Below are 121,968 nucleotides of genomic sequence, written 5' to 3' on the forward strand. Positions count from 1 at the left end.
CCACCCAGTTCGAGCTTCCCTGCCACTTTGTTTACACTGTGAGCATAGAACCACCTACTCAAGCCTCAGTAATGACAGACGCCCTTTCCCCTCCAAGCTCCAGCATCCCAGGTTGATCTCAGAGTGCTGCACTAGTAGCAAATGAGGTTCCATGGGCATGGGACCCATTGAGCCAGGCACAGGAGGGAATCTCCTGGTCTGCCAGTTGTGAAGACTGTGGGAAAAGCACAATATTTTGGCAACAGTGTCCCGTTCCTCCAGGTACAGTCACAGCTTCTCTTGGCTAGGAAAGGGAAATCCCCCGACCCCTTGCACTTCCTGGGTGAGGTGATGCCCTGCCCTGCTTTGGCTGCACGCACTATCCAACGAGTCCCAATGAGATGAACCAGGTACCTCAGTTGGAAATGCAGAAATCACCTGTCTTCTGTGTCAATCTTGCTTGGAGCTATAGACCAGAGTTGTTCCTATTTGGCCATCTTGGAAGCAACTCCCCCATCAAAACAATTTCTTATTCAACATAGTAGCAGAGCCAGGATTGCAAATGGGTAGTGTGACTCCTGGCCTATACTCTTAACCACCATGCAAATGATAACTGTGTAAATGCATTTAATGTTTACCTAGAAATTCCGTTTATTTTTAAAGTACCTAAACAGGGAGAGGGCTCATATAATCAGGATTTTTCCCCTGCCCTATTATACAATGAAAGTGATAATCACAATAATCACTTAGGAATCAGAAATAATCTTATGTGCTCACTGAGTGAGAAAACAAACACTTGTTGTATTATCATTGTAAATTTTTGCAGTGGAGAGCTAGTATATATCATAAAGTGGAAGCATATGTAAGTTGAGAACACATTTCAAAAATTACCATTGCTTCTACAAGAAAAGCTACAAAACATTGCTGAAAGACATCGTAGACAACATAAACAAATGGAAACACATTCCATGCTCATAGATTGGAATAATCAATATTGTGAAAAGTACCATACTGCCTAAAGCAATCTACAGATTCAGTGCATCAAACTACCAACATCATTTTTCACAGAAGTAGAATAAACAATCATAAAATTCATGTGGAACCAAAAAGAGCCTGAACAGCCAAAGCAATCCTAAGCAAAAGAACAAATCTGGAGACATCCTGTCACTGGTCTTCAAAGTATGCTACAAGGCTATGGATACCAAAACAACATGGTACTGGGGGGAAAAAAGTAGATGCATAGACCAGTGAAACAGAATACAGAATTCAGAAATAAAGCCAAATACATACAGCCAACTTATCTACAACAAAGCATACAAAAACATAAATTGGGGAATGGACACCCTATTTAATAAATGATCTTGAGAAACTGGAAAGCCACATGTAGAAGAATGAAACTGGATCCCCATCTCTCACCTTATCCAAAAATCAAGTCGAGATGGACCAAGGACTAAAATATAAGACCTGAAACTAAAAGTTCTAGAAGACAACATTGGAAAAACTCTTCTAGACATTGGCCTAGGCAAATAATTCATGACTAAGACCCCAAAAGCAAATGCAACAAAAATGAAAATAAGTAAATGGAACCTAATTTAAAAGTTTCTGCACAGCAAAAGAAATAATCAGCAAAGTAAACTGACAACTTCACAGAAGGGGAGAAAATATTTGCAAGATGCATCCAACAGAAGACTAGTTTCCAGAATCTACAAGGAACTCAAACAGATCAGCAAGAAAAAGAAAACAAATAATCCCATTAAAAAGTGGGCAAAGACCAGGACTGGTGACTCACATCTGTAATCGCAGCACTTTGGGAGGCCAAAGTGGGTGAATTGCTTGAGCTCAGGAGTTCGAGACCAGCCTGGACAACGTAGTGAGACCCCCATCTCCACTAAAAATACAAAAATTAGGCAGGCATGGTGGTGCACACCTGTAGTCTCAGCTACAACTGAGAGACTGAGGCTTAAGCATCACTTGAAACCTGGAGGCAGAGGTTGCAGTGAGCTGAGATTGCACCACTACACTGCAGCCTCAGCAACAAAGCAAGACTCCCTCCGGGGAAAAAAAAAAAAAAAAAGTGGGCAAAATGGGCAAAGGACATGAATAGACATTTCTCAAAAGATGATCTACAATGGGCAAGAAACATGAAAAAAATGCTCAACATCACTCATCATGGAAAAGCAAATTAAAACCACAATGAGATATCACCTTACTCCTGCAAGAATGGCCATTATTAAAACATCAAAAAGAAAATAGATGTTTACACGGATGTGGGGAAAGGGAATGCTTACACACTAATGGTGGGAATTTAAATTAGTACAACCTTTGTGGGAAACAGTAGGGAGATTCCTTAAAGAGCTAAAAATAGATCTACCATTTGATCCAGCAATCCCACTACTAGATATCTACCCAAAGGAAAAGAAGTCATCATATGAAAAAGACACTTGTGCATGTATGTTTACAGCAGCACAATATACAATTGCAAAGATGTGGAACCAACGTAAGTGCCCATCAACTAACGAGTGGACAAAGAAAATGTGGTTTATATACACCATGGAATACTACTCAGCCATTAAAGCAATGAAATAATACCTTTTGCAGAAACTTGGATGGAGATAGAAGCCATTATTCTAAGTAACTCAGGATCGGAAAACCAAAAACCGTATGTTCACACTTATAAGTGGAAGCTAAGTTAGTTACGAGTAGGCAAAAACATACAGAGTGATACAATGGACTTGAGAGAATCAGATGGGGGAGGATAGGGGCTGAGGATAAAAAAAAAAAAAACTATACATTAGATAACAGTGTACACTACTCTGGCCATGGGTGGGCTAAAGTCTCAGAATTCACCACTATATAATTCATCCATGTAACAAAAAACCACTTGTACCCCAAAAGCTTTGGAAATAAAAAAATTTTTAATACCATTGCTGTTATTTTTACTTTGAAATTTCAGATAGCATTTGAGAGAAACAGGTTTTTGTGTTTATTAAAACGGACATTAGGTTAAATATTGAGAACTACAATTGTACATTTATATTTAATTTAATTTTTTAAAAAAGTATCCACAAGAATAGCTAAAACAAAAAGCCTGACAATACCAACTGTTTGCAAGAATGTAGAGAAACTAGAACTCCCGTACTTTCTGGTAGGAACGGAAATTGGTTCAAACACTCAAAAAAAGTTTAGCAGCATCTACTAAAGATAAACATGGCCCACTACTAAAGCACTATGACCGAGCAATTCTACTTCTTTTTATGCACACACACGAAATGAGTGCATAGCTTCACAGAAACTCATGTTTATAGCAGGTATATTCAAGATAGCCAAAACCCAGGAACATCTGTAATGTCATCAACAGGAGAATAGAAAAGTAAATTGAGATGTATTAATAAAATATTACGCAAAAAGATGCGAGTTCCACAGGGCCAACTGGAGGAGTTAGGTGTGCTTGGATTTGGGTATACATGGGCATCCTGGAACCATTCCCCATACCAAGGGACGACTATCATTGTATTTATTTGTTCATTACTGACATGTTGTCTTGATATGGATTGTTTTTGCCAGAGTATTCATATGCAACTTCTCAAATACACTTATACTTGATAAGTACATCTATACTTAGGTAAACAATGTGCCAGTTACCAATGTATTGCCTCTCTGCTCCAATTCATATTTACATATACACTCTGTGACAATTGACAGACTCCTTTAAGCATCTCCACAGAGCAAATGTTCTGTTTTTGCAGTAGAGGGCGCCGAAGAGGCACCGTGAGCAGGACCGTGGTCTCCCAGTGTTTCTGGCTGCTGCGCGGAGTATCTGTGATCTTGCAGCCTCGGTCTGGACTGGCGATAACATTCCTGAGCAGCTTTTGCACGAGGAAACGGACACCAAAGGCCTGTGGCTCACCCCAGGTGCCCTAAACCACCACTCACTTTGCTACTGACGTTTCCTCCCGCAGGTCCCAGCACCTGCCTCCATTCCCACCCATTGCAGATTCAGGCACACCTCACCTGTATCCCAACCCCTAATCTCTCTATGCAAGCGCACCCTGATCATTGATTACTGTGTTCTACATGCATTCTAGAGAGTTACTTCCTACTTGCCCAGGACTGCAGACCAGCTCTGACTAGAACAGACCAGCAAGCTTCTTTGCTCTCCAGTGTGCTGAACTACACCTTCTCTAATAAGATCTGAACTCTTATTGTCCTTCCTTGTGTACCTGCCCCCTGGCCCCAGGTCTAGAATACCACAGTTTTCCTTGTAGTTGTTCTTTTATCGAAGTTTAATAAATCTTTGTATTAAATTTAACCCAATGTGTGCTTTTAATTGTTATTTGGACCCTGACTGACACAGGCACTGTATACATTTTATATCAATTTTACTTGAAATACTAATAAGACCCAACCAAACTTCAGGAATGAAAAGAAAAAGGAAAAAGAAAAAATATCGCGAAGTGCAAATTTACCAGGCAAAATAAGAAAGCTGTTCTGCCATGGGTAGGGCAGAGGAGAATTAGAAAAATTAAATTATCACATTGACTTTCCTAGCCAGCCCTAACTTTAGGGGACTGAATCCTTTTTTACACTACTTAGTAGTATTCAAATTTAATGATTAAAAAAGTATTGTATAATATGAACTTCATTAAAATAAAGTAATTTGAACAAAATGGGACTATCATTTTACTTTTCTAGAATAACGTTTATAACAGAGAGAAAATAAACTAAGTACTCATTCATATTTAATATACATTTTTTCAAATACTCAGCTAAATAATTTGTCAATCAGTAAGTAATGGAGTCTAACAGATACTCAGTATTGTCAGGCACTGGACAGACATACTCAGAGATGGGAAGGGTTCACTGTATGTAAAGTACAAGGGTAAGGATAAAGAGGTCATGAAGTTGCTGAGAACTGAGAAAATGATTAAGGGAAAGGTGAGATTTGAATGGAAGGAGGCATTCTGAGTGGTAGGGATGTCATGAGTCAAGGTTTAGATACGAAAATAAGCATAGCCTGTGCTTGGGATGGGAACAGATAAAATTCTGTTGAATACACAGCCAAGGTGATAAAAAGGGTTAGCAAAGACCTTTAAAACAGAAGTAGAAAAGTTTGGTCTCAATGTTGACAATAGGTAACCACTATGAGGTTTAAGAGAAGGGAGGTAACATCGTAAAAGCAATATTTTTCAGGAAAACTAATATAGAGATAGGATGCTTTAAGATGGGGAGGGCCTTGTAGTAGAATGGCCAACTAGAATTAAAATTGTAAGTAAGTCTGACCCCTGGTTTAAAAACTTAGATGTGCAAATAATAATCACATTTCAGTAATTCTAATCTTTCAATCAACTTAATTTGAGCTCTTGAGTTTTATCTTTCCAGGATTGGTTGGAAAATTTACCTGTTTATTAATCACATGAGGAAACATTTATTGATCCCCTATTATATCCCAGGCACTTTCCAGGCACTGGAAATGAGCAATACATGAAATAAAGGATCTGCACTCATGGAATATTCATTTTAGTAGAGAAGACAGATAATAAAAATATAATGTCAAATTATGATCTGTGCAGGCGGATAAGGGGAAGACAGTTTGAATTTAAATCAGGTAGTTCCAGAAACCACTGTAATAGGGTAAAATTTGAACAGAGACCTGAATAAAGGGACAGCATAAGCCACTGGACACTGGGGGAAGAATTTCCCCAGAGGAGGAAATGGAAACTCTAAGAACCAAGAAAAAGTAATATATTTGGTGTATTTCAGGAACAGCAGGCAGGCTCATCTGATTAAAAGAGAATGAACAGGCAGAAGAGTTGTAGGCAATTAAATTGCAGAGGTAATCAAAAGTCATTTAATAGGCAGGACTATGGTGGGAATTTTTTATTTAATTTTAAGCAAGTTGAGGCAAGGGAGTGACATGATCTAATAATGTTTTTAAATGATCACAGTGGTTACTACAGGGAAATGGACCATTGCTGGAAGGGAAGCAAGAGTGAGATTAAAGAGACCTGTTAAGAGGCTACTGTACTTGTTTAGGTGAAAGGTGGCGGTTTGGACTAGGAGTAGAAAAGGTGAGTTATGGTCAGATTCAGGTTATATTTTGAAGATTGAGTTGACAACATTTACTGACAGTTTAGATATTTATTAGGTATGAGACTAAGAGGCAAAGAAAAGATGACCCAAAGTTTTTCACCTGAAGGAGTGGTAGGTGCCATTTACTAAGATAGAGAATATTAGGGAAGGAATGGATTGGAGGACAATATCATGAGTTCTGTTTAGGGTACATCAAGTTCTCACCAAAGGATATATCAAGTATGTAGTTGAATATGCAAGTCTGGAGTTCAGAAGAGAGAGTGGAGATACAAATTTGGCAGTCTTCAACACGTAGACATTATAAAGTGTCATAAGATATATGAGCTCACTTAGGGAGTGAATATGATGACTACACAATACTTTGATATTTAAAGACCTGACGATTAGGAGAAAGCAAGGGAGATGGACGTTCAGGCAGAGAACTGACCAAAAGCCAGGTGAAGAAAGTGTTTCAAGAAAGAGGGAGTGATCATTTCTGTCAAGTGTTACCAAGTGGTCTAGTAAGTCTTGGACTGAGAACTGACCATTAGATTTAGCCATATAGGGGTCATTGGTGACCTTGACGAGAGGTTTCCGTAGAGTGGTAGTAGCAAGTCTTAATTCTATCAGATTCGAGAAAGAACAATAAGAAAAAAATTCTACAAGAATGAATGCTATGAAAGAGTTTTACGAGAAAGGAGAACAAAGCGGTGTTAACAGGAAACAGAAATGCGGTCAAGTATCAGGTATTAATATTTGAGGCATTGTACACTACTGGGACTATTCCACAGAGAAGGAAAAAATGATAACACATGGGAGGTGGAGTGGAAGAGAGTAGAAAAGAAGATCTAGGAACTTTTGCACCAGTGAAAGTTGTAAACTTTCTATAGGAACTTGTAGTATTTGTCCATCTTGATATACTTATCTCAGACATTCTTCAGCCTGGCCCCCATCCTGGATACTGCAGTGGAAAGTCACTAAGATTTAATGTGATCTCCACTGCACTGGAGAATGCTTCTAGTTATTGTCATCAGAGTGCAGAGCCCACATTTCCATTTGGTATGGTTCCTTCAGGTGCAGTGGCTCTTTGTTCAGGGCTGTGTTTTGAGCATGAGACTCTTTTGGAAATTGGAAACTTCAGGTCTGGGGTCCATATTTCTCTTAGCCTTTTATGTTTCTGGACTAGAGTCCCGTGTCCCCTCCCCATGACTATTTATTCACATATGGCAAATATCAGCCTTTTAGTTATTCTCTAAACCTTCTGATAAAATATATTCAGAGTTCATGAAGCAGAAGTGCATACAACTATCTACGTTCAGATGCCCGGTGATTTTCTACAAATGCAAGAAAATATTTCTTAAAAGTTCTTTCTAATGAAACCAAACCTCTTTGGCATATTTTTGCTATTCCTTACTGGCTACAAAACTCCTTATGTAGGTCTCAATTGCATTTGATTTCTTAGAGCCAACCATTTTTAAAGTATAATTTGAATTATTCTACCCTAAGTGTACTCCAGTGGAATTTATTCACACTGAATTTATCCAATGGAGTTTATCCATACTAAGTAAAGCCCATCCACTGGTATTTGTCCTCTTTAGGCATTGTGAAATTACATGTGAATGGAACAATGGAAATACTGGTAATGTAGATCAATTAATTATCAGGGTTTTTTTTTTTTTCAAAGTGAGGAGCTGGAAGTGATTTATTAAATTTTAAAATGAGGGGGGAAAATTATATTCCTATCCTAGAGACCCCCTGATAACAGTGGGCAAATGTTCATCCCTTGAGTGCAACTGGGTGGCTCATCTATCGTTCTTCCTGTGGAGAGTAAGCAATGATACCACTGGGGGAGATCATGGAACACCATGGATTTTGGTGCCACCAAAGTACCTGCACTCCTTGGCATCATGAATCTTTGTGACAAATCCAGGAAACAGGCTCCCTGCTCTCTGAAGAAATAACTTAAGTAGCTCTTTGGACCAAGTCCAAGGCTGCCTGAAGCTCAGCCCAGATAAAACAAAAATGAACCTGAGTGGAAAGAGGAGAAGTTGGAATCTTTGTGAGAAACCCAGGAAACAGGCCCCCTGCTCTCTGAAGAAATAACTCAAGTAACTCATTGAACCAAGTCCAAGACTGGCTAAAGCTCAGCCCAGATAAAACAAAAATGAACCTAATTGGAAAGGGGAGAAATTGGCAATCTGACAAGAAATCCAATATCAACTCTTTTAAGAACCAACATTGTCAGGCTCATGAGTAATTTTGTGGTAAATTGCTATTTTCAGAATCCCAAAGGGATACATTGATGAAAAATGCATTCTTTCATCTCTAACCAGTCAGGAAATCAAGAGCCAGACATGAAATGTAATTCTATAAAGCATTGTCCCAAATTTACTCAACATGCACTCTGGCCAGCTTAAAGTAGAAACATATGGATAACAGGCATGTTATCGCCAAGTAGAACCCCATAAAGCATTCAACTTGGTCTGTGTAGAAAGCAATCAAGCCCAATGTGATAGTGAAGTAAGCACTGAACCCAGGGTCAAAAGTCCAGGCTTTGCCACTGAACTAGCTGTGTGAATTTATACTAAACTCTTCTCCTCTTTCTATTTTATTTGAAATAGTTCAAATATACCAAAAATTATAGAGAGTAATATACAGACATCTGTAGATAGCTTTATCGAATCTTAACATTTGGATCCATTTGCTTCACATTGTTTTAAAAGACATGAAACAGCACAGACAGCTGAAGTGCTAGGTATTTCTCACCCTCCCTCCCATCTCATTGTCCTTCACCCCCACAGAAGTAAGCACTGCTCCGATTTCTGGCCTCTACCATTCTCCTGGCTGACATTAAACTTCTACATCATATGTACAGATCCATAAACACGATTTAATGCTGTGGTTTTTTTTTGTAAATTTTGTATAGGTGATATTGTGTGTACATATAAAAGTCAGCACTGACCAGGTGCGGTGGCTGATGCCTGTAATCCCAGCACTTTGGAAGGTCGAGGCTGGCAGATCGCTTGAGCTTAGGAGTTAAGACCAGTCTGGGCAACATGGTGAAACCCCAACTCTACAAAAATTCAAAAATTAGCCGGGCGTGGTGGCGGGTGCCTGTAGTCCCAGCTACTTGGGAGGCTGAGGCAGGAGAATTGCTTGAACCCAGGAGGCAGAGATTGCAGTGAGCTGAGATCACGCGACTGCACTCCAGCCTGGGTGACAGAGCAAGACTCCATCTCAAAAAAAAAACAAAAAACAAAAAAAAAAAAAAAAAAAAAACCTCAGCACAACTGAAAGTGTCAAGAGCAGAGAAGAGACATTGATGTCTAGGTTCCAATAGCAGCAGTGCCACTTTATTTCTGCAGCTCTCATGCAAATTACTTAACTTGCTTGTACCTGTGTTTCCTTATCTGTTAAACAAGTAACATAATGGAACCTATGTTATAAGTTGTTTTGAGGATCAAATGCATTAACATCTCTATAAGGTATTTGAGACAGTCCCTGGTACAAACCAAGCACTACCTGAGTATTATCTGTTACTATTCAAATGTTGTATAGTATTCCATTGTATAAACACATTCCAACTTATTTATCTAGTCTCCTTTTGATAGATAGGTTTTGTCCAATTTTTACTGTTATATATGCTCTTGAGAACATGTCTCCTTGTGCATATCTGGCAGATTTTTCTCTAGTGACTACACATAAGAATGAAATTATGGGTTTGGGTTATTCCCAACTTTGACTCTACAAGATATTAACATATTACTCTGAAAAGTATGGTAAAAATTCCCACTCTTGGCTGGGTGTGGTGGCTCATGCCTGTAATCCCAGCACTTTGGGAGGCCAAGACGGGCAGATTGTTTGAGCTGAGGAGTTCAAGATCAGCCTGGGCAACATGGTGAAACCCCCTCTCTACTAAAAATACAAAAATTAGCCAGGCATGGTGGCCTGCACCTGTAATCCCAGCTACTCTGGTGGCTGACAAAGGAGAATCACTTGAACCTGGGAAGTTGAGGCTGCAGTGAGCCGAGATCACACCTCTGCACTCCAGCCTGGATGACAAAGTGATGTTGTGGTCTTTCTGCTTCTTAGCTCAGGTATATCCAAGTTCTTGTCTCATGACCAGGAAGAATTTGGCACATGGACACTGGAGAGTGAGTGGAGTAGAATTTATTAAGCAAAAGGAAAGCTCTCAGCAAAGAGGGGATGTGGGGTTTTGGGGGTGTTTCCCCTACCCAAAGGTGGGAAGGCCCCCAGCATGGCTGAGCTTGGGGCCTTTTACTGGCTCAGAATAGGGAGTGCATGCTGATTGGTTTGTGAGTATGCAAAAAAGATTAAAGGGAAGACACCACTCAAAGGTGGGCACAATAGTATAGAAAACCAATAGAAAAGGGTAGGTATATGCAAAGTAGGTGAAGGGTGGGGATCAATCAGAGGAAAGCATGCCAAACGGAAAGACAAGTTCTCAATCCGGTCTGAGGATTCAACTTGCAGCTTGGCTTTCAGGCTTTAAACTGTCTTCAGCTTGGAGGTAGTGTTTCACTGGGGACCTGCCCCTATCTGCCTAGGCATGTGGCTGCCTCCTGCTGCCCTCAGTGAGACTCTGTTTAAAAAAAAAAAAAAAAAAAAACACAACTTCAACAACTTCCCGCTCTCACTCAGTTTCTAATACTCGACATTCTCAACAATCTTGCTGTTGCCTGGTCATCATTTTTGTATTTGTAAAATGAGGAGGGGTGGACTAGATGATCTCTGAGGCCTTTCTACATTCTCCATTCCCTTTCCTTGAATTCTCCACTTTCTTTCTTCTTCACCTAAACTAGTTCAGGGAATATCAAACTATTTCTTTTGAGTCTACACACTTGTTGATTCATATTTTATATTCTGAACTGTCTATAAACCTGGGCATCCAATAACACAGTTTCAGTTAACACAGGAAGAACATTACCTAAATTTACAGTGTCCTAAGTAGACTTATTTCCAATACTGTTAAATCAGTAGTTTTAAGACTTTTTAAAGCAATGGACTTTTTAAAAATAAAAATGTAAACTTAATTTTAATATAAATGCCATTCGCTCCTTTTTGTCCCCTTTTTTTGTTTATCTATAGTACATGTCTTAAACATCAGTAAGCTTTTTGTGTGAAATTATTATTATTCCCTTGGTGAACTTCCTGAAATTAAGAAATATTCAAATGCTTCAATGTGTCTTATTACTTTACCCATTAAATTTAAATTTTAAATTTTATTTGATCATGTTTTCAGTTCAAACTAGTACATATTTTGCTATACTAAAATATTCTGGAAATACTTGTGTCAGAGAAATATTACTCTTTATTGCCAAAGAGCACTGAGTATACCATTTGTAATCTCTAAACAGCGTCGGGCTTTCAAGGTTATAATTGTAGACCTACATTGCCACCTAATGGTAGGAAGCTTAATCACATCATATTTTAAGTTGGAAACGGTTTTTTTAAAAAAATGTATACCAAATGTTAAAGCAGTCTCTTCCTATGAGAACTCTATATTATAATAGAGTTGGCAGAAGAACAGGGTAAACACTCACCAGACACACTGACAAGACTAGGGATTGAATTTCTATTCCCTCACTGATCTACCATCTCTGAGTCCCAGCTCCTCTCAGATACAACTATTAGGGATCTTCAGATTTTATCCTACCCACCTCCCCCTCCTCACTCCTGCCCTTATGCCAGAACTGTTCTAGTCCTCATATGTTAAGATGCTAGTTCTGGACTACCAATTGGAGTCTAGAATCAACTTGGAATATGACTGGTGTCTGGGTTGCTAAAAGGTGAGTTCCTGCTTTGGCATCCACGGTATCCAAGTCAACACTCTTATCATGAATTTCCCTAAAGCTACATGTTTCCTCTCTAAAAAAAAAAAAAAAAAAAAAAAATCCCTGATGAAGCTGGAATCCAATTATGAACCTCTGCATTGCACCCCAGGTGTCTGTAAACTAAAGCCCACAGTGCAGGTTAAGCACATCAGATTCCTCTCTACATGGAGGAGTCATAAAAAAAAGAATAGTTGGCTAAATTCTCCTTACCCCAAGACTTTGAGCCAAGAATCAGCCACCTGTACATTGTAAGCATCAGCAAGACTATGGAGCTTGGGTCAGGGGTCACCAAATCAGAATCCTTGGCTGTATCTCTAGCCCAGATGAGACTCAAAGTATTCACCCTAGTCCTGGACGCTGTAATTAGGGATGCTTCTTCTTGGGAGCCAGCTCTGAGCCAGGTATGTAACTCTTATTCTCCCGATATTACCATATCTGCCTGGTACGAGTAGCCAGCAAGCCTCTTATACTGTCTTAGAGGTTTTTATAACAGGCAAGACATGGCACAAAGAAAAATAACAAAATGCAGATGCAGGAGAAGTAATAACAAGAACAAGAAGAAAAAGAGAGGAAAAGGAGAACTTGTGTCAGGCAGAAATACATTATGGTATTATATACAACGCACCCACTCCAGTGGGGTCGTGGGGGTGGTTCCCCTACCCAAAGGCAGGAAAAAGTCCCTCAGCATGGCTGAGTTTGGGGCCTTTTATGGGCTCAGAATAGGGAGTGCATGCTGATTGGTTTGTGAGTACACAAAAAAGATTAAAGTGAAGACACCACTCAAAGGTGGGCACAACAGTGTAGAAAACCAATAGAAAAGGGTAGGTATATGTAAAGTAAGCAAAGGGTGGGAACGTGAACCTGGAAGGCCAAGCTTGCAGTGGAGAAATACTTGCCAACTGATATTGAAGGAACAGCCAAGATGAATGGAAACACAGGACTTCAAAGACATAATGTATAGTTCAGTGGATATTCTACTGGTATAACAGAATAAAATATTCCATCTGGTGGGACGCTTCCAAGATAGCTGAATAGGAACAGCTCCAGTCTATAGCTCCCAGCCAGAGCAATGCAGAAGACGGGTGATTTCTGCATTTCCAACTTATGTATCGGGTTCATCTCACTGGGGTGTGTTGGACAGTGGGTGCAGCCCACCGAGTGAGAGCCGAAGCAGGGTGAGGCATTGCCTCACCCAGGAAGCGAAAGGAGTCAGGGAATTATTCCCTTTTCTAACCAAGGGAAACCGTGACACACGGCACATGGAAAATTGGGTCACTCCCACCCAAATACTATGCTTTTCAAAGGGTATTAGCAAATGGCACACCAAGAGATTATATCCCGCGCCTGGCTCAGGGGGTCCCACTCCCACGAAGCCTCACTCATTGCTAGCACAGCAGTCTGAGATCAAACTGCAAGGCAGCTGCAAGGCTGGGGGAGGGGTGCCCGCCATTGCTGAGGCTTGAGTAAGTAAACAAAGCGGCCTGGAAGCTCAACTGGGTGGAGCCCACCACAGCTCAGAGAGGCCTGCCTGCCTGTGTAGCCTCCACTTCTGCGGACAGGGCATACCCAAACAAAAGGCAGCAGAAACCTCTGCAGATTTAAATGTCCCTGTCTGACAGCTTTGAAGAGAGTAGTGGTTCTCCCAGCATGGAGTTTGAGATCTGAGAATGGACAGACTGCCTCCTCAAGTGGGTCCCTGACCCCCGAGTAGCCTAACCAGGAGGCACCCCCCCAGTAGGGGCAGACTGACACCTCACACGGCCGGGTACCCCTCTGAGACGAAGCTTCCAGAGAAGTGATCAGGCAGCAACATTTGCTGTTCAGGAATATTCGCTGTTCTGCAGCCTCCCCTGCTGATACCCAGGCAAACAGGGTCTGGAGTGAACCTCCAGCAAACTCCAACAGACCTGCAGCTGAGGGTCCTGATTGTTAGAAGGAAAACTAACAAACAGAAAGGACATCCACCCCAAAACCCCATCTGTACCATCATCAAAGACCAAAGGTAGATAAAACCACAAAGATGGGGAAAAAACAGAGCAGAGAAGCTGAAAATTCTAAAAACCAGAGCGCCTCTCCCCCTCCAAAGGAACGCAGCTCCTCGCCAGCAATGGAACAAAGCTGGATGGAGAATGACTTTGACTAGTTGAGAGAAGAAGGCTTCAGATGATCAAACTTCTCTGAGCTAAAGGAGGAATTTCAAACCCATCGCAAAGTGCTAAAAACCTTGAAAAAAGATTAGATGAATGGCTAACTAGAATAACCAGTGTAGAGAAGTCCTTAAATGACCTGATGGAGCTGAAAACCATGATACAAGAACTACGTGACGAATGCACAAGCTTCAGTAACAAATTCGATCAACTGGAAGAAAGGGTATCAGTGATTGAAGAACACATGAATGAAATAAAGCGAGAAGACAAGATTAGAGAAAAAAGAGTAAAAAGAAACAAACAAAGCCTTCAAGAAATATGGGACTATGTGAAAAGACCAAATCTACATCTGATTGGTGTACCTGAAAGTGACGGGGAGAATGGAACCAAGTTGGAAATTACTCTGCAGGATATTATCCAGGAGAACTTCCCCAACCTAGTAAGGCAGGCCAACATTCAAATTCAGGAAATACAGAGAACGCCACAAAGAAACTGCTCGAGAAGAGCAACTCCAAGACACATAATTGTCAGATTCACCAAAGTTGAAATGAAGGAAAAATGTTAAGGACAGCCAGAGAGAAAGATCGGGTTACCCACAAAGGGAAGCCCATCAGACTAACAGTGTATATCTTGGCAGAAACTCTACAAGCCAGAAGAGAGTGGGGGCCAATATTCAACATTCTTAAAGAAAAGAATTTTCAACCCAGAATTTCATATCCAGCCAAACTAAACTTCATAAGTGAAGGAGAAATAAAATCCTTTACAGACAAGCAAATGCTGAGAGATTTTGTCACTACCAGGCCTGCCCTACAAGAGATCCTGAAGGAAGCACTAAACATGGAAAGGAACAACCAGACCAGCCACTGCAAAAACACCAAAATGTAAAGACCAGAGATGCTAGGAAGAAACTGCATCAACTAATGAGCAAAATAACCAGCTAACATCATAATGACGCCATCAAATTCACACATAACAATATTAACCTTAAATGTAAATGGGCTAAATGCCCCAATTGAAAGACACATACTGGCAAATTGGATAAAGAATCAAGACCCATCAGTATGCTGTATTCAGGAGACCCATCTCACATGCAGAGACACACATAGGCTCAAAATAAAGAGATGGAGGAAGATCTCCCAAGCAAATGTAAAACAAAAAAAAGCAGGGGTTGCAATCCTAGTCTCTGATAAAACACACTTGAAACCATCAAAGATCAAAAGAGACAAAGAAGGCCATTCCATAACAGTAAAGGGATCAGTTCAACAAGAAGAGCTAACTATTGTAAATATATAAGCACCCAATACAGGAGCACCCAGATTCATAAAGCAAGTCCTTAGAGATTTACAAAGACACTTAGACTCCTACACAATAATAATGGGAGAGTTTAACACCCCACTGTCAACATTAGATCAATGAGACAGAAAGTTAACAAGGATATCCAGGAATTGAACTAAACTCTGGACCAAGTGCACCTAATAGACATCTACAGAACTCTCCACCCCAAATCAACAGAATATACATTCTTCTCAGCACCACATCGCACTTATTCCAAAATTGACCACATAGTTGGAAGTAAAACACTCCTCAGCAAATGTAAAACAACAGAAATTATAACAAACTGTTGATCAGACCACAGTGCAATCGAACTAGAACTCAGGATTAAGAAACTCACTCAAAACCACTGAACTACATGGAAACTGAACAACCTGCTCCTGAATGAATACTGGTTACAAAACGAAATGAAGGCAGAAATAAAGATGTTCCTCGAAACCAATGAGAACAAAGACACAACGTACCAGAATCTCTGGGACACATTTAAAGCAGTGTGTAGAGGGAAATTTATAGCACTAAATGCCCACAAGAGAAAGCAGGAAAGATCTAAAATCAACACCCTAACATAACAATTAAAAGAACTAGAGAAGCAAGAGCAAGCACATTCAAAAGCTAGCAGAAGGCAAGAAATAACTAAGATGAGAGCAGAACTGAAGGAGATAGAGACACAAAAAAACCTTCAAAAAATCAATGAATCCAGGAGCTGGTTTTTTGAAAAGATCAACAAAATATATAGACTGCTAGCAAGACTAATAAAGAAGAAAAAGAGAAGAATCAGTAGACGCAATAAAAAAAATGATAAAGGGGATATCACCATGAATCCCACAGAAATACAAACTACCATCAGAGAACACTATAAACACCTCTACCCAAATAAACTAGAAAATCTGGAAGAAATGGACAAATTTCTGGACACATACACCCTCCCAAGACTAAACCAGGAAGAAGCTGAATCCCTGTATAGACCAATAACAGGCTCTGAAATTGAGGCAATAATTAATAGCCTACCAACCAAAAAAAGTCCAGGACCAGACGGATTCACAGCCAAATTCTACCAGAGTTACAGGGAGGAGCTGGTACCATTCCTTCTGAAACTATTCCAATCAATAGAAAAAGAGGGAATCCTCCCTAACTTATTTTATCAGGCCAGCATCATCCTGAAACCAAAGCCTGGCAGAGACACTACAAAAAAAGAGAATTTTAGACCAATATCCCTGATGAACATCCATGTGAAAATCCTCAATAAAATACTGGCAAACCGAATCCAGCAGCACATCAAAAAGCTAATCCACCATGACTAAGTGGGCTTCATCCCTGGGATGCAAGGCTGGTTCAACATACACAAATCAATAAACATAATCCAGCATATAAACTGAACCAAAGACAAAAACCACATGATTATCTCAATAGATGCAGAAAAGGCCTTTGACAAAATTCAACAACGCTTCATGCTAAAAACTCTCAATAAATTCGGTGTTGATGGGACATATCTCAAAATAATAAGAGCTATTTATAACAAACCCACAGCCAATATCATACTGAATGGGCAAAAACTGCAAGCATTCCCTTTGAAAACTGGCACAAGCCAGGGATGCCCTCTCTCACCACTCCTATTCAACATAGTGTTGGAAGTTCTGGCCGGGGCAATCAGGCAGGGGAAAGAAATAAAGGGTATTCAATTAGGAAAGGAGGAAGTCAAATTGTCTCTGTTTGCAGATGACATGATTGCATATTTAGAAAACCACATCGTCTCAGCCCATAATCTCCTTAAGCTGATAAGCAACTTCAGCAAAGTCTCAGGATACAAAATCAAGGTGCAAAAATCACAAGCATTCTTATACATGCATAAAAGACAAACAGAGAGCCAAATCATGACTCCCATTCACAATTGCTTCAAAGAGAATGAAATACCTAGGAATTCAACTTACAAGGGATGTGAAGGACCTCTTCAAGGAGAACTGCAAACCACTGCTCAACGAAATACAAGAGAACACAAACAAATGGAAGAACATTCCATGCTCACAGACAGGAAGAATCAATATTGTGAAAATGGCCTTACTGCCCAAGGTAATTTATAGATTCAATGCCACCCCCATCAAGCTACCAATGACTTTCTTCACAGAATTGGAAAAAACTACTTTAAAGTTCGTATGGAACCAAAAAAGAGCCCGCATCTCCAAGACAATCCTAAGTCAAAAGAACAAAGCTGGAGGCATCATGCTACCTGACTTCAAACTATACTACAAGGCTACAGTAACCAGAACAGCATGGTACTGGTACCAAAACAGAGATATAGACCAATGGAACAGAACAGAGCCCTCAGAAATAATACCACACATCTACAACCATCTTTGACAAACCTGACAACAACAAGAAATGGGGAAAGGATTCCCTATTTAATAAATGGTGCTGGGAAAATTGGCTAGCCATATGTAGAAGGCTGAAACTGGATCCCTGCCTTATACTTTATACAAAAATTAATTCAAGATGGATTAAAGACTTAAATGTTAGACCTAAAACCATAAAAACCCTAGAAGAGAACCTAGGCAGTACTATTCATGACATAGGCATGGGCAAGGACTTCATGTCTAAAACACCAAAAGTAATGGCAACAAAAGCCAAAATTGACAAATGGGATCTCATTAAACTAAAGAGTTTCTGCACAGCAAAATAAACTACCATCAGGTTGAACAAGCAACCTACAGAATGGGAGAAAATTTTTGCAATCTACTCATCTGACAAAGGGCTAATATCCAGAATACACAAAGAACTTAAACAAATTTACAAGAAAAAAACAAACAACCCCATCAAAAAGTGGGCGAAGGATATGATCAGACACTTCTCAAAAGAAGACATTTATGCAGCCAACAGACACATGAAAAATTGCTCATCATCACTGCCCATCAGAGAAATGCAAATCAAAACTACAATGAGATACCGTCTCACACCAGTTATAATGGTGATCATTAAAAAGTCAGGAAACAACAGGTGCTAGAGAGGATGTGGAGAAATAGAAACACTTCTACACTGTTGGTGGGATTGTAAACTAGTTCAACCATTGTGGAAGACAGTGTGGTGATTCCTCAAGGATCTAGAATTAGAAATATCATTTGACCCAGCCATCCCATTACTGGGTATATACCCAAAGGATTATAAATTATGCTGCTATAAAGACACATGCACACATATGTTTCTTGTAGCACTATTCACAATAGCAAAGACTTTGAACCAACCCAAATGTCCATCAATGATAGACTGGATTAAGAAAATGTGGCACATATATACCATGGAATACTATGCAGCCATAAAAAAGGATGAGTTCATGTCCTTTGTAGGGACATGGATGAAGCTGGAAACCATCATTCTCAGCAAACTATCGCAAGGACAGAAAACCAAAGACTGCATGCTCTCACTCATAGATGGGAATTGAACAATGAGAACACCTGGACACAGGAAGGGGAACATGACACACCGGGGCCTGTTGTGGGGTGGGGGGAGGGGGGAGGGAGGGATAGCATTAGGAGATATACCTAATGTAAATGACGAGTTAGTGGGTGAAGCACACCAACATGGCACATGTATACATATGTAACAAACCTGCATGTTGTGCACATGTACCCTAGAACTTAAAGTATAAAATAATAATAATAATAATAAATATATACCATCGGCATACCCTGATCAAGGTCTGTTTAAGTATCTGAAATGTCAAATTATCAAGAAGCTGTTTTTAGTCATGTCATTATAGATAGGGATAGAAATCTTCTAGTGATCTGTGTTAAGAAAGATTTTTTGAGCCACATCCGGGTTCAGCAGAAGCTGGCTGATCGATTAGCAATGTTTTCCACATCCACACGCTTGCCGGATAGTTTCCTTTTCTTTTCTAGAACATCCTCTCATTAACTCCTTCCTGGTTCTCTACATGCATGCTTCTCAAGCTTTAACATGGATATGAAACACTTGCTAAGATGCAGATTCTGATGCAGTAGGTAGGGGTAGAGCCCATGATTCTGCATTTCTGAGAAGCTCCCAGGTGATGCTCATGCTGGTCCCCAGAACTTTCAAGTCGCCTTTTTTAACATTATGACAATTTCCCTTGTTAATTACCCAGAAATATTATTACTTTATCCTTTTTTCTTACTGCTGGCCAGGCAGAGAAGTAAGAAAATAGCCACTGCTCTCAGGTCTTAATAATCAGAAAAAAATTAAAATTTAATATAAAAGATTCCTAAAACATTCTATGATCTTCAGTGTGATATATCTCTATATTTATATGTGTGTGTATACATATATATATTCATAAAGTCTGATTTATCATGCTTTTATTGGTAAAAAGTTTCTCTCAACCACTCTTTCTCAGTCCTAGACTACAAAAATGATTGATTTTTCCTTAAAATGACCCTGAAGTTCTGCAAGATCCTAAACTCCCTGCTAAATTATCAAATAACTCATTTTCACTACAGTTGCATAATTAATTTTACTTTATTGCAGTCTAATTTTTTAAAATGTTATCCCAAACATGATGTACATGGTAATTCTCAGTTACTTCAAATACACTTCACTCAACAATGGAAATGGCATGAAAGTGAGGGATACTTATTCATTTTTATGAAGATTATTACATAAAACGAGCATATGTGAAAAAAATCAGAAGATACAGCCATTGACAAGTTAATCAGTTTATATCTTTGCACATTATCAGTTGTGAAAAATCCCAAGATATAAAGCTTTTTTAATCATAGTATCTCTCAGAGAGGGTGTGGGCCTTGTACCTTGCATCAAAGCACATTTTCCTCATGGAAAAATTTCCGAACTGAGTCTTCCTCTTCTTTAAAGTTTTATTTGATGTCAGTCACAAGATCAGAAGGATCATGAGGCGTGTCCCTGTCAATGACCAGCTTTTCAGTTCTATGTAGAGTCAATGGGCCCACTTTCTACTCCAGGTCCCTCAATACTTGAAAATTCTGTGTCAATAAGCGGTTTCAGAAATTTCTCAACCTTGGTTAATCTTTGTTTCAGTTTCTGCTGCATGGACTCATACTCAGCCAAGATTCGGGCAAACCTTGTTTGCAGGAGGTCTACTGACCCCTCCATTCGAGTAACTTTCTCTTCAAGATCTTTAGGATCACTGCCAGCATTTGCAATGTTTAGATCCAGTAGACCATCTTTCATTAAAATCTGCTTCCCTTTCTCTTCCAGCATAGTTTTGGCATCTGGATACTCAGTTAGAGCTTCCATGAGGTCATCTTTTGAGAGACAGAACAGGTCTGAGTAGCCAATACTTTTAATATTGGCAGTTCGTCGATTGCCGGCTTTGCTCCCTTTAATATTAAGAATGCTGATCTCACCAAAGTAGCTGCCGTCGCTCAATACCACAAACTGAGTGACTCCATCATCTGCCACCACAGCGAGTTTGCCTTCCTTGATAATGTACATCTCTCGTCCAATATCCCCTTTCTTGCAAATATAATCTCCAGGACTGTAGACTTGGGGTTGCAATTTCAAGACCAACTCCACCAACAGACCAGCTTCACAATCAGCAAAAATGCGTACCTTTTTTAATGTGTCTAAGTGAACATTGATGGCAATTTCTGCTCTTAGTTTATCAGGTAGATACTTTAAGACTTCTTTCTCATCAACTGTTTTTTTGTTGGTCCACAGGTAGTCAAACCATTTAATAACCCTCTTTTCCATATCTTTGCTTACATTTCGAAAATGCATATATTGCTTGATAGCATCAATTCTTGCTTGAAATTCTGCTCTGGCCGCATTCATGTTGGAAATCATAGAACCTATGTTACCAACGATGGTAGCAAAAATTAGCACTCCAATTAGGAAATCAACCACCACAAAGACATACTCAGAATCCCTCACAGGAGGGGGTGTTTCACCAATGGTAGTCAAAGTCAGTGTAGACCAGTAAAGGCTGTATACGTATTTTCTAGCCAAACGGCCAAATTCAGGATCATTAGTATCAGGGTAGACCCATGTATCATTTCCAAATCCAATAGCTTTAGAAATAGAGTAGTACACACATGCATTCCAGTGGATAATGATGACGATGTACATAACAAGGTTGGAAATCCTGAAGATGTTTGGATAGTTTGTCCTTGTTTCTGTTCTCTGGAAGAACTCAAACATACGAGAGATTCGTAATAACCTGTTTAATCTAATTTCTGGATAGTTCCACCCTAACTTAAAATACAGCAAATCAGTTGGTATCAGTGACAGAACATCAAGTTTAAATTGTAAGTTGGATTTATATTTATTTATGAGTTTAAGTTCTTCCTTTACCAGCAGTCCTTGTTCTAGGTAACCTAAAATAAAAAATAAAATAAATTCAGTGTTTCTCCTTTTTATGTAATTGTGAATTTTTGTGAAGTAACTGTCAATTAACTTTGTTGAGGTCAAAAGAAAAATTCATTTTCAATAAATATGACTTTAACAATGTAATAAAATACAAATATCAATCAACCTATGGCTGTAGAAAATATTCTGCTGCAGAAATAAAAGGTAAAATTTTGGCCAGACAGCTCACATCTGTAATCCCAGTACTTTAGGAGGCTGAGACTCAATATCACTTGAGCCTGGGAGTTCGAGGCTGCAGTGACCCATGATAACACTACTGCATTCCAGCCTGGGCAACAGTGAGACCCTGTCTCACAAAAAAAAAAAAAAAAAAAAAAAAAAAAGTAAAATTTTGTAAGTGCAAAAGTGAAAGTGTACGAATCTCTCAAGGTCTATCATCTCCATCCAGGTAAAGCCATTCCTTTCATGAGTAGTGTTCTTGTGATATTGTGAGATAAATACATATATATATATATATATATATATATATATATATGGTCCCTGGCACAGGACTCTTAAAACTCTTGTAATTTCCTAAGCAATATGGTTACTAAGTGATTTTTTTTTTTTAGTCAGAGTCACCCAGGCTGGAGTGCAGTGGTGCAATCTCGTCTTGCTGCAACCTCTGCCTCCCGGGTTCAAGCAATTCTTCTGCCTCAGCCTCCTGAGTAGCTAGGACTACAGGCACGTGCCACCACACCCAGCTAATTTTTGTACTTTAGTAGAGACAGGGTTTCACCATATTGGCCAGGCTGGTCTCGATCTCCTGACCTCATGATCCACCGGCCTTGGACTCCCAAAGTGCTGGGATTACAGGCGTGAGCCACTGAGCCCGGCCCTAAGTCCATCTTTTGTTATGGTATTTGGTTCTTGACCCCAGTTCCTGAAACAGAGTTATTTGTCCCTTGATGTTTCCTGGGTGATAGAAATGTCTTTTGTTCTGGCCAGGTGCAGTGGCTCACACCTATAATCCCAGTGCTTTGGAAGGCTGAGGCAGGAGGATCCCTTGAGTACAGGAGTTCGAGACCAGCCTAAGTCTCTATGATATTATAAGAAAGAAAGAGAGAGAGAGAGAAAGAGAGAGAAAGAAAGAAAGAAAGAAAGAAAGAAAGAAAGAAAGAAAGAAAGAAAGAAAGAAAGAAAGAAAGAAAGAAAGAAAGAAAGAAAGGAGAAAAGAGGGGAGAGGGGAGGGGAGGAAGGAAGGAAGGAAAGGAAGGAAGGAAGGAAAGGAAAGGAAGGAAGGAAGGAAGGAAGGAAGGAAGGAAGGAAGGAAGGAAGGAAGGAAGGAAGGAAGAAAGAAAGAAAGAAAGAAAGAAAGAAAGAAAGAAAGAAAGAAAGAAAGAAAGAAAGAGAGAAAGAAAGAAAGAAAGAGAGAAAGAGAGAGAAAGAAAGAAAGGAGGAAGGAGGGAAGGAAGGAAAAGGTGAGGTCCAAGATGGGGCTGGTCACCAGAAAGACTAAGTTATGTTTAGAAGCTTGGAACTTTTACCCCAACCTCCTTCATCCAGGAAAGGGAGAAGCACTGGAGACTGAGTTAATAGTCCATCATGCCTCCATGGTGAAGCCTCTATAAAAATCCCTGAACTATGGGGTTTGGAGCATTATCAGGTTGGTGAACACATCTACGAACTAGGAGGGTGCCACACCCCAGTTCCATGGGGACAAAAGCCCCTGTTCTCATGACTCTTCCCAACTTTGCCCTATGTATCTCTTCATCTGGCTCTTCCTCGGTATCCAGTATCATATCCTTTATTAATAAAATAAAGCAGTAAACGTAAGTGTTTTCCTAAGGTCTGTAAGTTGTGCTAGCAAATTACTGGACCCACGAGGGAGCTATGGGAACCGCAATATATAGTTGGTCAGTCAGAAGCACAAGCCACAACCTGAGACTTACGATTGGCATCTGAAGCAGGGGATCATCTTGGGAGACTGAGCCCTTAACGTGTGAGGCCTGTTCTAACTCCCGTGAGTGTGCGAATTCAGTTAAATTTTAACCCAGCTGGTGTTACAGAATTGCTTGGTGTGTAGAGGAAACATCACATACATATTGGAGACCAGAATTGTATTGTATTGAGAGTGTAGTAATATACAATGCGTTGTTGTTTTTTTCCCCACCATACACAGTTCGTGGAAGGTTTCCTGAACACGCTAGTGATGTACCTAATAGCCCATGCCACTGCCTTGTCAGAATCCCAGCTCTACCCTGGATGCTTGGGTACTTGCCCTGTGCTGTCTATTTTGCATATTCTTGCCTTACCCCTTCAATGTGAAGCATAAGTGTCCCTTGAGGCTGCATTTTCATCTGTCATTCTTGCTCCCTTAGACACTTGGGATCTTCCCTCCTATGCTGTTACCATGGGGCTTGTGTGTTTTAAACCCAGCATTTCAGCCATCTGATACATTACACTAGGAAAGGGATTTGCTCCTTCTCCTAAACTGACTACCAAAGTTACAAATATGACAGAGCGAGTGGAGCATTGTTCCAGGTTACTAGTATTTAGAGAATGTTCTATTTTACATAATGATTCTTTAAAGGTTATAGTCTGTGTATACTGGTTACATTTGCGAGTGAAGAGTGGTGTAGAAACAATCAGCTTCTACCTACTTAACAGAAATACTTCCGAAGCTATCCCCTCCGGTCAATAATATCTCATCATAAACCACAAAGCTGAGCTAAATGCATTTTTTCCTCCTTCTTATAAAATTTTGAATATGGCTCTGCTGAGGACAACGACATTTTTCCCCATGACTCTTCAAATTATCTCCCTGTTAGGTAGCAATTACTCTTCCCCCTGTAACTGGCAGAATATTTCTGCTCTCTCTATTCCTCTCGCCTGGCACAAAACCAATGAACAAGATAATGGAGGAAAGCCGCATCTACTTGTCAAAAGGTTGCCTGGTAACTTCCTCTGAATCAGCTGGAGTCATCTAAGCCTGTGAGTTTATACATCGTGACTCTTGCTTTCACCTGTGCCTTTTTCTCTAGAACAGATTTTTGTGGGTTTACTTTGAAGAATACTTGGATTAGGAAATGTCAAATTACAATGCTAGAGATAAAAGCATAAAATTTTAAAATATTCAAAACTGAACATATTTACCTGTCCTTGTTCGTACAAACATATCAATTAAATAGACTATGTCTGATACGTAATCTAAAATGAGCCAATATTCTAGGTAATCAGATTGAAGTTCATCAAAACATGCTCTGTAAAAAAAGAAACACCTGTATAAATAAAAAAGAAATGTGGGCCAATTTAAGTAAAAGTTCTCTTTGTATATTTTCTTTATCATGGTGAGAAGCACAGCACACTCAGGCTAGGAGAGGTCCTTAGAGTCCTTTAATCAACCATGGCTTTCCCGAAACTCTCCCTGAGTGGTTGGATTTTGATCCTCACACTTCTGAATTCTAACATCCTTTCCATGATGCTAGTCAGCTTTGTAAAATCATCCAATAAGAATAAGTGGATTGAAGGTTACAAGTATACAGCAAGACAGAAGGAATAAATTCAATGTTTGATTAACAGACTGTACTTAACAAAAACGTATTGAACTTGGGTGATGGACACCCTAAATACCCTTTGTTATATACAAGTAACAAAATTTCACACATACCCCAAAAATTTGTACAAAAAAATCTTTAAATAAATTTAAAAAATAAATGGCCTAAAACTAAAATCAAAATATGTTGGGTGAAACACATTGATCACCTGGTTCATATTGACTATCTGTACCCAAAATGCTTTAGGAAATTGTGCTTGGCCTTGGATGAGGGAGATGTTTACCATGTAAAAGACACTAAATCCTTGACCTTTATCCACTATTGGCAACATTTTTTTCTCATAGGCCAAAGAAAATAGTTTCTCCCAATGTTCTAATTAAGTTATCATACAACCAAAAGTTTACAAGTCTTCCCCTCCAACAACAGACACTGGGGTCTATTTGAGAGTGACAGGTGGGAGAAGGGAGAGAAGCAGAAAAAATAACTATTTGGTACTAGGCTTAATACCTGGGTGAGAAAATAATCTGTGCACCAAACCCCTGTGACATGAGTTTACCTATATAACAAGCCTGCACATATACCCCCGAACCTAAAATGAAAGGTAAAAAAATTAAAAAAGAAAAGTCTTCCCCTGACCCCTCCATGCATCCCAGTACTGGAGACCCAGTTATACTGAGAACTGAAGCACCTCCTCCTGATTCCAGGAAAACACACTGAGTATAATCTAGCCTCTCTTTACCACCTGCAGTAGAGAAAGGGGGTGTGTCCTAAAAGGCTCTAAGTCAAATTGTTTAGTCAGTGAACTTGGAAATTAGAAATGGGGTGAGATCCACAAAAACAAACAAAAAAAAATTATAGACACCTGGCAATAACCATTGTCCAGTTGTACATAACAGGTAAGGTGATGCAAAACAGCCAGTTGTAATACGTGTTTCCCGAAGGATCAATAACCACAACTTCTTTCTTCTCCCTAGCAGCAATTAGAAATAAAGGGGATAGTTACCAAGATACAAGAACATTTTTTATTTACCATATTAAACATCATTATGCCCATCAACCACAATTAATGAAATGGAAGTAAGCTGGAGAAGCTCACTCTGCAGTGGGAAGATTAGCATGGAATAAGAGCATTAGTCATAAGAAAGTGGTTAGTGAGGGGTGGATAAATAACGAAATGACCAGTCTTATATTAAAGCATACATTAGGTTTTTACTAAAGCCCTGGTTTCACTGAGATACTGCAGTCAGTTGTATACTTCAGCCACTGAGAGGGAATAGATCCGAGGCCCCCAACACCCAGGCTGTGGGCCAGTACTGGTCTGTGGTCTGTTAGGAAGCCGGTGGGCCACACAGCAGGAGGTGAGCTGCGGGGCAAGGGAGCATTACCGCCTGAGCTCCGTCTCCTGTCAGATCAGCAGCGGCATTAGGTTCTCATAGGAGCACAAACCTTATTGTGATCTGCGCGTGCAAGGAATCTAGGTTGCACACTCCTTATAAGAATGTAATCAAAATAAAAATTAAATTTTTATTTCAGCTTTTAAAATGATGGTAGGATCCTAGAAACCTAATCCTCCTTGGAACCTAAATATTTCTCAGCGATAAGTTATCTTCACTAATGCTTAGGGAAGCGAATTAACCATAGAGAATTAAGAATAATGCTACCGTTGCGAATTTGAGGGAAATTAGAAAAAGTTTTAATTCACTTCCGATAATTTATGTTAAATGTTTATTTTTCAATATTTAAAGACATTTAGTCTTTACACAGGGCTCTTTACTGTAAAGTTTCTTTCTACTTTGCATTATGGAAAACCGTCCCTGCATCTAAAACCCATCACAATTTCATTCTATTTCAATGCCAGTAAAAGTGCTTACTCTTCTTTCTTATCTTTGCTTTTCTCCTCTTTTTTTTTCTTCTCTTTGTCCTTTTTCTTCTTTTTCTTCTCTAGGTCCTTTTTATTTTCGTTTTTATCATCTGACTTGCTGAAAAAGTTAAGCAAGTAGTATTAAAATACAGAAATGTTATGGGCAGAAAAATGTGGGGTAATTCTTGCCAAAGTCTTACCTCTTCTTTGCTTTTTTCTTTTTCTTTTTTTCTTCTGGTTCTCTAAAGAGAAAAATAATATATCTGTCACATAATCACAGTCTTCCACTCTGATTTACTTTCTTTTTCATCAAGCAAATATCTCAGCCTTGCATTCAAAGACCTGCTTCCGTGCTCAAAACCCATCTGGTCTCTTGCTGGAGATTTCTACCAAAAAAAGGGGAGGGATAATTATCCAGATAATAAACAAAAACTTCTAAGCTAATAGATGTGGGAAGTAGAAACGAATGGAGATGAATAAAGGCATAAAACCAAGAAGAAAAATTTAAGAAACAACAGCCCCCCAAGAGTGTTCTTCCAAAGTGTTAATGTATTAAAAATAATTTTTAAAATTTAAGCTTCTTGACATCATTTATATTTATCCTTGAATAAAATCATTGAGAATTTTAAGAAAATGTCATCAATTTTCTTTAGAGGGAATAACTCTGACTGAAGTCATTTTTCATGAGTAATCAACAAGCTGTCTGGTAATATGGTGGAATCTCAATTATTAGAATAATTTATCAGATTTAAGGCCACCTTTTTCTACATACAATTTCTTCTTGAGTGGAGATTGTGTAACTAGTGCCTCTTTCTATAATTAACTTTCTCTATCAGCAGGGGAATAGATTCTGAAGTCAGACAGACCTAGGGTTATAGCAGGCTGCCGTTGTCAGCTCAGATGTCTTAGGAAATTTCATTATCCAGACATGAATGAAAAGGCATCTCATTACCACTAGGATAGTCAGAGAAGGCTTTTAAAAGGAGGTAGGTCTAAAGCTAGGCCTCAAAGTATGACTAAGAGTTGGAGAAGTTGAGAAGAGAGAGGATATCAGAGCAGAAAAATTTCTAAGTGCAATGGACTTAATCTGGGTAAGAATGACCCAGCAGAAGTGGAAAGCCTCTGTTGAGAAGAAATGGAAGATAAGATTGACAAGTGAGGTGAGGTTTAACATCCAAGATGGTCACGTACAAACAGGGACAGAACCATAAAGTTGGATAAGGAAGAATTTACTGCTATGGGAGTACACTTCTATGAGTCAAGATTTGACAGCCTACCATGGATCCTGAAGGATGATGTCGACACACTACTCAAACGGCTCTTGGAAACCTGGAAAAGGTAATGGCCTATACAAAATGAAATAAACATTAACACCATGGCAGATGGTGGAGGAAGGTATCAAAAGACTCAGAAAAGTGGCATCTTGAAGTGGATACACTGTTTGGAAGATAACCTACCAGCTAATTATGTTCCCAAAGAGAGCTCGAAGGATGCAAAAGTGATGTGGAATAGGCTGGTGAGAGGGGCATTAGTAGCTTTGAGAAGTTCAGTGGTGCTATCCTCTGTAGGCCAGGGCTGATGACGGGAAATGCCGTTACAGAACTGGGTTCTCTGAGAGCAACAGGGTTAATAAGATCCAGAAATAACTGAGACTAATGGCAGTGCTTACCCATCAGAAGTAAGGTTTCTTCAGTAACTATAATGAGCATTAAGGTGGGTATGGTAACAAAGGGGCTTAACCTATAGACAGCTATGGAGGAGGTTAATAGAACACAGTATTCCTAGACAGATGGGAAGACTATTAGCTAGTTAGGGTATTATTTAATATATACAACCAAAACAAATCAGGAATGAATAATTAGGAGGTTGAGGTCAACTCATTCCATCAAAAAAATCAGAATCCTTGTAAGGGCACGGTGGCCCATGGCTATAATCCCAGCACTCTGGGAGGTCGAAGTGGGAGGATCACTCAAGCCCAGGAGTTCAAGACCAGCCTGGGCAACATAGCGAGACCCTATCTCAAAAAATGAATTGATTCATTACAATTTAAATTTTAAAAAAAATCAGAATCCTTAGAAAAGTTCCAGATCTAAGCCAATACTTAGACCTAAAACCACTGACTAGAGGAGATGCCATGACCCATGAAGAAAAACTCTGCAACACTATGACAAATATATTCCAGTAATGATTTCCTCAGTCTTTGTCCTAAAGAACCTATGGCCATTACTTAGATCACTGTACTCTGGGGGAAGAAAAAGAATTCCTAGATACATCGAAGACTGGCACAGGATCCAAGTTGATGTTGACACCTAGGGATTGAAGCATCATTGTGGCCCCCTGTTAAACTTGAAGAGCATATGATGGACTGGTAATAATAGATTTCTGGATGAGATATGACTTATAGTGTTTCCACTGAGTCCACAGACCCACTACTATGTGATCATTTCTCCAGTTCCTAAATGTAAAAGTGAAATGTATGTAATTCTTGAATATAAAAGTAGAATGTATACAAGTTCCTGAATATAAAAGAGAAATGTATATAATTGTATAAAATCACGCATGGAGGAGTGGTGGTCTCTCTTAATTTCCCCATGTAATTTATCATCTGACTCCCATAAAAACTAAATAGATCCTAGTGGATGGCAGATAGACTATTGCAAAATCAACCAAGTAGTAGCCCCAATTGCAGCTGCCGTGTCCTATGTGGAAAATAACAGAAACCCACTCTGTGATCATTTCTCCAGTTCCTAAATGTAAAGTGAAATTTACATAATTCCTGAATACAAAAGCGAAATGTAGATTAATGGTCATTGGCAGAACTCCCACCCTTACCCCACTAGTTCCTTGGCTTGTGAGGAAAGAAGGGTAAGATCAAGGAGAAGCCCTTAAGCTGCTTCCCACCTTCTGGCCAAAAGCAACATTGTATCCTGGGGAGAAAAAGAAATTCCATCCTTAAAGACCCAAAGGATGCAGGGGAAGTGATCCCTCTTCATTTCCCCACATAATTCATCATCTGACCACTGCAAAAACCAAATGGATCCTAATGGACAGCAGTAGATGACTGCAAAATCAACCAAGTGGTAGCCCCAATTGCAGCTGCTGTGTCATATGTGGAAAACCATGCATTCACTTGATATACACTGCATACCTAAGGTTCTAGGTCAGTCATGTGAATGTCATTTTTCACTACTATCAGGAAAGACGATCAGACATAGTTCCTACTCACATGGGATGACAAACTGTACACATCTACACTCTTCCAAGGCTATATTAACTCTCTTTCCTACTGTCATGACAGTCTTGAGGGACCTGGATCATGTGGACATTTCTCAAAGCACCACATTAGTCCGCTATGTCTGTATCAATGGCATTCTGTTAATCAGACCCTGAAATAGGATTACCTTCCCAAAGTGCTGGGATTACAGGTCTGAGCCACCATGCCTGGCCTTCAGTACCTTTCTTTATGTCATTTTCCATGGCTGGAAATTTCCATTCCTTTTCCACTATGTCATTTTCCACTCAGCACCTATTTATCAGCCCCCACCTGTGGCCATATGTGGGGTTCTTTAGAAGGAGCTGATACAGCGTGTTGCATAGATGGGTCAGTTTAGAATGTGGATGCAAGCCAAAATGGGCTGTGTCTGCACCACAGCCTCACTTAGAGACGGTCTTGAAAGACAGTGTGAGGTTAATTTCCCCAGTGGCACAGCTTCAAGCAGTATACAGTCATCTAGTTTGTATGGAAAAAGAAATAGTCCAAGCTGGGTGTGGTGGCTCATGCCTGTAATCCCAGCTCTTTAGGATGCTGAGGTGGGAGGATCACTTGAGGCCAACGAGTTGGAGACCAGCCTGGCCAACATGGCAAAACCCCACTAAAAATACAAAAATTAGCCAGGCGGGGTGGCGCACACCTATAATCCCAGCTATCGGGAGGCTGAGGCAGGAGGATCACTTAACTCCAGGAGATGGAGGTTGCAGTGAGTCGAGATTGCACCACTGCACTCCAGCATGGGGAACTGAGTGAGATCTTGTCTCAAAAAAATAAATAAATAAAGGAAAAAGAAATAGCCCAAATTAAGAATATACAAGTACAAAAGAACTCATGGGCAGTCACAAATGCCTTGACTGGTTGGTCAGGGACCTGGATGGAAAGATCAGGGAAAATATTTCGGGAGAAGAGGCAGACTGAATGGACATATTATGAGTGTGAGCACAAAGTTTGAAAAATCTTCGTTTTTGTTTGTTTGTTTGTTTTTTGCTCTTAGTGAACCTATCTGTTACAGAGACCAATGCTATGACTCCAAAACAGTGCTTTCTCTTGAGGAAAGTAATCAGTCACTTGATGGCAAGTTAACTAAATTGGACTCCTGACACCATGGAAGGGGCATCAAATATATTGATAAGAACTGACATATATTGTGGCTATTCATTTGCTTTTTTGCCACAGGGCTTTGACCAGTGCCATTACTTAGGGGCATATGAAGCATGATTACTAATATGAAATATTGCTTAACATCACTTTGGACCAAGGACTCACTTTAAGGCAAAAAAAAAAAAAAATGTGGCATTGGACCCTGAGTATGAGATCCCATGGTCCTATCATATGCTGCACACCTTTTGTCAGCTACTGACAGGATAGTTAAGGAGTGACCTTTTGAAACCACAGCTGAGGTGTTATCATAGAGTTTATACTCTAGGAAGATAAGGTGCCATCCTCTAGGATACTGTATATATGCTAAAACAATGATCATTGTATGGTTCCTGTATAGAATGAATTGGTCTGGGAACTAAGGGGTCTAAGTAGGGGTGACAAATGTAGGAAAGGTGTGTTTCCCATTCTTGCATCTTAAGGATCTGTGGGTCTAGAGGCCCTGGCTTCCAGAGGGGTGATGCATCTGCCAGGGAATGCCAGAGCTCCATTAAACATTAAGCTATGGCTACTCCCCAGCCACTTTGGGCCCCTCATGCCAAGAAACCAACAGGCAAGGAAGAGAGTCACCACACTGGCAAAAGTTATTGACCTTGATCATCAGAAGTAGGCAGTGCTGCTGTTATACAATGCAGGGAGGGGAGATGTATTTGCACCTAGGTGGTCTTTTGTTATTTTCCAGCCCAGTTTTGGTGGTAAATGGGCAAGTACTGTAGCCATGACTCAAGAAGGGCATGGTGACCCAGGGCTCAAGTCCTTCAGGGATGAGTGTCTATATTGTTCACACCAGCTAAGTCATCTAGACCAGCAGACCCTAGAATGAGTAGAAGCGGAGAGGGTGAAGAATTTCATTTGAGGCCTCAAAACCACCTGCAGCTGCCAGAGGCCTTAGTTTAATCCCATTAACTTTCCTCTTACAAGCTTTCTCAAGAAAAAAGAATAACCAGGATTCTGGAGTAGGTATTCCCACATGGGGTGAATTTTCTATATAAACAAAATAGATCTGAGCAGCACACAGGTGGGCTTTACAGTGGTTATGCAGGTGGTGCACAAAATTCAGGCACTCATTCTCCACTTGCCAAGAGTGTTGGTTGCTGTCAGCTCAGTCTTTCCTCTCACTTGGTTGGCCTCGGCTGAAGGAAACCACCATGTTCAAGGTTATGCTCCATCTTCTAGGGCCAACCTTTTTCCAGTAACTGTTCATGGGTACAAAGGCCCAAGTCTATTACCTAAATAGGGACAACTCTAAAAGGTCATCCCTGCTCCAGGGATCCCCATTGAATCACATTGTACATCAACTCTATTCTCTGAAGTTCAACTTCTCCCTCTCCCCAATACTGACCCCCAACTCCCTTCCAGATATTGTTCCCAAGACCATTCCCAACAAACCTCTGCATACAAGCCTCCATCTCAGAAACTGTTTCCTGAGGAACGTCACCTAAGACACATTGGCTCAAACTGGAAAGTTTCCAGGAGTAATGTGTTTCACTTATTTTTCTCAGTCACTCTATTCACAAAGAAAGTCAACTGCATGAACACTATAGACATGATTTTTTCTACATGTATTCAAATAAATGAATGAATAAATACTACTTTTCAACAAAATGGTAGACTATCATTGCCATTGTATTAGATCATTTGCTTAATAAATATTTCCTCTATAACAGATTCAGATATATTCCTATCTTTTTTACTGGTTTTCTTTAAAACCATAGCTTTGGTTTTCTATTGTAAATATACTTACTGGTCCTTATTGCTGCTGTTGTTCACATTAAAAAGTGCAATGGCACCAGGCAGGTACTGCTCTCTGGGAAATGAAAAACATGTAGTGAAATCACAATAGTCACCATCTGTATAATGTCCATGGTAAGCAAATGGTCAGAAAAAACAAATTCTTTCTTGTTTCTACTCATTACTAAAGATGGTCTAGATGATATTTCAAAAACATATTATGAAGCATAAGGCATAAAAGTGTATCCTGAGCCTCCATAAAGCATGACTTGCCAAATGCCAGTGTCTTGAACAAACATGGTGATATGGTTTGCCTGTGTCCCCACCCAAATCTCATCTTGAATTATAGTTCCCATAATCCCCACATGCCATGAAAGGGACCCGGTGGGAAATAATTCAATCATAGGAGTGGGTGTTGCCTATGACATTCTCATGCTAGTAAGTAAGTCTCACAAGATCTGATGGTTTTATAAAGGGCAGTCCCCCTATACATGCTCTCTTGCCTGCCACCGTGTAAGACATGACTTTGCTCCTCCTTTACCTTATGCCATGATTGTGAGGCCTCCCCAGCCATGTGAAACTGTGAGTCCATTAAGCCTCTTTTTCTTTATAAATTACCCAGTCTCAGGTATTTCTTCATAACAGTATGAAAATGGACTATAATACACATGGTTAGTAAATGCATATCGGTCAAAGTTCATACCAAGAATTAGCTTAAGTGAACCAACCTCAATGCCAGTAACTCCCAACAAGAGACCTAAGATGGTCAGGGAAAATAAGATGAGGAGAAAAGATAAATAAAAACAATGGGAAGGCTGGAGGTAGTCAGTGGGAAGAAAAATAGGAAAGAGGAGAAAACAGGGGAGGAAAAAAGCAAAGAAAAACTAATTATGTAAAACAGGTGGAAACCCCAGCTCCACACCAACACCACACCACACCCCTTCTGCAATCTCAATTCCGGTATCTGAAGTTTTCACAACTTCTTTATTTCCTACTAAGGATTTTTTGCTTTTCTCTTCTAGCACCTCTCTCCAGTGCTCTATTTTCTAAAAGTAGGACCAAATGGGATGGAGCATTTTAGAAAATAACAGCTAACCCTCTCACATGTACTTGCTTCGGGACCCTGAAAGAAGGATCAGAGAGAAACAAGAAATCAGAGGGGACTGGGTTTCTTAAGGGACAGACCCCAATGGGTCTCAGGGAAAATGAAGCAAGAGTGTTTACAACTTGGAACCCCATGGCAATAAATAATCACTGGGCAGTGGCAGTATTTCCCAAGAGATGGCATGGGTAGGAACAAAAATAACTCCTCCTGAGATCCCACATCTTGTCTAGATAGCAGAGGCATTTGACAAGCTTGCTCCTAAGAAGTAAAAGACCTTTTATCTAAACAACAGTTTACAAACCCATTTATGTCTAGTGTTTGATTATTGGAATGCTAAGCATGTGGGAGTTATTTCTATTCTACTGCTCAAGGTCATCGCCATGGTCTGATTGCAAAAATTCAAAACACTGCAACCTTAGGCATAAATGGTTAAAAACAGGCACCAAGGATGGATCATACTGCTCACCTCTGTGATGGTCCTCCCTTTCTGTGTGACTTATAACTAAAGGAACCCCTTGCATGATGGTTTTCATTCTCTGATTCTTCAGATACAGAGGCACTGTCATCATCCTCAGAAAAGGAGCTACAGTCCAATAGGAGGCAGAGAGAGATGTGTTAATGTTTTCAACCACTGCGGAGGAACAACATTCCTCACTAGGGGGACAATTGCCTCACCTCTTTTCCTTCTCTCCTAAACTAACACACATAACAATTTTTAGTGAGCATGAAGTTAGAACTATACAGAATACATAGAATTATATAAAATGTATGCATAATTCAGTAAAATGCATTTAACTAAGGAATTACTTTCTAGGTTTTCCACATTTCTATTGTTTGATGCATTGATTGATGTTAATATTTATCAAATAGCAAGTGTGATATCCGGGACTTAGATCATATTAAAAATTTGAGTGAACTAGTTTTCTAACTAATGTTTCTTCCCACTAAAAGTAAATTCAACCACATTCATATATATTATATTCATTTATAGGGTAAGCACTTTAAATTATACTTTTAAATCACATTGCTAGCATTTCATACTCTGAGTACCTTTCACATATATTTATGGCAATGTCATCTCTTTAGATTCAAAATGTCCCATGAGGAAAAGCCCTGCCAGTGACTAAAGAAATGTTTGGCATAGGTGCTTAATAGGTGCTTCCAAAAAAGTGACCACAATAATATCTATGTTCAGGCTGGGCATGGTGGTTCACGCCTGTAATCCCAGCACTTTGGGAGGCTGAGGCAGGTGGATCACTTGAGGTCAGGAGTTCGAGACCAGCCTGACCAATATGGCAAAACCCTGTCTCTACTAAAAATACAAAAAAAAATTAGCCGGGCATGGTGGTGCGCACCTGTAGTCCCAGCTACCCAGGAGGCTGAGGCAGGAGAATCGCTTGAAACCAGAAGGCAGAGGTTGCAGTGAGCTGAGATTGTGCCACCGCACTCCAGCCTGGGAAACAGAGTGAGACTCCGTCTCAAAATAAATAATAAATAAATAAATAAATAAGTAAGTCTGTGTTATTTGTTAGACAAGTTATGCTGTTCCAAAGTATGAATAAATTTGCTAAATTAAATACATTACAAAGTTCAAGGTTACAAATTATAAAGCTAAATTGAAATTAAACCTAGTTAAATTAAAGAACCGTGGCTAATATTAAAAATGCATGGGAAAATGTTTGGATTTACCTGCATGCTCCATTTTCCATCTTTCTTATTTCCTTTTCAATATCTGGTACAATCACATTGGGCATGTTTACAAAGGACTGTTGTGTATTGACAATATTTTTCTTCATGGTTAGTTTCATATCTGAGGAGAAAGAAGTCTTATTAGTGGGAAGGATATTTTTATATATTTACATATATAATCAAAAGTTTCACCCTATGTATTAGTCTGTTCTCATGCTGCTAATAAAGATGTACCTGAGACTGGGTAATTTATAAAGGAAAGAGGTTTAATGGACTCTTCCATGTGGCTGGGGAGGCCTCACAATCATGGCAGAAGGCAAAGGAGAAGCAAAGGCACATCTTACATGGCAGCAGGGAAGAGGACGTGTGCAGGGGAACTCCCCATTACAAAACCATCAGATCTCATGAGACTTATTCACTATCATGAGACTAGCATGGGAAAAATCCACTCCCATGATTCAACCACCTCCCACTGAGTTCCTCCCATGACACAGGGATTATGGGAGCCGCAGTTCAAGATGAAGTTTGGGTGTCCCAAACCGTATCAACCCTACCATTTTTCTAAGACTATAATACTGTCTATTTGCAGTTTTACATAGGAATTATTCTTTAATAGAATGCAGGCATGGCTTATTCCCCTAATTTCCATTGACTAGTTTTTTGTAAAATTTTTTAAATTTAAGAATGTACTAGAGGTATAAAACATTTACAAATTTGGATTTATCCCAGTTTTGAAATACTCAAGCAATATAATGTAGAACAAAACCATAGGGACCTCACATACCCATCAAGCAATTAAATAACAGTAAAAAGCAGTAGATGTAATGGAGGTAATCAGCTGTGAATTTCTATAGGCATTTAGACAAAAAGAGTCCTAAGTGGTGTTCAAACTTTAGAGGAAATAAAAATAAAATTGATCACATTTTTAGCAAGTCCCCTAAATTATTCAGATGCATATATACCCGAGCAGCATATTTTGAAAACACTGGCCTAAACTCTAGTCAGGGCATATAATTTCCTCAGCGCAGGTAGAGGAGGCAGGGTGGAATCTCAATTCACTTTCCAGCCGCTCTCAGCACAGGCCATGCCCCTTTGGCTGCTGTCTGAGACATTGCCTTCTTCACTGGCTTCAGCTTCCATCCGCCTATGATTTCTGTTCATGGTCCTCAGGAAGGATCCTCTCTCTAGTTTGAGGGTACTCACCTTGAGAATGTCGGTAACTGATGCGGGGAAGGGGACAGAGAAGTGCTGGGTAGAGAAGGCCGGGGTCCCTGGCGAGAGCTCCACAGTCGGGCCTATGCCCTCGGACCTAAGTGAAAACAGGCACTCCTGTTTTTGCCCCAACGATGCATTTTCCGGGACCACTCTGGCTGCCACGTCCCCCGCATCCTGTGCCCATATACACCTGAAACCTCAGCGGGCACACACACAAGCGGCTGAATGTCGAGAGGAGCAGAGGAACAGAATGGCAGAGAATGGCAGAGAGCGACGGAGAGTGGTGCAGAGCAGCAGGGCGGCACGGCGGAGAAGAAGGGAAGACGAGTCTGAACATCAAGAGGAGTTGTGTCCAGAACGGCAGAACTCCAGTGGTAGATTATCCCCACACCCCTCCACCTTCCCGGAACTCCAACTCCCCATCCCTCTGAAAGTCACCTCTACTGTTCAACAAAGTCTCTGCATTCATCACCTTTCAAACAGTTCATATGACCTGATTTGTCCGGGACTCCGGAAAAGAATGGAGGTGGGGAGGTTAACACTCAGCTGTCCCCGGACAGCAAGGCTAAAGGGGCTCATTATAACACATGCCCACTTGGACTCTGGGACCTGTCAGTCTGCGTGCTCCCCCTTCCCTCAGGGGTTTGAGCAGCAGCGAGGGAGGAGACTAAACAGATGAGCCACACCCCTGCAGCACGTCCCGCAAGGGGAATCAGGAAACCTTCCCGTTTTATGACCACATGAAAGATGACATCGCCTGCTTCTTCCATGGCTTCCAATACTCGGTGCCAGAATGGCTCTGACTGCAGAGTGGAGAATGTTCCTCCCCTTAATTCCTTACTGGCCTTGATCACCTAGGCTTTGAGTTTGATACTTGCCCTTAAAAGAGTCAACCACTTAAAGAACATAGTTCTGTTCAAAACGAGCACATGTGAGGCACCCCTTCAGGGATTCCCTGGAAAACCTTGCCAGCCTTTTTGAGAGGGATAAGCCTGAAGGCCCTCTGGGTGTAGGTAGAGCTGAAATTCTGTGCCATTGATGACTATGTAAGTTTGTTTGGATCCAAAGACTCCATGGGCCCAGAGACCTTTAAACTATATTTAAACAGGGCTGCTGTGTAAAGGTACCCAGAGCTACAGCTAGACCAGTTGCTTATAACCATGCTTTATAACTATCCTTTTCTGATAGGTAAGTGCTCAATGACTATAATAGATGTTAAATAGTTTAGTATCACTTTTTCCTAGTTTTATTACTTAACAGTTTTGTGTACATGCCTCAGTGACTCGATTAGGAAAAGAATTCTTGGAATCCAATAAAAATTTTTTTCTTTTCTTTTTTTTTTTTTTTTTTTTTTGAGACACAGTCTCACTCTATCACCTAGGCTCACTCAGCTCACTGCAACCTCTGCCTCCTGGGTTTAAGCTATTCTCCTGTCTCAGCCTCCCAAGTAGCTGGGATTACAGGTGCCCACCACCACGCCTGCTAATTTTTGTATTTTTACTAGAGATAGGGCTTCGCCATGTTGGTCAGGCTGGTCTTGAACTCCTGACCTCAGGTGATCCTCCCCCGTCAGCCTCTCAAAGTGCTGGGATTACAGGCGTGAGCCACCGCACCTGGCCCATATAACAATTTTTTTAATGCTTGGGCTATGCTATGAAAACAGATTATTACTAAGGTAGAAAGTGGTGTTCTGGCTGCAGTACCCTGCGTGAGCCATGCTGTTTCACACCTCTGTGCCTTTGCATGTGCTCTCCTTGGACTTCAAAAGTTCACTTCTCTTGAGTCCAAATAGGTGTTATCCATTGCTCAAGTCCAAGCCACTGACTCCTCGCCCTTGATCTAGATGATTACTTCCTTCTCTTCTCTGCCACTGCATTTTGTACATATTTCAATTATTTTCTACTTGCTAAATTGTTACACACACTGTCTTCACAAGGCTACAACCTCCTCTAGGAGGGAGACTTTTGAAACCCCAGCAGAGTGCTTGCGCATAATAGGTACTCAAGAAATGCTCACGGCATGAACAAATCCTGTTTTGTGTTTTAAAAACTATACTCACGAGACATTTCATTAGCAGTTATGAAAACTCACTGAATTTACAATGACTTTGAAATGGTTCCTAGGGTGACAGATATGGTGAATTGGCCCACATCATCCATTCTTCTCTCCTTCTAGTGTTCTTTCATGATCTGCAAAAACTGGAAGAGCTAAAAATCTGTATTACTCAGTCTGCTTTGCAGCTCAGATTCTGGACAGAACTTATGGCATTTAGGTTTAGTCAACTAAATGTATTTGTATGAAATTTGGAAGGTAGAAGTGAGGTGAAGACAATGGATCTTCCATTTCTGCTATGGCTGCCAGCAAGAATGGGCAGGGACACATTGTGTATTCTGAGGCAGCTATCCCCGTCTGGTTACTAGCTTTCCTGGTGCCAAAGAAAGGGCATCCAGGTGATGCCGGAATGCACCTAGCAGGAGTAGGGCGACTGTTGTGCCAGGTTGCAGTGGAAGTGGCTCATAGAAATTCTGGGATGCTGTTCTGGGGTCATGCCTATGGTTCAGCCTAGAGCTCCAGCCCTTCTAATGACTGTTAGCATCTATTTCCAAGAATTAAAGCTCTTTCTATTGAAAAAGACCAGTGTACAATTTGGTTTCTGCAAATGAACAAATTACTTTCCTGATTTTCGATACATGAAGTGTTGTAGAACATTGGAAAAGGTTGTCAAAATGAGGGAAAGGAAGGGGGAGGAAAAGACAGAACGGGAAATGTGAAAGAAGAGAAAGGAAAAGGGAAGAAGGGAATGTGGGAGAGGTGGTAGAGAAGAGAAAAGCAGAGCACATTCCTAGACTTTTTGTTACTATTGTTGTTTGAAGAAATTTTAGGAGAAACATTAATGGTCAAACTGCCTTTTCTGCTGGCATTTAAATATCTACATTATGAGAAATTCCAGAATTTACTGCAAATTTTAATTTTTTAAATTTTTTTATTTATTTTAAGACAGAGTCTCGCTCTGTCACCCATGCTGGAGTGCAGTAGCACAATCTTGGCTCACTGCAACCTCTGCCTCCCGGCTTCAAGTGATTCTCCTGCCTTGGCCTCCCAAGTAGCTGGGATTACAGGTGCGTGCCACCATGCCTGGCTAATTTTTTTGTATTTTTAGTAGAGACAGGGTTTCACCATGTTGGCCAGGCTGGTCTCAAACTCCTGACCTCAGGTGATCCACCCACCTTGGCCTCTCAAAGTGCTAGGATTACAGGCATGAGCCACCACCACCAGCCTGCAAATTTTTACACAAGTCTAACCTTTCGAGACAATGAGAATGTTGTCTTCTTAAATATATTCATGGATCTTTTATTGAAGTGAGCCAAAATCACAGGCTGGGCATGATGGCTCACACCTGTAATCCAAGCACTTTGGGAGACTGAGGTGGGAGGATTGCTTAAGGCCAGGAGTTCAAGACTGGGCAACATAGCAAGATCTCCATTTCTACAAAATAAAAATAAGAATAAAATATTAGCCCAGAGTGGTGATGTGCACTGCACCCATAGTCCCAGCTACTTGGCAGGCTGAGGCAGGTGGATCACTTGAGCCTTGGAGGTCGAGGCTTTAGTGAGCTGTGATTGTGCCACTGCACTCTAGCCTGGGTGACAGAGAGTGACCTTATCTCTAAAAATAAAATTAAAATTAAAAATGGAAATAAGAAAATCACTGATATTTGTGCCTGTAGTTCACAAACACTAGCGGCAATTTGAAGAAAGGTGAGTTTAGCAATAATGAGAAACATATTTATGCTGTTTAAAAGATCTCCCACCAGACATAGAACTGAACCGATCAAACAGTATTAAGGTTTCAAAAATTCAGAAATCTTGATCAGCTTTGGCCATTCTCCTATGTTGTAAGCATTTGATAATGTATCAGATAGATGTGTTTATAATTTTGTTTTTTTCAGACGGAATCTCACTCTGTTGCCCAGGCTGGAGTACAGTGGCGGGATCTCAGCTCACTGCAACCTCCACCTCCCAAGTTCAAGTGATTCTCCTGCCTCAGCCTCCCAAGTAGCTGGGACTACAGGCATGTACCACCATGCCCGGCTAATTTTTTGTATTTTTAGTAGAGACGAGATTTCACCATGTTAGCCAGAAGAGTCTAGATCTCCTGACCTCGTGATCTGCCCACCTCAGCCTCCCAAAGTGTAGGGATGTGAGCCACTGCACCTAGCCATGTTTGTAATTTTTATATACACCTCTATTTAACAATAACTTTGCTCATGCTGTTCATTTTGCATGGAATTCTTGACCCCTTTTGTTCTCCCAGGAAAAATCCTATTTGCCCTTCAAAAATCAGTTCATATATGCCCTGTGAAAAGACATCAATGAGGCCAGGCACGGTGGCTCATGCCGACAATCCCAGCACTTTGGGAGGCTGAGGCAGCCTGATCACCTGAGGTCAAGAGTTCAAGAGCAGCCTGGCCAACGTGGTGAAATTCCATCTCTACAAAAATACAAAAATTAGCAGGGCATGATGGCAGGTGCTTGTAATCCCAACTACTTGGGAGACTGAGGCAGGAGAATAGTTTGAACCCAGAAGGTGGAGGTTGCAGTGAGCTGAGATTGTACCATTGCACACCATCCTGGACAACGGAGCAAGAATCCATCTCAAAAAAAAAAAAAAAAAAAAAAAAAACCGTAGATGATTACTTGGGCACAGAATCCAGCACACTCTCCTTTTTGTTCCCATAGTTCTGTGCATCTTCTTCTATACACGCTGGCTACTACATGGGTACTGATACGTCCTCCTCCCCTGATAGATTGTGAGCTCTTCGGAAAAGTTCATGCAGGAGCTCTTGAACATAATACCTGACATTTACTAAAGCTTTTTAGCCTTAAAGTGGAATCAATTCTGCACCAAGTTTTTTTTTTTTTTTTTTTTTTTTTTGAGACAGAGTCTCGCTCTGTCGCCCAGGCTGGAGTGCAGTGGCCGGATCTCAGCTCACTGCAAGCTCCACCTCCTGGGTTTACGCCATTCTCCTGCCTCAGCCTCCCGAGTAGCTGGGACTACAGGCGCTCGCCATCTCGCCCGGCTAGTTTTTTGTATTTTTTAGTAGAGACGGGGTTTCACCGTGTTAGCCAGGATGGTCTCGATCTCCTGACTTCGTGATCCACCCGTCTCGGCCTCCCAAAGTGCTGGGATTACAGGCTTGAGCCACCGCGCCCGGCCTTGCACCAAGTTTTAATTGAGTACCTTAAACATAATTCATTATAATTATTTCATTTTTCATTTAAGTAATACAGAAACATAAGAAATAAAGTTAAAGCTACAAATAAATGTATTTTTATTACAAAAATAAAATCACTTGCCATAACAGAATTACTTTGTTTATAGAGAAATTAACAACATAAAGAAGAAAATGCTTGTGAAGAAGATTTTATATGATCAATCAACAAAGACATGAAGCATGAAGATTTTGAGAAAGGTTAGGAAACCATAGAGAAAGACAGGTACAAGTCACCAGGGAGAGAGTTGATGGCAAATGTGAGTGCTGGTGCCCGACAGCTTCACAAAAACTACAGTGCTTAATCAGAGGCAAAGGGAATAAAATAGAAACTCAAAAGAAATGAGAAATCAATAGCAACAACCAATGGTACACATTCATCTAAGAGCCTTTGGACAATCAAAAATAAGTCAGATTTAATTAGTTCCACTAATCCATGTTCACTTTGGAAACTTGAAAACCTTGTGGCCTGAGTGTGCAAATAAAGTAAATTATCATTTTAAAAGTACATGAAGAAAAAAAGAAAACTCATCCCTACCTCGCACCACCACAAAAATTAATTCAATATGGATCACAGACCGAAACATAAAAGCTAAAATTACAAAGCTTCTAGAAGAAAACATAGGAAAATATTCTTATAACTTTGGGGTAGGCAAGATTTCTTAGAAAGGGCACAAAAAAGATACTCAATCTAAAAGGAAAAAAATCTTTTGAGACAATCTCACTGTGTCACTCAGGCTGGAGTGCAGTGGCGCCATCTTGGCTAACTGCAACCTCCACTTCCTTGGTTCAAGCAATACTCCTGCCTCAGCCACATGAGTAGCTGGGATTACAGGCACCTGTCGCCACACCTGGCTAATTTTTTTGTATTTTTAGTAGAGTCGGGGTTGCACTACGTTGGCCAGGTTGGTCTCAAACTCCTGACCTCAAGTGATCTGCCCTCCTTGGCCTCCCAAAGTGCTGGGATTACAGGTGTGAGCCACCGTGCCCGGCCCTAAAATAAATTTTTAATGCATTGGATAGCATCAAAATTATAAACTTTTGCTTATCAAAAGACATATAAGAAGATGTAAAGGCAAGCCACAGATAATCATATTCATAGTACATTTATCTGACAAGACTTACATACATAATATTTATGAAATTTTATGCAAATCAACAATAAAAACAACCCAATAAAAATATAAACAAAAATCTTCAACAAATTCTTCGCAAAAGAAGATATAAAAATATTAGTCTATAAATAAATACAAATTAAAACCACAACAAGATACGTATTCACACCTAGTACAATGGCTAAAATTTAAAAGACCAAGACCCCAAATGTCACGCACATCACTGGTGGGACGAAGGATGGTACAACCTCTTTGGCAAACTGTTTGGCAGTTACCTACAAACACACAACTACTCTGTTTCTCAGTAATTCCACTATATGTATTTATTCAATTTAAGATGGATCACTGACCTAAACATAGAAGCTACAATTATAAAGCTTCTAGATGAAAACATAGGAAAATATCCTCATGACTTGGGATAGGCAAGACTTCTTAGAGAGTGCACAAAAAAGACACTAAATCTAAAAGACATTTTTGATGCATTGGATATCATTAGAATTCCAAACTTTTGCTTATCAAAACACATATAATGAAATGAAATCATATGTATATAAAAACACTTGTACAAGAATGTTTTCATCAGCTATATTTATAGAAGTCCCAAACTGGAAGCAACCCATATTTTCATCAAGAGGAATGGATAAACAATCTGGTTTAAAAGAACAATGAAATACTTTTCAGCAATAAGTAGAAATGAACTCTTGATACTTGCAACAACGTGGATGAAGCTCAAAAACATGAAAGAAGCCAGATATAAGAGTATATGCTGCACGATTACATTTATATAAAATTCAAGGACAGGCAAAACATTGGTGATAGAAATAAAAATAGTAGTTGTCTAAGGGGGGTGAAATTTACTGAAAAGGGCACCAGGGAACTTTCTGGAATGAAAATTGGGGAAGGTGGTTATATGAGTGTATACAATGATCAAAAGTCATCAAATTGTACCCTTAATATATGTGCATTTTACTCACAGTATGCAAATTTTACCTCAATTCTTAAATACAAAAATATTTGCATCAAAAATATTAAGAAGAAGGGCCTTGATCTTGGACTTCTCAGACTCCAGAATAGCAAAAAAAACCAAAAAACAAAAACAAAAAAAACACCTTTTCTTTGTAAATTGTCCAGTTTCAGATATTTCTTTTCTTTTTTTTTTTTTAATACTTCAAGTTCTAGGGCACATGTGCACAACGTGCAGGTTTGTTACATATGCATACATGTGCCATGTTGGTGTGCTGCACCCAGTAACTCGTCATTTACATTAGGTATATCTCCTAATGCTATCCCTCCTCCCTCCCCCCACCCCATGACAGGCCCTGGTGTATGATGTTCCCCACCCTGTGTCCAAGTGTTCTCATTATTCAATTCTCACCTATGAGTGAGAACATGCAGTGTTTGATTTTCTGTCCTTGCAACAGTTTGCTCAGAATGATGCAAAGGACATGTTCTCATCTGTTTTTATGGCTGCATAGTATTCCATGGTGTATATGTGCCACATTTTCTTAATCCAGTCTATCATTGATGGACATTTGGGTTGGTTCCAAGTCTTTGCTATTGTAAATAGTGCCACAGTGAACATATGTGTGCATATTTCTTTATAGCAGCATGATTTATAATCCTTTCAGTATACACCCAGTAATGGGATGACTGGGTCAAATGGTATTTGTAGTTCTAGATCCTTGAGGAATTGCCACACTGTCTTCCACAATGGTTGAACTAGTTTACAGTCCCACCAACAGGGTAAAAGTGTTCCTATTTCTCCATATTCTCTCCAGCCCCTGTTGTTTCCTGACTTTTTAATGATCGCCATTCTAACTGGTGTGAGATGGTATCTCACTGTGGTTTTGATTTGCATTTCAGATATTTCTTATAAGCAACAGAAAATGGACTAAGACATATCTAGTTACCTCCTCCTTGAAGCTGTCTCCAACGTTCAAGGTGAAACATTAAAGATACAGCCCTGTCACATCCTTCCATCAGGAAACACAGGCTGCCTCTTGGAACCAGAGTCCTTCCCAGCCTCCCATTGAGTAAGGTTGGGGATGGGGGCTGTGGAACTGTGCTCTTAAAAGCCTTTTCTATGGATTCTGGATTCTGCCGAGTAGCCAGAGCTGAGAACCAATTATAAATAAGCTGCCCAGGCCGAGTGCTGTGGTTCATGCCTATAATCTCAGCACTTTGGGAGGCCAAGGAAGGCAGATCACTTGAGGTCAGGAGTTCCAGATCAGCCTGGGCAACATGGTGAGACCCCCATCTCTACTAAAAATACAGAAATTAGTCAGGCGTGGTAGTGCATGCCTGTGGTCCAAGCTATTCAGAAGGCTGAGGTGAGAGGATCACTTGAGACGGGGGGCAGGGGGGCGTGAAGCTTGCAGTGCACTCCAATCTGGGTGACAGAGCAAGATTCTGTTTCCAAAAAAAAAAGTGCTGTCCAATGTGGTGGGCACCAGCTCTTGTGGCTACTGAGCGCTGGAAATGTGGCTAGTGAGACTGAGGACTGGATTTAAACTTTATTTAATTTTAACTATTTGAAGTGATAATAAAGTTATTAGGAGACTTTTAAGTGTGTTTGGAAAAACCTGATATGTGAACCTTCAATTTCAATTGTGAATTTTATAAATCTAAATATAGATCGAGCATTTACTTGGAAATTTAACATGTGAATTGATATGTGCTGGAAGCGTCTGCATAAAAAAAGAATGCAAGATATCTCATTACCGATTTTTAAAATATTGATTACGGCCGGGCATGGTGGCTTACGCCTGTAATCCCAGCACTTTGGGAGGCCGAGGTGGGTGGATCATGAGGTCAGGAGATTGAGACCATCCTGGCTAACATGGTGAAACCCCATCTCTACTAAAAATACAAAAATTAGCTGGGTGTGGTGGCGTGTGTCTGTAATCCCAGTTACTCGGGAGGCTGAGGCAGGAGAATCGCTTGAACCAGGGAATCAGAGATTGCAGTGAGCTGAGATCGTGCCACTTGCACTCCAGCCTGGTGACAGGGTGAGACTCCATCTCAAAACAAACAACAAAAAAAAATTGATTACATGTTGGAATAATATTTTGGATGTGCCAGGTTGAATAAATACATTGTTGAAAATGAAAAAAAAGTATATGTTTTTACTGATGCCATTCTTTAATGTAATAATTTACTTGACAATTTACTGGGTTCTTACTCTATGCCAGACACAAAGCACTCTATTCAGGTAATTCTCACTACAAACTATGAAGTAAGTATTTCCTCAGGTTCTTACAGATAAGGAATCTGGAACTCAGCAAAGATACTTAATTTGCCAAAAACATATAGCCAGAATATATACTCAATATAGTAGCTATATGAACCAAAGCACATATGATGCCAAAAATTTATGCTTTCAACTTCTCGTTACACTGATTCCTAATTTCCCCCAAATTTTTGGCACTACAGATGAGAAATCAAAAACATACTTAAATTTTAATATTAAAGTCATCATAATTCTAGTATACCATTTCAATAATCCACTTTTAAACTTGAGGGCCACTGAACCTCAACAGGAAAAAATAAACCAAAAACTACATGTATTACAAGTTTAAGCAAACAACACTAGTGTCTCAACTGACAGAAAGAACTGATATGTTTAAAACATAATAACTGAATTTTTTTTGACACAGGGTCTTACCCTGCCATCCAGGCTGGAATGCGGTGGTGTGATCATGGCTCACTACAGCCTCAAACTCCTGGGCTCAAGCAGTCCTCCTGCCTCAGCTTTCTGTGTGGCTGGGAATACAGGCACATGCCACCACATTTGACTAATTTTTTGAAGAAATGGGATCTCACTATATTGCTCAGGCGGGTCTTGAACTCCAGACGTCAAATGATCCTCCCACCTCAGCCTCCCAAAGTGCTGGGATTACAGGGGTGGGCCACCACACCAAGCCAATAACTGGATTTTAAATTGAGTGATTTTGCTGGTGTTATTTGGTTTATATTACAAGGTGTGATGGCATTTGCAAAGTAGAATCATAGAAACCTAGAAGTAGTTATAATTTCAAGGGTCACTTGAGTCAACCTTCTACTCAAACAGGAATGCCACTATCATATTCCCGATAAATGATCACCTGGTCTCTTTTGGAACACTTCTGGTTGTGGGAACTTCCTGCCTTGTGAGTAACCCGATCCATTATTGGACAACTTTGTTCTTTAGAAAATTCATCTTGGTTTCCTGAATAACATTTGCTTCACAAACTGTGGTGAGGATTAAATGAGTTAAGTGCTTAGCATTATGCCTGGCACATAGTACGAGCCCAGTAAATGACAATTTCTACTATCAGTTTAATAAACATAATCCTCATGGTAGCATATACTTTTGAGTTACAATGAACTGTCAATCATGTCCACCCATTTATACTATGCCCTGAGAGAGTCCAAGGCAGGACTGTCCCCATCTGTTCTCAGAACTTTTCTTACCAATTCATAGGACTCTTAAGTAAATTAAAATGAAAGAAAAATCATTTGATATAGAAAAATGTATAAAACATATCTCATTATTGAAAGTAAAATCAATAATGACTTAAATTTTACAAAATGTTAAATATTCAAGTGAAGACAATAATAAATAATGCTTTCTATCTCCCTCCAGTATCCAAACAACTAATGAAAATAACTAGCAGGCAGTAGTCAATAAATAGGAAATAAAGAATTTTTGTTATGTTTGTTAATGAACATGTATATATATTTTAAAATATAATTAAAGTAATTTTTACTGAGAAACAACTGCTTTCTAAGAAGAGAAATGCTTCACTGACTCCTTTTCAGCATCAGAATGAAGACATGACTATTCTGGTATATTTCCCCCCATGCCAACTCCCTATTGTCATCAATAAACACTCTCTTTAGAGATCTCAAACCTTATGACTAGGGAAGGGAGAATATGTAACTATTTCATTCATCATAATATACAGAAAAAAATATATGAGTAAAAGATTAAATGAGAACAGAAAATATAATTCCTATTGTCAGAACAAACCAAGCCTGGCCTTTGCTTAACTCTAAAGAAAAATGAGTCACTTCTCTTGCCCTGTAATTTCCTGTTGGCCTAAGTATTCTACTTGGAAATTTTTTTATCAATCACTTTAAAAAATACATAACCTCTCTAAAAAATAGAAATTATAAACAGAAAAATAGAGACATTTATAATTTATAATTATTAATAGATATTTTTCCCACTGGTTTTATGGTTTCCTTTTTAATCTACCTCAAATTAATTTTGGTGTAAGGTATGCAGCAGAGATTTAGCTTTATATTTTCTAAATGGATAGTTGATATTCTAATTAGCATTTAATCAGTAATCAATAGACCATCTTTTCCCTACTGATCTGAAATGTTATTTTAAAACTGCCTTTCCAACTATAGAGATTTTGATGGAAGTTGCATTAAAATCATAGAATAAATTAAGAAATTATTTTCCTTTACACTTTCAAAAAAGTTTCAATATATAGATTCTACATTTTTATTAATTCCTACATGTTTTATATTTGTTTTTCTTTTGTCATTAACTTGTTTTTCCCTTGATGTATACTAACTCTTTGCTTTTGCTATGTCAGGAAATTATTTATTCTTTTTTATTTTGAAACTGACCACCTTATTGGCCTTTACAAAATTTTTTTCTAATAGGTTTTGTATTAATTAATTTCTGTCTTTGCAATACAAAGTTATATTACTTACACAAAATTATTTCATTTCCTCTTTTTAAGAAGCATTTAGTTTTAATGTCTAATTGCCTTGACAAAAACTTCCAGAAAATAATATATAATAGTGTTTATATTCTAACTATCTTAACAGATATCCAGTATGGTCCTTGGCTTTATGAAAATGCCTCTTGATTTTCATTCTCAAGCATGGTGTTGTCCATTAGTTTGAGGTAGATGTTTTACTCATGTTAGGAAGTTTCCTATTTTTAAAATATTAGATATGGGAATTAATGTTGGGTTCTTATTAGAATCTCCTTTGCTCTCATAGAAATAATCATATTTTCCTGTCAATATTAATATGGTGAACTATGTTAAAACTTTTAACAGTTCTACAATAAACATTTCTTGGTTATGATAAGTCATTCTTTGTTTGTTTGTTTGTTTTGAGACAGAGTCTCGCTCTGTCACCCAGACTGGAGCACAGTGGTATGATCTGAGCTCACTGCAACCTCCGCCTCCTTGGTTCAAGGGATTCTCCTGCCTCAGCCTCCCGCGTAGCTGGGATTACAGGTGTGAGCCACTGTGCCCAGCCCTGGTAAGTTATTCTTTTTATATACTACTGGGTCCCAGCTGCTAATATTTTATTTTGAATTTTTCCATCTGTTTTTAAAGGTAAAATTACTCTGTAGTTTGAGAAAAAATATTAATAGTAATTGTTTATTATTTTCATATACTTTCAACTCTTCTGGTATCATAGGATCATAGGCAAAACATCTGAAAAGAACAGAAAAATATATTCTTTTAGGGACTTTGTTGCTTTGCTGATTTTCCTATGCATGAGTCTTTGAATTGAAATTTGTGAATCGAAGAGAAACAATTGCTTTGGAAAGCAAGATTCAGCTTTCATATTTAGCTGAATCACAAAAATTCCTTACCTAAGTGAGGATATAACAAACTACACAAAAATATACCAAAGCAATGGTTTAGAAAATCTTACGGGTAATTCGGGCAAAACAAATATGGAACATGAACCATGAATACATGGAAGCAGTATATTCTACTGATTGAAATCATGCTCTAGCTTGGGTTCAAAACCTGGCTTTGTCACTTATTAGCTGAATGAACTCAAGTGAGATTTTTTAACCTCATGAAACCTCAGTTTACACATTTGTAAACAGAATAATAATGCCTTCTTTATATAAAAGGGCAGAGAAGATACTCTGTGTACCCACATACACACACAAACCCACACATAATTAACTATGTATTAGTGGTTCTTTTAATTTAGCATGAATATACTTGTGAAGCTTGTTTAAAATGCATATTTCAGGGCCCTATTTGCAGAGTCTGAGTAAGGTATGGGTAGGGCACACAAATCTACAGCTTTATCAGGCACTGTAAGTAATTCTGTTGCAAAGGATTCCTGAATCACACCTTGTGAAACATTACTCTGTGTTATTTGCCTTTAGTGCCTTTGGCCTTTTCTGAATGCCATAAGTGGGAGAGAGAAAATAATGGTTAGGTAAGGCTTCAAGGTTGCTGTTAACTGTTTGATATTTCAGATCTACAAATCTGAAACCTGAGGATCAGTTCTTGCAAACAAAACTTACAAACAACTATTATAATTTATAAGTATTTTTGTAACTTAAAATGAGAAATGTAGATATAAATTTGAAAAGTAATCAATAAGATTCACAATAATAATGACAAAAGGTAAGGAGAAAAACCAAATGTTGATTTCAACAAATGTAGAAAATGCGTTTTTCCAAAATTCAACACCCATTTATAACTAGAACTCTTAGCAAACCAGAAATAGAAGGGAACTTCCTCAACCCAATAAACAGCATGTATCAAAAAATCTACGGTTAACATTGGCCAGGTGCAGTGGCTCACACCTGTAATCCCAGCACTTTGGGAGGCCAAGGTGGGTGGATCACTTGAGGTCAGGAGTTGGAGACCAGCCTGGCCAACATGGTGAAACCCTGTCTCTACTAAAAATACAAAAATTAACCAGGCATAGTGGCAAGCACCTGTAATCCCAGCTACTCGGAAGGCTGAGGCAGGAGAATCGCTTGAACCTAGGAAGCAGAATTTGCAGTGAGCCAAGATCTTGCCACTGCACTCCTGCCTGGGCGACAGAACCAGACTCTGTCTCAAAAACCAAAAAACAAAACAAAACAAAACAACAGAAAAAAGAAACTACAGTTAACATTATACTTAATGATGAAAGGCTGAACATTTTCTTCCTAAGGTCAAGAATAAGACAAGGATATTCTAGAAGTAGTCAACATTGCACTGGAGGTTCTAACACTTGCAATAAGGCAAGAAAAAGAATACAAAGCATCTGAATTGGAAAAGAAGTAAAACTAGTTACTTGCAGATGACATAATAGTGTATGTAGTCAACCATAAAATAAATTCTTTGGCATCTAGAAAAAATGATTAGAACAAATAAGTGAATTTAGCAAGGTTTCGAGACTGTAAAGTCAATGTAAAAATGAATTTTACTTCTATATAATAGCAAAGAACAACTGGAATATAAAATGAAAATTAAGAATATGGCTGGGCATGGTGGCTCACACCTGTAATCCCAGCACTTTGGGAGGTCGAGGCAGGCAGATCACAAGGTCAGGAGATTGAGACCATCCTGGCTAACACAGTGAAACCCCGTCTCTACTAAAAATACAAAAAATTAGCTGGGTGTGGTGGTGGGTGCCTGTGGTCTCAGCTACTTGGGATGCTGAGGCAGGAAAATCACTCGAACCTAGGAGGCAGAGGTTGCAGTGAGCCGAGATGACACCGCTGCACTCCAGCCTGGGTGACGGAGCGAGACTCTGTCTCGAAAAAAGAAAAAATACACATGCCAAGCAACGAGTCTGTACCCAACTCAATAAATAGCACACATGTACAATGCACAGAGTTCTCTGCCAGTTGGATAATGAACAAATCCAAAGATGAGTATGCCCCCAAAAGAGTTTACAACTAGTAGTGTAGCAGAGGACTACAGGGGAACAAGCCAGGAGTACTAAAATGAACAAGTATTTGGCATCTACAAGGGAAACTTAGATAATTATTTGTAATTGTCAATCATCCTTTCCCCAATTTCTGAGATACTTTGTTTAGAAATTAGTATATATTTTTACAATGTCATAAGAAAAATATGATTGTTGAAATAACAGATTTTTTAATATTCTAGGGGAGTTTTTTTAAATCTTTTTCAGCCACATAATGAAAAAAGGTCCACGAAGAAGATGGAGTTAGATCTTGAAGCACAGTCTTTCAATCAGGTGTGCTAACACAGTGAATCTAACACAGTGAATCAGAAATCAGCCAATCAGAAAAACGGCTAACATCAGGTTCAATAGAAGGAATTTAATACAGAGCATTAGTTACAAAAGTGTTAGTAACGTTAAACAGAGGACAGTGAGGAAACAGTGAGATTAACAATAATAGGATACTCCTACTACCCCAAGAGCAGGAGGCATAAATGCAAGAGGCTGCTTAAAGTCAGGAATGGCCAACACGATCTGGGATTAGAAAGGGAGATACTCTCTGTTGGAAGATGAAATCACCATGGGAGACACCTCCTGAAACAATAAATTCAAGAGCAAACAGAAAATAAGGGGCCTGGGTAAGTAGGATTTATCAGGTGGAAATGGGGCAGGAGAAAGGCTTCCTATTCCAGGCAAATGGGAATTCATGCATAAAGATATATATTGGGGGAAACCCCACCCCTGATATTTAACATGGGTTCTTTTCTATTTCCCTAAGTGTCTTGGCTGGTCTGAGAAATAAAGGGAAAGAGTACAAAAGAGAGAAATTTTAAAGCTGGGGGAGACATCACATGTCAGCAGGTTCCGTGATGCTCTCTGAGCCATAAAACCAGCAAGTTTTCATTGGCAATCTTCAAAAGGGGAGGGAGTGTACCAATAGGGTGTGGGTCACAGAGATCACATGCTTCTCAAGGTAATAAAATATCACAAAGCAAATGGAGGCAGGGCGAGATCACAGGACCACAGGATGGGGCAAAATTAAAATTGCTAATGAAGTTTCGGGCTTGCACTGTCATTGATAACATCTTATCAGGAGACAGGGTTTGAGAGCAGACAAGCTGTCTGACCAAAATTTATTAGGTGAGAATTTCCTCGTCCTACTAAGCCTTGGAGCGCTACAGGAGACCAGGGCTTATTTCATCCCTTTGACTTTGACCGTAAAAGGCGGCGGCCCCCTGGGGGCCATTTATAGGCCTACCCTCAGGGCACATTCTCTTTCTCTGGGATGTTCCTCACTGAGAAAAAGAATTCAGCGATAGTTCTCCTACTTGCCTTTGAAACAAGAGAAATATGGCTCTATTCCGTCTGGTTCACCAGCAGTCAGACTCCAAAGTCTTATCTCTCTTGTTCCCTGAACATTGTTGTTATCCTGTTGTTTTTTCAAGGTGCCAGATTTCATCTTGCTCAAACACACATGCTCTACAAACAATTTGTGCAGTTAACGCAATCATCACAGGGTCCTGACACAACATACATCCTCCTCAGCTTATGAAGATGACAGGATTAAGAGATTAAAGTAAAGACAGGCATAGGAAATCACAAGGGTATTGACTGGGGAAGTGATAAGTGTCCATGAAATCTTCACAATTTATGTTCAGAGACTGCAGTAAAGACAGACATAAGAAATTATAAAAGTATTAATTTGGGGAACTAATAAATGTCCATGAAATCTTCACAATTTATGTTCTTCTGCTGCAACTTCAGCCCATCCCTCTGTTTGGGGTCCCTGATTTCCCACAACAGACATAGAGGCAGGAGATATTCCTATGGAATTCCCGTGGAAGCCCATCTGGAGAATAGAAATTAAACTAGTTTAATTTCTACACAGAGAAAAAGTAAGAAACAGGTCTGTGAAAGTAAGAGCACTGCATCAAAATAGGGGCTCATTCTTCTTTCTACATGAAATGAAGAGTCATTGAAGATTTTAAGGCAAGAGCATGACATCACCCCAGATTTACTTTAGGAAGGCTAATATAGTAGTTTTGTGTAAGGTAAAGTGGATTAGATGCACTATAAGTTCCTGCTATGGAGTCTCAACTTGGCTCTTAATACTGCTCATTAATCCTCTTTCTATAGCCACAGAAGCTTTTCCACACCTCCTCCATTAGTGTCAGATCCCACTTCCATCTTCCACCCCCAAGAGACATCTCCTGCTTTAAGAAACTTTAGCCACGCTGGTCCATTCACTGAGACAAATTTCTGGAAGCATGAGCCATGCCCGAATCACTAGCCAGAACCCCACTCCTAGTGAAGTGATTTCCATAGAGCAGAAACACAGAGAAAATGGTTACTGAACTGATTTGGAGACTGGGAGAAATGAGAAAATTTTAGGAAACCAAACTAAGTTGTTTTTTTTTTTTTTTAGATGGAGTCTTGCTCTGTTGCCCAGGCTGGAGTGCAGTGGCACAATCTCAGCTCGCTGCAACCTCCACCTCGTGGGTTCAAGCAATTCTCCTGACTCAGCCTCCCTAGTAGCTGGGATTACAGGTGTGCACCACCAGACTCAGCTAAGTTTTGTATTTTAGTAGGGACGGGGTTTCACCTTGTTGGCCAGGCTGGTCTTGAACTCCTGACCTCAGGTGATCCACCTGCCTCGGCCTCCCAAAGTGCTGAGATTACAGGCGTAAGCCACCACGCCCTGCCCAAACTAAGATTTTAAAAAACCTGCTTGGTGACTATAATCCTACCATCTTCCATCATTCCTTCCATTCTTGCTTCTCAAGACAAAAATATGTATCAATACCTGCTAGCCACAGGAAGTGTACTCAATGCTATGAATACAGATATTAACAAAATATATGATATATGCCTTCAAGAAATTAATACTACAGTGAATAAGACAAAAAGGATATGTAATAGATAAGTAATACTTTTGAAGGAGGTTCCCAGTCAGGGTCCCAACCAAAAAGAAAAGCACACTCAAGATAATTTTGGAAGAGGTTATTTCCAAAGAGACTATTTACAAAGATAATAGTATAGGGAAACCACAAAGGATGGTGCAGTAACCTCGGGTTAGAAGTAGCCAAACTGTTACTACCACTGGGATCCAAGGACAAGAAGAGGAATTTGGTGTGGCCCTGGATGGAGGAGGAGTTACGCAGAATAACTATCAGGACAGTGACTTAACGTTGAAGAACACAGCCAGCACAAGGCAAGCCCACAGGAAAAGCATAGCTGGGGTACTCAATACCCTGATCTCACCACCACCTCCCCCAACCCCGAAACTGACAAAATTATCTCCTGCGAGGATTACTGCTCACGCCTGTAATCCCAGCACTTTGGGAGACCAAGGCAGGTGGATCACCTGAGGTCACGAGTTCGAGGCCAGCCTGACCAACATGGTGAAAACGCGTCTCTACTAAAAAAATACAAAATTAGTCCGGTGTGGTGGTGCATGCCTGTAATCCCAGCTACTCGGGAGGCTGAGGCAGGAGAACAGCTTGAACCCGGGAAGTGGAGGTTGTGGTGGGTGGAGATTGTGCCATTGCATTCCAGCCTGGGCAACAAGAGCGAAACTCCATTAAAAAAAAAAAAAAAAAAAAAGATTTCTCCATTGTCTACTGAATTATTGCTGTTTTTTATGCCACAGTCTGAATCTCCTTTCTTCCCTCCCTTTTCCTGTCTTCCTACCTCTGGTACCTTGTTATTTTTATATTTTATATACTATATTGTATTCCATCTATGGGACCTCTTTTTGGAAGGAAAAGAAGGTATTGGAAATCCTTAAACTCACGCCTGTAATACCAGCTTTTTGGGAGGTCAAGGTGGGTGGATCACTTGAGATCAGGAGTTCAAGTCCTGCTTGGCCAACATGGTGAAATCCCATCTCTACTAAAAATACAAAAATTAGCCCAAACTCGCTTGAACCCGGGAGGCAAAGGCTGCAGTGAGCCGATATTGTGCCGCTGCACTCCAGCCTGGGCGAAGAGCGAGACTCTGTCTCAAAAAAAAGAAAAAAAAAAATTGGTATGCTACCATTTGTAGGAAATATACATATATATGTAAATATCTATATTTGCGTGTGTGTGTGTGCTGTGCATAAAGGAGTGGGGAGAATCTCTCTGGAAAAATGCAACCAGAAAGTGGTAACAGTGATTGTCTGCCTCTGAGGAAGGAGAAGTATGGGACTGGGCAATTGGAGTGGAAGGGAAAATATCTTTCACTGTATATATTTTATACATTTTGAATGTTGTATCATGTAAATTAATTACTTAGTGAATAAATATAGTGACCCCCATTTCAAAATGCAAAACAGCAAATCATTATATATGAATTATGAAATATTAATATATTCATTTTATATGAACTATAAAATATGAATTATATCATTCATATTTCTGCCACCAGGAATTAACAACTGTTGACTTCTGTCAAATTGACTGTCAGTCCTTTTATGGCATGTGAAAAAAATAAAACTTTATATTTAAAGTTCTTTCAACAAACCACGGCCAGTCAAAGTGGCTCACGCTTGCAATCCCAGCAAACTTTGGAAAGACAAGGTGGGCAAATCATTTGAGGTCAGGAGTTTCAGACAAGCCTGGCCAACATGGTGAAGCCCCATCTCTACTAAAAATACAAAAATTAGCCGGGCATGGTGGCACGCGCCTGTAGTCCCAGCTACTGGGGAGGCTGAGGCAGGAGAATCACTTGAACCTGGGAGGTGGAGGTTGCAGTGAGCTGAGATCACGCCATTGCACTCCAGCCTGGGCAACAGAGCAATATTTTGTCTGAAAAAACAAACAAACAAACAAACAAACAAACAAAAAAAAAAAACCCCGTAACCTGCCAGTCCCTTTCCTATTTCCCTAGGTGCAGTCACTACTGTGAGTTTGGTGTATATCCTTCAGGGTAATTCTTCATCCTTTTACGCACCTATATAAGCTTTCATAACCAATGTAAAGTTTTGCACGTGTATTTTAAGTTTCCAAAGCAATATCTTCCTCTATGCATAATTCTGCAACTTGTGCTTTTTTCACTTGAAACCATTTTGGAAATTATCTATGCTAATATACATAGAGCTATTTCATTTTACAATATTGTTCATTAATATTCTAGTGTATAAATACATAATATTTTGTTCCCCTTTTCTATTTTTATTTCTTTTCTACTAATGAAGGATTGGTTGTTTCCATTTCTTTGCTCTTACTAACAATGCTGCAATAAAAATCCCTAGATTTAGGAGACTAAGTCTCCTTAGTCACATGTGCAAGAGTGGTTCTCATGTATGTTTCCAGAAGTGGAGCTGCTAGTCCTAGTTTCAGTTCACCAGAGCCAGCCAGATTGCTGCCCAAAGTTACTGTATCATTTTGAATTCTGCTAGACCTATGGCAGTATATCATTTTTTCCCATACCCTAACCAACATTTAATGTTGTCAGATTTAACAGTTTTCCTCAGTCTGATGGGTGAGCATTTTTTACCCTATGGTTTTTGATTCATATTTACTAGTGAAGTTAGACAAACTCTCACGTGTTTATTAATCATTTGGATTTATTCTCTGTGAATTACATGTTTATATTCTTGGTCTGCTTTTTTGAGTTGGGTTCTTTAATTCATTCAATATTTAACACATATTTAAGAAATACCTACTAGGTGTCAAGCATTATTATTGTCCCACAAGTAACTATGTACCTCTGACTATGGTCCTCTGACTATTAACTACAATTTAATTTTACCTTTCTGAAGCATAAAATCCTGCCATCTACTAAAGTCATTTGTGTACTTTAATAACCTGTAAATCCCGTAAGTCATTTCACAACAAATATTTGTTTACCAGTTTATGGCTCACATATAGGTTGTATTACATCACCCAAGCAGTAAACTACTTCTGGATAAAATTACAAACTGAATTGAGAAATCCAGTCTGGAAGGCTGATATAGTACACAGACTTTAAAGCACCATCTTTTTTTTTTTTTGAGAGGGAGTCTTCGTCTGTCACCCACGCTGGAGTGCAGTAGCACGATCTCAGCTCACTGCAACCTCCACCTCCCTGGTTCAAGTGATTCTCCTGCCTCAGCCTCCCGAGTAGCTGGGATTACAGATTACAGGCATCTACCATCACGGCCGGCTAATTTTTATATTTTTATAGAGATGGGGTGTGGGGTGGTTCACCATGTTGGCCAGGCTGGTTTGAACTCTTGACCTCAGGTGATCCACCCGCCTCAGCCTCCCAAAGTGCTGGGATTACAGGCGTGAACCACTGCGCCTGGCCTAAAGCACCGTCTTTAAACAAGGATAGTTATATAGTATGCAGCTTAGAGCACTCACACACCACTGAGGTATTACTTGAAGATGGCCAAAGATTATTCAACATACAGAAGGCTCCCGTATGCTGGTGGTTTCCAGAGTAGTATTCTGTGTACATGCCCCTAAGGATTCTTACAAATGATGTATTTGTTATTTACATATTATTTGCTATATTGAAATTTAAAGTAAAATATATACCTTTGTAAAATAAATGATGCTCTTTTCTTCATTAGCTCAAACTTTTTCTAAAGAAGGTATGCTAATCCACCAACCAGTTAACTTCAGGATTTGTTTTTTTTTAAAAAAAAAAAGTGCAGAAGAGTAGGCACTAAACTATATAGCTACCTCTGGACAGTAGGATTATATACTTCTGTTTTATATCAATTTTACAGAATGAACACATTAATTTTAGAATAAAATTATATATTTCAATATTTTTTCTCATATTCTTCCGAACAACTTGAAGAAATGTTCATGATATATTGCTAAGTAGAAAAAGCAAATTGTGGCCGGGCGTGGTGGCTCACACCTGTAATCCCAACACTTTGGGTGGTTGAGGCGGGCAGCTCTATTGAGCCCAAGAATTTGAGATCAGCCTGGGCAGCATGGCGAAACTTCATCTCTACAAAAAATACAAAAATTAGCCAGTCTCATAACCTGGTCTCTAGACAGGTAGAAAGATAGATAGATAGATAGATAGATAGATAGATAGATAGATAGATAGATAGAACTTTAAAAATAAAATTTAAAGAAGAAAAAGCAAATTGTGAAGTAATATTTATAGTATCATACCATTTTATTTTAAAAGTATATATATGTACATAGAAATAATAAGCACTTTAATGTTAAACATCAAGTTTTTAGTGATGGGATCATCGGTATTTTTGTTTTCTTCTTTGTGTTTATCTATATTTCCTCCTAATATACTTCTAAATGAAAAAAGTCATATTTTTAAAATAAGAGTCTGTTTAATATCAAAAATCATTTGTGTCAGCACCTTTGCTTTAAAATAATGTTTTCCATTATCGGGCAGGGTACATGTTGGTCAAAGGATACAACGTTTCAGTTAGGAGGAATAAGGTCTAGAGATCTGTTATATAGCATGGTACAAATAAATTTAAAATAAACATTTTCCATAATAATGTTTTTCATCTCACTCTGTCCATCTCAGAATTTCATGACAGGGCTAAGTTTGTTTTTTTAACATTTAACAATGCTCAGGAAGTTGTGTAACTTCTAGAATGGGCTGTGCCTGCTCTGCCAAAGAGAAACAGCCAGTGCCTGAAAATAGCAATCACTTCTTCCACAAGGACTTAGTTTCTAGCCCTAGCTCTGTAGCCAATTACCTGTGAAACCCTGACAAAAAAATCTTTCTGAGTTGCAGGGTCCTCTCTTCTGTAAAGTGGAGATAATAATACCTGCCCTGCCTATTGTAATAAGTCTCGATGAGGAGGTAATGAAAAATATGTATAAGGCAATATTGAAGGCTGTGAAAAGTTATACAAATACTAGTTGATAATATTCTTATGTGATCTCTAAGTTCACAAAGAGAGAACCATCAACTTGCTTAAAGAGACAAAGAAACTTAAAATGATTAATCTTTCTTTAATCTCTTCCCCTGAAATACCACTTTGAGACTTTAATATTGTCAAAGCAACCATCGAAGAAAATAATAATTATCCTTATAGGCTCATAAGCCAGCTGTAATTCTCATGAAAAAGTAAAACAGAGCTGACAAAACACTGTTGCTATGTTTCCCCGGCAAACACAGGGACCTGCTACACTTGGTAGATCAAACTGTTATCAATGTATAAAGAAAATCCAATACTTGCTCAGGAAGAAACAATTTTACCAAAGAGATCATTGTCATCATAATCATTATCATCATCTTCACAATTCACAGAAAATGTTAAAGTAGTATCTACTATACAATAAAAAGCTCAATTACCATCCTGGCTAACACAGTGAAACCCCGTCTCTACTAAAAAATACAAAAAACTAGCCGGGCGAGGTGGCGGGCGCCTGTAGTCCCAGCTACTCGGGAGGCTGAGGCAGGAGAATGGCGTGAACCCGGGAGGCGGAGCTTGCAGTGAGCTGAGATCCGGCCACTGCACTCCAGCCCGGGCGACAGAGCGAGACTCCGTCTCAAAAAAAAAAAAAAAAAAAAAAAGCTCAATTAATCAAAAGTCAATTAACTAAAACCAACAAGTAACCCAAAATATTTTCCAATACTCCTTTCTTTAAGCAAAATATTTTATAAGAACACAAAGTGATGTAAGAGTGTTTTAAACACCAGAACATGTAAGCATAATAAGAGTGAGAATTCTGTTTTTGTGCCCTATTATAATCCCAGTGTCTAGAACTGGGAATATTTGTCAACGAATATTTGTTAAATAAAGTTATTAGAACTATAAAATCATATATATTAATTATGATCCTGGGGCATCACAAGATCCTTCATTATCAAAGAAAGTTTACTTTAAAACCGATAATGTTATACAATCAAGAGTAAGAACAAAGACTTTGCACAATGGTTGGAGACCTTAGTGTGTTATCCTTCCCACTTCTCTACCTTCATTTAATCAGAAAGTATTCAGAATTCTGAATATTTGATTATAAAAATTATTAAATATTGATGAACTGAAGTAGTCCCTGCCTTTTATGTTAGGGTTCCTCAACCCAATATCTGTTTCACAATGAAATTTCTCTAGAAATTCATGCTGATGACAGGTGTTTTGGAAAGTCTTTTAAAAAAGTCCGTGAAATCAGTTGTGATGGCACCATCCATTGCATGCGTTTCCTATATCTTAAATCACTCCTTTCTCCCTAAGAATTTACTTTCTTACACATATATCTATTATGGGTACAGGTGAATGTCTCACTTTCCCAGTGTTCTGTAAGCTTCTTAAGGTCAAGAAACTTACTTCGTTTCTCTTTATATCCCCTGAGAGAAGGTAAATGCAAATTTCTCAATAATAACAATAAAGGTAAGTAATCATATAAAAAGGCAGATACTTAGAACCCAGCAAGGGAGGTTCCCTTGACTGTAATTCCGCGGAGATTTTGTCAGTCACTGTGAGCATTCAGCATTTTGTACAACCTTTTGTTTCTACTTCTCTCCCAAGTTTATACCTTATCTCTGAAAAGGGTACATTTAAAGTTTTGATATTTTCACTTGCAAACAATTTACAGATAACATGTAATCCAATCTGTATTTCATTAATATTTTTGCTTCTCAACATTTGTTGAGAGCCCCCTATGACAGCAGCATCATGTAGGTTGCTGAGGTATGGAAGTGAGAAAGAAAAGAGAATAGAATGTTGATTAAGACAGGCTTCCAGCCCTAGAGAAATTAGTAAAAGAAACCTGCAAGTGATAAAAATCCGATGTGACAATATCATGTGTGCATAGGCCAACTCTGTTAGAGGTGAGAGAATCACAGAGCTCCCCAAAGTAGGGGACATGTAATTGGATCTTGAAGGATGAACAGGAGTTTGCCAGACATTAGAGGAAATCAGCTTTCTGGACAGAGGGAACAGTATGTGTAAAAGGTAAAGAATGAAGAAAAGAGTAAATATTTCTAATGGCTGGTGTTACAGGCTGAATTGTGTCCCCCCAAAATCCATATATTGAAGCTCTAACCCCAGAACGTGATGGTTTTTGGAGACAGGGCCTTTAAAGAGATGACTAAGTCAAAGTGAGACCATTAGGGTGGACCCGATCCAATCTGATTGGTGTCCTTATAAGAGGAGGAAATGTGGACATGCAAAGAGACAGGAGGGATGATATGCACAAAGGAATGACTATGGGAGGACAGAGCGAAAAGATGACTATCTGCAAGCTAATGAGAGAGGCCTCAGAAGAAACCAAAACTGCTGGCACCTTGATCTTGGACTTCAGCCTCCAGAAGCGTGAGAAAGAAATTTTTGTTGACCACTAGCCTGCAGTATTCTGATATGGCAGCCCTAGCGGACTAATACTGCTGGAATTAGGATGTCTGAGTGCTCACGGTTTCTCCTCAACACTCACATAATACAGAGAGCTTATCATCAGTGCACTGATTCATTATTTTATCATGATCCATTTATGTCAGTGTCTCTCCCCCAGACTTGAGGAAGGTCACGGTGAGCTCTAATTTTTATTACAGTTCACTTAATGTCTCCAGAACATTATACAGTGCCTTATACAGGTTCATAAAAAGCAACAAAATTTTTGAAATTATTGTATGTTATTGCACAAAACACTAGTTGCAAGTCTAATAAAAAAAGTATACATCTACACTTATCACTTTAATGACTGCATTTAAGTGATTTTTTTTTTTTTTCGTGAGACAGAGTTTCACTCTTGTTGCCCGGGCTGGAGTGCCGTGGCACGATCTTGGCTCACTGCAACCTCTGCCTCCTGGGTTCAAGCAATTCTCCTGCCTCAGCCTTCCAAGTAGCTGGGATTACAGGCATACGTCACCACACCAGGCTAATTTTGTATTTTTAGTAGAGATGGGGTTTCTCCATGTTGGTCAGGCTGGTCTCAAACTCCCGACCTCAGGTGATCCACCCACCTCGGCCTCCCAAAGTGCTGGGATTAGGGGTGTGAGCCACCGCGCCCAGCCCTAAGTGATTTTTATCCTATTTAATGATTTCTATGACAGTACAGTGTATACATTTATTATTGCCAGTTTCCTTTAGAATAATTTTATCAAGTCCCCTAAAAAAAACCTTTCACAATGTACTTTAAAGAGATTTTGTTAATTTTTGGATTAATTTTGGGAGAATCAATTGTTAACGTATTAAATTTTTTTATCACATGACAAGGGATGTCTTCTCATTTACTAATTTACTTCTTAAAATGTACCTTGTATGTCTTTGTAATTTTTATTAATTAAGCTAGGTACATTTCTTAATAAATGTACTCTATGTATTTAAATTTTTTATTTCTAAATAAAATCTGTTTTATTATACTGTCTAACTATTAATAATTATTACTGGTCTAGAGGAAAATTACTTATATATTTATTTTGTAGCCTATCATCTTCCTATCTTATCAGTTTTAATATACTTTTTAAATTCATCCATGTGGGTTTTCTGGATAAGCACTCATATTATCCACGAGTAATGATAATTTTCTCTCTTCAAAGTATATATCTTCTTCTTTTTCTTGTTTTATTGTGTTGGGTAGAATTTATAGAACAATATTAAATAATAGATATTCTCTCAGGCACTCCTTGTCTTCTTGGTTCAGTCTCTAGAATTTTTCCTATTTTTCCCATTAATTTCAGGTAATCTTTTCTTATTTTGTCAAGGAAGTTTCTTTATAACAAATTTCCTATTTTATCAAGAATATTTCATTGAATTTAATCAATTACCTTTTTATCAACTAAGGCTATAAAAATTGTTAAAGCTCAAGTTGATTTGTACATTGGAAAGGTAACATTTGAGAACCATTACCTGTAACGGTAAGCACTTGTCCCAGACTATTAAGTAGCTATATTAGCATTGTTCAAAATCTTGGCACAGGCCTGGCATGGTGGCTCACACCTGTAATCCCAGCACTTTGGGAGGCAGACATGGAGGATTGCTTGAGCTCAGGAGTTCGAGACCAGCCTGGGCAACATGGCAAAACCGCATCTCCACAAAAAATACAAAAATTCGCTAAGTGCAGTGGCTCATGCTTGTAATCCCAGATACTCAGGAAGCTGAGGCAGGAGGATCACTTGAGCCCAAGAGGCAGGGGTTGCAGTGAGCCAAGATTTCACCACTGCACTTCAGCCTAGGCAACAGAGAAAGACTCCATCTCAAAACAAAAAACAAAAAACAAACAAAAAAAAACCTTGGCACAATGGTTGTCTGCTCATGGGAAAGTACATTATATTTCTACTTTAAGGAGATGTGAGAAAGGACCAGCTGTGGAAAGTCTGCTTAATGCTATACCCAAAATTTATAAAATATGGCAGCCCAAATGTCACATACTATCACCTGAGGTAAACGGCTGTAGCATCCTATGGATTTACTCCTTTGATCTATTGATGGGGATATAGTGGAAAACAAAGGAAAGTTTCTGCCTAGGAAAATGCCTAGCATTAGAGTAGGAACTAAATAAATATTTGTTCAATAAATTAATAAGTAAATAATATTTAGGGTGCAGTAGCTTTTGTGGAGGTAGTTCTTGGACACTTTTTTCAATTTTGCTCATGATTTTTAGTCAACTTAATTCTTGATTCTTAACTTAAATTTGACATTTGTTTTTCTAGAAAATAATTTATGTTACCCAAACTTTTTAGTTTTCAACACATTAACTTTATAACTTAAAAAATTACCTCCACGTAAAAGAGAGCGATCTTCAATGGCTGTTTTGTTGATATCTTCAGTTAAAGAGGTTTCTTTTCCTTTTTTAAAAAAAAAATTTATCTAAGGCCTAGGTTCTGTAATTTATACTTTTCTCATTAATTTCTAACTTTGACTGTGGCCTGTATAGTTTTTTGCTTTACTGAGATTATTTTTGTGAACAATGTTTATAAATATTCCCAGAGTGGAGAAAAGAGGGTGTATTCTCTACGGGACATAAGGTGCAGCAGGGAAATAATAGGCCTTTTAATTTCATTGACACCCTGATACTTCACTCTCCACCCTCTTTTATTTGCTGAGCAGGAAAATGACCATGAAATGAGTGATTGGTGTTTATGGGTGTTAGCCAAGTGAAAAAATGAGTGTAATTGAACAAATTGATTAAACTATATATAAACAATAAGTCAAAATGTAAAAAGCCCATTATAAGATGTATCTTTATTGATAGAAACATTTTAAAATCTTGGTTTAAGAGTGTTCGACTTTCCAATATAGAATGAAATCACTGATATTTTAAAACATGTAATCTTATTACATGATGAATGCAGTACTCATTTTTAATTAAAGAAAAACATGACAGTAATTGATAATTGATAACAGTTTTTTCTTTTTCTTTTCCTTTTTTTTTTTTTTTTTTTTTAATATAGCGTCTCTCTCTTTCACCCAGACTGGTGTGCAGTGGTGTGATCTCGGCTCACTGCAAACTTGACATCCTGGGCTCAAGTGATCCTCCCACCTCAGCCTCCTGAGTAGCTGGGACTACAGATACATGCCATCACACCTGGGCTAATTTTTGCACTTTTTGTAGAGACAGGGTTTTGCCATGTTGCCCAGGCTGGTCTCGAACTCTCGGGCTCAAGGATCCACCTACTCCAGCCTCCCAGAGTGCTGGCATTACAGGTGTGAGCTACAAGGCCCAGCCAATAATGTTTTTTTCTGATTAAAACATACATGCTTATCATAGAGAGTTATTTAAAAGAAGGCAAGGTGATTTAAATTCCAGCTCCTTCATAGAATAGTACTGTGTCCTTGGATGAGGCACTTAATCTTTTCAGACCACTTATTCATCTCTTTAGACCACTTATTCGTCTCTGAAAGGGGATTTGCAGGTTGTTATAATAATGTTGATAAAGTATCTGATACTTAAGTTCCCAGTGAGTGGGAGCTCTTTTTAAGGAATGAATTCTTTAAGATTTACATGAGTTTGATAGTATCCTATCTCCAAATATTTTAGAAAGAAAAATCAGTATATGACACTTCCTTTGGGGAAAAACATACCTGCCAAAGGTATTGTTTTTGACTTCTAAAAATTAAACTAAAATTTGTGAAAAGCAGGTAGCGTTTACTATGTTGTGATATTCAGATTAGCAGAATCATATTGCCAGGTGGAGTATTCACTTACCTGTTCAAAAGACAGAGAAGTTAACAAAAATACAACCATCATCTGTATCTAGAGAACACATAACAAGAGAAGCAAAGCAAAAGCTGATACTTCAATGAGTCAAAACAGAAGTATAAGCATTTGTGAAAAATATAACTATCATTATCACTGGGTTCTTACCTTTGGTTGTTTAAGTAATATAACTTTGCCTTCTAGAAGTGGAAGTCACTGGTGTATCCAAAACAAACAGGGATATACTGTAAATCTTGACATCGTCAAAATCCAGGCCCCAATTTTTAAAAAATAATAAACATGCTGATTTTTCCGTTTCCTTAAAGATACACAAATGGCTAGTTTTCAAAATCATTCCCAGGGTAATAAACAGTTCTGTCGCATTGTCAAAGTAGGATTTTCATGACTCAGCATTGGATTTGCGGATTTACACGTGGATGAAAATAACAGCAACATCATTATCCTTTGCTTGAGTCTGAGCCTATTAATATGTATGAGAGTTAGGAATAAAAGAGGGGTTCTCAAGTCTATACCTCTCAACAACTTTGGAAGTAAACCAAAGGTAATATTGCCTGATGAATTTTATTAAAATTATACTTCCAACTTCACCCAGGGTTATAATCTTGAAAATAGTGTCTAGGTTTTCTATAAAGTATAATTACATTTTCAAATATAGTGCCACGATATTAAAAGTTATTTAAAATATTAATAGGATGCGCTTCATTATTCATTGATCTTTTAATTGTGTATTTTATGGAGTAATTGCATATTTGACACATATCTGGTCAAGAAATAAAATAGGATAAAGCTGAGCTTGCCTGAAAGTATAATTCATACTTTTGATGCACAAAAATCATCACAATATTTCAGTTGGTGTCTCAATGTTACGCTAATAACCTAAAAGTAAATTTCCCTAAGAACTGTTTTATGCAATATATGACAGGCTACATACTCACAAAACTTTTGCTTATGGCTGAAAATCAGAATGACATGAAATAAATACTGTCTCCATTTAGCAAAACTGCCTTTATTTCCATCTATTAGCTCCAAAAATACATCATGCATTCTCCAGTATTTGCAATGTTTTTCCTGCTGAACAATGAACAACTGAGTAACACTTACTGCCTCAGTTGAATGGTTTCAGCTCCAGTGGGGGTAAGAGGCTCTCAAAAGAGGAGGCACCTCAAGATGCCTAGCAGAGAAAATTAGAGGAGTACTGTGTACCTTAGGAAAATTGACTTCTGAGTTCCAGAATTGTAAAAATAAATTCTTGTTTCTAATATAAAACATGCTTCATAAAAAGATATTACAGAAAGAAAGAAAGAAAAGAAAATGGAAACATAGTCTTACTATTTTGGGATAACCAATATTAACATTTTTCTTATACCTACCATTATATTTTTAAAATTAAAATTATTCTGATTTTATGTAATATTATATTATGATAATTTTTATATTGCTAAGTATCTAATGCATTCTTTTTAAGATTACATAATCTTCTGTTGTATTTCATTATACCATAATTTATTGATTCATTTTCTTATTATTGGATATTTTTTCCTCTGGTCTAAAACATTTCAAAATGAATATTCTTTTTTTTTTTTTTTTTTTTTTGAGATGGAGTCTCACTCTTTCGCCCAGGCTGGAGTACAGTGATGCCATCTCGGCTCTCTGCAGCCTCCACCTCCCAGGTGCAAGCAATTCTCCTGCCTCAGCCTCCCAAGTAGCTACGGTTACAGATGTGGGCTACCAAGCCCAGAAATTTTTGTATTTTTAGTAGAGATGGGGTTTCTCCAGGTTGGCCAGACTGGTCTTAAACTCCTGGCCTCAAGTGATCCGTCTACCTGGGCCTCCCAAAGTGCTAGGATTACAGGTGTGAGCCACTGAGCCCAGCCTCAAAATGCATATTCTTATTCTTCATTATGTACCTCTGTGACTAATTAGTGTTTACTTAGAACGTAGATGACTGGATTAAAGTGTATTAACATTTTTATGACTCTAAATTCATATTGTTAATATAACTTTCAGAAAATTTATGTTTACCTCTGTTTGACTTTATAAAGTTAAATAAATCACTAGCATTTGTATTTTACTGCTTTCTTTCAACTCACATGGCAGTATCTTAAACCTACCTCTATGAAATTAGTTGTAAATTTGGTAAATCAAAATTTACCAAATATATCATTTCTATCTAATTTTTTGCAATCTTGTACTTAAACACATACCTTTAGGCAGCTAGTATACATGTTTTTGATAAATCCATCTCTGTTATAAAAGTTCCCAAATTAACACACGTGGCCTCTTGTGCCACAATTTAGCTTTATGCTAAAATTTTATTGTGTCCGTCCTTTTATATTATGCTCCTCTCTAAACTACATAATCTGCTTAAGAAAATAAGCCCCTTGGCGGGGTGTGGTGGCTCATGCCTGTAATCCCAGGACTTTGGGAGGCTGAGGTGGGCAAATCACAAGGTCAGGAGTTTGAGACCAGCCTGACTAACATGATGAAACCCCGTCTCTGCTAAAAATACAAAAACTAGCCGGGTGTGGTGGTGCGGTGCCTGTAATCCCAGCTACTCAGGAGACTGAGGCAGGAGAATCACTTGAACCCAGGAGGCGGAGGTTGCAGTGAGCCTAGATCACACCACTGCATTCCAGCCTGGGCAACAGAGTGAGACATTTTCTCAAAAACAACAACAAAAAAAAAAAAAAAAAGAAAGAAAAAGAAAAAGAATAAGCCCCTTGCCTTGAATACCATGGGAGTGCCTTAAATCTATCTCTATGAAATTAATGGTAAATATTTGGAAACCCATGACGTAATCAACAGACACACAAAGAAATTATCAAGAGAACGAACTTAACTTTTTTCAAATCCTAAAACAATCCTGTGAAGTAGAAAAGGTATCTACTTCATCTTTTGAAGAAGAAAATGAAGGCTGGGAGATGAGGTCATTTACCCAGTGTCACAACGGCTACTACCGTATCAGAGTTAGCTGTGATTCACACCCAGACAGGGTTACTAGATTTGGCAACTAAAAGTACAGTATAAGTATATATCAAATATTGCATGAGACAAACTCATTTAAAAAAAATTTTTTTTTTAATCTGAAATTCAAATTTAAGTGGGTATTCTGTTTTTTATCTGATACCTCTATGTCTAGGCCTGTCTGACTTCAGAGCACCACAGTACTTTTGGCATCTGGAAGGTAAAAACATGGAAAATTAGTCAAGTCGCCTATTTCAGCAAATTGCCTCTAACAGCGATAGCAAATAATTCTTGTATAGAAAAACATTTTTCATCAACTGTTATTCAATTTCCTCATCTTTGCATTTAATGCACCTGTAAACTCTTAGCACTTTACCTGCATACAAATGAGAAATTTTATAATGCCCACTATTATTTTTTATAATATTCTTGTCCCGTGAGGCCCAGTGTGGTGACTCATGCCTGTAATCCCAGCACTTTGGGAGGTGGAGGCGGGTGGATCACGTAAAGTCAGGAGTTTGGGACCAGCCTGGCCAACATGGTGAAACCCCATCTCTACTAAAAATACAAAAACTAGGCAGGCATGGTGGCACATGCCTGTAATCCCAGCTACTCGGGAGGCTGAGGCAGGAGAATAGCTTGAACCCAGGAGGCAGAGGTTGCAGTGAGCCAAGATAGTGCTACTGCCGCACTCCAGCCTGGGCAAGGCATTGAGACTCCGTCTCAAATAAACAAACAAACAAAATACATACATACACACACACACACACATATATATATATAAAATATATATAATTGTCCCTCACATCTAAGAAATGTTTTTTAATCACCCAATTTGGATCTAGCATTCATGAAAGTACTCAGACCAGACCTCTGTGGATCTCCTTCATATTTTCAACTTGATATTGCTTCTTGGGGAGTTAAGGTCTTCAGAAAATGACTGCCTGTTGTTGAATGTGGAAGACCTTTTTGGTCTTACATTCAGTGTTCACTTTACTTCAGCCTCTCTAATGCCAACTGTTGTTATCCACTTTGGGGGAGTTTTCTGCGATATCTCGCTGGCCTTAAATATATGGGTTTTGTAGTCCCAGGACTGAGTTTGAATCTCAGCTCCGCTGTTCACTAGCTCTGCGATTTGGAGCATGATAATGAACTGCTGGGCCTCAGTTGCAGTTTTCATGGAATGAGCATAATAATATCTAGTAGGTTTGTTGTGAGGATTAAAATGAGACAGAGTAATATGAAGCATTATTACTGTTCCTAAAGCATTGTAAATACTTGAGAAAAGGCTATCATAATTTTAAAAAGACAAATATCAAAGTTAAACTTCATTTTACAATAATTGCATTGTCATAAATTTACATGGTTTCTTTTTAGAAGTGGAAGATATATTTTCTGGTTAGAAAATATACCAGGGTTAATTAGAGCAATCTTCTTGCAGTCCTACTTACCTCATACACAGATGATGTAATTATAATGAACATATCTATAAAGAAATCAAAATGACAAGATCCAGAATTCACTCCCATAGGTAGCCATGAATATTCATTTTCTTCATTGTTTTCCTGTTACTTGAAACTTTCTTAAATGATTTTAATGAATTAAATAAAACAGGGCAATGATTCTAGTGAACCTTTCTTCCTCCAGCCAACTTAAATCTCGGTCAATATCATGAAACTTATAGAACTTGTTATTATAAAACAGCTCTTCCACAATGAATCTCTCTCTCTCCATATTCCAAATAACTGATTTGCTTTATCTCAAAAATAAAGCAAATTATTGCCTTCTTTACCAGCTCTCACACTTCCTTGATCTCTCTTCCCCACCCCCCCCCCCAAAAAAAACCATATTTAAGAATGAACTGAATATTACAGATTCCTGGGATCATGTGTATTAGTTGTGTGGTCTTGAAAAAATTACTTAACTTTTTTAAGGTTCAATTTCCTTATTTGTAAAATGAAAATAATAACACCTATCTCATTAGGTTTTTATGAGACTTAAATGGATTTAGCATTTCACACACTGTCAGTATATAAAGAGGACACTTAATAATTGTGCTTTCTCTCCCTTTTCCTTCCTTCTAAAGTGTGGAGCACTTTAGAAGGAGCACTTTAGAATATGCTTTGCAGCATATTGCTGAGGGCTTAACTGTACCCAATATGCTGCAATGGGAGTTTTCGTAAGCAGATATCTGTGGCTGTTAAGTAACTAACTTGTGCCAGGTGCATTCACTCACGCTTGTAATCACTTTCGGAGGCAGAGGTGGGTGGATCACTTGAGGTCAGGAATTCGAGACCAGCCTGGTCACTATGGTGAAACCCCATCTCTACTAAAATACAAAAATGAACCAGGCATGATGGTGCATGCCCATAATCCCAGCTATTTGGGAGGCTGAGGCAGGAGAATGGCTTAAACCCAGGAGGCGGAATTGCAGTAAGCCGAGATTGCACCACTGCCAGCCTGGGTGACAGAGTGAGACTCTGTTTAAAAAAAAAAAAAAAAAGACACACAAAGCTATTTTTATACCTTGTTTCTAAGTAATGTATTATATAATTCTAGCAAAATATAACCAGGTGAAGTAATTTCAATTTATTTTCAATTTTCATTCAGTATTTTCATTTTTAATGAAAATCTGTTTTCATGTGTGTAGAGTGTTTAATAATGCAAAATAATAATCCTTCATAAAGGCGTAAAATTTGCTCAAATGTTTGTACTTTCATTTCACATATAATTCTTGAGTATCTACGGTGTGCTGGGCACTCTTCTGCGAGGCACAAACAAAAGTTCCTTCCTCAGAGACTTCACGGAGGCAGGATACAGGCAAACAAAAAAAAAAAAGAGAGAGAGAGAGATGATTACAAAACAGTGTGATAAAGGGCTGAGCGATTACATACAAGGAGCCCAAATTGGGGGAGGAAAGGAACTGAACTGGAAGGCTTTAGGAAGATTATCTTTTTGCTGAAATTGAAAGTAGGTAGGAATTTCATGTGCATATATAAAACTTACATACTACAATATTTTTCTGACTTATCCAAGTTTAAAAGGGTAAGAGTATTGTGTTGTGTTGAGTTGTGTTGTGTTGTGTTTTCCCCTCCAAAGCATGATTAGCTTGACCCTGTCTACCTATTACTGGATTTCTTTTCCTGGTACCTGCAGTAACCTTGACTGATAAAAGGAACATAGCTGCATTGGATTATCTATTTAATAGGCTACTTTTAATCTTGTTCCCTGTCTTGCTTTGTCAGCTCCCTCTAAATCTTTATAATCCTATTTAAACTACCTCTAACTATAGATGCTCATTTGCATGACACTGATTCTCTGTATTTTTATTTCAAAAATTATATGATTTGAGGGATTCTGGCTCTTGATCCTAAGTTATTAAATATTTGATAGCCTGTCTTCCTACACACCAAGATCTTCAGCCGGAGTGCTCAATGATGTCTCCTTCATGTTTATAACCATAATCATTAAATGTCATGTAATTAATTGTTTAATATCTATTTCCCCTGTAGGAACTGTAAATGTCATAAGATCAGGACCCTTGTCTATGTTGCCCATTACTTGTCCATTACTGTATCTCTAGCATGCAGTTTTATACCATGCATAGTCATTTATTCAACAAATATGTAAATATTAAGTGACAGGCTCTCTTCTAAGCATTGCAGAGTCAATAGGTAACAAAACTAATTTCTGCCCTTGTGGAGCATACAGTCTAATAAGGTGGGAAAGACAATAAATAAAGTAATAAACATATAAGCACTCAAAGTTGATATGATAAAGAAGAAAACAAGGGAAAGAAATAGAAAATGATATGGGGTGGGGCAGGACTATCTTAGATGGGGTTTTCAGGAAAGGCCTCATTTAGCAGAGACTTGAATATAGAGACAGAGGTAGCCATGCCCACTTCTAGGGGAAGAGTTTGCCCAGCAAGAAAACAACATGTGCAAAGACAGGACTGCGGTGAAGTGTTTAACGAAAAGCAGGGAAGCCACTGTGGCTAAGTTAGAGGAAGCAAGGGGAAGAGGGATTTAAAGAGTTAAGGTCTTAGAAGATAGATCAGGTAGAGAACAGTCAGGAGGCAACTGTAGTAATTCATTCAGTGAGAGGCGAGCATGGTTCAGACCAGGTTGGTACAAGTGGAAGTGGTGACAACAGGTCAGATTCCAGATATATTTTAAGGACAGAGATTTGGTGATTGATTGTCTGTGGGGTATGTGTGAAAGAGTGAAGTCAAGGATGACTGTGGACTTTCTGAATTAAATCTACTAAAAAAGAGGTTGCAATTTGATGATACAGGAAGGATACAAAGAAAAGCAAGCCTGGGGTAGAGGGGAATTAGGAGTTCTATTTGAAAAATAAGGCATTGTAGGCTTTTTTCTCTCAAAAAAAAAAAAAAAAGAAAGAAAAAGGAAAATAAGGCATTGTACACGTCGGTGCCTCAGTAATATTCATTGGAATGAATGAATGAAACACTTCTGTATTTTTTTTGTACTTAGGATTCCAAACAAGAGGAAATGGAGGCTATACAGCTCTCAGAGTAGCAACGTTAATAGTAAGATAAACTCCACCTTAAATGGGTTGAGGAAAAAAATACTAATAATGAAATAAACAACACTGCCTTCCACAGCCCTTTGAGTGCAAAGGTTCTCATACAGATTATATTGGCAGAGTCTGGGGGTCCAGGACTCAATTATATTGTATTTAGTATAATATCATAATTTAGTATATATATACAAATGTGTTATTTTATGAGACAATTCATCAAATTGCCTCCTCAAAATAGCTAATATGAGTCAATATATTCATTCATTCAGTGTACATTTATTTAGTACCTATTAACTCTTCCTCATTTAGAGACCTTGAATCCACAGTAGTTATCCCTGGGTATACGTGGTGATTGGTTTGGTTGAAAAAAATCCACATATAAGTGGGCCCACGCAGTTCAAGCCCAAGTTGTTCAAGGGTCAACTTTAAATAGAATGTATAGGATTAAGAAAATGCTATTGTTTTTAGTTTTTTTTTTTTTTAAAAAAAGGATATTATATGCTAGACACTGGGCAAGGGAGTATTCATTAGATCCCCTACTGTGAAAAGCAATTTGCCTAGTCAAGAGTACCACCTTGGGACATTAGACAAACTTTGGTTAAAATCTCAAATTTTCTACTTGCTTAGCTGTATTACCTAGGTCAAGTTATGTCTTTTGTGATTTCTTAATTAAATGATCAATCTAATGTGTAAACTGCCAAAAATGAAGTGCTCCATCTATGGTTAGATTCCTGCTAATGAGCAAACTATCTCTGGTTATAATTTAGCTTCTCAGGTAGATTTGTGTACAGGGAAACTTACTAGTTACAGGACATGAGCATCCAATCTGTAAAACCAGACCCTTGAAAGTTAAGTTTATATGAAATCAGTCCCCAGAATTCCCTAATCACTGAACAAGTAAATAAAATAAAATTTTGATCACACACAATCCTACCTCTGGGAGTTGTACACTTACCAGGGTACCATCATGTCTTTTTAACTGCTGTTGCGTTAAAGTTTGTTTTATCTGATATAAGAATTCTGCCTGCTTTTGGTGTCCTTTTGCGTGAAATGTCTTTTTCCACCCCTTCACCTTAAGTTTATGTGAGTCCTTATGTGTTAGGTGAGTCTCCTGAAGGCAGCAGATAGTTGGTTGGTGAATTCTTATCCATTCTGTAATTCTTCATCGTTTAAGTGGAGCATTTTGGCCATTTACATTCAATGTTAGTATTGAGATGTGAGGTACCATTCCACTCATTGTACTACTTGTTGCCCGTATACTTTGTTTTTTTTTTTTTTTTTAAATTAAATTTCCATGTATTTGCATGGTTTTGAAGGTTTCTTTTGGAGTTGATTTCAGGTTTTATTTCACTGTGGCCTGAGAGTGCTTGATATAATTTCAATTTTCTTAAATTGAGAAATAAAGAGAAAGAGTACAAAGAGAGAAATTTTACAGCTGGGCCTCCAGGGGTCTCCATCCAGGGGCCTCCAGGGGCCTCCATCACATATTGGTAGGACCATGATATGTCCCAATAAACCTATCATAAACTGAAAATATCATAAGTTGAACATGCATTTAATACCCCAATACACCCACCATAAAGTAGAAAAATCATAAAATGAACCAGCATAAGGAGAGGAACATCTGTATACTGTAGTCTAAGTTTTTGCTCATGAAAAAGTAGCTAGACTTCAAACTGGACAAAATGTACAAAACAACAACAGAAGTATGACACTAGAGAAATGGGGGGAAAATGAGTTGAACCCTGTCCAAAGACCATTTTTAATCTGTGACATGAGAAAAGGAAACCAAGCACAGCCCTGCAGTCTTGTTTAGCTAAGGAATCAGAAATATGACCTTGGAGATTGAAGTAGCTAGAATTTTCAGAGCCAAGTACTAGAGAAGAGGAAGCAATGTAGAGAAAGAGCCAGAAATCTGTGGAGAGGTCTTTTCCAATCTTTGTGGAATGCTAATCTGGACATGCATAAATGAAAACTCCACAGACTGAACAAAGAATAACTGCCAAGGTATTAACAGTTAAATAATCCCAAAACTCACACAGACCTTGGAGATATTCAAGTTACTACCTGCAGTCTGGAGAGATTCAGTGAAGACCTCAGGCATTAATAATGCTTACATGGACTTGGCATGGTGACTCATGCCTGTAATCCCAGCACTTTGGGAGGCTGAGGTGGGCAGATCATTTGAGGTCAAGAGTTCAAGTCCAGCCTGACCAAAAAGGTGAAACCACATCTCTACTAAAAATACAAAAGAAAAAAAAATTAGCTGGGTGAGGCGGTACATGCCTGTAGTCCCAGCTACTCAGGAGGCTGAGGCAGGAAAATCGCTTGAACCTCGGAGGTGGAAGTTGCAGTGAGCAGAGATCACATTGCTGCACTCCAGTTGGGCAACAGAGTGAGACTCTATCTCAAAAATAAATAAATAAATAAAATAATATAAATGCTCACATGAAAAGCCACACTTTAATAGCAGGGCTAACCTAACTCTAGGTTAAAGGATACAGTACCCCCTTATTGGTGGTTTTACTTTCAACAATTTTATTTACTTGTGGTTGAGCATAGTCTGAAAATATTTAAGCAAAATTCCAAAAATAAACAATTCATAAGTTTGATGTATTATCAGAAGGTCAGTAGTAGCCTGATGCTACCTCACAATGCCAAGTCATTCATCTCCTTCATCTCATCACATAGGCATTATATCATCTCACATCATCACAAGAAAGGTGAATATAGTATAATAAGATATTTTGAGAGAAAGAGAGAGACCACATTCACATAACTTTTATTAAAGTATATTGTTATAATTGTTCAATTTTATTATCAGGTGTTAATCTCTTTCCATGCCTAATTTATAATTTTAACTTTATCATAGGCAAAAATACATAGTATATATAAAATTTAGTACTGTCCATGGTTTCAGGCACCCCTTGGGGGTCTTGGAACATATTCCCTGCAGATAAAAGAGAACTATGATACTCTCAACCTGCCATATAAGTCTTAAAAGAAGCTCATAAAGGATCAAGCTAATTTCCAAATAATTCAAATTCCATCTCCTAAGGAGGCAATAAAATCCAAACACTTCACAATATGGACTAATAATGTCTGGCATTCAATCAGAAATTACTAGACACATAAAGAAGCAGGAAAATGTGACCTACAATCAGGAAAAAAATCAGTCAATAGCTGCATACCCAGAAGTGACAGAAATCATGGAATATGGCTGGGCACAGTAGCTCACACCTGTAATTCCAGTACTTTGGGAGGCCGAGGCAGGTGGATCACCTGAAGTCAGGAGTTTGAGACTAGCCTGGCCAACATGGTGAAATCCCATCTCTACTAAAACTTCAAAAATTAGCCAGGCATGGTGGCATTCTCCTGTAGTCCCAGCTACCCAGGAGGCTGAGGTAGGAGAATCGCTTGAACCCAGGATGCAGAGGTTGTAGTGAGCCAAGATCATGCTCCTGCACTCTCCAGCCTGGTAACAGAGAGAGACTTCATTTCACAACTAATAATAATAATAATGGTATTAGCAAACAAAGACATTAAAATATGTATTATAAATATGCTCAAGAATTCAAAATAAATCATGTATACAATCAACAAATTTAAAACATAGGAAAAAATAACAGAACTTCCAGAAATTAAAATATCTGAAATTAAAAATTTATTAGACGTCTGTTCAGTAGAATAGAAAAGGCAGATGATAAAATCAGTGAATGTGAAAACATAGCAATTGAAGCTGCCAAAATAAAGCAAAAACAGATAAAACATTGGAATCTTAGTAACTCATGGAACTATATTAATTAGATCAATATGTGTAATTGGTACCCTAGAAGAGAGGAGGTAAAAACAAATATTTGAAGAAATAATGTTCAATAATTTTCCAAATTTGATGAGAAGTATAAAATGACATATTCAAGAATTTCAATGAACCCCAAGCAGAATAAAAAACAAAGAAAATCACTTCAAGGCAAACAAAAGCCCCATTACTAACAATAAGTGATTTTTTTTTTTTTTTTTTGAGATGGAGTTTCACTCTCATTGCCCAGGCTGGAGTGCAATGCCATGATCTTGGCTCACCGCAACCTCCGCCTCCCAGGTTCAAGTGATTCTCCTGCCTCAGCCTCCCGAGTAGCTGGGATTGCAGGCATGCGCCACCACCCCAGCTAATTTTTGTATTTGCAGGAGAGATGGGGCTTCTCCAGGTTGGTCAGGCTGGTCTTGAACTCCTGACCTCAGATGACCTGCCCACCTCAGCCTCCCAAAGTGCTGTGATTACAGGCATGAGCCACTGCACCTGGCAACAATAAGTGATTTTTTTAAAAAATTAAACAGCCAGAGGGAGAAAGTAGGCACATTACATACAGTGGGGGGAGGAGGAGTGGAAAGGATAATCACAGACTTGTAAATGAGAAACAATGTAAGCTTAGAATATAACAAAGTAATATTTTTAAAGTGCTGAAAGTAAATAAATACTGTTAACTTATACTTTTGTACCTAGGAAAATAGCTTTTGAAAATAAAGGCAAAATACATCTTTTTCAAACAAACAAAAACTGGGAGAACTTATTGCCAGCAAATCTACATTAAAAGAAATATTAAAGGAACTAATCTTTAGCCTTGAATCCAACCACATCAATTTTTATAAAACATGTACTCAGACAAAAAACCTAATTAAAAGCAAAGATTTTCAGATTGGTTACAAAAGTAAAATGCAACTACATGTAATTTATAAGAAATAAGCTTTAAATATAAAGACACAGGTTAGATGTAAAGTGGGAAAAAAAGCATGTCATAATAATAAATGCTAATAGGCTGGGCATGATGGCTCAGGCCTTTAATCCCAGCACTTTGAAAGGCCAAAGCAGGTGGATTTCTTGAGACCAGGAGTTCGAGACCAGCCTATTCACCAACACGTTGAAACCCCATCTGTACTAAACATACAAAAATTAGCCAGGTGTGGTGGCATGCACCTGTAATTCCAGCTACTTGGGAGGCTGAGGTAAGAGAATCACTTGACCCTGGGAGATGGAGGTTGCAGTGAGCCAAAATTGCACCACTGCACTCCAGCCTGGGTGACAGAGCAAGGCTCTGTTTAAAAAAAAAAACGCTAATAACACAGCTGATTTAGCTATATTAATATCAGACAAAGTAAATTTCAAATCGGGAAGTATTGCCAGAATAAACAGGGACATTTAATCATGATAAAATTGTCAATTAATTAAGGAGACATAATAATCCTACTTGTGTTTGTATCTAATGACCAAGTTTGTAAAATTCATGAAGCAAAAACTGGCAGCACAAATTTATAGACCAATCCACAATTACAGTTTATTTTAACACTCCTTTCTTACTAATTGGTTAAACAAATTTAAAAATTGGCAATAAACTACATTTAGAGCAAGCAACTTAACCCAATTGACATTCCTAAAACACTACACCCAGCAACTGCAGAATACATATTCTTTTCAATTTAACTTGGAACATCCACCAAGACAGATCATATGCTGGGCCATAAACCAAATCTCAATATATTTCAAATAACTATTATTGTACAGAACATGCTCTGTGTCCAAAAGAGGATTAAACTGATAATCAATAACAGAAGGATATCCAGAAAAGCTGCGGTTATCTGGAAATAAAGCAACACATTCCTTTATAACCCATGGGTCAAAGAAGAAAGCACAAAGAAAACTTTAAAATATTTTGAAATAAATGATAATAAAAACACAATATATCAAAATTTGTGGGATGGGGCTAAAGCAGTATCTGGAGGCAAATGCTAGATTTAAACATTTGTATTGAAAGAGAATAAAGGTTTAAAATCAAAGTCTAAACTTTCACCTTGGAAACTGGAAAAAGGATAGCAAATTAAACTCCAAGTAGAATGAAGGATGTAATAAAAATAAAAGTAGATATCAATGAAAATTGAAAAATAGATAAAGAAAATCAATAAAGGTAAGAGCTAGTTCTTGTAAAGATTCATAACCTCCTAACCAGACTGATTGAGAAAGAAATTACCAAGTGTAGGCTAGGTACAGTACTAGGCTGGACTGCAACATTTCTGCAAACTACCTCAAGCCCCACTTTGTAACTGCCCGAGGAGTTCTTCCTACATGCTACATAAAGACAGACCACAACACTGTAGTAGAGAAAGTTTAATAGACACAAGGCTAGTCATGCCACATGGGAAATGGAGTTTGTACTCAAATGATCTCCTCCAAAGGTCTTAGGTCAGGGGTTTTTCAAAGCGGGGAAGGAGGGGGTGACCAGGTAATAGGTGCTTGCTGTTGATTGATTGGGGTGGAGATGAAATAGTAAGGAGTCAAAGCTGTCCTTCTGTGGGCTGAATTGCTTCTGGGTGGGACCACATGAGCTGGGTTGGCTGGTCCAGGTGGAGCCGTGGGTGTCAGACACGCAAAAAAAATAAAAATTAAAATAAATAAAAATTTTTTAAAAATCCCAAAAAGATATCTCAAAAGGCCAGTGTTAGGTTCTACAATACTGATGTTATTTGCAGGAGTAACTGGGGAAGCTGCATATCTTATAACCTCTGGAATAATGGCTGGCAATGGTTTATGTCTGCATCTTAGCAGGACTCAGGCTCCCCTCATCCCCACAGACTGATGGCCTCCCATTAGCTTTACAAAAGTGAATGAATTTTAGGATAAGATTTATTATCATTTAAACTATAGCCTAAATATCTTCCAAAGTTAGCTTGGCCCTGTGAACCCTGAAAATCTGAGACATGTCTCAGTTAATTTACAAAGTTTATTTTGCCAAGGTTGAGAACACAACCCCATGACACAGCCTCAGGAGGTCCTGACGACATGTGCCCAAGGTGGTCAGAGCACAGTTGGGTTTTATACATTCTAGGGACACATGAGACATCAATCAACACATGCAAGATGAACACTGGATCTGTCTGGAAAGGCAGGACAACTCAAAGCAAAAGCAGGAAGACTGGAAGCAGGGAGGAGGCTTCCAGGTCATAAGTAGGTAAGAGACAAATGGTTGCAGTCTTTTGAGTTTCTGATTAACCTCTCCAAAAGAGGCAATCGGATATACATTTATCCCAGTAAGCAGAGGGGTGACTTTGAATAGAATGGGAGGCAGGTTGGCCCTAAGCAGTTACCAACTTAACTTTTTTCTTTAGCTTAGTGATTTGGGAGCCCCAAGATTTATTTTCCTTTCACATTTTCCCACATTTTCTTTTAAAAAATCATTTGGAGAAAGCATTTTAGAAGAAAATGAGTCTCCGGTCTGAGGTTTTGTCTGATCTCTCATGGCTAGGATGGTTTATTCCTAGATGAGTAGGTCCTGAGTTATTTATGAAGGCTCATTTTTAGCAGGTTGTGAAGTCTCGTATCCTATAAAGAGAAAATAGGGGGAGGAAGGGAGAAAAACAAGAACAAAGAAACAATCCTGGAAAATGCATATAGGCCACATTACTCTGAAGTACCAACATCAATAGATAGGTAGAAAGTGGCTTATGTATGTAAATAGGTTGTTGTTATTTTCTTCTGAAGTTTAAGTTGTCTAGCTTCTGTTCACAGGGTTTTATGAATGCACAGCTTAGCTTTCAGTGACTCCAAATTAGGATAAATAGGAGGGGAAAAGAAGGAAAAGAAACTGAAAGCATTATTTTGAAAGCTTGCAGTCAAGAAAAATTAGAGAAGGGACCGGAGCAACATGGCCGAAAAGGAACAGCTCCAGTCTCCAGCTCCCAGCACCAGTGACACAGAAGATGGGTGATTTCAGCATTTTCAACTGAGGTACTGGGTTCATTTCACTGGGGAGTGCCGGAAAATCAGTGCTGGTCAGCTGGTGCAGCCCAACCAGCGAGAGCTGAAGCAGGGCGAGGCATCGCCTCACCTGGGAAGTGCAAGGGGGAAGGGAATCCCTTTTCCGAGCCAGAGGAACTGAGACACACAACACCTGGAAAATTGGGTAACTCCCATGCTAATACTGCGCTTTACCAAGGGTCTTAGCAAACAGCACACTAGGAGATTATATCCCACACCTGGCCGAGAGGGTCCCACGCCCACGGAGCCTCCCTCATTGCTAGCACAGCAGTCTGCGATCCAAGTGCAAGGCAGCAGCAAGGCTGGGGGAGAGGCGCCCACCATTGCTGAGGCTTAAGTAGGTAAACAAAGCCTCTGGGAAGCTCGAACTGGGTGGAGCCCACAGCAGCTCAAGGACGCCTGCCTGTCTCTGTAGACTCCACCTCTGGGGACAGCGCACAGCTAAACAAAAAGCAGCAGAAACCTCTGCAGATGCAAATGACCCTGTCTGACAGCTTTGAAGAGAGCAGTGGATCTCCCAACACCAAGATTGAGATCTGAGAACAGACAGACTGCCTGCTCAAATGGGTCCCTGACCCCTGAGTACCCTAACTGGGAGACATCCTCAACTAGGTGAAGACCGACAGCCCACACCTCACACAGTGGGGTACACCCCTGAGACGAAGCTTCCAGAGCAAGAATCAGACAGGAACAGTCGCTGTTCAGCAATATTCTATCTTCTGCAGCCTCCGCTGCTGATACCCAGGCAAATAGGGTCTGGGGTGGACCTCAAGTAATCTCCAACAGACCTACAGCTGAGGGTCCTGACAATTAGAAGGAAAACTAACAAACAGAAAGGACACCCACACCAAAACCCCATCACTACCTTATCATCATCAAAGACCAAAGGCAGATAAAACCACAAAGATGGGGAAAAAGCAGGGCAGAAAAGCTGGAAATTCAAAAAATCAGAGCACATCTCACCCTCCAAAGGAACGCAGCTCATTGCCAGCAATGGATCAAAGCTGGATGGAGAATGACTTTGACAAGTTGAGAGAAGAAGGCTTCAGTCCATCAAACTTCTCAGAGCTAAAGAAGGAATTATGTAACCAGTGCAAAGAAACTAAAAATATTGGAAAAAGAATGGAAGAATGGATAACTAGAATAATCAATGCAGAGAAGGCCATAAATGAACTGACAGAGATAAAAACCATGAAATTAGAAATACGTGACAAATGCACAAGCTTCAGTAACCAACTTGATCAACTGGAAGAAAGAGTATCAGTGATTTGAGGATCAAACGAATGAAATGAAGCGAGAAGAGAAGTCTAAAGAAAAAAGAGGAAAAAGAAATGAACAAAGCCTTCAAGAAATATGGGATTATGTGAAAAGACCAAATCTACGTCTGATTGGGGTGCCTGAAAGTGACGGGGAAAATGGAACCAAGTTGGAAAACACTCTGCAGGATATCATCCAGGAGAACTTCCCCAACCTAGTAAGGCAGGCCAACATTCAAATTCAGGAAATACAGAGAACGCCACAAAGATACTCCTTGAGAAGAGCAACTCCAAGACACATAATTGTCAGATTCACCAAAGTTGAAATGAAGGAAAAAATCTTAAGGGCAGCCAGAGAGAAAGGTCAGGTTACACACAAAGGGAAGCCCATCAGACTAACAGCAGATCTCTCGGCAGAAACTCTAAAGCCAGAAGAGAGTGGGGGCCAATATTCAACATTCTTAAAGAAAAGAATTTTCAACCCAGAATTTCATATCCAGCCAAACTAAACTTCATAAGTGAAGGAGAAATAAAAGCCTTTACAGATAAGCAAATGGTTAGAGATTTTGTCACCACCAGGCCTGCCCTACAAGAGATCCTGAAGGAAGCACTAAACATAGAAAGGAATAACCGGTACCAGCCATTGCAAAAACATGCCAAAATGTAAAGACCATCGAGGCTAGGAAGAAACTGCATCAACTAACGAGCAAAATAACCAGCTAATATCACAATGACAGGATCAAGTTCACACATAACAATATTAACAGTAAATGTAAATGGACTAAATGGTCCCATTAAAAGACACAGACTGGCAAATTGGATAAAGAGTCAAGACTCATCAGTTTGCTGTATTCAGGAGACCCATCACACATGCAGAGATACACATAGGCTCAAAATAAAGGGATGGAGGAAGATCTCCCAAGCAAATGGAGAACAAAAAAAAGCAGGGGTTGCAATCCTAGTCTCTGATAAAACAGACTTTAAACCATCAAAGATCAAAAGAGACAAAGAAGGCCATTACATAACGATAAAGGGATCAATTCAACAGGAAGAGCTAACTATCCTAAATATATATGCACCCAATACAGGAGCACCCAGATTCATAAAGCAAGTCCTTAGAGACTTACAAAGACACTTAGACTCCCATACGAAAATAATGGGAGACTTTAACACCCCACTGTCAACATTAGACAGATCAACAAGACAGAAAGTTAACAAGGATATCCAGGAATTGAACTCAACTCTGCACCAAGCAAACCTAATAGACATCTACAGAACTCTCTACCCCAAATCAACAGAATATACATTCTTCTCAGCACCACATCACACTTATTCCAAAATTGACCTCATAATTGGAAGTAAAGCACTCCTCAGCAAATGTACAAGAACAGAAATTATTACAAACTGTCTCTCAGACCACAGTGCAATCAAACTAGAACTCAGGACTAAGAAACTCAATCAAAATCGCTCAACTACATGGAAACTGAACAACCTGCTCCTGAATGACTACTGGGTACATAACGAAATGAAGGCAGAAATAAAGATGTTCTTTGAAACCAATGAGAACAAAGATACAACATGCCAGAATCTCTGGGACACATTTAAAGCAGTGTGTAGAGGGAAATTTATAGCACTAAATGCCCACAAGAGAAAGCAGGAAAGATCTAAAATTGACACTCTAACATCACAATTAAAAGAACTAGAGAAGCCACAGCAAACACATTCAAAAGCTAGCAGAAGACAAGAAATAACTAAGATCAGAGCAGAACTGAAGGATATAGAGACACAAAAAACCCTCCAAAAAATCAATGAATACAGGAGCTGGTTTTTTGAAAAGATCAACAAAATTGATAGACTGCTAGCAAAACTAATAAAGGAGAAAAGAGAGAAGAATCAAATAGACACAATAAAAAATGATGGAGGGGATATCACTACCGACCCCACAGAAATACAAACTATCATCAGAGAATACTATAAACACCTCTATGCAAATAAACTAGAAAACCTAGAAGAAATGGATAATTTCCTGGACACTTACACTCTCCCAAGACTAAACCAGGAAGAAGTTGAATCCCTGAATAGACCAATAGCAGGCTCTGAAATTGAGGCAATACTTAATAGCCCACCAACCAAAAAAAGTCCAGGACCAGATGGATTCACAGCCGAATTCTACCAGAGGTACAAGGAGGAGCTGGTACCATTCCTTCTGAAACTATTCCAATCAACAGAAAAAGAGGGAATCCTCCCTAACTCATTATATCAGGCAAAGGATATGAACAGATATTTCTCAAAAGAAGACATGCATACAGCCAACAGACACATGAAAAAATGCTCATCATCACTGGCCATCAGAGAAATGCAAATCAAAACCACAATGAGATACCATCTCACACCAGTTAGAATGGCAATCATTAAAAAGTCAGGAAACAACAGGTGCTGGAGAGGATGTGGAGAAATAGGAACACTTTTACACTGTTGGTGGGACTGTAAATTAGTTCAACCACTGTCGAAAACAGTAGGGCGATACCTGAAGGATCTAGAACTAGAAATACCATATGACCCAGCCATCCCATTACTGGGTATATACCCAAAGGATTATAAATCATGCTGCTATAAAGACACATGTACACGTATGTTTATTGCGGCACTATTCACAATAGCAAAGACTTGAAATCAACTCAAATGTCCATCAGTGACAGACTGGATTAAGAAAATGTGGTACATGTACACCATGGAATACTATGCAGCCATAAAAAAGGATGAGTTTGTGTCCTTTTTAGGGACATGGATGCAGCTGGAAACCATCATTCTCAGCAAACTATCGCAAGAACAGAAAACCAAACACTGCATGTTCTCACTCATAGGTGGGAACTGAACAATGAGAACACCTGGACACAGGAGGGGGAAAATCACACACTAGGGCCTATTATGGGGAGGGGGTATGGGGGAGGGATGGCATTGGGAGTTATACTTGATGTAAATGACGAGTTGATGGGTGCTAACGAGTTGATGGGTGCAGCACACCAACATAGCACAAGTATACATATGTAACAAACCTGCACGTTGTGCACATGTACCCTAGAACTTAAAGTATATTTAAAAAAAAAAAAAATTAGAATTTGGTACAAACTGTAGAAAATAATAAAAATTGAAAAAACATTAGGCAAGACTGGAATCTAAGAACAAGTATACTATAGTTCTTGAAATATAATTTTTTCTCTCCAGTTTCTCATTTTTACTAAAGACAAATCATGGTAGGACTGATTTGCTTTATTTTTATTTATTTACTTATTTATTTATTTATTTATTTATTTAATTTTCTGAGATAGAGTCCTGTTCTTGTTGCCAGGATGGAGTACAGTGGTATGATCTCAGCTCACTGCAACCTCTGCCTCCCAGGTTCAAGCAATTATCCTGCTTCAGCTTCCCAAGTAGCTGGGATTACAGGCACATGCCACCAAGCCTGGCTAATTTTTGTATTTTTAGTAGAGATGGGGTTTCATCATCTTGGCCAGGCTGGTCTCGAACTCCTGAACTCATGATGCATCCACCTCAGCCTTCCAAAGTGTTGGGATTACAGGTGTGAGCCAGAACACCCACCCTGACTTGCTTTATTATACCTGGCCTGATTATTTGTTTACAGTGCAACAAGAATAGTTTTTTTTTTCCCCCCACAGGCTTTTAAATTGGCTTTGATGGAAATTTATTCCACAGAAGAAATCTCAGGGAAGACTTTTTTAAAGTCAAGCCCAGTCATGGATTTGTACCATCAAATACCTATGAGTTGGGTGAATTCTTTTCCTCTTGAGGTTCCAAGATAAACCTGGGGCTCCTGAACCTGTCAGAAAGTGATGTTCTTTACTCACCATAGGTCAGGAACCCTGTACAGGGACTGTGTAGACAAAGGTATGAGGTCAGTTTTCCCGAGGGGCTTGTATTGATTCCATAAGTCAAGTTTGATTCCTTAAAGCAAAGCACACCATCCCAGTAAAGAGCCTTGTTAAAATAACTAGATTCTCCAACTGTGTCCTGTTACAAATGAAAACAGATTTATTGCATCTACACAAATAACTATATTGTTATAAGTTAAGAATACTCACAAATAGTTTTCAAATTCTGTAGAAATCAGGTACCAAGAGAGAAATATGCTCCAAATTTTATTCATAGGAGTATACTTACTTAATTGCTAAAAGCTGTAAATAGCTTAAACTTTTTCTTGGCTTTGAAAAACAAAAGGATCAGCACTATTTTAAGCAAAAAGTTAGACAGATTACTTCAGACTTCTGTTAGTTTAGTCCATGCAGTTAATTCCTGTTCTGCTTGATATTCATGAATATTTCATCTCTCCATGAGTCCTGGAAGTTTTTCATCTATTCTGATGTCACAATCTCCAAAGTTATCAGAAACCTGCATTCAAGAGCACCTGTTAAAGTTTTATAAAACCACCTTCTAAAGAGAAACAAAAAAGACAACAATTGTGCGTGGATGACAAAAAGATTTAGGGCAGCCATAGTCAAAGACACAATTGACAAGGAAATTTGTTACCTCTGTTGCACACAATAATTTGAAATAACAATTATATTTATTACTGATAATATACACTAAGTCATATCAGAATTATAGAAGTTTTCTATAATTTTAGAATACATACCAATAACATTTTTATACAAATACAGCCCAAAGAAAGCCAAACACCATTTCTTATTTGACAGTGTTTCCTTTATAATTTTTATACCAAATAACCAAATATTTCATTTTTTGACTTTAGGGAACCTATTAATTATATCTTAAAGGATTAATTAGTTCAAAAAAATACATAAATTTTTTTTGAGACAGAGTCTCACTCTGTCACCCAGGCTGGAGTGCAGTGGCATGATCTCAGCTCACTGCAACCTCCATCTCCTGGGTTCAAGTAATTCACCTGCCTCAGCCTCCCCAGTGGTTGTGATTACAGGCATGTGCCACCATGCCCAGCTAATTTTTGTATTTTTTGGTAGAGACAGAGTTTCACCATGTTGGCCAGGCTGGTCTCAAACTCTTGACCTCAAATGATCCTCCCTCCTTGGCCTCCCAAAATGCTTGAATTATGGGTGTGAGCCACCATGCCCAGCCAAAAAAAGACATAATTTATAATTTGATTTTGGAAAGTCTGTCAAATATTAAAGGTTTAAAACACTTGATATCACAAAATAAGATTATAGGTTATTATAAAATAAGTCATTCATTTAACCAGAGTGATAACTCAAGGGTTTAAAAAAAAAAAGTGGGCCAGGCACGGTGGCTCAAGCCTGTAATCCCAGCACTTTGGGAGGCCGAGATGGGCGGATCACGAGGTCAGGAGATCGAGACCATCCTGGCCTACACGGTGAAACCCCATCTCTACTAAAAAATACAAAAAACTAGCCGGACGAGGTGGTGGCCGCCTGTAGTCGCAGCTACTCGGGAGGCTGAGGCAGGAGAATGGCATAAACCCAGGAGGCAGAGCTTGCAGTGAGCTGAGATCCGGTCACTGCACTCCAACCTAGGCGACAGAGCGAGACTCCATCTCAAAAAGAAAAAAAAAAGTGAAAACCTTCATTCTTTGAGACAGGACACTTAATTTTCTAAACAATTAGCTCTAATAAAAACAGCATGAAGCCAATTAAATTTGTTTTTCAAAATTTTATAAACAATCTACAAAATTTTAACATTGATCATAAAATTTAACTTCCATAAGCCTTTTATAACCTTCATAACCTTTATTAAGGAGTTGGTTAATGCCTCAACTAAGTCTTGTTAATTTGACACAGGGGCCCATATGCTGGTCTTGAATAAGTGTGTCTTTGACATTAATGTTTAATTTAGAGAGAAATTGAACTTATTTTGTCTCTTAAAATTGGCCCTTACAATCTCACATGCCCACCTCTTCCACAATAGTCCCTGGACTTTGAGGAGTTGAATGGCTTTAATTTCTGACCCTGTGTCTCAGGAATCCAGTTTATTTTGATTGGCATATTCTGATGCCAATCAAGGGAGCCTGAAGATGAGGCTTTAATTGCTGTTGGTGTTTTAAGATTTAGCAGGACTTGGTGTCCTTTTTAGACCCAGGAGTCAAAGCCTTGTAACTTAATGTCACAAGTACTTTAAAAGCACCTACAGAAAGATACATGGATGTAATAACCTTACTTTAAAAAATTTTTTTAATCTCAGTTTTTTTCCTAAGCAAATCAAAACTTAATAATAATGCCATAGGAATTATTTTTATAAAACCTAAAATCTGTTAGGCCAGTTACCAAAAGGCAAAAGAAAAGACCTTCTGCAGTGTACAGAACATTATGTTGGAAGAAAACATTTCCTTTAGATCTTTAAGAAAATATTGTCAGCATCAGGCTGCAACAAACAGAACTTGAGGAAACAAAAACTTATATGAGTTGAAAGACAGCATTATTATTTCACTCCTTTTAAAAGGGGAGAGAAAACCAAAAATGGCAAGATGCAATAAAAGTTTAACTTTAGGTTAAGATATAAATAAAATCTCTTATAATTTATTAAGAGTAAATCAATACCTTAAGGAACTTTTATTTTTCTAACCAATTCTTTACTATATAAATGTTTTTGGTTTTTTTTACATCAAACCCAGTCTCTGGAAAGACCATTATAATTTCCCTTCAACTACAGACAACTTGATCATACAAAAGTTTTTGGATTTTTTAAATAAATTCTTTCATTGTGACTTACCCAGACCATTCATGACATGTTGGACTTTCCGGTTTGTCCTGAATATCCCTCTTTCTTAAACAATCAGTCATTTTATTCTAGGTCTAAATTTACCGTGTAATATTCTTTCTCATATAAAATTATTTTTCTTTAAGCTTTCTTACCAAAATATACCTCTTCATTTTTATAAGTTTCTTTACATCTCTCTTATTTCCTGGTTCCTTCTACCTTATTTTATACATAACCTTGAAGCTTTGAATTAGAAAAAAATTGTCCACCTTTTTTAAAAGGACACTTTTTTTTATAAAGAATGTTTACCTACAATATATTTTTATTGGAAAATACCTAAATAATGGAATAGTTTAGTATAACTTTAGATTCTAAATTATGACAAGTTTGTCTACAAGTGTTTATCCCATTACATCTATCTATTTTATTTTATTCATTTACCTACATTATTTATGAAAACTGTGATAGTCATCATTTAAAGTCATGAAACTCACCTTTGCAAAATTCTGAGACAGTGAAAAAGACATGACCTAACTGACTCCATCTTGCTTCTAACCTCCAAACTGTCCTCGTTCATTCCCGAACTTTAGAAGGAATTTAATTTATAGTTTAACTTTGAAACAAAGACAGTAATAGTCCTTTCCCCCAAACAAATTTCCTTGCTGCCTGTGGATTAGACTGCCTAATGCCACAATATTAGAAGTTATGGTAATTTTACTAAATAATTCAAGATATGGCTATTTTCATTAAACCAATAGCAATGTCTTATGTATTAAAGGTTATGAAAGCAATCTTGTGCTGGGTTTATAGGTTTGTAACCCCTATGCCAAATTTTGACACCTTATAGTATTTGGCAGGGATAAGTATGAAATTGCTTGATTAATAAATGCAAACAAAAATGTATGCTGGCAATTCTTAAGACATTTCTAATATTACTTTATCAATAATTTTAAAGCTAGCTTATTTATTAAAGATTTTACAGCTGGGTGTGGTGGCTCATGCCTGTAATCCCAGCACTTTGGGAGGCCTAGGTGGGCAGATCATGAGGTTAGGAGATCAAGAAAAGCTTAGCTAACATGGTGAAACCCCGTCTCTATTAAAACTATGAAAAATTAACTGGGTGTGGTGGTGTGTACCTGTAATCCCAGCTACTCAGAAGCTGAGGCAGGTGAATCACTTGAACCCGGGAAGCAGAGGTTGCAGTGAGCTGGTATCATGCCACTGCACTCCAGCCTGGGCGACAGAGCCAGACTCTGTCTCAAAAAATAAAAGATTTTACTTAAGTCATGTAAACTTGAAAAAGGGTGGTCTTGAACCCCTGACCAACATGACAAAACCCAATCTCTACTAAAATACAAAAATTAGCCAGGTGTGGTGGTGTATGCCTGTAATGTCAGCTACATGGGGGGCTGAGGCAGGAGAATTGCTTGAACCCAAGAGACAGAGGTTGCATTGAGCCAAGATCATGCCATTGCACTCTAGCCTGGGTGACAGGAGCGAAACTCCATCTCAAAAAAAAAAAAAAAGAAAAAGAAAAAGCATTCTACTAGTCTTTCCTTTTTTTGATAAAGTAATTGATTTAAGTGCTTCTGTTTTTCTTTAAGCCAATTAATTAGAGCTCTTTTATATATTTTCTGTAGTGAAACATTGTGTACTCAACACATAAATACATAGACATAGTAGGCATGCCGATAGAAGTACATCTTATAGATTCATAAAGACCTTTTTTTTTCTATCTTAGACTTTCAGATTTTTGATAACCTGTTTCACAACACTAGGCAGTTGTCAGCTGAATAGCCATAAATTTCAATATTAAATGAAACAATGCAGGTGAAAATCAAATAGCAAAATTTACATCCTAAGGTATAGAGAGAAAAAGTCTGGTGGTGCTTGTTAGGCAGGGATCTAGACCCAACATGGCGGTGCCACCCAGCATAGCAGGCCCTTTGTTCGAGACTTCCCTTCCTCTTTGAATAAACCCGCAGACTTGCATACGTCAGAGGTTCCGGCTGGGCAACCATACTTCCCCATGACCTGCAACTCACCTGCATTCCAGAAGTTGGTAAACAGCAGTTTCGGTTAACAGTTTCCAAAGACCCCTTCCTCATGACCCTTACTTGACTCCTGCCCTAGTAGTTTCAAGACCCCCAGGCCCTGTTTGTACAACCAGCTTCCCTACCTCTCAGGCTATAAAAAGCCCCTACCCTCCTCCCTCAGCGCAACTTCCTCGGCCCACACCTTTGGACCGAGGAACCTCACCCGCGAGTCCTAATAAAGGCTATTCTCACTGCCATTTGCCTTGTGTCTTCGTTCCCGGTTCGGCTCCAGCCTCAGTTTACTTTTACAATGCTATAGGGAGATTGACAATGCATGCCAAATCAAACATAAAATTACAGAAATCTATCATAGGATTGTATAAGGAGGCCTATTTTATTTAAATAGGGATTATTTATTGTTTAACTGGATCTCTAAGCTCTGGGCAGAGCCCGCACTGAATCCTGGGTCTCCAACAAGATAATTATTTTGAGGTTAGACCACATGATGCTTTTACAGTGCACTTTAAAAACAAAGGCATTTCTAAGTGTCTAAACTACACTCTTACTTAGAAACCCCAGAGTAGCCTTGGTTGCAATAGCTATTAATGAAAAAAACAGAATTCAGTCAACTAAGAAGAAAAAAAAAAAAGTTTACAAAAAAAAAAAGACAAGGTCCTGGGACAGGAAAGAAAAAACAAACAAAACATGAAGGCCTTTTAAATACAAACATGCACACATGCACACACACACACACACACACACACATCTTGGATGTTAGCTTTTTGATTAAGCTGACTTTTAACCATTGAGTTCCTTTTTAAAAAAAAATCTTTTTAAATCTCATTACTATTGTCAGTGAAAAGAGTTGAACTCTAAAATATTTGAAGAGATTTATTCTGAGCCAAATATGAGTGATTATGGCCCATGACACAGCCCACAGGAGGTCCTGAGAACATGTGCCCAAGGTGATCAGGGCGTGGCTTGGTTTTACACATTTTAGAGAAGCATGAGACAGCAATTAAATACATTTAAGAAATACATTGGTTTGGTCCAGAAAGGTGGGACAACTCAAAACTAGGTGGGTGTTGGGGGGCTTCCAGGCTGTAGGCCAATTTAAACATTTTCTGGTTGATAATTGGTTGAGTTTGCCTAAAGACATGGGATTCATAGAAAGGGAATGTTTGGATTAAGATAAAGATTGCGGAGACCAAAGTTCTTTTGAAGTCTTAATAGTGGCGGCCCTTAGAGACAATAGATGACAAATGTTTCCTATTCAGATCTTAGTTAATCGCTTTAGGATCCGGAGGATCTGGAAGAAAAAGATCTAGCTATGTTAACAGAGATTCTTTAAAGATGCAAATTCTCCCCTACAAAAAACCGCTTTGCAGGGCCATTTCAAGATACGGCAAAGAAACGTGTTTTAGGGTAAAATAATTTTGCTTTTCTTCCTTGTCTCAAAATGTTATGTCAGAGTCAGGTTGGAAAATAAATCACGATATATAGGCTTAAATAAAACCCTTATGATGAGAATTTATGATTTGTAGGACATGACTCCGCAGACATTTTAAACAGGAATTTGGGCAAGATAAAAAAATCAGTTTAGTCCTCACTATATTTCAGCTAGGACAAATTGCTGCTATTTCAGAAGTACCAAGTATCAAACCAGAACGGGCTTGATTTAGGAACCAAACCCAGGGCTGTTTTGGTAGGAAACAAAGAAAAAAGGCACAACCTTAGCTATCAGGTGGGACCTTAGCAGTGTGGGAGGACAGCCATTGCTTTCAGTTTGGCCTGGCTAACAAAAAGGTGGCTTTATGTAAATAAAGTCCCTTTAGTAGTCAAAATCAAAAATCTTTCCTCTTTTTTTTTCTTTTTTCCTCCCCGCCACACCACCTTTTTTTTTTTTTTTTTTTTTTTTAGAATTCAGCCACTTCTCAGGGCTTCTTCCCCACAATTTGGAACTTTCCTTTGGATTTGATCAAGTTGGATAGAGTTGATCAAACCCAATGGGAAAAAGACCAAAACAACAATAAAAAACAGAAACAAACAACAACAAAAAAAAAAACAATTAAGCAAAACAAACAATGGCACAATTTATATGATCACTGAGTGCTCTAATGGTAATGAGAAATTAAGACCAGTTGGTTGTTAATCTTAACTTTAACCAAGACAAACCCCAATTCAGTTACTTACCTAGGGACAAGTCTCAGGCTATAGACTGCTCTCTACCATTCAAGAAGCAGGAAAACAACAACAACAACAAAAAATGAAAAATAAAATACAAAAAAAAAAAAACCGACTCCTCTTCCCTGTTGGAGGTGAGCCAAACTCCATAAAGGAGTCACCTGCCTTCCAACGTCATAGAAACAGGAAATGTGTCTTTCTTGATGGAAGCAAGTAAAACCCCAAAAAAGAGGAGTTGTACAGCAAAATAAAATTTAGATCTTGACCAAATTCGGGGAAATCAGGGATTCTCTGGAGGGGATGCTCTCAGACTTCAGCAAATTGTCCTATTGGTTTGAGTCATAAAATTAGCTCATGCTGGTACCAAGCACTGATAGGAGATTTGTCAAAGGTCAGGGACATCTCCACTCAGAATCCCTCTGTGGTTACCAAAATTTGAACCCCAAAAATTCGAGACAGGTCTCAGTTAATTTACAGTTTATTTTGCCAACGTTGAGGATGCAACCCCATGACACAGCCTCAGGAGGTCCTGACGACATGTGCCCAAGGTGATCAGAGCACAGTTGGGTTTTATACATTCTAGGGACATACGAGACATCAATCAACACATGCAAGATGAACAATGGTTCTGTCTGGAAAGGCAGGACAACTCAAAGCAAAGGCAGGAATACTGGAACCAGGGATGGGGCTTTCCAGGTCATAAGTAGATAAGAGACAAATGGTTGCATTTTTTTGAGTTTCTGACTAAGGCTAGTTGAGTTGCCTCCTAAAGGAGGCAATCAGATATGCATTTATGTCAGTGAGCAGAGGTGTGAGTTTGAACAGAATGGGAGGCAGGTTGGCCCTAAGCCGTTCCAAGCTTCACTTTTCCCTTTAGCTTAGTGATTTGGGGGCTCTAAGATTTATTTTCCTTTCACAGCCCAATAACCCAGCAATAATTAAGGGAAAGGCAAGATGGAGGATGAATTAGCTCAGCTTACTGTTAAAATTTTCTCAGTGATACAATTTTTGCAAAGGTGGTTTCTACTCCCCAGCTACCACCCCTCTTGCCTAGTCATCTTATTCTTAGCCACAGAAACCACAGACCTCCCAACAATGTAGCAACTCAGGAGTTAACCTTGACACAGCAGGAACCCTCCCCGACCTCCCCAAGCTCGAAAGACCTGTGGCCTTGTCCCTTGAGGCCCTAAGGCTCTACTGATCATTATTTATTTTGATCATCACCCCCGGGTCTAAGTGTCCTAGCACAAAGACCAATAAAACAGAAGTTGGCATTTTAGAGGGTCTCATTTATTATCGCATTCTAATTTTTGAGTCAGAAGAGGAATTTTCCTAGAATCAAAGAATAGGTTAGTTGGAGATTTTTCTAATGTTCTTCTTTTAGTTAAACAAACAACATGCTTTTGGGAGGGAATAAATATCCTCCAAATTTATGTCATTAAAGACAGTGTGTGGTACTATAACGGCAATCTCCAAAGTCATCTAGAAATTGTCAATGAAGGAAAATACACATTTTAAATTTCTGCTAGGCAACATTTAAACTGGAAAAACAGTGGTCTTAAATAAGTTTAAATATTTTTTTCTGAATGTTTTTCTCTTTATTTTCAGAATTGAAAAGCAAGAACTACAACAAAATACCTCTTACCTAAAATAGACCTTAATATGCAACTGGAATTAAATAAAGATACATTTTTTAAAGTCTGTTTTAGTTTTATTTTTTAATGTCCAATTACCAAATGGGTTAAGAGCACATACTTGAAGCCCAACTTTCTTGGTTAGCATCTCAGTTCCACACTTACTGGCTATGTGTGCATAGGCCAGTTACTTAATCTTTGTGTGGCTCCATTTGTAAAGTGGGGGTAACAGTATCGACCTTACAGGATTTTCATGAAGATTTACAAAGTAAATATTTACAAAGAGTTTAGAATAGTGCTTGCCACATAGTAAATGCTATCCAAGTGTTTGTTAAATAAAAAATAAGCACCTTAGATCACGTTTACCATCATTACCAATCTTTGATAAAGACAAAATTTTAAGTTGGAAATCCAAAGAAAACATTTAAATAGAAGTCTAAGTTTTAAGGCTTGTTATGGAAAATTGGCATAAATCTCCCTCGCTTTCAACTTTCACCTATTCCACTCTCCATGGTGTTCCTTCTCTGCAAAGTCATCCACATGTATTATAAAAGTGGATGCCTTGGATTGGTATGTTGACTAATTTGTTCTTAGCTCTTCTCTCATCAGCCTAAGAACAAGAAAAACAAGATTGAGGCCTCTGCTATGAAACTCTTAGGTAATAAAATTAATAGCACTGTTCATGCCTACCTAGAACAAAGGCTACCTGAGTACATGAGAATATTTTCCTCGGTGTTAAAATGCCAGAGCACAAAGGCACCCCAGTTCTCCCTGGTGAAGGTTTGAGCCCGAATTGTTCACCGCCACCCCACCCCCCGCCTTTTTTTTGTTGAGACAGGGTCTCTGTTGCCCAGACTGGAGTGCAGTGGTTCGATCATGTCTCACTGCAGCCTCCACCTCCTGGGCTCAAGCCATCCGTCCTCCCACCTCAGCCTCCTGAGTAGCTGGTACTACAGAAGTACACCACCACACCTGGCTAATTTTTGTAGAAACAAGGTTTCACCATGATGCCCAGGTTAGTCTCGAACTTCTGGACTCAAGAGAGCCACTCGCCTCGGCCTCCCAAAGTGCTGTGTTTACAGGCGTGAGCTACCCCGCAGCCCTGCTCACTCTTTGTTGCATAAATACCTGCTGTCAAGTCTTCCAACCTTGATTTGGTTACTTAACCTCACTCTTTGCCTCTAATCCCTCATCTGTAAACTGAGCGTTAATAGATTGCTGTGAGATTTAATACATAATGTGCCTACATATGTATGGTATAACAAAGATATCATAAACATTAGTTATTAATAATTTGTGGGAATAGGTCTTTCCAGTTTGGGCATTGCTTTTCCCTTAAAAGTTTCTTTCAAATATCTCTATGACCCAGAAAATGGGGCAGGGTAGCGGGAGTTGCCTGCTGGAGACGGAATGGGGAGTGGATGGATATAGCGGGCGTGGACGGACAGCGACAGAAGTTGATAACAGCACAGAAGGGCAAAGTCTGCTCTACAGCCCCCAAAATAAACTTGAGCCTGGCAATCCGCGCAGAACCCCAGAGGTCAGCAGCTTCGGTGCAAAGCAACTAACATCTGAAGGCTTCCAAAAGCAGCAGGGCTCTGTCTAGCCGGGGAGACTTTTCGACCAGAGAGGAGCCAGAAGGGGGCCTCAGCGTAGCCTCCACTCCACTCAATTCCCGGAGTTACCTTGGCGGGCTCCACGCTCCGAGAGACGCCGTTGCTCTAAGAGGCGTGTCTGTGTTTCTCTAGTTCGCGGCTACAGCAGCCGCGCCAAGGGGAAGCTGCTACTCCTGCCAGATACACTAGTTATCACGGGCCGCCCCCAGGCCTGTGGGGCCCCTGAGAATTCGCAGCAAGCCCCAGGCCCCGGGGCGCGGCTGGCGCTGAGGCCCCGCCTGGCCATGCCCATTGGCGGAGGCTGCTCTGGGGGCGGGGTCAGGGCGCCCCATTCCTAGACGCCGCAGCCGGGTCCGCCGCGGGTGCGTGTGGAGGAGAGGCCCAGGTGAGGAGCCAGCGCCGGCGTTCCGGAAGCCCCCTCCCGGGGCCATGGGGGCACAGGTGAGGCTGCCGCCTGGAGAACCCTGCCAAGAAGGTTTGTGTCTGCGCTGGGCCGAGGGACCTAGCAGCTGGGTGGCCAAGAGACCGGGTGGGCGGTCCCCGGATACTTGCGGAGACTGGAAAGGGGGGATGTACCGACTCTGAACGTAGTCGTTCACTCATTCATTCATTCGGTCAGTCGGCCGTCCAGCCAGGCGTTCAACACTCACTTAGGGGTGCCTAGGCGATTCGGGCTGTGCTGGAGAACCTGAGTGGAATAAGGCAGATGAGATTCCCACTCGATTCGCGAGGCCGACCCGTGTAAATTACCGCGTGCTGCGTGTGGAACTGGGAAACTCAGGATGCTATGGGAAGAATCCCGAGTCCCTCTGAGAAGGACGTTTCCTCTGACTCAGGCTGGCTTCCAAAGTCTGGGGCCGACGTCACCCGGTGGGCAGAGGGCGTGTCTGCCTGGGGGGCCCGTGGGAGTTCTGCGCTGCGCCCTCCTCTGACTCCCGGGGATCTAGCACCGCGAGAGGAGAGCCTGGGGCCGCGGGGGTGGGCGCTGGGCAAGTCTGGGCCGTCCACATCTCTCCTCTTCCTTGGAGATGAAAAGGTCTCCAAACCCACGAGCCTGTCTGACTCGCTGTGCAGTCACTCTTTGGCTGCTTAAGGCGAGAGCCGTACTGGAGAGGAAACCGGGAACCGGGAGCACTCGTTTGCAGGCTCGTCCCACTGCTTCCCGCCTGAGCCCTGTGAAATCTCTGGCCGAGGCTCCTTGCCCTTCGCCAGGTGTTCGCAACACTGGTGGGCTTTCTGCAGTCTCCATACCGAAGGCCCCGATAAAAGTAAGGAAGGGAGTAGGGGGAGCGACTGGAAGGATGTAGATACATTGAAATGATGGTTTTCACCGTACCCAGGGGAAAGCAGCTTTTTAATTTACCTGGTAATGCAGTAAAGGGGAAGGGAGGCAGTGAAAGGCATGGTAAGAACTATATATATACACACACATATCTATAGTTCCCTTACATATATATGTATGTATGTATATACATATACACCTGTGCAAAGGTGCTTGCAACTTCCCTGGTTTCCTCTCCTCTTGACTTTCCAGCTTATTCCTTTTTAACAAGTGAGCTCGTCAAAACCATGCCAGCAAGGAAGAGAAGAGACATCAAAAAAAGAGAAAAATGCCTGAACGATTCACAAACTATTAAAAAAAAAAAAACTAAAATTTTAAGGCCGCTGGATCTAGAATTATCTTCTAGTCTTTTTTCTCAAAAAGAGCAAAAACGCCTGAACAACTCACAAACTATTAAAAAACAAAAATTTAAAGGCAGCTGGATCTAGAATTATTCCCTAGTCCCATTTTTTCTCAGAAAGAGAAAAAATGTGTGAACAATTCACAAACTATTAAAAAAACAAAATTTTAAGGCAGCTGAATCTAGAATTATTTCCTAGACAGTCAGGTTGTGTGCCCTGAATTTTTAGAAATAATTTAGAAAATAATTTCAAAAATAATTTAGAAAATTATTTTCTAAATAATTTCTAACCCAGCAAATCCGACGGTTACTAACACACCCACCCTTGTTTACCCAAGGATCTGTAAGTAAGGAGGGTATATGAATTACACCCACTAAAGTGTTTGAGCTTCCGGATATTTTTCCTGCTTTGCTTGTTCATTGAGTTCCAACAAGAAACATTTAAGCTCCAGGCTTAATACCTGTGATTAACCATAGTAATTAATTGTGTGGAAAGCTGGTGAGAAAGACTTAGAAATCTGAATGCACGTTATTAGTAGTGGGAAGAGATTAGGCTTTGGCATCAGACAGTCTGAGCTGTAACTTAGCTTCCTTGAGCCTTTTGCCTGTCTATAAATTGTCTATAAATTGGGGATCATCCCTCCAGTTTACAGTTCTGAAGAGTAGGTACAGGTGGGATTACATATGAACTATACCACTCAGAGCTTGACATGGAGTAAACAAAGACTCAAAATTTCACTTGTTCGTTCAAATAACAAGAGTCCCATGTGCCAAGCAGTGGCATAGGTGCTAGAATAAAGGAGTCTGCAAGTCTGGTCCTAGACTCTAGGACTAGGTTCCTGCTCTCAGGCACCTTACTGTCCAGATGGCAGCTACTATGCAAGAAACAAAGTAATTTAAAAGATCATTATAATAGCAGTAATGTATCAAGAGTGTTGGGATGTTTAGACTGGGTATTCAATGAAAGCCCCTTAAGAAAGTGCTATTCAAGCTGAGACCCAAATGACAAGGTGTCAGTCATGAGATCTGAAGATAGAGCATTCCAGTTGAACTTCCATGAAGAAAAAGTTAATTTCATACTTTGGTTTTGACTTTTTTTGTTTTTTTGTTTTTTGTTTTTTGGGGTTTTTTTTTTTGTTTTTTTGTTTTGTTTTGTTTTTTGTTTTTTTGTTTTTGTTTTTGTTTTTGTTTTGTTTTTTTGAGGAGGAGTCCCACTGTGTCGCCCAGGATGGAATGCAGTGGTGCAATTTCGTCTCACTGCAACCTCCACCTTCTGAGTTCAAGCAATTCTCCTGCCTCAGCCTCTCAGGTAGCTGGGGCTACAGGCACATGTCACCACACCCAGCTAATTTTTGTATTTTTAATAAGGGTTTCACTGTATTGACCAGGCTGGTCTTGAACTCCTAACTTCAAGTGATCCTCCCACCTTGGCATCCCAAAGTGCTGGGTTTACAGGTGTGAGCCACCCCTCACCCCACATTGGTTTTGACTTTTAAAGCTACAGATGCTTCAAAAGAGTCTCTAATCCAAAATTATCTTTAAAAGAAACAAATTCAAACATGTAAGAAGGTTGTTATAAAACTGTAATTAAGCTGTATGAGGAAGTCTATTTGATTGGGAACATATGATGGAAAGTGAGAGGTTTCTTTAGATTGGGAAGGCAGGGAAGGCCTCTCTGAGTTGCTTAGTCCTCTCACTTAGAAGAAGCTAGCTATGCCAGCCAGCACTCTGTAACAGGCTCAGGAACGGCTGCTTTTTAAAAAGTTTAAGTTGAGAAGGAACTTATTCTATGAAAGGAACAGAAGAAAAGGCAATAGTGGGGAATGAGATTAGACAGCTGGAGACAGGATTCCACGGGGCCTTATAGACTATAGTGGGAATTTGGGATTTTTTTCTGAATGAGAAGGGAAGCCCTTGTGGAGTTTTGGAAGGAGGAATGACAGGATCAGACCTACTTTGTCTAAAGGTTCATTTCACCTGATCCTTCTCCCACCTACTCTTTAGCCACATCTCATACCATCTCCCTTTCTGTCACCCCAGGTAACCTGGCTGACTGCAGTTTCTTCAACCCCTCAGGGTTTCTGCTTTTAGACTTAGCAGAGAGGCTCTTTTGTTTAATCCTGTTTTAAAAAAATATATTCCTTGATGCTGCTTTTACTACTTGCCATGGCACTCTTAACATACATATAGTTATTTGTTTGTTAATCTTATCTCCTCCTACTGGAATATAAGAGAGAGGGAACACTGTTGTATTCATTTTTGTGTCTCCAGATTCTAGAAAATGCCCAACAGGTAGTACACCATACATATTTGTTGAATGAAGGAAAAGAAGATTAGTGTTTCAGAGAGGGGTGAGAGGGAGAGTAATGCAATATGATGTCAGAGATGAGGCAGTTTCAGAGCATGAGAAGCTTTAAAGTTCAAAGTTAGTGAGGAGTTAAGATTTTGTTAAGATGAAAAACCATGACAGGGGACAGGGAGGATTAAGCCAGGGAGTGATATAACCTACTTCCCACTGATTAGTGTTTGGAGAATAAATTGTACCAGACATAAAGAGATTTCATTCAGTCATTCCTATGCTAATATGAATAGGCAGGTATATCACATATTCTTGCTTAGGTTTCTAGGTCAACTGAAGGTTGACTGACCTAGATGGGGCTCACCTATGTGTCTCTGCTTCAGGCTACACGTCCACCTGGGTTTGGCTCCTTCATGTGGGATGAGCTCAGATCTGCTCCATGTGTCTTCATTTGAGTGCTGAGGCTGAATGTAGAGCAACTCCTCAGGGAATTACAGAGATGCAAATGAGTAAACCCAACCACATAAGCATTTTTGAAATCTAGCTTCATATCACTTCTGCTGACATCCCATTGGCCACCAAATCACTTTCAGCCCAACATCAAGTGAAGCACCTTTGCCCACATTGGGAAGGGTAAGAGGCGGAATATTGAATGAATAATAATCCAAACTATCACAGTAGAATAGATGGTGAGACCCCCAACAATATCTTGCAGTGATTAAAAAGGTAGTTTTATATAATCATTGACTTTCTTAAAACCAGATTTCTATTCCATGTAATAAACTGGACCATTTAAATTATTATTTATATTATTATTCTCTATAGGCAAATATTTGACAAATTATTTAAAGCATTTCATCGTCATATAAATGAATAATAAATTTCAACTGGCTTTTTCTTGTACTTTATGTTTTTATTTTTCTGAAATAGAATGCTGGATGGGATTTGGGTTACTTGGCCCTGGTTTTAGCAGTTACATAACTTTGGCCAGTGTCACTTAATATATTGGCATCAGTTTCTTTAAACTATCTCCCGTCTGTCAGTGTCTATGAGTTTAGAACTGGTCCATCAGCAACATTTATGAGGCACCAGTATGTAAGTAATTCTGAGAACAAACATAGATTATGATCAAACTTTAGAATCACTGAGTCAAAGTCCCTCATTTTACAGATGGGGAAACTGAAACCAAGAGCCATTACTCAACTTGCCCATGATTATAGATGGTAGATCTTCATTTTTAAATGTTAAAGTTGTGTGTATGTAAACTATTACACCTGTACATAGAAGATAAATATTAGGTTGATCTATATGAAACTACTTGTCATAGGGTTCAAATTTTTCAGTTATCAATTTCATATAGTTCAACATAATAGAAGAACATTAGGAGTACTGTTTGTAGGATCTGTAAATTACTTATCAACCAACTAAAAAATAGAAAAATTGTGTGATATACAGTGGAATTCTCTAGAACAGTGGGGGAAAAACAAATCCTACAGCCACATGCATCATGTCTTGATGAATCTCGAAAACAAGTCACCGAAGAACAATGTCTTTATCATTACATTTTCTTAGGTGCAAAAAGAGGCAAAAACATTTTCAAGATATATGGAGAAAATCTTTTTTATAAGCAAAAGAATGTTAAAGAGAAAATCAGGATAGTTATGAACTCTGAGGGGTGATGCTTTATTTCTTAAATTAGCTGTTTGATACATTGGTGTATATATATATATTTATAACATATATTTCCTAAATATTCATTACTCTCTATTTAGAAAAATAACATCAAAGAAGAAATACATGTTCTTGGCTAGCAAGAGTATACCTTGGTATAGTCACTTTAGAGGACTATTGATGGTGTCTATTAAAAATGAAAAATAATGAATGTAGTAGATGTTCTCTTTCTGTGGAATAAAGTCTACATTAAACTCCCTGGAAAATTACTGTGCTTACTTGAATCTTGATAAGCCAATTGTGACTTGAGATGTCTTTGATTCCTTTAAAACACTCCAAATTCCCTGCCCACACAACTTCCATTACCCATCTCTCCCCTTCTCCCGTAGGCCACTCCACATCCACTAACCCATCCTTTCTTTCCTCTTTCAGTCATATCTGCCGTAGGCTCTCTCCCTAACATGTTCCCAAAGCATAAAACAATTTAAGTCCTAAGGTCAGTAACCAGACAAGATTTTTATTATTTTTCCTGCCATAAAACTTGGAGCATTCATGCCTGCCAGTTACAATGAGAACTTGCAAAATGCAACAGTGATCATTTGATCTTCCTTATGACCCTCTGCTCCCACACCCCCTACAATGTCAGAAACATTTTGCTATGTCAACAACTTAGAAGGAATATTGTTTCACTGGAATGAGATCCACCCACACTGATTTCAGAGACAAAGTTTGAGAATGGTTATGTTAACTGCATAGTAAATGACATGAATGCAGTCATGGAATTCACTGGTAAGTCAGGTCCGATATTTTCTCAGGAATGAGTGTAATCAAAATTCTTACAAAAATATACTTAATCACTTTCCCTTCTTGGGGCTTAAATGAGATAAACGTGGTGTGGAACAAGATTGCTAAGGGCTAACTTGCTTGAAAATTTGCAGCATCAGCCTGACCAATGTAGTGAGACCCCATCTCTACAAAAAAAATTTAAAAATTAGCTGGGCATGGTGGTGCATGCCTGTGGTTCCAGCTACTTGGGAGGCTAAGGTGGGAGGATCATTTAAACCTAGGAGGTCAAGGTTGCAATGAGCCGTGATTGCAACCTTGCCTGGGTGACAGAGTGAGACCCTGTCTCAGAAAAAAAAGAAATGAAAATTTGCAGCAGTTAGAATATTTAGTTTTGACTTTGAGTTTATTCTGGATTTCTGTTTCTTTGTTTTGTTTTTTTGTTTGTTTGTTTTTGTGGAGATCTCGCTATATTGCCCAGGCTGGTCTTGAACTCTGGTGCTCAAGGAAACCTCTAGCCTTTGCCTCCCTAAGTGCTAGGATTACAAGGGTGGGACACCATGTCCAACTATTCTGGATTTCTGAAGCAAAGTTGGGTCATTTTCAAATTACAGAAATAAATTAAATAATAGTCATGAAAACCTTGAATTCCATTATTTTATTATTTTCCAGACCTGAACTTCATGGGTGTTTCTTAACTTTGCATGTGGTAAAATTCAGGTGGCTTCATGAAGCTTTGCCAGAGGTATATAGGTCCACTTATGGAAGTCTTGTTGCTAAGACATCATTTGATCAAACAGCCTTTTGTTGCTTATATGCCTTAAGATTTTTGAAATGTAAAACTTTTCTAAAAATTGAATTACAAAATTGTATCTGATTAATTTTCCTTTACCCTCTTTTGTTTAGGGTAATTCATAATGGGAGAATTTGCCATTTTTAAAGGAAAAAAGATGGGAAGACAGAACATCTTGTCACAATGTCACCTTGTTGGTGTCTTTTCGAGTGGAGAACAGATTACAAAAATTTCTTACATAGTGTAAAACTTCATTTCATTTTGTTTTCATTTTGTGTTTTAGTGTTTAGCCTCAAAATTCCAAGATATCTATAATAGTGGACTTGGTTCAGGGGATTTACATACTTCTTTGAATCTCATTTTTTAAAAAACCTAATGATACTTAATTCATTTTTTATTAGATTCTATTTTCTTTAAGAGACAGTGTATTAATAGACCTGAAAAATCAGTGAAAGTGGTACAGAAAACTAAACTCACTTTTAAAACGTTTTCTGAAATATATAATTCTTCATGCCCATCAAATGACTCACACCCCACCCAAATAGTTAGACAGATTTCTTCTTCCTCCTCCTCCTCTTCTTCTTCTTCTTCTTCTTCTTCTTCTTCCTCTTCCTCTTCCTCTTCCTCTTCCTCTTCTTCCTCTTCCTCTTCCTCTTCCTCTTCTTCTTCTTTCTTCTTTCTTCTTTCTTCTTCTTCCTCCTTCTTCCCTCCTCCTCCTCCTCCTTCTTCTTCTTTCTTCTTCTTCTTTTTTTGGAGATAATCTCGTTCTGTCACCCAGGCTGGAGTGCAGTGGCACGATCTCAGCTCACTGCAACCGCCTCCCAGGTTCAAGTGATTCTCCTGCCTCCACCTCCAGAGTAGTTGGGACTACAGGCACGCACCACCATGCCCGTGCCCCTCTAATTTTTGTATTTTTAGTAGAGATGAGGTTTCACCATGTTGGCCAGGCTGGTCTCGAACTCCTGATCTCAAGTGATCCACCCACCTTGGCCTCCCAAAGTGCTGGGATTACAGCCATAATGCCCAGCCAATTTCTTTTTTCTTTTTTTCTTTTTTGAGACAGGGTCTTGCTCTGTTACCTAGGCTGGAGTGCAGTGGTGTGATCGCAGCTTACTGCAGCCTCATCCTCCTGGGCTCAAGCAATCCTCCCACCTCAGCCTCCCGAGTAGCTAGGACCACAGACATGCACCACCATGCCTGGTTAATTTTTCAATTTTTTTTATGTAGATGGAATTTCACTATGTTGCCCAGGCTGGTCTCAAACTCCTGGGATCAAGCAATCATCCTACCTTGGCCTCCCAAAATGCTGGTATTACAGGTGTGAGCTACCACACCTAGCGAATAGATTTCTTGCAATGTGATTTCTAGACTGAGGGTGCTATGCTTCCTCCCTACATTCAGGCCCCACAAGCCCTGCTTTCCAGTAGCCAGGCTGATAATGCAGAGTGAAGGGGATGTGACAGGCTGTGTTGAACTGTTGAGCACAAGCCAGGTCTGAACAGCTATTCACTGCTCCATCAAGTTGCTGATTCGCCAGAACAAAGACACAAGTGTTGCCAGATCGAATTTATAGGGGGAATCCAGGCTTCCATGTGAAATTGCTCATTTTTAAGTGATGACAGCTAAACACTTTAAAATCATTTTTAAAAATCTGTGCAAGCCAATTTGACAATGTCTGTGGGCCTGTGGGCCACCTGTTAAGGACTTCCCTGCATGTAGTAAAATGTTTCAGTACCATCCACTCAAGGCTCTGTTTCCTGCAGAAAGCCAGTAAGCCTTAATACCTCTCCCTTTCATTCCTGACATTCTCTTCTTTCCTTTTTTCCAGGATATGTGCTGTCTCTGGTCTGTCCAAACTCCTTCCAGGCTTGGTGTGAGATCACAAATGTGTCACAGCTGCTGGCTTCTCCTGTGCTCTACACGGACCTGAATTCCAGCATAAACAACTTGAGCATTTCAGCAAATGTAGAAAACAAATACAGTCTTTATGTGGGCTTGGTACTGGCAGTAAGTTCAAGTATTTTTATTGGCTCCAGCTTCATCCTGAAAAAGAAGGGCCTCTTGCAACTGGCCAGCAAGGGTGTTACTAGAGCTGGTAAGAAACACATGCAACCAATGAATTTAAGTTTCTAACTGCAGAAATGATCCTGTTATAAGGCCACATCTCAACACTACTCTTATAAACTTGCTTGTGTAATTTATAGTTATTGATTTTTTCCATATGGATGTTAGAAAAATACTTAGGTCTTTGATTAAAATGAATAGAAAACTCATGATTAATGAAGGGATAGTCTGGCAGACCTACTCAGCATCTTAAGTGTCACTATAAATAGCAGCCTAATTCTATTGTTATCCATTTATTGATTTAATAAATATCTATTAGGGGCCAAACACTGCTAGGGAAGGTTCCTGTTCTTGAGAATCTACTATCAAGGCAAGTAAACCTATCAGCAATAAAAAAGAATACACGTACAACTAAAAATTATCCTAGGCTACAGTAATAATAACTCACTGGCTTGGTTTATCTTAGTCTCTATCTTCTTGATGGAGTCAGCTGTGTCTCCCAGTGTCTGATCTCTGCCACCTCTCCAACTTCTGCTTTTCTCCCCATCACCTACTTTTCTCTTGTTCCTGGAATAGGTCTGGTTCTGTCCCACCCGCAGGTCTTTTCCCATTGCCTGGAACTCTTCTCCCTGCCCTTCATTCAGCTGACTCATTCTTCAGACTTCAGTGTGAGTAGCATCACCTCATAAAGGCCTTCCTTGACCATTCTCTAACAGCAGGTCTCCCCACCCCACCCCCATTATTCTCTGTCATTGCACTAATAGTTTCCCTCACTGTACCTAGGATAATTTTTAGTTGTACATGTATTCTTTATTGTTGTTGATAGGTTTACTTGCTTATTGATAGTAGATTCTCAAGGACGGGAACCTTCCCTAGCAGTGTTTGGCACCTAATAGATATTTATTAAATCAATAAATGGACAACAATAGAATTAGGCTGCTATTTATAGTGACATTTAAGATGCTGAGTAGGTCTGCCTGAATATTCCTTCATTAACAATGAGTTTTCTATTCATTTTCATCAAGTATACTTTAAGATCTAAGCATTTTTCTAACATCCATATGGAAAAAAACTAAAGACTATAAATTACACAAGCAAGCTTATAAAAGTACTATTGAGATGAGATTTGTACTATCAGAAAACATATGCTATATTAAAACAATTTGATACTGGCATTAAAGCAGACAAAATCATAAAATAATTTAAAACTTATAAGCAGACCCAAGTATATATAACAATTGAATTTGTTATTTTAAAAAGTGGCATTTCAAAACTGTGGAGAAAGGACAAATCATTCCAAGTATTGAGACAATTGGGAAAAATTAGAGGAGAAAAACATGAAAGTTCTACTTCACACCATTCAGCAAAATACATTCCAGATAGGTTAGAATTTAATATAAAAATAATTTTTTTTTTTTTTTTTGAGACAGAGGTTTGCTCTGTCGGCCAGTCTGGAGTGCAATGGCATGATCTCTGGCTTGCTGCAACCTCCACCTCCCAGGTTCAAGTGATTTTCCTGCCTCAGCTTCCCAAGTAGCCGGGATTACAGGCATGCGCCACCACGCCCAGCTAATTTTGTATTTTTAGTAGAGACAGGGTTTCACCATGTTGGCCAGGCTGGTCTCGAACTCCTGACAGATGATCTATCCGCCTCGGCTTCCCAAAGTGCTGGGATTGCAGGCATGAGCCACTGCGCCTGGCCAAAAAAATGAAATAATCGGAAAAAAAAAACCTTTTGTAAGCATAAAGATAAAGAATTCATTTTATATAAAGGAAGAGATTATCTAGATTGAGAAAAAAATCCTATATGGAAAAAATTTAAAAACTGAAACTAAAAAGTAAATGATGTATTGGGGAAAATATGATGAAATATGTGACAAAGTATAGTTTCATAATATATAAAAAGTAACTGCAGTCAATAAGTAAAAAGGTTAGTACCCTAACAGAAAATAGACATAGCATATAAACAAGAAACAAACAAAATAAGAAATGCAAATGACCAATAAACATATGTAAATAAATATTGTTTCACTAGTACCCAAAGAGATGCCAACTAGACAATAGGTTCAGTGTGGTAACATAATTCCAACTTAGTTATTTGCAAATGTAATGATCAATAAACATACATAAATAAATATTGTTTCGCTAGTACCCAAAGAGATACCAACTAGACAATAGTCAGGTCCAGGGTTGTAATATGATTCCAAGTTAGTTATTTGCCAATTTCTTAAGGAGAAAGTCCTAAATAAGCACAGTTAACTACTTTGCAAAATAGTCTTCATAGCATATATATCCTGTTTAATTATAACAAAATCAATTAGGTCAAATGCAGAGGGCTAAGTATATTAAAATTCATAAGAAAATTCCATTTTCTATAGTAAATATAATGACATAAAGTTATAGATTAGAGTAGTAGGAAGATAACCCTTTGAATACCTTAAAAGCATTTTGTCCTTTTCAGTAGATGAAACAGAAACTTGATTTCAGTATGACAAGGTAGAAAATAAGCAGAGTGCATCTACCTGATGCTTGTTATTCTCTCATTGACTAATCCAAACTCTCAAAAGCTCTTATGTCAACCATCTTCTTCCCTTTACAGTCCTCATTAGTACCAATGTAATTTACTATTTATGTTTTCTGTTTTTAATTTTAACCATAGCTGAAATGAAGTATTTGTGTCCACACATCTGACTGACGTAAATACGGTGAACCTGATGATTAAATAAAATTTCTTACAAATTAAGAAAAACTTATCATTTGTGGAAAAGCAAAGGTGACACGGAAGCATAATACAGAAAGTTTTAAGCAATCATAAGCAAAAAGAACAAAGCTGGAGGTATCACAGTACCTTCAAATTATACTGTAAGGCTATCATAACCAAAACAGCATGGTACTGGTATAAAAATACACACATAGATCAGTGGAACAGAATAGAGAACCCAGAAATAAAGCCACATACCTACAACCAACTGATCTTTGACAAAGTTGAAAATAATATATGCTAGGGAAAGGCTGCCCTAGTCAATAAATGGTGCAAGAAAAATTGTAGAACCATATAGAAGAACAAAACTGGACCTTATATCTGACCATATACAAAAATCTACTCAAGATGGATTAAAAACTTAAATGTAAAACCTGAAACTATAAAAGCCCTAGAAGAAAACCTAGGAAAAACTTTTCTGGACATTGGCCTAGGCAAAGAATTTGTGACTAAGTCCTCAAAAGGAAATGCAACAAAAACAAAAATAGACAAATGTGACTTAAAGTAAAAAGCTTCTACAGAGCAAGAAAAATAATCAACAGGGTAAAAAGCCTGCAGAATAGGAGAAAATACTTGCAAACTAAGCATCTGACAAAGGTCTAATACCCAGAATCTACAAGGAACTCAGTCAACTCAACAAGAAAAAAACAAACCCATAAAAAAGTGGGTAAAGGATATGAACATACGTTTTTCAAAAGACATGCAAGCGACCAACAAATATATGAAAAAATGTTCAGTGTCACTAATCACCAGAGAAAGGAAAATTAAAACCTAATGAGATACCATCTTATACCAGTCAGAATGGCTATTATTAATAAGTCAAAAAACAACAGATGTTGGCAAGAATGCAGAGAAAAGGGAATGCTTATACTCTGTTGGTGGGGATGTAAATTAGTACAACCACTGTGGAAAACAATATGGCGATCTCTCAGAGAAGTAAAAATAGAACTGCCCTTCAATCCAGCAGTCCCGCTACTTGAGGAAAAGAAATCATTTTATCAAAAGACACTTGCACTCAAATGTTTATCACACCGCTATTCACAACAGCAAAGTCATGAAATCAACCTAAGTGCCCATCAACAGAGGACTGGATAAAGAAAATGTGGTTTATTTATATACAGACACCATAGAATACTACTTAGCTGTTAGAGAAATGAAACCATATCTTTTGCAGCAACATGGACAGAACTGGAGGCCATTATCCTAAGTGCAGTGACTCAGAAACAGAAAATCAAAAGCTGCGTGTTCTCACTTGTAAGTGGGAGTTAAACCGTGGGTACACATGCACATTTAAAGTGGAATAATGGACATTAGAGATTCCAAAAGGTGGGAGGGTAAAAGGGTAGAAGCAGGTGAGGGATGAAATACTACCTATTGGGTTCAATGTTCACTATTCAGGTAATAGATACACTAAAGGCCAGACTTTACAATAGATTGATGTAACACAACTACACTTGTACCCCGAATCTCTTTTAAAAATCAGGAAAAATAAAACAAAAATGAACTCCTGATTCATAAAAGAATAAAATGGGTGGCAAACAGAAAAATGCAGATTGAAATGACATACCATTTTAAGACTATCAAATTTGCAAAGTTTTTTAAAAAATTGACATAACTTTTCTGGCGGGCAATTTTTTAAAAAAATCCATTTCCTCCTACTCAACAATTACACTTCTAGGAATTTACCCTGGAGAAATAATCATTCCAGTGTTACAAAGATGTATGCGTAGGGAGGTTCATGAGAGCATTATAAGAGAAACGTGGAAAAAAATCTAAATGCAATTAATCCATTAGGGGATTTGTTAAATCATTGTAAATTGGGGGGAAAAAGCTTTAAAAGAGCTTTGGAAATGACCAAGTAAATAAGCTAAGAGACTTTAGTTTACTGACTTAACTTTTCTAACCATAATCCAGTATGCTTCCTAGAAGTCAATTCTTCAAACCTTCCTCCAGTGTAGAACCCATTTATTGTTAATTTTTATTTTTTGTATTTTAGGACAAGGTGGACATTCTTACCTGAAGGAATGGCTCTGGTGGGTAGGATTGCTGTCAAGTAAGTTTTTAATACTGAGAATACTGTTTATTTGTAAGACAGTAAATAGATTATATGAAATTTTTCAAAATTGGTTAATCTTCCTGTCAAGAATGGAACAAGGATGGAATTTAAGCCTAAAAATTTTTGTGTTGGTATAATATATTGTCCTATATATACTATTATATATGAATAAATTAATTTTTACTCTTATTTCCCACCACCTGTGCCCTCAGTACTGTCTTGGAATGCAAGGGAAAAAGTTGACCTTTCAAATATTGTATTTCAACCACAGACTTCTGCTATTTTCTTCACCATAACAATAGAGAAAAGTACTTTTCTTTCATGTTTTCCCACCTCCTAATTTGAACCTGTGACTATATATACTACATATTTTCTCAAGAATGAGTACAGTTTCCTTGCCAGGACAACAACATGGATAAGTGAAAGGCTTCTGTGGCTGCTTGGTACTGAACAAATGGAGAAGAAATGAGGGGTGTCAGCACTCTCCTTCCTCCCAGACCTGCTGTGAGGATTAAACGAGACTTTGTAGGATCTGAAAGCACTTTCTAAATGCTAATGTGATATCCAAATAGAAGGCAGTGTTCATCTCCCTCAGCCACTTTTGCTGACTTCAGTCTCCCCACTAAGTGAAATTTCTTAAATCCCAAAACGGAAGCTCCCCTCAAAAAGGGCATCATAAATTCCCTCTGTAGCCAGGAGTCTTAAAGCTTCCCTGAATTTCCCCAAACCAAGCAACACATTTCAGTATTTGTAAGATCCTGTTATGGGAAGGAACTGGGTACCTTTTCTTTAATAAATGGTGGAGTCTAAAAGTGTGATTAATGAAAATAATTTAAATATGTATAGCCCCTTTAGTGTTTGTTTATTATAGTTTGTTGTTGTTGTTGTTGTTGTTGTTGTTGTTTTGAGGTGGAATCTTGCTCTGTGGCCCAGGCTGGAGTGCAGTGGCACGATCTTGGCTCATTGCAGCCTCCACCTCCCAGGTTCAAGCGATTCTCCTGCCTCAGCTTCCCGACTACCTAGGATTACAGGTGCACATCACCACACCCAGCTAATTTTTGTATTTTTAGTAGAGACAAGGTATCACCATGTTAGCCAGGCTGGTCTTGGAACTTCTGATCTCAGGACACCCACCTCGGCCTTCCAAAGCGCTGTGATTACAGGCGTGAGCCACCGTGCCCGGCCACCCCCTTCAGTTTTTAGGGTGCTTTTACATCCACTTTATCTATTTGAATAAAAATTGACCAGGGCTGTCTGAGAAGATTCCAGATAGGTATTTGGATCATTCTCTTTTTCTCTTTTACTTGCATCTCCCCACCCTCTACCCATACTTTATAATGAAATGATAAGGAGAATATTATGTGATACATTTGCAATTTTGCTTTCACCATGTAAAAATGTTTATGTCAGTATTGAAGAGAGAAAAGCACACCTTAGAGATTAAGTAAGTGACATACATACAGTACTTTAATCATGAAGTCAATGTTTTCCTGGAAAGCTATTTATAAAGATAAAATATAAATAATATAAAATATCCAAGGAAACCTTAATATTCCAAGAAAACTGCCACGGTTCTTTGTTTTTTTTTTTTCTTTTTATTTGTTTAGTTTTTTATTTTTTGAGACAGAGTCTCGCTCTTGTTGTCCAGGCTGGAGTGCAGTGGCTCACTGCAACCTCCACCTCCCAGATTCAAGTGATTCTCCTGCCTCAGCCTCTAGAGTAGCTGGGATTAAAGGCACTTGCCACCACAGCTGGCTAATTTTTGTATTTTTAGTAGAGATGGGGTTTTACCATGTTGGCCAGGCTGATTTCGAACTCCTGACCTCAAGTGATCTGCTCCCGTCTAGCTCCCAAAGTGCTAGGATTACAGGTATGAGTCACTGGCCTCGCTGTGGTTCCTTCGATGAGAGCAATGTCTTAATTATTCTGTTCTGTAAGTTTAGATTTGTTTAATGATGTTTTCCTAATGGTGAGTACTCCTATAGATTTGGGGGGATGTAGCATAGCAGCCAGACAAATGGAAAAAGAAAAAAATTATGCTAGTGTTCCTTTCTCTCTCTACAATAAGCATTTGCTTGGTGTAGTTGCCAGCATGAAATACTACATTCTGTGGGCAAGTTTCCAGCTGTGTTCTGTGAGAATAACTTGGCCCCAGTACAAGAGCCCAGCTCTTGAAGGGATTTCTCTCACTCTAGAAGTTATTTATAGCACACTATATCATGCAAGTCTAGAGTTCCTCGGATAAGAAAAATATTACATTCAGGAGCATATCATGACTTTTAAACAGCTCCCTGGATCTTGTTAAGCTACTGAGATACTGTTACTTGCTTGTAGATCACTTACAATAGAGGCATATCTAACTTCATGGGACTGTGGCAGGTATTGCTGGCTATTCCCTACCTACACACCAGGTTTAACCATTCTAATTTTCCAAACTGGTTTTGATGGTTGTGGGTAACCTACAAAACTGTAGGTATTCTTGAGCAAGTGAAAGAATTATCTGCTTACTACAAAGCTACCTCTACTAGAGTTGATCAGAGTCACCAAATGTGTCTTCAGTAGCTAAAAATTTCTATTGAAAGCCATTTAAAATGGGTACTCATCTGTCACCATTTTTTGCATCTTTTGAGTTTGTATCACCTGGTATTACAGTTTGTCTGCATCTCTTAATATTAATTATCTCCTACCCGCTATAAAACACGTTACATCATTCTTTTTAGCTACATCTTCCCATGTCTTTGGGTTAAAAGTCCACTGCTTTGCATGACTCGTTTGTTTTTCTCTTCTGACAAGCAAGCCCATTTTTTATGTCAATATCTCTGCTTGCTTTCTAGTGGGAGCAGGAGAAGCTGCAAATTTTGCTGCTTATGCTTTTGCACCTGCCACCTTGGTCACCCCTCTGGGTGCTCTGAGTGTTCTTATAAGGTATGTGAGCAACAAGGAACTTGGCTTCTGTAGGTATTTTAAGACCAAGATAAACTTAAACCATAAGAAACATACGGCTATGGACATCTAAAAGCAAACACACAAATCTAGACCAACCTGGGCTCTAAAAGTCTAGATGAACCCAAATTATTTCTGAGACTCCTGGGAAGCTTTGGACAAGTCACTCAGCCTCAGTTTACTCATTCATAAAGTGAGAATAATACTTTTTCTTGCCTGAAATCACAAAAATAACTTGAGAAGACAATAACCGTAGAAATAGGAAATAGACTGTCACATTATTATTTTAAAAACCTAAGACACAGTGAGTTTGATTTCCTACTAACATAAATGTGTTTTACATTTGTAACAATGCAATGAAGCATAGAAGATTTTTTAAATCTCTCATCAGAACAAATTGCCAGAGTCTTGTCAATTCTTTTTCTCATCATAGTCGTTAATGACTGTAGTTATCAGAGGACTTTTAAAAGCATGGTGTTTTGGTTAAATTTTAACTCTCACTAAAATTCTTGCATTGTTTGCTGGATACTTCTGTTTGGAGACCCGGTATCTTTAGTACTGGAAACAGGAATAATTTTCCTATTTCATGGAATGTGGATCTAATTTTTCTGAGTTTATTATGATCCCAAATGAATGTGTTTAATAAGCATATACATGTTTATCTGTTCTTGTCTTTTTCTTTTCTATTCGTTCTAGTAGAAAACTTATGATTGAGCCTACTAAATTCTTTTTAGCTTCTTTATAGGATTGTTGTGAGAATTAAGTGAGTTAATACACATAAAGCACTTCGAACACTTGTCTATGCAATGAATAGCTAGTTGTAGTAACAGTAGTCTTCACTAAGGCTGCAGTCCTACAAGTGGCCACATGAGGGCAACTTTAGGAAAGTCCCTGGTAATGAATTGATCATAATCTTGAGGACAGATGGGCACTTAATTGCCTTCATGGGGATACAGGGCATTAGAGGAAGAAGGCTGGTTTGCAGAAACCACAGCAACTGAAATATTAGGAGTACCGGATAGGTCTAAGTATCAGAGCAGTAGCAGGTGGTAAAGTATTTTGATATTTTGAAAATCTGCATCAAGCTTCTCTAACCCATGGCCCACGGGCTGCATGTGGCCCAGGACAGCTTTGAACGCGGCCCAACATAAATTTGTAAACTGTCTTAAAACATTATGAGTTTTTTTGTGATTTTTTTTCTTTTGCTCATTAGCTATCATTACTGTTAGTATGTATTATGTGTTGCCCAAGACAATTCTTCCAGTGTGGCCTAGGGAAGCCAAAAGATTGAATACCCCTGGTCCGTTTGATTGTAGTGGTATGAACTAGCTGATTATTAGCCCTGAGCAGAGTAATTTTTCTTTAGGAATGTATCTTTCTTTGAAATATCCATGGGCATACATATTCTAAATGTATCATGCCAGTAAGAAATAAAAGATTTTCTATTTTGCTTGGCTTTACAGGAAAAGATGGGTAAATTGAAAATGACTTGAGTAGAACCTCTTGTAAGATCACTGGAAGATTATAAGATATAGAATATTATAGCTTTTTAGATATAAAAACAATGAAGCATATTTGCCCATCAGTTCTGAGTTTCAAACCAATCTCGGGTTTTCAGTGTCATATAGCGTATTCCAGTCAGCTCATTGGGATATATGGTGGCATGTACCACAGTGTGACTTCTGAGCTGCCATGGGATCCAAAGGTAATTGAACTATAGTGATTTTTTATTTTTTCTCTCCCAACAGTGCAATATTATCTTCCTACTTTTTAAACGAACACTTGAACATTCATGGGAAAATAGGCTGCATATTAAGTATATTGGGGTCAACTGTGATGGTTATCCATGCCCCACAAGAAGAGGAAGTCACATCTTTGCATGAAATGGAAATGAAATTGAGAGACCCAGGTCTGTGATTCACCCTAAAGAACCACTCAAATTCTGCTCCACTTTCTCTCCTCACGAAATAGTATCTGTAATAATATTGTAATAAACTTTCTACATTGTGGGCTGCATTGTGGGTTGTGAGACACAGTGAGGTTTGATTATTATTTCTCCTGAAAAGATGGCAGAACTTATTTTTGTGTTCATGCTTCCCGTCTTACACAATGAAAGGGAGAGATGGCGATGGTAGAGGCAAGAGACATATTCAAAATCAATTCTTTGCCACTTTCTTCCTCTGAAAATAAAAAATTACTCTGATAATATTTGCCCTAGCTCATAGTGGTATTGGTGACATTTAAATGATACGTTTGTGAAAATTCTTCGTAAAATATTGAGAGCTATGCAATATAATGTTGTTTTTAATTTGATCTCACTTCTATTTCTAAAATACCTATGCTCTTAAACTCATGACTAACAAGATTTCAGAAAGGTATAATCCTGTGAGCATTTTCTAACGTCAAATTCTTTTCTCCTCCTAACAGGGTTTATTTCTTTTGCTGTGATCATAACTGTGATCTCCTTGGTGCTGATTTTGATTGTGGCTCCAAAGAAAGGACAGACCAATATATTGGTTTATATTTCAATCTGTTCCTTGATTGGAGCGTTTTCAGTTTCTTCTGTCAAAGGCCTGGGAATTGCCATTAAGGAGCTGATAGAATGGAAGCCAGTTTACAAACATCCTCTGGTCTTTGTTTTGCTGGCTGTACTTGTGCTTTCAGTAACTACACAGATTAACTATCTCAACAAGGCACTGGACACCTTTAATACCTCTCTTGTGACACCCATTTATTATGTATTCTTCACATCCATGGTAGTCACTTGCTCTGCCGTCTTATTCCAAGAGTGGTATGGCATGACAGCTGGAGACATCATTGGGACCCTGAGTGGATTCTTCACTATTATCATTGGCATCTTCCTTCTACATGCTTTTAAAAATACTGACATTACTTGGAGTGAGCTTACATCCACTGCTAAGAAAGAAGCCATCTCTCTGAATGTCAATGAAAACAATTATGTTTTACTAGAGAACTTGGAGTGTTCAGCCCCGGGATACAATGATGACGTTACCTTGTTTAGTAGAACTGATGACTGAAGTCTCTAGAAACACTGAGTTTTAACCAATATGAGACACACGAAGAGGAAAATGAATGCTTGCTTCCTGGAAGAAATGCTAGGAAAGTTAGCATTTTTACAGTTCTAACTAATTTAGATGTGAGGCCACGTAAAAATGCCATTTTTTTTGGCAGTCGAATTTGAAAATCAAATTGATTATCCTCCAGAAGACTTCTGCTGCTTTTCATTTCTACAAACTTTGAAATACTCTCTAAGGATCAAAGAAGTCAAAGTGCTATGTGTGTCTCAGAATAATCTCCTTCTTCTGGTCACAATATCTTTGTCTCTGCCAGGTGGCTCTTCATTTCTTTGGTGGCTATTTTTAGACTCACAGTCATTCACCAATATAAAGTGAGCAGTGTTCTGACAGACACAGTATCAGTCATATTCTCCGTTGAGTCATAATTTCAAATTATTAAAACTGAGAAGAGAGGCCAGGTATGGTGGTTCACACCTGTAATCCTAGCACTTTGGGAGGCCAAGGCGGGCAGATCACTTGAGCTCAGGAGTTTGAGACCACCCTGGGCCACAAGGGGAGACCCTGTCTCTACAAAAAATACAAAAATTAGTCAGGCATGGTGGCACATGCCTATAGTCCCAACCACTTGAGGCTGAAGTGGGAGGATCGCTTGAGTCTGCAAGGTTGGGGCTGCCATGAGCCCAGGTTGCACTACTGCGCTCCAGCCTGGGTGACAAAGTAAGACCCTGTCTCAAAAAAGAAGAAAAAGGGCAAGGGGCTTTTGCTTTAAAAAACTTTCTTTTAAATTGAGAAGTGAGATCACAGGTGCTTTGTTCTTCCTTCTGCACCTTCCTTCTTAAACTAGATAATTAATTAGTTATTTTAAGAAAAAAGAAATTAAAAAAAAAATAGCCTGCTTTATTTGTTAGTGGGCTAGAATACACAAGACACAGCCACCCATAAAGAGTTTATGAATTGTGACTCACCGACATACCATAGGAATTTACTACCAGTTAAAGAGGGAGAACGTAGGAAGAGAAAAGTACTTCACATAAAGGAAAACGTTTTCTTCTCACAAAAACACAGACGCGTGATTGTTTTCACAGGTTCCATTAAGTAACTCAGGTCTGGAAGACATAGGACAAAATGGAGTTTCTGAAGAAGTCTGGGTGAATTCAGCTTTGGAATCACTTATGTTCATTTTTTTTTCCTTTCTTTTAGTATTATCCTAAAGGTTATTTTTCTTGTTGATACAGAGATTTTTGTAAAAGATTGCTACATTATTCAGGATTGTATCCTACACTTCAATTGCTCTCAAATGTTTTAACCCTAAAGAGTGGGTTTTCCACAGACTGGAAGCAACTAGAAAAATCTTTGTGAAAAATCTGAACAAAGTATCACAAGGGCTCTCTTGAAATTTTGCACTTTCACCCTTATTAAGGAAATTATAATTAGTTACTAACCTTTAAAAATAGGTATATTCTAATAGGATAGAAAGTTAACTTCCTGGCAAACAAAATACTAAGATCTCAGGGGCTACTGCAGGAAAATACCTTTTTTGCACATTAAAATGTTTATAAAATTTTCCTCTCTCATTTCAAATGCATGGCAGGAATAACATTTTTGGTGGTCTTTAATGTAATGGACAGATTTTCTGTCACATTGATTTTATGGAAAATAAATTGGCTATCTTATTTTTATACTAATCTTATTTTTCTCAAAACAAAAATCCTAACCAAAAAGTTGTCATAAAAAAAAAAAAAAAAAAAAAAAAAAAAAAGCAGGTTGACTGAATGTTTTTCTGCTCTAACCTTAAATGTCATTAGGTTTGGTTTTTGTTTCTAAGCTAGTTCAAGACTACCCAAGGTAATAATGGTAAACTTTATTATTCGGAATTCAATTAAACTGACTTCAGCATTTCTGCAGTTCTGTTAAACAATGACTGATGTTCACAATGACAACCTACCTGAGATGGCTGCAAGGCCCTAATGTTCCATTATCCATTATAGTCTTTTCAGCATAGTTTAGTGTTGAGTGCAATTCTAATGCATTCTACGTTTTTGAAAATCAATAATCATGGAAGGTCCGTGGGTTGATACCTCAGGTCATATACGTGTTTACTCTGTTGATTGCTGTTTCACTTTACTTGTATATCAGATATATAAGCTATGAACACAAGTTTGTAGGAAAAGTATCTTTTGGCTCACACCTGTAATTCCAACACTGTGCGGGGCTCAGGTGGGAGGATTTCTAATCGCCAGGAGTTTGAGACCAGTCTGGGCAACAAAGCTAGACCCCACCTCTCTAAAAAATGTAAAAAATATCAGGAGGCTGAATCAGGAGGATCATTTGAGCTTAGGAGTTCAAGGCTGCAGTAAGTTATGATTGCACCGCTGCATTCCAGCCTAGGTGACAGAGTGAGACCCTGCCCCAGAATAGTATCTTCTGATAAAGTGGTATTTGAAAATTGCAGAAATTTTAATATTCTTTTAATATTAAGAATGTTATTGATCTCTCTAGGACACCTTCTTGGTGAGGAAATCAATGGCATTTTTCTTGACATCCAACCTGGGACTCTGCTGATTCTCTGTTCTGGTGAATTTAAGTTTCAGACATTTCTTTGTGTCACCTTTTACAAACTGTTTGCCCTTGGTACGTTATGAGCAGGTCAAAGGTTCCCAAACACAAGGTTCATTGTGTACCCTGGACAGGAAATTGAACTGGTGTTGACATGTATGCATGCCCAGGAGGAAGACTGTGAAATATTTAATGAGTTGAAGTATGCTGAGAAACAATGAAATATTTGAAAACTGTCTACATAAAAGTTACTGATGCATTTTAAAAAATGCATTTAAAAAAACCAAACTATTATTGCAAATCTAACACTAAAAAATTTTTGGCTGGGTGCAGTGGCTCACACCTGTAATCCCAGCACTTTGCGAGGCTGAGGCAGGTAGATCATCAGGTCAGGAGTTCAAGACCAGCCTGGCCAACATGGTGAAACCCTGTTTCTACCAAAATTCAAAAATCAGCCAGGCATGGTGCCAGATGCCTATAATCCCAGCTACTCTGGAGGCTGAGACAGAGAATTGCTTGAACCCAGGAGGGGCAGGTTGCAGTGAGCCAATATTTCACCACCGCACTCCAGCCTGGGTGACAGCAAGACTCCATCTCAAAAAAAAAAGAAATCCCAAATGGGAAGATACTGTCTAAGGAAGAATAAAATGCTGGATCCCTATGTTCAGACTATTAGTCTTAACTGGTAGTTTATGTATATATTTTAATACTTTGTCATCATGTACATATCTTAAAATTTCTTATGCGAATATCTGCATGTGTGTCATTAAGGATTACAAAGTTGTGCTCACACAGGACAAATGGAAAGATTTTCCTACTTCTGTAAAGATAAGTTTCATTATACTTTTGTTTTACAATTTTATTCTTAGGTCAATGGTTATTTATTATAAGTTCAGATTCCACAATTTTCATAAGACCCTTTAGATTTAGCACATGAAATTAACACATATTTTAAAGTATTAAATATATGGAAAGGATCTGGCATTATGCTTGATAATAGGCACTTAGTAAAATTTACTTTTCTTTGAATCAGCATTTGAATTCTTACAGTCTTGTCACTAGAGACTTAAGGACCATTGAGTGCCGATTTTTATACATTCATCATTTCTCAATTTGTCACATTATCTCATTTTAAATAATGCGAGTGAAAGTGAATTCATCGTACTATCTCAACGCCAATACAAAAGTATTCCAACAAAAATATTTTTCTTAATAAAACCAGAAAAACTGAACTAAATGCTATTTTCCCCTTCCAACAAAGCTTTGCAGAAAAACATATGAATATATGAAATATTCTCAAATATTTTGAATAAACTGTTCATGAAGTCTTATATTTTGCAAGTGTTTATACTGTTCATTTTAGAAAGTTTATAAATCTTAAATGTTTGTATATTTTTCATTTGCAATAAAATGTGATTTAATTATGCTTTTGAGTTCAGTTTTTAGTTTATAAATGTTAAGCATATATAATGGCAAAAGTATTGCCATTTTGTTTTGAGATTAAAAGGAAAGTTTCAGGCTGGGCCCGTGGCTCATGCCTGTAATCCCAGCACTTTGGGAGGCCGAGGGCAGATCACTTGAGGTCAGGAGTTCGAGACCAGCCTGGCCAACATGGTGAAACCCTGTCTCTACTAAAAATATAAAAAACTAACCAGGTATGGTGGCACGCGCCTGTAATCCCAGCTACTTGGGATGCTGAGGCAGGATAATTGCTTGAACCTGGGAGGCAGAGGTTGCAGTGAGCTGAGATTGTGCCACTGCACTCCAGCCTGAGCAACACAGCAAGACTCTGACTCATTTCAAAAAATAAAAAACGTTTCAGGGTTTCAAAAAACAAACAAACAAAACTGCACTGATGTTAATGTTGCTATTTCACTTCCCTTGAAATTGAAATTTGTTTTTAAAAGCCTCTCTGCAAGACCATCTCCCATGTAACAGCTTAAACAAAAGCACCTTAAAAGAAACTCTAATCCTTCAAATTGAACAAAAGCTCAAAGCTGTTAATAATAACATCTCCCCTCAGAACAATAACTAGTATAAATGTATTTAGCACCATGCTTTATAAACCCTCAGTGAGTTTTCTTCTAGCTCTGTGGAACTACAGCTTTGCTTAAATTATCTAGGGGCTGGGTCCAGTGGCTCAAGCCTATAATCCCAGCACTGGGAGGCCAAGGTGGGAGGATTGCTAGAGGCCAGGAGTTTGAGAC

At 38.8% G+C, this 121,968-nt stretch overlaps 2 protein-coding genes and 2 long non-coding RNA genes across 18 annotated transcripts; 2 read left to right on the forward strand and 2 right to left on the reverse strand.

Moving 5' to 3' along the window:
- Positions 1–19,845: 19,845 nt before the first annotated feature.
- On the reverse strand, positions 19,846–66,714 carry CNGA1 (cyclic nucleotide gated channel subunit alpha 1). 7 transcript variants are annotated; one of them, XM_065544973.1, is made up of 11 exons: positions 66,519–66,714; positions 59,146–59,238; positions 56,233–56,307; positions 36,043–36,163; positions 34,820–34,936; positions 33,262–33,324; positions 27,289–27,330; positions 27,099–27,206; positions 26,090–26,197; positions 24,827–24,933; positions 19,846–21,699 (listed from the first exon to the last, which is right to left on the reverse strand). In XM_065544973.1, the coding sequence occupies exons 2-11, from the start codon at positions 59,234–59,236 to the stop codon at positions 20,291–20,293; spliced, it is 2,241 nt and encodes a 746-aa protein (XP_065401045.1). In that variant the 5' UTR covers positions 59,237–59,238; positions 66,519–66,714; the 3' UTR covers positions 19,846–20,290. The 7 variants fall into 7 exon arrangements, with proteins under 7 accessions (XP_065401045.1, XP_045248274.1, XP_065401048.1 ...); XM_045392339.2 differs by lacking the exons at positions 56,233–56,307; positions 59,146–59,238 and adding an exon at positions 37,246–37,351; XM_065544976.1 differs by lacking the exon at positions 59,146–59,238.
- Positions 66,715–71,934: 5,220 nt separating this feature from the next.
- Positions 71,935–106,174, reverse strand: LOC135970912 (uncharacterized). The gene is made up of 4 exons (XR_012434818.1): positions 101,461–106,174; positions 97,185–98,478; positions 87,120–87,347; positions 71,935–86,969 (listed from the first exon to the last, which is right to left on the reverse strand). It is a non-coding gene; the product is annotated as an uncharacterized lncRNA (long non-coding RNA).
- LOC135970911 (uncharacterized) lies at positions 73,434–95,563 on the forward strand. 4 transcript variants are annotated; one of them, XR_010586814.1, is made up of 4 exons: positions 73,434–73,490; positions 80,664–80,878; positions 81,533–81,654; positions 95,474–95,563. It is a non-coding gene; the product is annotated as an uncharacterized lncRNA (long non-coding RNA). The 4 variants fall into 4 exon arrangements; XR_010586813.1 differs by having other exon boundaries at positions 80,756–80,878; XR_010586816.1 differs by having other exon boundaries at positions 73,434–73,461.
- On the forward strand, positions 97,474–121,185 carry NIPAL1 (NIPA like domain containing 1). Of its 6 annotated transcripts, XM_065544977.2 has the most exons (7): positions 97,474–97,556; positions 106,172–106,438; positions 111,165–111,221; positions 112,134–112,255; positions 114,059–114,149; positions 115,916–116,076; positions 116,595–121,185. In XM_065544977.2, the coding sequence occupies exons 3-7, from the start codon at positions 111,193–111,195 to the stop codon at positions 117,203–117,205; spliced, it is 1,014 nt and encodes a 337-aa protein (XP_065401049.1). In that variant the 5' UTR covers positions 97,474–97,556; positions 106,172–106,438; positions 111,165–111,192; the 3' UTR covers positions 117,206–121,185. The 6 variants fall into 6 exon arrangements, with proteins under 6 accessions (XP_065401049.1, XP_005554900.1, XP_073895847.1 ...); XM_005554843.4 differs by lacking the exon at positions 112,134–112,255 and having other exon boundaries at positions 97,474–97,590; XM_074039746.1 differs by lacking the exon at positions 112,134–112,255 and having other exon boundaries at positions 97,474–97,590; positions 111,165–111,201.
- Positions 121,186–121,968: the final 783 nt, after the last annotated feature.

The sequence above is a fragment of the Macaca fascicularis genome, chromosome 5 (assembly GCF_037993035.2).
Source record: "Macaca fascicularis isolate 582-1 chromosome 5, T2T-MFA8v1.1".
NCBI classification, from domain to species: domain Eukaryota; kingdom Metazoa; phylum Chordata; class Mammalia; order Primates; family Cercopithecidae; genus Macaca; species Macaca fascicularis.

Excerpts from the sequence above, each read along its gene's own strand:
- CNGA1 (XM_065544973.1), bottom strand. The coding sequence starts at position 59,236 with ATGAAGTTTCGCCATGCTGCCCAGGCTGATCTCAAATTCTTGGGCTCA. Across the intron at positions 36,164-56,232 it reads CCTTTGCCTCCCGGGTTCAA|ATATGAAACTAACCATGAAG; the intron begins GCGAGTTTGGGC and ends CTTTCTCCTCAG. Across the intron at positions 34,937-36,042 it reads ATGGAAAATGGAGCATGCAG|CTCCTTTTCTGAGGATGATG; the intron begins GTAAATCCAAAC and ends ATTGGACTGTAG.
- NIPAL1 (XM_005554843.4), top strand. The coding sequence starts at position 97,545 with ATGGGGGCACAGGTGAGGCTGCCGCCTGGAGAACCCTGCCAAGAAG. Across the intron at positions 106,439-111,164 it reads CAAGGGTGTTACTAGAGCTG|GACAAGGTGGACATTCTTAC; the intron begins GTAAGAAACACA and ends TTTGTATTTTAG. Across the intron at positions 116,077-116,594 it reads AATGAAATTGAGAGACCCAG|GGTTTATTTCTTTTGCTGTG; the intron begins GTCTGTGATTCA and ends TCCTCCTAACAG.